Here is a 136336-nt window from a genome sequence, read left to right on the forward strand (position 1 = left end):
TTTTTTAGTGGCTCATAAGGAATAGCCTCCTAGAAAAAAGCAGAGAACCCGGATGAACACATGCGTGCACAGAAGTCATGGCAGGAACTCCTGTCTAAACAATAGACATCGTTATAGATCTATCATCTGATTGATTTCTATGGTTTCAACAGAAAACAAAAATGTTAAATCCAATCAGCCAACATGTCGATTTTAATCCATCCAGGCTCATGCAATGCTTAGCCTTAGCAGCTTAGCGTATATCTACGAAGTCAACGATGGAGAATTCTTCATCAAGTATAACATCCCAAGTAACATTCAGTGAACACAACGAAAAGATTTACGCAAGGCATCCATGTATCAACAAGGTACTATACTGAAGCCCCCTGCAATGTTCATGATCGTGGCAGCTGGTGGGTGATGACATGATTTGAGTAAATGTTAAATTGAATTTGATTGCAAAATTATATATCAGCCAGTAGGTATGATTTATTATATGTCTATTAATATATAATTAAGAAATTCTGATGTTAAAAAGGTACAAAATTAGCCGCGCTATTTGCACGGGGCATCTTGCTAGTTTGTATATACCACCAGGTTTTATGGGACCAAATTTTAATGGTCTAGAACTATCACACAAAGATGGGGAAAAATACAAATTAGAGTTCAATAAGTATAGATACAGATACTATAACATATTGAAAGAGACATATGTCAATTGCATTGGTGTTACAACTTCATTGTATGATGATGGACGGGGAAAAACAAACAAAACCTATACATATGCTTTGGACAGCTGAAAAAATAAATGAAGAGAATGCTCCGTACTACAATCCGTCCTCACTGCACAGCGCACACGGCTCCTCTGCCCTCTCAGATTAGCAGCTCCAAAGAGCTGGACCGCCGCAAACGCTTGGGTTGATTGGAATTCTTGCGGTGCTGCATAAGGTGGGTGGCGCTCCAACAAAACATCCCACACCATGGCAGCAAGATACCATGTTGTTGTTGTTGCCTCTCCAGTAGCTGTCGTCTAAATCAGTCATCCCATAGCAATGTGAAGGTGCAGGAGCGGCGCAATTGCCAGTCATCTGGCCCCAGTTGAATGTTGCTGTCTCACTCTCACCCTGCGGCACCTGCACCTCTGGCTCGAACATCAACTGGCTGGGTGTAGTGCTTGCCTTCTGCAATGCCTCTGTTCCGGGCAAGAACTTGAGATAATCTGATGTACCGCCGATCTTCTGCGTTGCCTCTGGTTCAGGCCAGAATCTGAGAAAATCTGATGTACTGCCAATCTTGCCCTGAGTCGTCTCTGGTTCAGATATGGACAAGCTGGGAGGTGTAGTGTTTGTATTGTTTTGTGCTGCCTCTGGTTCGGGATTGAACTTGAGATGATCTGATGGGCTGTCGATCGTACCCTGCGATGCTTCTGGTTCAGACCAGAATCTGAGATAATCCGATGAGCTGCTGATCTTGCCCTGAAACGTCGTCTCTGATTCAGACATAAAAAGGCTGGGAGATTTAGTGCTTACCATGTTCTGCGCTGCCTCTGGTTCGGGATTGAACTTGAGATGATCTGATGGGCTGTCGATCGTACCCTGCGATGCTTCTGGTTCAGACCAGAATCTGAGATAATCCGATGGGCTGCTGATCTTGCCCTGAAACGTCGTCTCTGATTCAGACATAAAAAGGCTGGGAGATTTAGTGCTTACCATGTTCTGCGCTGCCCCTGGTTCGGGAGGTAACTTGAGATAATCTGCTGGGCTGCCGATCATACCCTGCAACGGCTCTGGTTCGGGTCTGAATATGATATCATCCAATGTACCACCGATGTTACCCTGAGACATCTCTGTTTCGGACATGAACAAGCTAGGACGTGTAGTGCTTGTCTTGCTCTGCGACGCCGACACGTCTGGATTGGGAGAGAACTTGAGATAATCTGATGTACTGTCCATCTTGCTCTGCGATGCCCAGAAGATGAGTCCATCCAATGTATTACTGGCCATCGTGACCCTGGAGCTGACCTGTTCCTGTGACGCCTCTGGATTGGGAGAGAGCTTGAGATAATCTGATGCATTACTCTGCGATGCCCAGAAGATGAGTTGATCCAATGCATCACCGAGCTCGCCATGACAATCCTCTTGTTCGAACATTGCAGCCTCGCCCTGCGATTCCAATCGAGACGTGACCATTGTGACTCTGGAGCTGACCTGTTCCTGTGACGCGGGCAGCAGTGTTGGAGCAGAGGAATTGAAAAGTCGCCGCTTTGCCTTCACGGGAGCGGAGGACGCGTCGGCGTGCTCCTCCGTGGCCTTCCTCTTGCGCACCGATCGCGAGGATGATGATGATGATCTTGAGCCGGAGTGAGCCCTGTAGATCTTGCAAAGAACCAGCACGGGCTCGCCGCCGTGGATGCGCTCGTGATCCCCTTCCTGGCCCTCGGTGAACTCCACCATGTACCAGTCGGTCCTCTCGCTGCTGTTCTTGCCGTTTTTGCGCTTGTACGAGAAGTACTGGCTGTGGCCGACGCAGTTGCCCTCGCCGTCGAGCACGGCCCGCGGAGCGCGCTCCGAGTGCCACGTGCCCGCGCCGCCGCCGACCACGCGCTTCTTGCGGCTGTCGCTGCTGCTCTTGGGCCTCACGTGGGTGAAAAAGAACCAGGAGCCGCCCTCGCCCTTCCTCACCGGGGCCGGCCGGTACCCCGCCGTGAGCGTGGCTGGATCGGCGGCGTAGATGTCGCAGTCGTGGAAATGCGTCCCGGCGGCGGCGGGGAGGGCCTCGCCGGCGAGCTTCATGCGGAGGAAAGCGACGAGCCCGTCGTCCGCGAGGGTGGACGCGGCGGGGTCGCCGGGCTGCGGCGGAGGAGGCATGGTGGGCTCGCCTTAGGGCAAAGATCTGGGGAAGTGGGGAGGATTAGGGCAAGAAGTGGAAGGCGGCGGAGGGGGGAAGAGAGCTTCTTGAATCTGGGGGAGAGAGGCGCGTTTAAAGATTTGGGGGGAAATTTTGGCGGGTGCCTAGCTGGATGGGGGAGGCCTGTTCGATTCGGTTTCGCGTGGCGTACCCCGTACGTCAGCCTGCCCGTCCGCGCCTGGCATTCATGAGAGGATTTATTTTGAGGGAGATCAGGGGAGAGTTAAGAGGGATGATTTATTTTGATCGAGATCGAGAGAGGCATCTGATGATGGGATGGGGAGGCCGTCTCCGACTCGGACCAACCGCCGCCGTTGCTTCTTGATCAGCTCAGCCTCAGTCGCGACTCCGATCCTTCCCTGACCGGCCGACCCACCACACCAGTGTCCCCCCGCACCGCACGCACGCACCATGTCGTGGCTCGCGCGCTCCATCGCGGCCACCCTCTCCTCGCCGCGCGGGGAGCCCGACTCCGACGCCGACGAGCCGGAGTCCGAGCACGCCTCCGCCGCCGGGAGCGGGGCGGTGCCGGTGGAGGAGGAGTCCTCGCCGCGCGGCGGCGGCCCTGACCCGGGGCCCCCCGGCGCGGAGGAGCCCGAGCAGCCCGGCACGCCGAGCCGCGGCGTCAAGGACGACATCTCCGAGCTCACCGAGACCCTCACCCGCCGCCTCTGGGGCGTCGCGTCGTTCCTCGCGCCGCCCCCGACGCCGCCGGAGGCCTCGACCCCGCGCGCCGGCGCCGCGGCTCCGGCGGAGGGGGGAGAGGATGATGAGGTCGGGGACGGGGAGGAGGCCGCGGCGCTGTCCCCGCGGATCGCCGGGATCCGGAGCGACCTGGCGGAGATCGGCGGGAGGGTGAGGAGCGGCTTCTCGATGCTGCAGAACAACCTGGCCGTCGCCGAGATCTCCAAGATCGCCTCGTCGCTCCTGCCGTTCGGGCAGGGGGAGGCCAACGAGGGGGAGCCCGTGCCCGGCGTCACCGAGGAGGTGGTGGTGTTCGTTAGGCACATCTCCACGCGGCCGGAGACATGGCTCGATTTCCCCCTCTTCATCAGCGAGCGCTACGCCGATGGTAACTGTTCGTGCCTTTTTAGTGGTGTTTCATTTCGAAATTTCTACGAATTTGGGTAAATGGAGTGCCTTTCCTATATTAAAGTTAGCGTATTTGGTTGAGATTGGTGGGGAGGAGAAGCAATTGGAGGGGGATAACTGAAATGGAGTGCTTTCCCTATATTAATTTTAGCGTGTTTGATTAAAATTGCTAGACTGTGTTTTATTAACTCAAGCATTTAAGGGGAGTGGATTGTTACTACTATTCACTCTATCAACACGTGTGGGAAACAGTACAAGTTATGCTGACCTGTATTGATCCTGCGATTACTTTTGCGAATGTTGCTTGACAAAGAGTACTGATTATTGCACAAATCATATGTTGTTAGATTCCGCACTGAAATCAAGTCATTTATTTTGATTAGTGTTGCTTGGATTTTGGACGTTACTGTGAAAGAGAGGCTGTTGGATTGGAGGCTTCTTCTGTCTCAATGCATATTTTCCATTAGTTTTTGCTTACGATTAGGTGAACACTGGTTACTGGTACTTTTAAAGCAGTTTTGGCAAGATTCTTTGTAATATTTCTGTTATCAAACCACAGAGTTTAGTTGTATCTTTGATATTGTTTGCTTTAACCTGAGAAGCATTGATTGGTAATATATCATTCAGTTCTCATGTTTTAGAATGCTCTGAATCACATAAATTGTTTAGTTTTATTCAATTAGTGATATAGATCAAGCCTATTGTTCTTAGATCTGGAATATCATTATATTTGCTTCTGGTGTCACCTATACTAGTAGTTGGCCTGTACTTGCTAGCCTATATTTTGCTACTTAGCTTGCACATCAGCCTGAAAGTTGAAAGATGATATTATGCATGGAATTTGTGTTCACAGTACACCCTGTAATCTGCAGAGTTCTAAGGTAGTGAATTGTGGTTTGTGTGTTAATAATTGATTTTTTAAATAAAACTGATGTATTAATCATTCTCAATTGGTTTAAAAATGGTTTCCTTTGGTGCAAAGATCCCTGTGACCATATGCTTGAAACAGCACATTTTCTGAATATTTCGTCTAACAATGGGAATTACAGCTTCCTTTGAAATTCAGGATTTCGAACCATATCATCATGGATGGAAAATAGTAAAAAATATAATGTGAATTACAGCTTCCTTTGCAATTCAGGATCGCAAAACATACCATCATGGATGGAAATAGTAAATAATATAATGGATTTACAGCACAGTTCTTTTCACTATATCAACATGTGTGGGAAACAGTACACGTTATGCTGACCTGTATTGATCCTGTGATCACATTCTTGAATGTTGCTTGGCAAAGAGTACAGATTAGTGACCAAATCATATGTTGTTGGATTCCACACGAAAGTTGAATCGTTTAGTTTAATTTAGTTTTGTTTGAACTTCTGGATGTTACTGTAAAGGCTCTTGTACTGGAGGCTGCTTCTGTCTCTATGGGCCATACTTCACACTTCTAGGAATAGTCTGAATGACTTATGATGATGATGATTTTGAAGTTTTCTAGCATTAATGCTGAAGCCATAGTTGGGGTGGAACTGAACCCTTCCTGTTGTTCTGGAGCTTGCACATTATATTTTACCGTTCTAACTTACCGGGCCTTTGGTTTCTTAAGTGTTGAACCTTTGGAAATTTTTGTGATAATGCATCTGTTTCCCATTAGTTTTTTGCTTACAACTAGATGAACACTGCTGTATTCTTGATTTTAATTACCGGTACTGTTGAGCCGATTTTGGCAGAATTCCTTGTGTTGTATTTCTGTTACAAGGCCACAGAATTGAGTCTTTTGTATCTTTGGTATTGTTTGCTTTTACCTGAGAAGCATTGATTGGCGATATATCATTTAATTCTCATGATTTAGAACCAGTTGAATCATTCAACTGGTTTAGTTCTGTGCAATTAGTAAAATGGACCAAGCCTACTACTCTGAAATCTGGAATATCATTATATTTGCTTCGGGTGTTATTCTGTTACCTATACTGCTTGCTGGTCAATACCTTTTCTGAATGAAATTGTTGGTCCATACCTGGTAGCCTATATTTTGCTACTTTAGCTTGCGCAGCAGCCTGAAAGTTGAAAGACAATATTATTCATGGAATCTATATATACAGTGCACCTGTAATCTGCATGTCCTGAGCTAATGAATTCTCTTTTTTTGTGTTAATAACCCGATCTTAAAATAAAACCAATTTCTTAATCATTCTTTGGTGCCAACTGCCAAGATCCCTGTGGCTATATGATAAACAGCACTTTTTCTGAATAGTTCGTCTGACAATGGGAATTACAGCTTCCTTAATTCAGGGTTGTGAATCACTGAATCATATCATCATGGGTGGAAAATAGTATAAAATATAATGGACTTATGATTTTATACCCTGCAGCATAATCTGTAATATTATATCCTGTGATTACCATTCAACAAGTTTGTTGGTTGTTTGTATGTTTTGTGTTTCATTGATCACATGATCATATTCTATGCCATAACATTTGCCATTTTTCCTACTGCCTTTGTCGACAAATCATACATGTTTACTCCCTGCTGCAAGAATGCTCAACTTAACTATTTAAGTTGCCCCGTGGTCCTCTTGTTTTGACATTTATTTGCATTTACTTCTGGAATGAATAATTCATGCTCTGCTTTTGCCTGTATACTCATACTTTCCTTTTGCCGTTAATCCTTTAATGGTGATCAGCTATGTCTTGTCTTTTTAAAAGTGCCATCACATTATGTGAAATAGACCTCAAAGATTTCCGTCATTGCGTTCTTGTATCTTAACATAGTTTCTATTGCTTTTCTAGATTTTGAACTGTCGGATGCTCAATATGTGCACGCATTATCTGTAGAGCACCTTGTCCTAGGCTTATCAGATTTAAAGGTTCAGATTTGCTCTACTGATATGACTGAAGCATGTTTCTGGAAGATCTACTTTGTTCTTTTGCACTCAAAGCTCAGTAAGCAAGATGCTGAACTTCTTTCAACTCCACAGGTAATATCCTAGATCATCCACAGTATATATCTGTTGTGGCCCAATGTATTTTTTCTCTTAAATCAGCTACGGGTTTCTACGCTATGCGCATTGCAATGGATAGCTTGGCTTGCAATTGCAGCCTTTTTGTGCACTCTGTAGAATACCAGCTTGCTTCTTTCCTTAGCTTTATTTTTTGGGGGCTATGATTTTTTAAATTCCACTTGTGTATACATTAGACCTTTATACCTTCTTATCCACACAGATCCTAGAAGCAAGGGAGCAATTGTTGCAAAGTTTACAGGCTCAGAATAAGAGGGTATCCAAGTTTACTGTTGAAACATCAGAGAACACGAATTTGTCCACTGCTCCTGCTGAGGAGAAGGTGATTCAACCTTCAAGCATCCAAGATAAAGCTGGTACATCAGAGATTTCATCGTTTGAGGAACCCACTTCAGATATCACGCCAGAAATCGAGTCTGAAAAATTCCCGATTTCAACCACTGAAGTGGAAATAGTTGACAAGTCAGTGATTGAGGAAGAGCTGGCAGTGAAAAACGAGGGCAAGACTCCACCCGTCCAGTCCAAGCTTCGCTTTGAAATTGACGAAGATGAAGTTGACGAGTGGCCTGATGATGATCCTACCGAAGAGGAGGTCGGTGCGGCAGGCAGCAGAACTTCATTAGGGCGGGAGGAAGACGTGTCCTTCAGTGACCTGGAAGATGACGAGGACGAGGATGCGAATAAAAGGCATGGGCAGTAGCCAAGTGGACCAGGTTAGCTAAAAAATCTGGTCCTGGTGCGCAATCATCTCTCTGATCCGACACTCCCGCAACCACATGCTGGAGTAGGGCCGGGATCACATCCAATCCAAGGATCATTGCTTTGTTATTATTAGAGCCCGGAAGTAATGAATCCAAGGAGTAGCCCGGTCTCGGATACCCTAGATGCGGGATCGTAATGATAAGCGTCGTCTGTCAATGCAGCTCGTGTTAGTGTTTGACGGCGAGCAGTGCGTCTGTATTATTTGAGCCCCCGTTCTCTGTAGCCTGTACATAGAGAGCTCCCCCTTTGGGCCTTGTGTAGACCTACCCGCTTTGCCCATCTGAATCTCGTTGCTCCTCCGGTCCGTTTCATGCAATGCAATAATTGAGATCTGAATCTTTGATCCTGATGAGGACTGGTAACAGTGCGTACTCGTGATTGTGGCCATGACATTTCAGTCGGCAGAGTTTTTTCTTTCATTCGGCATACAGCAGCGAGCAGTCTGCGTAGCTTCCGGGCACGGCGCGCTGGGATGCCGCGGCCTGGTCTCTGCGGCGCCAGGGCCAGGCCCGGCGGGCAGTGGCGAGGGGACGCGCCGCGCGGCCGACGGGCGCCTCTCGTGACGGACGGCCAGACCGCGCGATCAGAGTCAGGTGGGCGCACGAGGCCCGGGCGGGCGAGGGAGCGACGGGACGGGGCCACACGACGCTGCACCCCGTCTCCGGCTTTCGGCGGAGGCCGCCCGCGTGCCGGGCTGATTCCGGCAACCAGCGTCGCCTCTCGCTCTCACAGTCCAGAACCCCAGAGTACAGAGAGCGAAGCGACCGGGCCAGGCGGGCAGCCGTTGCATCCCTCGCTCCGCGTGTCTCTCACCTATCCGGCTATCCGATCCCCGGTCGGCAGGGACACATGGAGGCCATGTGCGCGCCGTGCGGACCGTAGCGAAGGGAGCCGGTGCGCGGCACGCACCGAATCCGCACCTGACGACGGCGCCCTGCGCCCGCAGTCAAGCGGCCAAACCACAGATAAAGAGGAGGGGACTGCCGGCGCCGGGTGCCGGCCGGTCGCGCACATGGGACGGACACGGACGCGCACACGCCCAGATGCGCGCGACCTCAAAGGAGAAGGCACCGCGGCGCACGCTGTGACCTCTGCTCCCAGACGTCAATACCCGGCCGCTGTTCGGCACGGCTGGGCTGCCTGTACCGTCTCGCGCGGCGGCATCCACGCGCGTCTGTACGAGCGCGGCGGATAGCGCGTCGCCTTCCGGGGAACCTGAGCTCGTTTACGGACAAATTAAGGACCTGTGTTTGTGCGGATCAATCAATCACCCGGCGAGAGAGAGAGAGAGAAGAGCGTGCTCTGATTACGTCCGAGATCTCGAGCGCGATGGGGACGTTACGTTGCAGTGCAGAGGGGTCGGTCCTCCTTCCCGCTTTCCTCGCGGCATTGGCGCCATGTGCGGTGCCTGCATTAGGCACCGTTCTTTATCCTCCCCTGTTCAGGAGACAAAGCTAGGGTTTCTAAAAGCTGATCTGATGTGAAGTGGGGCTAATTTGTTTCCAACTAACTGTTCAATCAGCGTTACAGCTTTCAGAAGCTTGTGTAGTAGTAGTAGTAGCTTGTGTAGTAGTAGAAGCTGAACGCTATAGCTCTCGTCAGGAACTGCCCGAACTGACAGCTGGGTTCAGTCGGTCCGAACCGAACCTGCGCTGGTACTCCGAAGGTTTTTCCTCCAACGGATGGGACCATCCCCAGTCACATGTCCAGAACTCAACTGCCAGGCCTCGTAAAGGACGAAGGAAAATACAACGGAGCTGGTCCTCGGAAATCACTCACAAAATCCAACAGATGTATTTCTCACTTGACAGCAACAACTAATACTACTACTTCTAGATGTTCAGATCGCCAATTGGAAGGTTAGGAGAGCAAGCACCATCAGGCGACAGGCCAAACGAGCTTTACTCCCAGTGACTAGCATTCTCCTATCTGCTTCCACATGGATTGTTGCGAACAGAGGGACACACTCATGGATTGCTGTCCTTTTCAGGGATAGGGACGCAAATCACACAAACAAGCATATCCCTGCCAAAATGCACATGATGAGGCCAAGGACGACCCCCCCCCCCCCCCCCCCCCCCCCCCTCTTTTCTTCAGGGCTTCGACAGGTTCCAATTGTGGCTCATACCAGTATCCATCACAGCTTATCATAACACAAGATGGTGCTGTAACAAGTGGGTAATTCTGTCTGTATCACACTTCTAAAAAGGATGGGACTATGTATAGGACATGTATCCCAATAATCATGGTAATTGATTGATTGATCAAATACATGGTAACCACAAGTATTATCTTCATTTGAAGGTAAAGTCTGTCAAGAAAGAAAGAAAGAAAGAACCCATCTAGGCACAGGAATATTCTTACAAAAGAATCGAGACCTGAAAGAATAAAAGCATCTCACAGGCTAAATCCAAGCTATAACTATCTACAGCTCCACATTTCAGTATCTCTGGTGAATCTCGACCCCCTGGAACAGGGACCAAAGCTTCCTCGTGTACGCATCAATGAGTGCGACGCTCTTCCCTTTACAAAGAGCCGCTTCGATGCTTGAAAGATTTCTTCAGACAAAAAAAGAACCCATTGTACTCTTTATTTTCTGTCACTCCACTTGCTCGCCGATTAGGTCGAGACCGACGACCAAGAATGAGACCCCTTGGAACAGGAGGAAGTAGAAATGGATGCCCTGGGCAGACAGCAAGCTGCGGGCGGCTGCTGTTAGCAGAAGGAAGGACAGTGCAAGTTCCTTCCTGTAGATCCTATTGTGCTTCTTCTTCTTCAAGTCCTTTTTAGGATTTGACTCCTCCTTTGTTAGCGCGTCAAGATTGGGCGCAGAACCCACTCTTTGTTGCTTAGAGTGTTTTTCAACGAGGGCAACAAGATCGCCCTCAGAAGAACGACCTGATTTCTTGGTGACAACCCACTCATAGGCACTCCCAAGCTGGAACAGGCCAGAAATCATGGCATTGAACTTGGTTACTGACATGGTGTTCTCAAACAGAAGGTATGGAACAATGAAAGGGAAGGATTTTGGGGCTGGGAGGATGTTGAGGATGGACATTGTTGCTGGAATGTAGCATACTACCCATGCGGGGAGTTCAGCTTCAGGAACAAACATTGTCATGGGAAGGATGACACAGAAAAGGGTGAACGAATAGAAGGGTAGGATGAGCTTCCGGAGGAGGAAGAAAAGGAATATGAGATTGAACTTCTTCCAGAATCCAATCTGCAGTAGAAAGTAAGCAGCAACATTAGGCAAGCTATCCAATAATCCCATGCATAGACTATGCAAGCATCAACATAAAAGCGAAAATGTAAAGAAAAAGGAATAAAAAGACATTCACAAGTACACTCATAAATTGTGGTAGATTAAAACAACTATTCAAATGAATCATAAAAGAAAATGCAGAGAAACTACTAGCATATCAACTATCTGAAATATCAGATTCTAGTTCAATGTTTTTCATTTTTTGCTACAATGATATAGTTGATGCTCACAAGTCACAAGATCACTTCATCATGTGACTATTCCTATGAAACCAAACAATATAATGCAAAAGGGCCCTTGCAAACAATCTACATTTTACTGGCCAAGCTTAATACTTTTGCCAGATATTTTAGCTTTCACAGCGTGCCTACAGAAAAAGTGCCGTACCTTGGATTTGATTATGTCCACAAAGCAAAGCCTAAACAATTGCATGGGACCTGAGTGCCACCGGTGTTGCTGCTTTCTGTAAGCTTCATAGGATTCTGGCAACTCGCATTGACACTGAAAGAGAAGTCACACAGGTTTATCATGCCTTTACACAAGGTATATGCTGCATAAGCAACAGAGAAAATTGTGCCAATACCTCAACATCATTTAGGAAGACAAACTTCCATCCCTTGAGATGTGCTCGGACAGCTATGTCCATATCCTCCACTGTTGTCCTTTCCATCCATCCTCCAGAATCCTCGAGTGCCTTAATTCTCCATACTCCCGCAGTGCCATTGAACCCAAAGAAGTTGAGAAATGCCCCATTCACCTGCTGTTCCACCTCAAAGTGGAAGCAAAGGTTTATGTTCTGAAGTCTGGTCAGCAAGTTCTCATCCTTGTTTACAAAAGACCATCTTGCCTGAACCAACCCGACATCGTCCTTTCCCTGGAATTTGCACAATTAAAGTGTCAGAAAACATAACTAACTAGTAGGACTGGTTGTCAAGTACGTCAGGTAGCATTGTTCAATTAAGCCAAACCTTGAAATGGGGCACAGTGCGCTTCAGGAAATCTGGCTGTGGTTGGAAATCGGCATCAAAGATGACAACAAACTCATAATCTTTCACATAACTGCAGTTCATGGCTGATTTCAGGTTTCCAGCCTTGTAGCCATCCCTGATCACTCGGTGCCGGTATATTATGCGCACACCCTCCCGCTGCCATTTCTCCACTTCCTCCTTGATAAGTGCTGAAGTGGTAGCATCATCAGAATCATCCAGCACCTGGACCAAGAAGTTTGACCTTGGCCAGTCCAGGCTGCAAACTGCACCAATGGATTGCTGGTACACCTGCAACATCCAAATTAAAGACGTCATTAACTGAATTGGACAGCTGTTTGAAAGGAAGTGCAGTGCCGCAGAAAACTGGGAAGTGCAGTGCCGCAGAAAACTGGATCATCTCTTATTAGCTTCTTCTCATGCTCCAGATTTGTGGAAGCAGTGATATATGCTACAGTTTGACATTCAATCACTAGAATTCCCAATTATTAACTGGTTGGCACCAACATCGGCACTGAGATTTGGTTACCAAGAATCGAAGTGTGCTTCTGAAATTACGGATACCAACCCGCAAAAATCTAAACTTTGTAACGCAACAATTAAGTTCTGTTGCTCCAAGGTGCCAATTTAGGTAAAGACCAAAGCAACTTTAAACTTCAGAAAGCACCAAATTGTGATTGGAGACACGAGTCAAAGATCCAGACCAATGCATCTCCTCCACCCAAATTGTGTTGGGTTGACTAGAAATAGAGACAGCAATCACTAGGAAGCCCCAAATTTTACCCGAAACTTTTGATCCCAAATTTCCAACTTAGAGTACGCACAAGCACAACCAAAGGAACCATGGAAGGGGAAGGATGGTTGAACGTTGCTTTGAGCTTACCTCCCTCTCATTGCACATGGGCATTTGCACGAGCACCATGGGGAAGTCCTCGGCGCCGGCCTCGACGTCCTCCTTGTCGGCGGCCAGCGGCACGGGCTTGATGCCCTTGAGCCTGATCCAGAAGCAGCCGAGGCAAAGTACAAGGCGGTCGACGCTCTGGATCATGAAGAGGACGACGCAGGCGTTGGTGAGGAACTGCAGCGGCGGCGCGAGGTAGTCGAGGCGGGCGCGCATCCAGCCCGCGTAGGCGGCGGCGAAGAGGCCGTCGACGGCGAGGAGCCCCGCGTCCACCTCGAGGTGCCAGCCCTGGAGCCACGCCGCCACCTCGACGGCGAGCAGCAGCAGGGAGAGCACGAGGAACACCCGGATGCAGCCGTAGAAGCGCGCGCGCAGCGCCGTGTTCTCCCCGGGGGCCACGTCCGAGTCCGTCCGCCCCGCCGCCACCCTCCGTCGCGCGGCCGCCGCCACGGCGAGCGCCGCGGAGGCCGCTCCCGTGAGCCGCCCCGCGGCGCGGTGCGCCTTGAGGAGCAGAACCCATGTGATCTGGCGCGCATTCTTGCCCCGGCCGGCCTTGCCCCCGCCGCCGCCCGCCGGCGAGTCCGGCGCCGCCACCTCCGACGCGGAGACCTCGGAGATGGACCAGTTGGGGTTCTCCATCTTCACCACCACAGGCGTCCCGCCACCGCCGCCGCCGCCATTGGCCCTCGCGTCCCTCCCCCACCACGACGGCGCCATTGGCACACGGCCACAGCCACAGCCACAAGCACCACCACGACCCTCTCTCTCTCTCCGTCACCCGGCACGCAGCGCAGCGACGAGCCGAGCCGAGCTCTCCTCCTCCCTCACCTACGCATCAAGAACGGCCTTAATAGCCGGAAGGCGAACACCACCGCGTCTGGCCAGCCAGCATATACCCCGCGCACAGACACACAGACACGCAGAGAGAAGGGAGAGAGCGCGGAAGAACAGCTCACCACGTCGGTCTAGCAGGCGAGCTCCCCCTCCCCCCCTTTTATTTATTCGCAGGCTGCTCCTCCCCCTGTCCCCGTCTCTCGCCACCGTCGCCGTCGACAAAAAAAAAAAAAGCCGCCCCCTTTTCTCTCTCCCCCCTCCGCCCCGCCCGAGACACCCCGCCAGTTCACCGAGTGGAGTGGTTAAAAGCAGCGGCAGCAGCAGCTGGATGCTGCCTGCTCGGCCGGTGGAAACCGGAAGCGGCTGCTGTTTTTTTTCCTTAACCGCGCGGCACGGCCGCGGTTGGGTCGGTTGGTTTGGTTGGTTCCTGCCGGGCGCGGGGCGGGGCGGCTCTGAGTCTCTGGCCGGCCGCGCGTGGGCGTGCCGCCGAGTGGGCTCGCACGACGGTGTCTATTCGTTGCTTGCGGTTGCAGCCTGGCGCGCTGTCGGTGGCGGCCGGGGCGGGCGCTCTCCGTTAGTCTGGTCTGGCTCCCACGCCGGCACAGCTCGCAGGAATTATCCGCCCGCCGTCAGCAGCTCACTGCTTGTGCCCGCTGCAGGCTGTAACCTACTAGCACTACACAAAACCAGTCCGCCACCAGTCAGGTCAAAGACGCGTCCAGTCCCTAACCGAATTAAGCACCGTAAAATCTGACCGAAATCAAGGCTACGAAGCATCGTTAATCTCTGGTAACGACGAGGTGGAGACATCGGAGGCATGGATCGATCGATGCGGCGCTGTTGTGCGTAGGGAAGGCGCGAGCAGGGAGGGAGAGGATCGGAAAGGACAAGGCGGAACGGAACGAGATTGGATCTACGGCGCTCCACTGGGCTGGAGAGTGGAGAGGAGACAAGCTGCCTGTTTGGTTGCATTAACAACGCCCATGATTACGGGACGGCAGCAGCAGCAGGAGTACCTCGGGCGATCGAATCTGGGCGCCGGGACAAAATTAGCATCCACAGAAAATGGCAGCCTCCGGAGATTTCCGAGATTAGGGTTGCCGTGATTGGCACACACACCGTACCTGTTCTTCCTAGCGAAGAAAATGGTTTCCCTTCCAAAACAAATGCTCTAATCTACTAATTGAGATGGGCACTTTAGGGAGGAAGAGAGATTTGCATGGGCCGAGCGAGCATCTCCAGCAGTTTCTTTTTTCCTAATTCAATTAACATATTCGAGAGTTGATAAGAAAATAGTGCTCTAACAGTCTCTCTTTACTTTTCCATTTTCTCAATAATTATTGAGACAACCCAATAATTCATCCCACCCCGACTCTCCCTAAATAAAGGAGAAATTATGACTCTCCCAATACAGTAGTTTGATTAGGATGGTATTATTAGGAGACTACAAAAGTAACTCTTCCAATAATGGTGAAAGTGATATTGAAATATCGTGTTAATTTGGGACAGCATGATATCCGCCACTAATACGCTGAGTTATGTGGGAGGCAGAGTAATCATTGGGGACAGGATATGAACAGCAGCATCTCGCCGGGGGGCCGGCCGGCCCTGAAGATCCCCAATCGTGCAAGCCCATCCATCATACAGGCGGAGGCATATGATGCAGCGCTCGCCAACGAGCGATGCGGTGGGCGTGCTCACGTTTAATGCGGCAGCGCTACAACACCTCGCTTCGCACGATCGCATCGCGTTGCCCCTGCACAGCACAGGCTGCACTGCTGCGCCCGCGGGGGCCAGCTCGTGCATCAGCTGGTTGGTCTCCATGGGAGGCAGGGATGGAGGAATCGCTGCGTCCCCGTTCCGTTCCCCAATCTGCTGATCTGCAGGCCCGCGCGCGCTCCTGATTCCAGTTCCATCATCCGCAGGTTTTTTTTTATCTTTGCCTGAAACTCCGAACAACAAGTTGATGACTGTATTTCACTAGGCGTCTGTCCGTGGTCAACTTCGATCTGTTGCTCTGCTCATTCACACTAGCCACGGTGAAGATTGATGAAGAAAGTACGAGACGGTGCGAAAAAGGAGAGGAAATCTCCTCTCTTGGTTACCACCTTGAACTCTGACTTTTTTCAGATTTCGATGACAGAGCGAGTGCCATGAGATTTCCTCCACTCGAGGAACCGAGTGACACTGGTACCAGCGCTTTCATTCCTGCAGGAGCGTGCGTTAGAAACTTCCTCCGCGTTGTGTAAATTATTCATTTCGGGCCATCAAGCCCAATGACAGTCTCGTGCTAGCTATATACTTTGCCATTGAATCTTCTCCTTTCACCACTGTCTGTTGTTGCCACATCTGTCGTTGCTGCATGCTAATTCTGGAGCAAAGAACACGCGAGCGAATGAGCCATATTGTAAACTTCAATTCCCGTGTTACATCAAGCAATGGTCATCAGGAGACGCAGGTTGACTCTATTTTTTTTTTCGCGGGAAGATGCCGGTTGACTTTGACTTGGAAAAAGATTTTCCATTTCTGCCAATAGCTAAGGGTTCTATAAAGCAAGGAATTACAGGCTTTGCCTGAAGAAAAGAGAGGGGGAAAATGCAGCAGAAGAAGACTGGAGCTGCAGTTGAAGGCTGCCGTACGTGGCGGATGACTTGCGTACGAGTCCGAACATGGGGGGAGCGAACGGAAGAAGGTGATAACAACCTCCGCAACCCAACCTCACTAATCTAATCCACCGCCAATCAGCGGATCGCACCTCCTTAAACTGGTGATTTTGTCGGCATCCAACTGTTCTCGAATTGGTTTATTCAAGAATTCAATGATTCCGCGGATCGTGCTCGCAAGCTAGGTTAGCTGCACATCAATGCGACCGGATATATGTGTGTGTATATATATATTATATATGCTAACGCGACATGTATATTAGCAAGCTACTAGCTGTGATCAGTTTGACTAGTATATGTACCTGAACGAAGATTAATCCTTTGCTAATGTTGACATGTATAGTTAACAATTCTATACCGAGCTAGTCCTTGCAGCGTCATGGCCTGCACTAAGCGGCGTCTCCGGTTGGAGGTCAGAGGCGAGAAGGCCCTGGCCCCTGCGAGGCTCACACCTGGCGTGTCGGTGCCTCCATCGATCCGTCCTGCGCCTGCAGCCTGCCAGGCCGGGAAAAGGCCGCGTCCGCGGTCGTGGTGCGCACACTTGGAGGAGCCTGGAGGCCAGACCAACCGATGACGAGCTCGGGCGCTGACCTCCCGCGGGTCGGAGGAAGCCGTCGTCTCGTCAGCTTCTGTTCTCGGGGAAAAACGCCTACGACAGAGCGCTAAGTGGCTGCTTCTTATCAGATGCTAAACTTTAGCAGGTCACATCGGATATTCGGATGCTAATTAGAAGAACTAAATATAAGCTAATTATAAAACTAATTGCATAGATGGAGTCTAATTCGCGAGACGAATCTATTAAGACTAATTAATCTATCATTAGCAAATAGTTACCGTAGCACCACATTGTCAAATCATGGACTAATTAGGCTTAATAGATTCGTTTCGCGAATTAGACTCCATCTGTGCAATTAGTTTTGTAATTAGACTATGTTCAATACTCCTAATTAGTATCCAAACATCCAATGTGACAGGTGCTAAAGTTTAGCAGGGTGTATCCAAACACCCCTGAACCTTCTACCTCTCGAAAAACCAACCAGAACTAAGGGGGTGTTTGGATCCTGAAGCTAAAGTTTAGTCCGTGTCACATCGGATATTCGGATGCTAATTAGGAGAACTAAACATGAGCTAATTACAAAACTAATTGCAGTAGGCTAAATCGCGAGATGAATCTATTAAGCCTAATTAATCTGTCATTAGCAAATATTTACTGTAGCACCATATTGTCAAATCATGGACTAATTAGGCTTAATAGATTCGTCTCGCGATTTAGCCTAGGGGTTACGAAATTGGTTTTGTAATTAGCCTATGTTTAATACTCCTAATTAGTGTCCAAACATTCGATGTGACAGGAGCTAAAGTTTAGTCCGGGGATCCAAACACCCCCTAACTATTCAGATCAAAGGTCACCCTCTTTAGTTTCGGGTAGGACTAAAGACCCAAGTCACCATGCATGCGCATGTACGTATCCCCCAGTTGGTATTACCAACCGGGACTAAAGACTTTTTTCTTTTATATATATAGACACACACGTATTGATCCTTAGCGTACACTACTTACACGTATATACTCATATTGTATGCATGTCGTATGTATATTTCATGACAGAATATGTATAATATTAATTATAACTAATATATATATACATACAATTCTTAATATATTATACACCTCAAACTATTATTTATACAATTACTATATATATATACAATAATTTGTTCTCTTCATTCTTAGGATCCTCCCGTTGTGGTGTTGCTCCGTTCGGCTACTTCATCGTAATAAAATTATTTTTCAGAATTTATCACCTCCTCCACCAGAAATCCTATGAGAGCTTCTTGGATTGCCAAAAGCATCCCCTTCTCTAAGAGTTATTCTCTAATCCACAACATCTGTAATTTGAAAATATATGACTGTTACACGAACAATTAAATATAAGGAGCTAGAAAACAATTAAATATAAGGAGCTAGAAAATAATTAATTATTAATAGTTTTATTTTACGTATAGTTATATTGTCCGATATCACCTTGTGCCGCACAAAATGGTACATGTGCTCACAGACATAGTATTTACATAAATTATTGCCTTGTTCCTATCGCAAGCACTTTAGTGGGAAAAAACAAGTTATGAAATATTCGTGTTATAAAATGTACAAAATGTGAAAACTTCATACGTATCTGAATGTAAGTTTTTCTTTGAATTCACCACGGTGAGTCTTACGGAATCGTTTCCATGCGTCACGAATTAAAATAATGAATATACTGAATGTAAGTTTTTCTTTGAATTCACCACGGTGAGTCTTACGGAATCATTTTCATGCGTCACGAATTAAAATAATGAATGATACAATATTAGGTGAAAATTTAGAAAACAAACTTTTGCATAGACATAAAGGTCCAGAATTATTACAAGTTTAGCATGTCTGGAATGTCTTTGTACTCCACCTTTAGTTTCCTCAATGAATCGAACACAATAACATTATTTTTATTAATCATAATTACAAGGAGAATTCAGTAGAAACTGTGTATGTAAATGTTCATATCAGAACTAACTAACATTAATTAGGTAAGGAAAAGGAAAATGAAAATAGACAGCACCCACACTTACTTAAAGTTGCATGGCAATAATATGTATTGCTTGTAATTTTGTTGCTCCAAGAATTTGTATATTGTGTGCAATGTAGACTTTGATTCATCCCGTATTTGATCTTGGTTAACAAGCGATGGATCCATGAAGCTAATATTGAAGTAGAATTCTCTGCGGCACCTCTGAATTAGCATCCTATACAAAGTTAGTAGGACGACACACACAAAATAATGATCTAAGCTAAAATTTAAATCTTGATAACCACACACTTACAGAACCCAGGTACTTATGAGAGAGACATCAATGGCATCCTGATGGTACACTTCGTATATATTCTTGAATTGCAACCACAGGAGTTTCTCACCTTCACCGAAAAAATCAATCGGTTTAACACAAAGAGCAAACATGACCCTTTCCTTAGCTGACTGCTCCATGTACCATTGATGGAATTCATACATCTTCGTTGAGAGCTTCCGTACCAATTCAGGCCTGACAAGAGGCTTGCCTAACTTAAAGGACCATTTAGGTACAATCTTTTTTGGAGCTGGCGGTTCAGCTTGCCCTGAAACTTTAGCAAGCGACAGACCTATATCTTTCATAAACTTAATAACTTGGATTTGTTGTTCTAAAGGTAAAACTGCTATAGCTAGAGCATCTTTATCTACTTGCTGATCTTGCTGCCCGAGCTAGGGCACAGTACGACTGGAAGGCGACTCTCATTATTTTTTCTTCTAATAAGACTTAACTAATGAACAATTGTAGTTCGATAGTAAAGTCTTCTTTACTTCTTTTTTCATGCCAATAAAAAATATTATTTTGCTAGATCTACTGGCTAAGGCTCCATCTCCTTTTCTTTTCTTTCTGCAACTTTTTTTTCCAAACCACTCCCTTACATATGCTTGCGATGCCTCCCCTGGTCTTGTCATTGATTTTTTGGCATTCAATGGTTGTCTTAGCGTGCCTGCTCTTGTGTTCTAGGGCTTGGAGATGATGTCGGCCCGAAAGTCCCGGTTTCTCCGGGAGGAGTACGGTCGGCTGGAGCGGCAGGCGGTGGCATTGCAACGGGTTAATGAGCTCACTCGTGAGCTGGAGACTGCCCGCCGCGAGTCCCAAGACCGGGTGGCGTTGGTGGTCGGGGTCCAAGAGATGGGGGCGTCGCGCGGTCGAGCAGGCGACTGTTGCTGAGCAGAGGCTTGTCGTGGCGCATGCCTGCTTGGCGGAGATCGAGGTGGCAGATGGCCCGAGCACACGTCGAGCAGCATGCTTCATCCTTGGAGCTGAGGGCGCTGTCGTCAGAGTAGGAGGTCATCGCGCTCTGGGGATAACTGCTCGAGGTGGAGGAGTCGGTCGCTCGGTTGCGCGAGAAGGTGAGCCAGCAAGAGCACGAGCTTGCTATCGGTGAAAACGCCCACCTTGGTATGTATCTTTCCTACCCTTGGTCGTCGTTTTGATCCTTCTTTTCCTGGCTCCTGACTCCATTGTTCGTACCCAGAGCTGGGTAAATAGAAGGGCCGTCGTGCGGCCAACGCCACAAAGGAGGGTAAGTTTCACCGTGTTGGAAGCTTGAGTCGCGGTTGTAACCGTTTTTGCCTTTTCTTGACTTGGCGTTTTGTGCAGCCCTAGAGTCAGACTTAGAGGCAGCCTGAGCGGCGGTCGGTCGGAGTGCAGAGGAGCTGGCGGGGTCCCTAGAGGAGCGAACCGCTTATGAGGCAGAGCTCGACCAACTCTGCAATGTGGCGTAGATGGTGGTCGTTGAGGTGGTCGGGTCGGGCCCGAGCACCAGCGCGCTCGCCGTCCAGCTCATGGAGATCCCGGATGAGGTTCGGGCACTCATCTCTGACGGCGTGTTCTATGGGGTATCGGGGGTGTTGACGTCGGTGGCGACCTACTACCCCGACATGGACTTCGAGACCATCTGCGGAGGGTACGCCAGCGGGTGGAGCGCAGACGAGATCCAGAGGCTAGGGTAGAGCTTGGTGCCGCACGTGCAGGTGGTCGCTGAGCAGACCACTGCGCAGTGGGTGATGCAGGCTCACCGCTCGGTGGAGGCCACGAGTGTGGGCCAAGAAGGCGTCGCCAATCCTGTTGAAGCGGCGGAAACCAGGTCGGAGCCGAGCGTCGTCCCGACCGCACATGAGACGCCTTTGTCCCCGCCAGCCGCATCGCCATCCGACGCGACCGGGGGCCGTAGTAAAATTTCATCCTTAAGTAACTTTGCTTTTTACCCTTTTCCTTTCAAACCTACCCGTTGACCGTAGGCTGCAACCTTTAGAACCCGGGCGTGGCCCGCGAGGCTCAGCTGCTTGTGATCGTAGGTTGTGGTGGGGTTTGATCGGTTGAGAGGTTGGAGTGTGAGCTACTGAGGGTAGTTAGAGAAATGGGATGTTTTTTGGATTGGGTGAAGTGCATGATTGCGTGAAAGTAAAGAAGGGGTGGTATCGCACCCCTGTGCAGCCCCCGAGCGACCCAGGCCGAGAATTCTCGGGCTGGGGTGCTGTAGGAGCGAGCGCTGAATGGAAATGACCAGTAAAATCGAGCTAGGGAAAGAAAGAATGTAACTGTTCAATGTTCCATGAGTTGGTGAGGATGTTGCCATCGTTGTCCTTCAGTCGGTAAGCACCTGGTCGGATCACCTCGGCCACCATGTACGATCCTTCCCATGGTGGAGAGAGCTTGTGCTTGTCCTTGGTCGACTGGGTCCTCCCTTGGATTTTTCTCTCACGATACGTGCGGAAGGTTTGCTGGTAGCGAGCAGAGCGGATGATGGTCGTCTCTCATGCCTCCTCGAGCAGGTCAATCGCGTCCTGCTGAGCCTCCGCAGCTCAGTCTTGGTCGAAGGCCTTTACTCCTGGGGCACCATGATTGAGGTTAGATTGCAACACGACTTCACCTTCATACGCCAAAAAGAAAGGGGTAAACCCTGTGGATCGGTTCGGGGTCATTCTTAGGCTCCAGAGGACTGTTGGGACCTCTGCGACCCATCGCCCGGCATGCTTTTTGAGCCGATCAAAAATGCGAGCCTTGAGCCCTTGGAGGATGATGTCGTTGGCTCGCTCGACCTGACCGTTGGTCCGCGGGTGCCCGACCGAGGCCCAGTCAATTCTAATGCCGTATCCGTCACAGAATTCTAGGAACTTTTTGTCGGTAAAGTTTGTTTCGTTGTCGGTGATGATACAATTAGGGTCACCGAACCGATAGATGATGTCGAGGAAAAACTCGACCGCCTCTTGCGAGCGGATGCTAGTGATGGGCTTCACCTCAATCCATTTGGTGAGTTTGTCCACCACCACGAGTAGGTGAGCGAAGCTACCTGGGGCCTTTTTGAGGGGCCCGACCATGTCGAGGCCCCAGACCACGAATCGCCAGGTGATGAGGATCGTTTGGAGCGCTTGCGCTGGGAGGTGGGTTTTCCGAGTGTAGAACTGGCACCCTTCACACCTGCGGACAACCTCCTTTGCGTCTCGCAGTGCCGTGGGCTAATAGAAACCTTGTTGAAAGGCTTTCCTGATCAGCAACCTCGGGGCCGCGTGGTGTCCGCAGATTCCGGCATGGACTTCGAGGAGAAGTTGTTTCCCTTGATCGGTCGGGATGCACTTCATGTGTATTCCCGGCAGACTTCGTTTGTAAATTTTGTCCCGATGGTGATGAACGCTTTGGCGCGTCGAGCGACTCATCGCGCTTCAGCCCTTTCCAGTGGGAGGACCTCTTTTAGGATGTAGGCTAGTAGCAGCACTCTCCAGTCGGCTGGGTCGAGCGCCATTAGGGAGGTGCCGCCAGTTGAGGTCGCCATGGAGGCATCAGCGACGGAGCCCCTGAGCGCAAGGTTGGAGAGTCGGGCCACGTCGGAGAGTCAGATCTGCTCTGACGTGGGCAGACGACTCATGGAGATCATTTACAAAGACCCTGTCGGGAGGCAGATCCCTTCTAACCACCAATTTCGCAAAGAGGTCGGCGACAACGTTGTCCTTTCATAGGACATGATGCAGCTCGATCCCTTGGAACCTGTCCTCTAGCTTGCGCAGCTCTTGGCAGTACGCCGCCATGAGAGGGCCCTTGCAGGAGGACTGCTTCATGACTTGATCGTCACTGCGGACATAAAGCCGTGTCGTGTTGAGCTCGATGGCGATGCGTAGCCCATTGATGAGGGCTTCGAACTCCGTGACGTTGTTCGAGGCTAGAAAATGGAGAAGGATTGCATAGCGGAGCCTGTTCCCATCCGGGGAGATCAAGACCACTCCAGCCCCTGGGCCGAGTGCCATGACCGACCCTTCAAAGTACATCGTCCAGTACTCGTGGGTGACATCCAGGGTCGAGATCTCGATGTCCGTCTATTCGGCGATGAAGTCGGCCAGGGCCTGAGACTTAATAGCAGCGCGGGGGACTTACTTGATGTCGTGGCCCATGAGCTCGAGTGCCCACTTGGTGATCCGTCCCGCGGCATCGCGGCTGTGGATGATCTCCCCCGGCGGGTACGAGGTGACGACCGTGAACTCATGGTCGGTGAAGTAGTGGAGGAGCTTCTGGGTCACCATCAGCACGACGTACAGAAGGTTCTGGACTTGGGGGTAACAAACTTTGGCATCGGTGAGTACCTCGGACGAAGTACACCGATCGCTGGACCTTCAGTGCGTGTCCCGGCTCCTCCCTCTCGACAACAAGGGTGGCGCTGACCACGTGGTTGCTTGCCACAATGTAGAGGAGAAGAGGTTCTCTCTATTCGGGAGCGACAAGGACTGGGGACGAAGTCAACGATGTTTTGAGGCTTTCCAAAGCCCGTTGTGCCTCCTCTGTCAAGATGAATGCGTCTGCCTTCTTGAGGAGTTTGTAGAGAGGCATCCCCCGTTCGCCTAGTCTGAAGATGAACCAGCATAGGGTGGCCAAGCAACAGTGAGCCTCTGTACTCCCTTGATGTTGTGTATGGGTCCCATGTTGGTCATGGCCATGATTTTTTCAAGGTTAGTTTCGATGCCGCGCTCGGACACGATGTATCCGAGCAGCTTCCCCTTCGGAACCCCGAAAATGCATTTATTGGCATTCAATTTGAAACTGAACCTTCGAAGGTTCGCGAATGTCGTGGCTAAGTTTGCGATTAGGTTGCTTGCTTGAGCCATTTTTACCACTATGTCAGCTACGTAGACGGCAATAGTCGGTTTTGGCCGTTTGACTTGGTCGGGTTGGTCGAGCGGGTCGATCTGGTCGGCGAAGCATCGCTGCATGCACAATACGAACCATACGGGGTGATGAATGAGGTCGCGATCAGGTCGGTCTCTTTCATCGTGATCTGGTGGTAACCTGAGTAGGCATCAGAAAAGGAGAGGATTTTGCATCCTGAAGTGGAGTCGACTATCTAATCTATGTGCGGTAAAGGGAAATGGTCCTTGGAACACGCCTTGTTAAGGCTAGTATAGTCAACACACATTCTCCATTTCCCATTCTTCTTTTTTACAAGAACAGAATTAGCGAGCCAGTCAAAGTGGTATACCTCCTTGATGAAGCCGGCCGCCAGGAGTTTGGTGATCTCCTCGCCTATGGCCTTACGCCATTCATCATCAAAGTGGCGCAGGCGTTGCTTGATGGGCTTTGAGCTCAGGATGAGGCGTAGTGCATGCTCGGCGACCTCCCATGGTATGCCCGGCATGTCAGAAGGCTTCCATGCGAAGACATCCCAATTTGCGCGTAGGAAGTCAACGAGCTCGCCTTCCTATTAGGTCCATCACCCTCCATCCCTGTTCATCTCGTCCAGTTGCTCCATCTTGACGGGCAGGTAGCATAGTGTTCGCCTTACCTGACAGGGCGGCACTGTGCGTTGCGTGTGCAGGGCGTGGTGAGGTACAGTCCTCTATACGGTGGTTGACCTGAGCATCTTCCCTTATCCGCTCCACCTGCTCCCTGGGCCCATACCGAGTGGGCGTCCCCAGTCGGTCATCCCGGTCAGTCCTGACCGTGTCGGTCGGAAGGGAGCGATGTGCGTCGGTTCGATTAGAGGCATATCCCCGGTCGGGGGAACTTGGTTGGAGTCGGACTGTGGTCCCAGCCCTGATCAGGCCTCCTGGTCGGAGGCGCCGGTCAGTGGCCGGATCGTGGTCACCGCCTGGCGTTGCGTATCTAAGCCGCCCAGGCGCGCATTGTCGCTACGCTACCTGTTAGGCCGAGCGTTGTGGAAAAGCGGGCCCATTGGGGACCCCGGATCGATGGACCCGTCACGTAAACAACATTAAATTAAAAATTATATATACATGAAATCATAGAACAACCATGAAATAAATGAAACTTATACAAAATTTATCCTAACGGCTCGCACATTAAAGCAACTCTTGGCTAGTAGGAAAAGAAAACTGACAATCTAGTAAATAAACACATGATTGAAAATATACACTTGTACAATTTATTATATGAAATTATAAATATGCATACATGGAATCATATATACAATAAAACTTTACAATTTATTACCTGAAACTTACATGAAATAATTTACATGAAAGAAATACACATGAAACCATACCTTATACTAATTTTCTATAACTTCCTATGCATTTATACTAATTTTCTATAATTTTCAGCTGCATTTATACTAATTTCTACAAAATTATACTACTTTATAATAAATTATACTAATTTCTACTAATTTTCTGAGCATTTAAACTAATTTAGCTAATTTTCTAATTTAATCTAATAAATTCCTAAGCCTTTATACTAATTTACTAATTTAATCTAAGAATTTCCTAAGCCTTTATACTAATTTCCTAATTTAATCTAATAAGTTCCTAAGCATTTATACTAATTTCTACTAATAAAAAATCTAGCTTGCGTCAACGGCCTCTGCGCCGTGCCGTACATACCGAACGGCGACACAGAGGGCCGGGCCAGTGGCAGTGGACGGAGGCGGACCGCGGTGCAGCAAACGGCGATGGTGGATGGCGGTGGCCGGCGGGGGATGGGGGTGCTGCTGTAGGAGTGCTGGCGTCCGAGTGCTCGGCTCGCGGCGTCGTGCGGCGGCAGAGAAACCAGCGGGCCGGGGAAGGAGGAGGGTGCTAGGAAGGGAGGGCGCCGTGCGTTGATGAAGCATCGCCACATAAGTAGAGACTAAATGTGTTGCAAATATCAGTCCCAGGAGGCTGATAGCACATTTATTCAACAGATAATTCAGTTACCGTACAACTCCCGAGGGAGTGGGTGTGAAAGCCACGCAGCGATAAAAAGCAAATAAATAACAGCGGCTAACCAAGCGACTGTCAAAAGACAGCACTCGGGACTACACGGCAGCAGAAGCATCCTGTGAAGGCCAACTCCACAGGCAGCGTTGGGTGCAGACACAACCTCCTACTCAAACTCCTCGGCGATGAAGTCCGGGTCCTCCTCGGTAGCAACGAAGCAAGGGTGAGTACAAAAGTACTCAACAAGTCCAACCCCATCCACGGAGGGGGATACAATCAAGTATATGCACAGGATATATCAAGGATAAGGCTAGGGTTTATTTTGCAGTAAAGCTAGATTTTCAACACATGCACGTGCTTGTTTTCAAAAGAGTTTTTCTAAAGTTTTCTCTAGTAACCGAAACATTGAGTGGGGTTGATCCTACACAAAGGATCCAAATTTTATTGCTATCGGACTCCCCGTCTGCCATAGCTCACGGCACAACTGCTGGACACTTCCAAAATCCAACACACACACACACACACTATAAAACCATCCATTTCCAAGTGCTAGTTATGTGACCAAGCCGTAACTCCTCTAATGCCGTGGACACGGCTACCCGGATAGGTTTTAACTCTGCGGAGGTTGTACACTTTTCCCACAAGTAGGGTACCGCAGCACGATCACCTTAGTGCCAGTGCGGATCCTAACAAAGCCATTACCCACCTTAGCTAATACTGACTAGTCCACACGGAAGCACCCAAGGGGTTAATGACTCATCCACGAGGCCGTAACCGGGACATAAGTCACCAAGATCTTACTCCTTTTTCATGGGCTCCCGTTGCTCACCAGCACACCTGAAGACTAACAGTTTAGCTAGTGGGATTTATGCTAAGCCGTTGCCCATACAACGGTCGAGTGGTTGCACGATGGTTGAATGAGGCAAGATGACACATCAACTCGGTCCTTAACCATGACAAGATGGATATCTCCCAACTTTGCTCAACCACTAAGGTACGAGCACAACATTTTGGCATTTCACACAAGAAACACCCATCCATGTCATCTACACATTCCTTACCTTTGAACCCGGAAACCCATTTTCCCATTTGAACACACTCACATATTTATTCTCCAAATAAACCATTGTAATCATGATTGAAGTTGAGTAACGAAATTGCTAAGCATTCTAGCAGTAGTTATCATCTAAACAGAGCAAGTCATATTTAGAGATAAACATAGGACAACAAGGAATATTCATAGCAATCAAGGGGTGGCTATCCAACAATGTTTTGCAATAAAACAATATGCATTTTATAAAACAGGCCGATAGGTTGTGTTTGAAAAACTAGGAATTGAATATGCATCAAAGGATGAGATTGGACTTGCCATCCTCAAAGCCTTCCGGGAGTTCCAGCTCGTGTTGCTGGTCCTCGGGCTCAGGCTCGCAGTCAAACTCCTCCCCGTGCTCCTCCTCGGGTACCCTGCGATCTACGGCACACACAAACGGGCACACAAATAAATAAAAGAAAATAAGGTTTTACCCGTTGAGCTCCAAACAGAGAACGCGATCGGAAAATAGATAGAATGAGTATTTTTGGGAAATTTGGATATGGATCGGCGGAAGTATACTGGAGGATGACGTGGTCGAATTTGGGATTAATTGGAGGAAGTTTGGCGCATGAAATGACGAGTTAAACATGGACTAGGGGTTTAAAAAGGAGGTTTAGGACTGATTTGCGAGGAACCAGGGACCTATTTATAAATACTTTTGGGAGTGGAAGGGCAGATATGTGAAAAGGGGTATGAGAGCGGTGAAAGGGCTTATTTGTAATTTGGGGAAAGGTGGAGGTTAGATCGGAATTTGGAGAATCTACTCCTTCTCCTTTCTTGGGCCGGCCAGGACGTTGGGGAGGAGTGGAGGGCCGACGGCGGCTGGCCGGCCAGCCTCACCGGCGGCGAGCCGTGGGACGGAGGAGGTGGAGGAAGGGGAGAGGATCCCATTTTGCCCATTACCTCGATTACTTGGAGATGGGAGAGGAGCGGTCGGCGGTGGGCAAAGTGGCAGCGGCGCACGGTGCTCTGAAGGTGTGGCGGCGGTACGGGCGGCGGGTGCTGGTGTTCCGGTGGGAGACGTGGGATGTGACGGTGGTGGCTGGGGCGTCTCCCTTTTATAGGCCCGCGGAGGGGCGTCGGCCGGCGGCAAATGTGGGGGCCGGGCCGGCGGGTGGCGCGTGGCAGGCGCCAGGCGGAGCGGCAGGTGGCGGTGGGGGGCCGGGCAGGCTCTGGCGGCGGCGGGGCTCGGCGTTCGGGCAGCGTGTAGTGGGGCCAGAGGCGGGGAGGTAGGGGCCAGCGGGCACTGGCCGCAGTGGCAACGCCGGCGCTGGCGCCGAGCGTGCTGCCGACGCGCGCGCGGGGGGGGGGGGGGGGGTCGGGCGTCGGCGCGTCGGCCGGGCGTGGCGTGGTTCGGGGCCGGGCGCGGGGCCGGGTCAGGCGTCGAAGGGGGCCGGGGAAGTTAATGCGCCGGGGGGGGCCGGCCACGAAGATGGCGCTAGGCGCCAGGAAGGAGTGGCGCCAGGAAGAAGAACGGAGGAGGGAGAAAGAGAAGAAGGACGAAGAAGAAAGAAGAAGGAAGGAAAAAGAGGGGGAGAGAGAGGAAAAGAAAAAGGGAAAAAAATGGGAGGGAAAAGAGAAAAGAAAGGGGAGGCCGGCGGCGATTGCGGCACGCGGTCGGAGCACGCGCGGCGGTCTGTCGACCGGCACGCAGCGAAAATTACGGAAGAGGGTAAAATGATGGCTGTCGGCTTGGGTGCCGGGACGGCGAAATCGCTAGGAAGATTTTAGATCTCCGGGAGCTCAGCGGTAAAAAGATTTTGAAAGTGATTTTTAACGGGTGATTTTAGTTGGTGATTTTGCGGATGTTACAGTTGAGGTGAAGGGGCGGCTGGCGGAGGAGGAAAATGGGGCATCAGGACCGGGTGTTGATGGGGGGTGCCGCGAAGGAGTTGCCAGCCGGTGGCGCGATGGCTGGGGGGATGACGATGAGGCGCGGTGAGGCGGCGGCGGGGCTGGCTAGGCGAGCAGGCCAGGGGTCGTGGCACTGCCAGGGAGGAGAACGGGCGGCGTGGGGAATGCCGGTGCTGCACGTCGACGGGGAGGCGCGGTGGCGGCGGGTGAGAAGGAGAATGGGCGGCGCAAAGATGGGGGCTAGCGGCGGACGCGGCAGCTAGGAAGGAGGACGCGGCGGCGGGGGATAAGCAAGAGAGGCGGCAGATCGGGGGAGTGAAGTGAGGAGGAAGAAGGGGGTGGAGAAGCGGTAGTTATACCCCTCCTTAGTCCCGGGTGCAACCTCAGTGCAACCGGAAGCAACTAGGTCATCAACATGTGGCAGTCATGGGCCTTTAGATTTGTGAATTTCTTTTCTTTCATATTTATTATTCCCTTTATATTCGAGAAGTATCCAGATGGAACATTGGTACTATTCGTGCAGTCAAACATGTTATCCTTCTCTTCCTTGCTGAGAGTGTAACTGGCAGGATGTAAGTAGTGTTGTCCTTTATCTCTCTTTTTCGGATGTAGATCATTTTGTTGCTTCATACGTTTCAGGTGTTGTCGTGCTTCCAATGTATCTTTTGAGTTCCCATAACAACCCATGAAGCCTAGCACGTTCACGCAAAGATTTTTTGTTAGGTGCATCATGTCTATTGCGTTGCGGACCTCTAGAACTTCCCAACAAGGTAGCTCCCAAAATATAGATTTCTTCTTCCACATGAGTGTACATCAGTTATAGTTGTTCGGAACATGTTCACTACCAAGATCCTTTTCCAAAGACTACCCTTACATCCTTTATCATCTCAAATACACGCCTTCCATTACGGTGTGCACTTTTTTACGATGGTCTGGCGCCCCTTTGAAATGCATCCTTTTATTTCTTAACGGTTGGTTAGTAGGAAGAAATTGACAATGGCCCATATACACGACCTTTTTACAGTGTTTCAATTATATGTTATCTGTGTCGTCTAAATAGTGGGTGCAGACCCGATATCCCTTATTTGTCTGTCCTAAAAGGTTACTCAGCGCAGGCCAATCATTGATAGTTATGAACAACAATGCTAGTTCGTCAAAGCTCTCTTGTTTATTCTCATCCCACACACGTACACCTTCTTCCTTCCAGAGCAGTAAAAGTTCATCAACCAACGGTCTTACGTACACATCAATCTCGTTTCCGGGTTGTTTTGAGCCTTGGATAAGCACCGGCATCATAATGAACGTCTGCTTCATGCACAACTAAAGAGGAAGGTTGAACATACATAGGGTCAGAGGTTAAGTATTGTAACCACTACTCAACTTACCGAATGGATTGAATCCATCAGTACTTAAACCAAACCTTATGTTCCTTGCATCACTTTCAAAGTCCGGGAATGCTCTATCAATTGATCTCCATTAGGCCCCATCCGTGGGGTGTTTCAGCATCTCATCTTGCTTATGTTCTTCTTTGTGCCATCGCATCAACTTAGCATTCATCTTGTTTCCGAACAAATGTTTTAAACGTGGTATTATACGGAAATATCACATCACCTTCACGAGAACTCTCTTCTTGGGAGGCTGTTCCTCAACATCACCAGTATCATCTCGCCTGATCTTATACCGCAGGGCTCCGCACACAGGACAAGTATCCAATTTCTCGTATCCATCACCATGATAGAGAATACAATCATGATGATATGCGTGTATCTTCTAAACCTCCAATCCCAGAGAGCAAACAACCTGTTTGACTTCATATGTTGTGGATGGTAATTCATTATTCTCGGGAAGTATGTTCTTTATAATTTTCAATATCCCTTTAAATGCTTTATCGGACACACCATTTTTTACCTTCCATTGTAGCATTTCCAGTGTGGTACCCAATTTTTTATGTCCTGCTTGCAATCTGGGTACAACAATTTTTTGTGATCATCTATCATGCACTGCAACTTTTCTGATTCCTTCTCAGTTTCGCAGTCTTTCTTTGCATCCCATAGCACCAGACAAAGATTATTAATAGGGTCATCTTCTGCAAACTTTTCTTCATCAGCCTTGCCCATTGTAGTATCTGTAAAAGCTTGGCCTACAGCCCAATCCGAAATATTTTTATCCTCCTCCTCTTCTTCGCCGTCTTCCATTATAACCCCTCTTTCACTGTGCTCTATCCAAATCAAATAGTTAGGTATGAAACCGTATCTAAACAAGTGGCTGTGAAAGTCCCCCAGGAAGAGTAGTCCTTTTTCGTTACTGCATTAGAAGCATAGACAACATATGAATCCCTTCTCTAGCTTATTGGCTTTGGCCACTTTGAGAAAATAATGCAAGACATCAACAAACTTCTTGATCCGATTGTTCACGTTATACATTCATTGCCAGTCCATCTGTATCGTTTTACGTGAAAAATAGACATAGGTCTTCGTATTAGATAAAAAAAACTTGATCAATTTTGATAATTTACACCAATCAACCTTCATAAAGATAAGAAAATTCACATTATTACACCAATCAATATTCATATCATTCACTAGGTCAATAAAAAGAAAAATGATAGAATTTTGGAACAAGACAATAAAGATACATATACACTAAAGATTACAGATGCTCCATAGTGGACTTCACGTAGTCAATTATCCTAAAATAATGGTACAACATAGCAGAATGTTCGTCCTCCAAGCCATCTCTGCACATGACTTAATCTTCTATGAATTCTATGGAGAGTCACCTCCGCTCCTCCAGTACCAGAAAATAATGGTACAATAGAAGATCTTCGAGTCCACATACTCGGGTTGAATATCATAAAAGAATCTTTTAATAATTGTCCAAACGCCTTTTGGAGCAAGTGCCACATTCTTATAATAGAAGTACGGTGGCACACAATAGCCCATTCAGACAAAAGATCTGTTCACTGAGCATGCCCATTTTGGTAAGCAAAAACCAACCAAAAGTCGATGGGTCAAGGTCAATGAACAGATCTTTGCCTGAACAGGCTATTGGGCCACCATGCTTCTATTATGAGTATGTGGCTTGAAAAGGTGAGGCGTTTGGAAAACTATTTGAAGATTCTTTTATGATATTCAGCCCGAGTTTGTGGACTCGAAGTTCTTCTATTGTACTATTATTCTTGGATTCTTGACTCCGTGAAGTCCACTATGGAGCCTCTGTACTCTTTAGTGTATCTTTGTTGTCCTGTTCCACAATTGTAGCATTAAGTTGACTGGTGTAATTTTCATGTCACTCTAATTTAACATGCAAACTATAAAAAAATTGTAGCAATGACCAAATTCTATTTTTACACCTACAATTTATTTACAAACTAATCATACAAACTAGTAGAAATATTATATGCATGCATGAAAAACTTTTTTGGCTAGCATGATGCTATTTATATTTCTTATACCTACAATTTATTTACCTTAATTTTATTGCAATAACTAAATATTAAAAACATATTTACTCTATTTTTTTCCATACCTAATATTGGTCGAGATATTCATCTAATATGAATCATATATAACAAGCAAGCTATCTATGAAATTCTGGGCTCAAAAACATGTATCAATAAAAATCCTCTTCATTCTCCGTCATTCTAAACAACTTATTTTTCTCCATCTCTAAAGCATAAAACAAAGCATAATAATAATATAAATGAAGGGGATGAAGTAGTTAACCTTTACAACACTTTGGATGAGTGAAATCCCCACAAAAATGAGGAAAAAAAAATCAGGTAGCACCTCCCCTAAGTTTGCTTGCTCCCTATAGAGAAGGAGCCTGAAGCTATCGGTCTGAGTGGCTCGGGCTCGGGAGGAAGAAGCTGAATTTATAGGCGAGGCGTAGTCCCCCTAGTCCCGGTTGGTAATTCCAATCGGGACTAACGCCCCCCTTTAGTCCCGGTTGGTGTTACCAATCAGAACGAAAGAGCTCATTTATTCTCGGTTGTAACAGCTGGTTGATATTACCAACCGGGATTAAAGAGTCCCCTTTATTCTCGATGGACTAAAGCTCCTGTCGTCAGTGGCCATCAGTGGTGGCCTTTTAACCCGGAACTAAGACTCTTAAGCTCCGGGTAAAATACATCCGGTACTAAAAATGTTGGACGGAAGATCTCTTCCACACTAGTGGAGAAGTCTGCTGCGGGTTATGCATCTGCTGCAGAAAGCCAGAAACCTTCCGTGGCCGCAAAGCATGCGCGCACGAGGGCTCCGTGCTCCGGCGACTTTACACCGCGAGCGGATCGGAGGCTGGTGGTCGATCTCGAGGCGATCGCGATTCGCAAAGCAACCGCTACAAGATGATGGGGCGGAGGTTATTTTACTGCGGCGGGAAAGATCTACGGAGCACAGAGCCGTTTGCAGGTCGTATCGATCTGGTGCAGTTTTCAAGTGGGGCTGACTTGCATTTCTCTGCTCATGAGCTGCATGCGGAGGATAGTGGATAGACGAACGGGCCAGAGATGCAGAAAGGCTGTTTCACTTTCACCTGAATGAAGGAATGGATTGCATGAGCTACCAATTGACGGATCAGCAGCTGCATGCTAGCTACATCGTTGGGGATTTGAGACCACTTCATCAGCCTGATCTGAGTATCTGACGGGACCATGCATGAACATAGACAGCAAGAGTGAATTGCGACAGTACAGTGGCGAGTTGGCAACACGTGGGAGTGAGGTCCGTCCTGAAGTGTGACCACCTGCATCATGAGTCCCTACAGGCTATAGGGAGCTTGCGACCCAAGAAGCCAAGAGCAAGAGCTGTAAGAAAGGAATGTGCATCTCTTTTCGTCAGACTAAGCGCATAGACACAAGGCTAATAAATAATCAAGCCTGAAAGGATCTGCAGGTTGCAGTAGCCTGTGGCGGTACATGGACAACTTGGCACGGTATCGCTTGAGCGTTGAGCTAGATCCAACGGGACCTGCGTATGTGCGCTACAAGAGTCCAGAGTCCAGAGTGAAAGAAAAAACAGTCGACAAAAACCATGGGCTTTGAGGGAATCATACGACGGCAGGCGCATGGGCCCCCCCGAAATGAGATCAGATCGATGATACATCGGCAAGCCAAGCAACGCATAGATGAATAATTGACAGTAACACGGGCTGCACAAGCATTCGCCGAATGTGTACTAGGAGACACTCAATCATAGTACTGGATGCAGTCTAACCCATAGGCCATGTAGCCCATTTTACACGTTTGGATCCATGGAGGCTAGGCTAGCTGCTGATGAGCCAGCACTCATGCATGCAAAAGGAAGGTACAGAGACCAAACAGTACAGCAAGCGTCACATGCATGAGTGTGATCTGCATCTAGCAATGGATTTCACTTAGATTACATTACCATGGGAATTGTACAGTTTCGTATGAACTTCCCGTGGTGCGAAATAAAGCGGGTAATCTGTCGCGTAGGAATGCAAGCAGTGACACCGACGACGTTTAGTTCTTGGTCGTGACATCAGTTCATCTATAAACCGCCTACTTCTCGCCTCCTGTTCACTTGCACATAGGCACCTACATACATCCGTCTTCAGGTGCAGGGGTTTCATCAGAGCTGCCATGCCATCATTTACATTCGTCTCTGCTCAGACTTTTGCCATCTTCAGTCTCAGTAGAGTTCACACTTGCAAAGCAGAAAAGGAAGGAAAAACAATTCAGAAGCAAAATGTCAGTGAGTCAGGTCCGAAATCTTTGGAACCTTGAGGATTGTTTTGTCCTGTACTGCTTTTCACATCTGGCATGCTTGCAGCTGCCTGCCAGAGTAGCTGGCAAGCAAAGAGGCTGCCCGCTGCACATCATCATGCCTCCTTATCCTTTTGTGTGTTCTTTTTTGTCCCTCCCTGAACAGCTGGACAGAGGCAACAGTCAACTCAACAGAGGAGTTGCCAGTGAGCTGCAGGGACAATCTCCAAGTTTTACATGATGGCTTCCTCCAGCTAGGACTGTAAAATGGCAGACGAGTGAATTATTTGCATCATTGCAGGCCCATTCCCATGTTTTCATTTTTCGAGCTGCACTATTTTGTTCTGTGCAGTGTCATTCCTTTTTTAATGGTCTTTAAATTTTTTTTGGAAGGTCCGCAGTGTCATTCTGAAGTTGGAGTGTGAAATCTTCCCTGGAGAATGCCTTGTCTGATCTTGTTTTAGGCCATTGTCTGATCTTTCGGAGGGAAAAGAAAAGAAAAGAGATGCCTTGTCTGAAACAATGGAAGGTGCAGACGTACAGCACGAGGACGGATACCAAGTCCAAAAGGTTGCACGGGGACGAAACGAGATCAGATCGTAATTCGTATCGGCAAGTCGATCAAGGTAATTAAGATTCGTCATCACGTGCTGCACAAGCACTGAAATGCAGATGAGATGGGGCGCCGACAAACGAGAGCGACGAGAAGGTTGCCGCGTTCGTCAGAAACCTGGGGGGGTTCAGAAACCTTCCGTGACTGCAAAGCATGCACGCGAGCGAAAGACTCTGACGCGACTTTACACCGCTGGGTTGATCGATCTGGAGACGATCACAAACTGGGAGATCCAAGGTTGGTTCTGAAGATGGAGCAAGTGATGCCGAAAATGCAGCGTTGCAGTACTGCATTTCTGCTATGCCATCATTTGCATTCATCTCTGTTCTAAAAAAATGGATCATTAATCAAATGCCATCTAAGCACTTCCAAAAATTTCGTATTTCATGATTGTTTGGTCCTGTACTACATTCACATCTGGCATCCTTGCAGCTACTGGAGTACCAGGCAAGCAAAGAGCCTGCTGGTATCATCCTCCTGCCTGTCCTTTTTGGGTGTTATCGTCTCTCTCTCTCTCTGAACAGGTGGACTACCAACATAGGATCTTTCTGTAAACTGCAAGAACAATCTCCAAGTTTGATATGATAGCCGATCAAATGTCACGCCCGTTTAAAGAAAAAACTAAATGAATAAATTACATATGCGCCAGGATCAAGTTTCACGCATGCAACGACTTCAGTAAATATTATAGACAGTGTCATAACGTAAAGAGAGTATTAAATTTATTACATGACCGAAAATCTTTAATTTAAATAACAAAATGAGTCTTTATTCTAGCAGCGGAACTCCAACGATAACGACGACTCCACAGACAGTTGACTGGTGGCACACGTACGCCTAGAACTTCTCAAAGTCTTCAAGAACCTCCTCAAAGTTGACTTGATCTAAGCAGCGTTTTTAGCAAGGGTGAGTACACTTATGGTTGGTACTCAGCAAGCATGAGGATTGTGTAGTGTAAGGCTATACAAGGATAGGCTATGGTTTAATAGCATTTCAGCATTTTAATTTGTTGGTCAAGTTTTATTAGCAATTACTAAGTATAAATTTATACCACCCACATTAAGCATGAACATAAAAGCTAACAGTAATAAATAATATCAATTTAATTCAACTTTTGATAAATTAATCATGTAAGGGTCCAGGCCGCTCTTGACCGCGAACACGGCTGTTATAACAATTTTACACTCTACAGAGGTTGTACATCTTTACCCGCAATTCGCGTAAAAGTTCAAAAGGACTTTAGACCCAACCATGTTTTGCGGGCCAGGCACAGTACCACACTTCCGAGGTGTGATTGCATAGGGACGCTACAAAGCCTTTACAAAGATTCCCTAGCAAGAAGTAACCAGCTAAGGTTTCAGGTTGAAGTAGAGCATAAACCTTTCTCAAGATCGTGAAGCTACCATAGAGCGCATCAGTCTGAGGGTCGGGCTATACCTCATCAACACCTCCCCTCTTGCCCTCTCGGTAAGATTACCCCAGAGTAGAGTCTCTAATTAATTAGCTAAGACCAGAGCCATGTAGTTCTTATGGTTGTACTATTTTCCTATGTGGTTCTCCATATTCCAATTAAGCATGGTGATCTTGTATTGATGGAAGGTATAGCATAAATAAAATAAGTTTAAGCATTGGTTCATTAATACCACCATACCCAATCAGAGCAACTAAGCAAGAGCTACCCAACAGTTAAGTAAATCGAGGTTGATCAAGGTGTAGGGATTAAATAGGACTTATCATGTTTATATACTTAAAGTGCATAGCATTTGTGTAATGAACATGAAAGTAATGGTTGCATAGGATCAAATTATGATCAAGGGCATGACTTGCCTTCTTGAACTTGCTCTTGCTGCTCAAAGTCTTCAAAGCCTTGCTCTTCGAATTCCTTGAACTACGATCCTTCCATGCGCATCAAGCAAGTACATACAAGCAAATAAAGGACTAAAATAAGAAACTATTACATCAAGCAGTAGCAACAGAGCAAAACAAAACTATAAAACTAACTTATGCATCAACATGAACTCATAGGCGCAAGAATCGCTTAAACAAGGTTCAGAGGCTTAACTACGAGAAAACTAAACTTTTAGGGGCTAAACTTAAAGAAACCGAGGGCTAAAACCTAATTAAACATATAAACAGAAGGTCTAACACGTAAAAGAGTAGGAGCCTAAATAGAAGAAAAAAGATCTAAATCTAATTAATTTTGAGCTGCGCAGGATCTCAGGTGTAAAAGGAGAAAACAGTGAGGGCCTTTTTGCAAAAGTGGCGGGTGGCGGGATGACCGGTATTGACTTCGGTCAAATCCGATCTGGGCCATTGGCGCTCGATCGGATGGCTACGGTCGGCCGAGAGGAGACAGGCGGCGTGCGGGCGGCGGAGACAGCGGCGCGCGGCGGTGGCGGGCGGCGATCTCGTAGGAATTTCATTCGAAAACGAGCGTCCAGCCACCGTTCGCGATGGGGTTTGGCTCTGGAGCGAGCTTGGGAGACGATGAACGCGACTAGGGTGTCCTTGCGGGGGTTTAGGTGGTGACGGCGGCATACGGCTCGAAGAGGCGGCTTGGCATGGTGGCGGCAACTCCGGCGAGCCCATGCGTGAGGTAGAAGGCGAGACGGCAAACGTCGACCACACCGACAGCTTCCTTACCCCGACGCGAAGCTCCTGGTGGTGTTGTTGTCGACGGGAAGGCGGCGACGGAGATCGATGGTGGCGGGTGTGCGCTAGAGCTCAAGCTCAGGCGGCGATGCAGGAGCTCAAGGCGGCAGGCGCTAGGGTTTGGTGAGGGGCTTCAAAGGTGGCGGTGGGTTTTATAGGTCGGGGGGGCCTAGGTGTACGGCCCCAAGGCCCGAGGCGAAGGCGCACGCGGCACGGACTCAAGCTCGAGTCCGGCTCGGGCGCGAGCGCGAAGGAGAAGCGGGCATCGGGTGAAGGAGCGGCTGCCACTGCTGGGCTGCGGAGGTGGCGGCGGGAATGGGCCGGCAAAGGAAGCGGGCCGCTGCTAGGCCGGCCTAGCCTACGAGCTGCTGCTGTTGAAGCTGAAAGGAAGTGTGGGCCAAAAGAAGAAAGAGAAGGAGAGAGAAGGAGAAGGTTTTTCAATTGTTTAAAAGATTCGAACAAATGAATTCAAATACAAATTTGAATTCAAACAATCAAAATCAATGCACCAGCACGAATGCAACATTAAACTCTTATGATTCATTAATTAAATTTTAGAAAAATATTTGAATTCCTAGAAAATTAAATAAAACCTTAGAAAATCCTTAGATCCTTAAATACAAGCAATTAAATTCTAGCAAATTCTAACAAATTTTATTAATTTCCAAAAGTTTGAAATTTAGGGTGTTACAAATCCTACCCCTTAAGATGAATCTCGTCCTCAAGATTCGGATGGATTAGCAAAGAGCTGGGGAAATTCTACCTTCAATTCATCCTCTCTTTCCCATGTTTCCTCATCCTCTGCATGGTGACTCCACTGTACTTTGCACATCCTGATCACTCTGTTCCTGGTGACCTGTGCTAGAGTATCCAAGATCTTGATGGGATATTCAGTGCAGGTGAGATCATCTTGTATATTCAACTCCTCCATATGTAACTGTTCCTTTGTAACTCTAAGACACTTCTTCAACTGAAAGATATGGAACACATCATGCATATCTGAGAGTTGATTGGGTAACTCCAATAGATAAACTACTTCTCCCATCCTCTTTAAAACTTTGAAAGGTCCAATCCAGTGAGGTGACAACTTCCCTTTAACTTTAAATCTGCGCATACCCCTGATAGGTGATACTTTGAGATACATGTAATCACATTCTTCAAAGTATAATTCTCTCCTTCTAGTATCAGTGTAACTCTTCTACTTGGATTGAGTTATCCTTAGATTCTCTCTAATGATCTGAACTTATCTTTCAGCTTCCTAGATAATCTTTAGCCCAAACAACTAACTCTCTCGTGCCTCACTCTAATACAGAGGGGTTCTGCACTTCCTTCCATATAAAGCCTCAAATGGTGCCATCTTGAGACTAGTTTGATAGATGTTGTTATAGGAGAATCCAGCATAGGGCAAACTCTTATCCCAACTATCTTCATGTTTTAGAGCGCAGGCTCTCGACATGTCCTTAGAATGCAATCTGTCTAATCTGTCTGAGGATGGTTGACATGATGGCTGTTCAAATCAGGGTTGTATGGTACTGCGCTTCACTGGTGCTGTCCTGGTGAAGTCTGAACATGAGCGATTTCAGGTTCAGTAGAGATGATGTCAAGCTATGTCAGGCCTTGAGAATGCCCTTTTCTGAACATCGCAAACAATCTGTTCTGAAACTAAAAGTGACTCGACCTAAACATAGCAGACGAGATTGAACTTTGCGTTTCGTCTTTTTTTTAAAAAAAAAAATGAAATTGTGCTTCATCCGTGCCACACGCGCAGTTGGGCCGATCTGAATCATCGACAAACAAAAAAAACATCGAGATCGGCCAGCGAGCGAGCAGGCAGGCTGCACGATCAAGTGGCCACATGAGCATATATGAGTGAGATGAGATCACGACGATGAAGCAGAAGGCCCATCAGCCCATAAACCCATGTTACATGTTGACTCATGGGGATAATCACCACTTAATCTCATCATTGTTAAACAAGAGCACATGAAGGACCAAAACAAACAAGATTATAGAATTCTGGCAGGAGCCATCGAATCAGGGGACTTGGGGAATATTTGGCCTGGCCCTGTGCTCTCACGAGTCACAATACCTGTCATCCTTGGAGCTGCTATAGCATCAGGCAAGCAAAGAAGGCCGCTGAAAATCATGCATGCCTTCTTGTCTTTTGGGTGTTTTTGTCCCTCCCCCTGAACAGGTGGACTGCCAACCACAGGATCTCCCAGTAAACAGGACGAAAAATCAACATCATGAGTATCGTTTGGTGGCAATCATTTCCATGTTTCGTTCCCAACTGTGGACATGAGAGACTTCTGTAGTTTCCAAGGTCCATGCACAATCTCCAGTCTTCATCTCCTGGGAGTCAGTCGTCGTATGGATGAAGATGGCTCCAAGCCATGTCAGCCTCCACAACACAAAATCTGTGATAGTGCGATCTTCCAGGGAGAATGACAAGAACGCCTGACCATCGCTGCACACAGGGGCGGATCTAGAACGGAGCTGCGCCCCGGGCTGAGCTGTTGAATCACACCTAAAATAGTCTAATTTTATCTCCTAAGCCTCATTTTGTTAGGCTAAACAACACGTAGGTTAAAGGGATTCCATGATCTCGCCCCGGGCTGCAGCTCGGGCCCTCGATCCGCCCCTGGCTGCACATTCCTTAGCCCAAGCAATTTGTGCTGGAAAGTGAAAGCAAAAGTGATACATCCACCTTCCTCTCCACTGTCAAGAAATGACCAGAGTTGGCAAGGAATCAACAATACAGTCCAATCTGTTTTACCGCATTTTAGTTGTAAAACGAGCAATTTTCATAAAACTACACAGGTGTGTGCAAAATTTCCAGGGAACCGTATTTGCTGCAACACTTACCAAAGAACCGCATGCTTTACATCGTGCAAGTTTAACCCTAGTTGCCATCTGGCTGCCACTGACAAGTGGGTCCTGTTTGGTGGGCTATTGTGGTGTTGGTGACCATGTTTATAAAGCCGCGTTGCTTTGGCGCGAAATGCACATGAATTTTTTTATCTTCTATGTGCACTTCGATATTGATTATTAGCTAGTACTTGACATTTTTATAAATCATCTGATACATATAAATAACTTCTTCAAATCTTATTGTCGCCACTCGCCAATATGGTAGCACTTTTGGTCATTTACTCATTTATAAGTGTGAGCTTGACATGTAGAATTCACATGTCTAATAATGGTACGTGATTCAAGTGATAATAAAAAATCAAATATTAAGAAGTTATATCTTATTTACATAAAAATCTGAAATGTTGTCTGTAGATTTAACATATCAACAACCATGTGGTCCTACGTCGTACTTGTATATAAATCTTTCCTATTTTGAAATATTAGTGACCAAAGATTTCAAATGGTTGATTGCATATTTGCTCATAACAAATTTGTTTACTATTTGCTTTCCAAAAAACTTATTTTCTTATTTTGGAACACTTTTTTTATGATTTGGACACATGTTTCCTGTTCTTTTTTGAAATAAATTTCCCCTACTCTCCTTGCCGTAGGTTTTTGGTACTTTTCCCTTCCCTTTGCTTCTTCTAGCACGTTCTCCTTTCCCCCGACTTCCACCTTCCAAGAAAGCAAGAACAGGGGACAAAAGCGAGTGAAGCAATCAACGAATCAGCGCCATCCAGGCTCCAATCCAATCCGGTTGCTTCGTCTCCAACGCTACCTCACGGGGCGCGGCAACCGCCAGAACCTCCCCTCCTCCGCAACCGGCCGCCAGGCGCAGGTAACGGTACCAAAGTGCCATTCTCGTCCCTTCCTCCCGCCCTCACGCTTCTCCGCTTGTCCGGCGCAACTGTTTGGGCGCTTTAGGGTTTCGTCTGATTCGGCGTTCCTGAGGATCAGGAGGAGCGCCCGTCCTTGGCGCCCCCGGTGAATTCCGTTGTGGGTTTCGCTTACTGGTTGGTGATTCTGTTAATCCTTTGGGTAGTGGAATGCATGAGAAAGATGTTTGGTTTCTTCTTCGGGCTATTTCGTTCGATCTCGGTCGTCGTTCATTAAGTTATAGCTCTTCATAGCTTCCGGTCCATGTCGAATGCGCCGGAGGTCTGATATTGATTGCTAATGTTTTTGTTGGATGTAATAGTAGGTCTGCTGTTATTGTTTTGGGTTATTTGCAATGGTTCCTTTGTAAAAACCCATGTACCATTTACAAACAATATATACCTGCGGCATGTATTGGTGGATGATAAGAGGATGCATATCCGGTGAAAATCAGCTGATTATTGCAAGTTTGTGAAAATAGGTGAAAGGGTGCATACCTGGAATAGAACATTTTCATCGGATATTGTGCCTGAAACATGTTTTTTTTAGGGGAATGCCTGAAACATGTTCCCTTCTTTGTTTTGTTGTACTCTTACAAATGCCCGATTTCACTTGTTACACTCAATGATCATGCTGGCTATGCAACACTAGATATTGTCGAATGCTTATTATTCAAATTTGTTCTATCATCTTTATATTACCAGCTTAACTAACATACCTCTCCTTGACTTCTTCATTAGGTTTTGAGTTGATAGATTTCAATGGATTTTCCTGTGGATCCAATCATGATGTATAAGTACAAAGCAGAACTGTTTCTTAAGGAATACTTGCTAGCAGATTCATATGTTCTGTATGCTGCTGTGCTTGGGGGGATCCTGATGTGCAAGTTGGTACTGTAATTTACTTGAACTTTGTTTGTTAAAATTTATGATCAGTCCTCATGTGCATTAACATAGTAAGATAAGAGCATAATATACACAGAACCTCATATATCTCTGCTCTGTTTGTTTTCATTGGAACTTTTTTTCAAGTGTTATTAAGCCTTTTCTTTTTCTTGGAGAAGTTGTGCAAATCTTATTTTTCCTGTCTAATCCTGATTCACTACAAAGAGAACCATTGATGAGGCTTTATTAACTTTTTACTGTTTATGTGAAAGTTAGTGTTGGCAGAAAATGACTGAGCTAAGCTCTTGACAGTATTAGGACTTCTGTTTGATCTTAGCTATTTTCTTTCAGTTAGTCTCAATCAATGCTTATCTGAACTTAAACGAGAAGCACTTTGAAAGTACCATGTGATGTTTGAACTAACTCCTATCCCATTTGCAATGATTCTTTGAAAAGAGCACACACTACAGCATGATGATGGCTTTGTAGAATACGGATGATATCTTTGCATTAATTAGGAATTCAAGTAGAATGATGCTTAAATACGATGTAAGGCTATTGAGGACAACATTGCAAAACTCCAAAAAGAAGTGAAATTATAAGAGCTTGTGGGAAGGGTAAACCAAGTGATCGACGATACACAGACAAACAATAGCATATATAAGCTTAGAGATAATTCATCTGCACCACACCTGCTGCAGTGTTCCCAAATCTACCATATTTACAGAATCACTGAGGAGTTGGAATGACTCCTTAGAGCCAAGATACTATGCTAATACTGAGCATGATCCAACATTGCATATGCTGATTTTACATTCTTCGTTGGAACATTCCGATGATCCATATTCTAAAATATACCAAAATCCTGTCACTGTAATAATTTATTGACTATTTTTTGTTTCTACGAGTTCAGTCCTACGACATCACACACATGATCAGTGCTATCTACTTCAAAGGTTATGCTTCCCTTACAAATATTCGGAAGATTGAATGGAACAATAGGTACCACTAATATTACACTTCTATTTTCTGCAGCATCCTCTGTTTATTTTAAGTTTCTGATGATACTTGCTCTGATTTTTTTCTGCTTCAGGGGAATGTCCACTGTCCATGCAATATTCATTACAATTATGTCAGTATATCTAGTCTTCTTGTCAGGTTTGTTCTCTGATCGGCTGGATGGACCAGTAACATTTCGGAGTTCGCACCTCTCCAATTTTACATTAGGGGTATGCTGTTACTTTGCTGTCATGTGAAAGTAGGAAACTTTCTTGTTTGATGTATACATGTTTTGCTCCCTTGCCTCATGAGTTGCATCTTATTTTTACCAGGTGTCTGTTGGGTACTTCATTGCAGATCTTGCCATGATATTTTGGTTTTACCCTTCCCTTGGTGGTATGGAGTATGTAAGTAAACAGACCACATCATAATTCACCCTCCTCCCCTCCCTTGTTTTAACCTAGGCGTATTGCTCTAATTCAGCCCCTGTAGACTGCATGCTCTGCCTGTAACATTTACTCCTGGCATCCTTTGTCAGGTTTTCCACCACATTCTATCACTTGTTTGTGCTGTATATGCCATGCTATCTGGGGAAGGACAGTTATACACGTACATGGTTCTCATCTCTGAAACTACGACGCCAGGAATCAACCTACGATGGTCAGTGAATTTACGCAAAATATTTGTTGCATGCTATGATCTTTCAATACATCTAACCTGTCGTTCTACCTCTATTTCATCAAGGTTCCTTGATGTCGCTGGAAGAAAAAACTCCAAAGCATACCTTGTCAACGGAATTGCAATGTTTGTTACTTGGCTGGTAAGCACTTCGTGGTCACTTTTACTATGTCAGAGCAGATCCCATCACTAGTATACAACGAAGCTAACTTTAACTGGATGCCTTTTTTTCAGCATTATAAATATGATGTCCTTTTGTTATGTCTATTTATTGAATCTCATTGTATATGGGTGCGCTAATGTTGACGCGACTGCCTTTACGCAGGTGGCTAGGATAATTCTGTTCCTCTACTTGTTCTATCACATCTTTATGAACTATGACCAGGTACTTGGTGGTTCTGATGAATTCAGTATACAAAATACTACCACCCATATATTTATCAGTCAATGCCTTCTTATTGACAGGTTAAGCAGATGGACACTGTTGCTTGTCTTCTGATATCTGTTGCCCCCACTGTACTATTCATAATGAATGTAATGTGGTTTTCCAAGATCTTAAGAGGTCTCAAGAAGACACTGGCCAAGCGGCATGTTGAGTAGGGGAACGTGTGCATTCATGTACAGTCTGCATACACGATATCCACTCATCTGTACATTCACGTACAGCTATGTACAGATTTGCACTATTCAGTAGGCATTAATGCAGCTACGCTGGTAATTCAGCTTTTCCCTTGTGATCCAGGCTGCTCAACCTGTTTTCTGGATGCTCTCTTGATATTTTTGGCTATAAATGCGTGTGCCTCATATACTTTATTCCATTTGTAAGTTCAGTGCTTTTATATTTCAAAACCTAGGTTTATGCCATCGCTTCAATTCCACTTTTGATTTTTGAGAACCATCATTTACCCCTGTTGTAGTCACGTTTTTGCCCTTTTTTATTACCATCCACTTTGATCATCATGGACAAGAAAGCGTAATGAACTCGGTACCTTCTTTTTTCTTCATTTAAGTTTACCCCCATTATTCTGGAGACTGTTACTTTAGTTTCCTTGTTAGTCGGGATTGGTTAAATATACAGCAAATTGATATGAGGTTCGACATGAATTAAGGCTTAAGTTCCTGAACATGTCTAAGCTGGAGATATAAAAAACAGAAACCAAGAAAGCTTTTGCAAAAGTTCACTAATGTGCATAATTTTCATGTATTACTCTTGTAATTATAGAGGCCATTTGTGGGATCCAGCATAGAAAGGACATACAGAAAGAAATAATCCTTGGATCCCAGAATAGAACTACATTTCTAGTACAATCAATAAATGCAAGTGTCTGTTGGATTAGCATTGCTCTCTATTAACAAGGACAAATGGATGGCGATAAAGGTTGAAGGTGTCAGAAGTTATTCAAAATACCATGATCCCTCCTAGATACCAGCTAATGAGATGCTTGGAAAGTGACCCTCCTGACATCAAAAGTAGTCCCTTTATGTTTGTTATGTTGGCCATACAAGGCAAAACCTGCTACCAACACTGAAATAGATATTCTAGCACAGCATGACTTTTAATAGCATAATATGGATGCATTTCATATTACTTGCATTATTAATTGCAAATTAGATGCTTTTATTGATGTAAACAGCTTTCTAAGGCTTATAAATACTCCTAATTCTCTTCTCCTGCTCATACTATCACACAATATGCATCCTTTCATTCACATATACATCATTCTTCTTTGCATCATATCCAGCTTCTTCAATTCCCAGGCAACAGATACCAAACCCCAGACCCAGAGCAGCCTTGTCCTTGGCCTTAGCCATGTCAGGTCTCTGTATACTCCATCCATGACACTACTGAACTCCACAAAATATGACTTCTTGGACATCGTAGAACCAGTAACAGCATACACAGATGGCTACTTGCTGTCCCTGAACCTTGGCACACCCCCACAGGTCTTCCAAGTGTACCTGGACACGGGGAGTGACCTCACCTGGGTCCCCTGTGGCACCAGCAGTTACCAGTGCATGGAGTGTGGCGATCAGCATAGCTCCTCTAAGCCAACCCCAATGTTCTTGCCGTCTCAATCCTCGTCGAACACATGGGACCTCTGCGGCAGCCGCTTCTGCGTCGACGTCCACAGCTCCGACAACAGGTTTGATCCTTGCGCAGCGGTGGGATGCGCCATCCCTGCCTTCACCAGTGGTCTCTGCCCCAGACCTTGCCCTCCTTTCTCCTACACTTACGGCGGTGGAGCACTGGTCCTGGGGTCCCTTGCAAGGGACTCTGTAACGCTCCATGGAAGCATACATGGCATTGATCCTCTGTCACCTGTGGAGTTCCCAGGCTTCAGCTTCGGCTGTGTGGGCAGCTCCATCAGGGAGCCGATCGGCATTGCCGGGTTCGGCAAGGGCACGCTGTCCCTGCCCTCCCAGCTAGGGTTCCTGGGCAAGGGCTTCTCCCACTGCTTCCTCGGCTTCCGGTTCGCGAGGAACCCCAACTTCACCAGCCCTCTGGTGATGGGCGACCTAGCGCTGTCGTCGGCGACCGACGACGGCGGCTTCATCTTCACCCCGATGCTGAAGAGCGTCACCTACCCAAACTTCTACTACATCGGCCTGGAGGGCGTCAGCTTCGGAGCCGATGGCGGCTCTGCTTCCACCATGGCCGCTGCTCCCCCGAGCTTGAGCGGCGTCGACTCCCAAGGCAACGGCGGTGTGCTCGTCGACACCGGGACGACGTACACCCACCTCCCGGACCCGTTCTACGCGTCGCTCCTGGCGTCCCTCGCCGCGGTCGTGCCGTACGGGAGGTCGCGCGACATGGAGGCGCGCACGGGGTTCGACCTCTGCTTCAGGGTCCCCTGCACGCGCGCGCCGTGCGCGGCGGAGGACGACGAGCTGCCGCCGATCAGCCTCCACCTCGCCGGCGGCGGCAGGCTGACGCTGCCCAAGCTGAGCAGCTACTACCCGGTGACCGCGGTCAGGGACTCCGTCGTGGTGAAGTGCCTGCTGTTCCAGAGGATGGACGACGACGGCGGTGATGCCGGCGGCGGCGGCGCGAGCGGGCCGGGAGCGGTGCTTGGGAGCTTCCAGATGCAGAACGTGGAGGTGGTGTACGATCTGGTGGCGGGGCGGGTGGGGTTCTTGCCGAGGGACTGTGCCGTCCGCGCCTAGTGGTGCTGCCACTTGGGTTGGTGCACTTTGTGGCATCTTTTTCGTGCACGATATGATCGAAGTGTGTGTCGCGGTCGCAGGTGTTGTTTGTCATCTGTTGATCTGAGTTGGCCCGTACGGCGGGCGTGCGAGGCTCAAGCGGCCGGCCGTACTGAGTCACTAGGAATTGGGGACTTCATGATGACGTGAAAGCAACTGGTGTTGAATGGAAAATTGGTGCCTTTTGATTCAGATGCGAGATTAAAGGCGCTTTGTGTGATTGAGGTATGGTAAAGCTTGTGCGCGCTTTTCGATTCAAGTGTTGCCTCTGATCAGGTTATTGTATCCCTTGCTTTACAAAGTGTTAGGTGGTGATCGGTAGAGACAGGCCGTGACTGTAATACACTAACCTTTTGTCGTCGTTGTAGTATAGTGGTGAGTATTCCTGACCCCGGTTCGATCCCCGGCAACGGCGCAAGTTCTTTTTTTTATTTTAATATCACGCAAGAGCTGAAACGTGCTCGCCCATCGCAACTTCGCAAGGGCGTCGCTGCAAGCCCTAGCTAACTGGATAACAGAGCTATTCCTTTTCAAACCCAACTCATTGGCAGTTGTTCCCCATTTATCTAAGAACACCATGGTATTTATTACAAATTGGAACTGAATCACAGTAGTTTTGTAGTATAACAATATGTATGATTTCTTAACCTCTTCTTTCGAGAGCTCATAGATCATTTGCTAAACTCTAGCCTTAGTCCTTTTTTTAGGTGAAATGCTTTTGCTAGTTTCATAGCTTAGGTACCAATAGTTCGCGAGAAAACCATTCGATCATTCCAAAAGAAAACGAGATGAGTTCTTGTTGCGAAAGATCCCTTAATTATTGCTTGAACATCACTTCGGCTTTTCATACTAATGTTGCATTGTGCTCGCTCCAACTCGTTAGTCTTAGCAAGCTAAGCCTAGTTAACTTGGTATAGCCATCCGTACATGTGCTCCTGATGATTGTTAACATTTGGCAAGCTCACTTCAACTCGTTAGGCTTAATTAACAAGCTGAGGCAGGCTAACTGGTTGTGTCTGAACGACGAAACCGGGAATGCGCAATAGCAGGATGCCAGGATGCATCGTCTACGTGGTGGCCTGTCGAGTTCTGCCGCATTCATCTTTCCATCACCGAGTCCGTCGACCGTCCAACTTCTTTGGGAAATGGAAAAGTGTGTTATTATATTCAAAAGAAAACTTGACATAGAGGTCGTTGTAGTATAGTGGTGAGTATTCCCGCCTGTCACGCGGGTGACCCGGGTTCGATCCCCGGCAACGGCGCTTTGTTTTTTTTTGGCTAATCGTCTGGGTACCGGCGGCGCCTCCTTCCACTGGTAACCCATCATTTTTTGCGTCCGGGAATTAGCTCAGCGTCACCGCCAGCTCCCGCGCCGCTGGAGGGCCTGAACGGCTGGGCGCCCAGTGTGGCCATGGTATCGTTAGGCCCAAATCAGGTCAACCGCGGAGTTGTTGCCATCCTATCCTATCGTTAGGCCTTTAGCTAATCATCGGTAGCGGTGGTTGTTCTCTATCGTTCCAAGTACGATTCTGGAGTGGAGCAACCGATCCTGGAGTAGTTGCATAGCACAAGCGTTTCTTGATTTCCTCAAGTAACGGACTGGTTCAATTTATTCATCAACTTCTGCACTGCATATTCATTCAGGGCGACACTGTCCTCACCTGGCTCCGTTCCACTGTTTCTTTCTACTATGCACGAATGTAGCTCTCTACCATCGACACAGTCCTTTTCATGTTTGATTAGAACATCAATGATTTTTGCACTTACTGACTTGCATCCACGTAAGTCAGCACCTTGGGGACTCTCTCGAGGTTGTGTTGTCTGTAATTCTCTTCCTTTTAATAAAATATGTGCTTAGGTCCGTTCTCGAAAAAAGACTTACATCCATGTACATCAGCAGGTTCTGGTTGAAAGTTGAGACTGCTCTGGAAACAGTTTGTGTGGGATCAGACATTCATTTGATGGACATATACCTAGATGGAACTGTGTTACAAATTCGTCTACTAATTCATTTATAAATTATACATAGAGAAGAATACGCTGCCTGTCACAACATGGGAAACATGCCACACAGGGATGAGCCTCATCACCGATCATGGATTCCTGTCAGCGGGAAGTCAATCCGGCACACAAAAACAAAAGCAGCTCTACCCTATGCAATCAGCAAGTTTTCCCTCCCCGTACTATACCCATCTTCAAAATGTGTGCTTTTTCGCGTTCGCTTTCTACTGAACATTTTTGTGTAGAAACCTAGCATCTAAGTCGATGTAGTATAGTGGTGAGTATTCCCGCCTGTCACGCGGGTGACCCGGGTTCGATCCCCGGCAACGGCGATATTGTGTTTTTTTTATTCTTTTTATATAAGATAAATCACGCAGCTATCGTTTTCTAATGAAACATTTGTTCCAGTCTACTTGGTAACTCTATTAAACTTTTGAAATGGTCTGGTCACGCACGTTACAATGGCGCATATAAAAACCATTTTTTTCTCTTCCAAAATACTGAAACACAAAATCTATTCGGCTGTCATATGCAGAAAAATTTCAGCTTCAGCGCTGAGAAATGTATAATGGACAGAGTTCAAGAAATCATGGTACAGTTTCAATTCACAAATTATACACCTTTGGAGTTACTGCCTATAGATCACAAGACAAGCGTCACGATTTTGACAATAGTGCATCTCGTTGTGCTATCCCGGTCTCCGGTCTCCAAACCAACTAACGGTCTAACACCTTGTACGCTAGCTAGCTCATCCTTTTCTCCTATGTAGTCCGAGCAGAGACATCGCCCTTTCCTATGTGATGCCAATTATATTCTATGTGAATCAGGCAGCTAATCTGATATATGGCTATCTAAAGTTGTCATGGCGCAGTTTCTGTAGAGTTTGAATACAATGGTGAAAAAAATGATGGCACGAACTGATCATCCCATTTGCGCCAGCCTGGATAAACACGCCATGGACTGATCAGCCTATTAGTTGTATACCGCAGATCACACTGCATAGATGATTATCTTCACTTCAACGAGGCTTCTGAGCCTTTGCCCGAGATGCATTCTTCCTCATTGTCCAGAATGCTGCACGGTATCGATTCTGCAACTCGATTGAGGTACGAATAAGATTTTGGTTGACATATCACATTAAAACAAGTGGCTCATGGACATTCACAGTAAATTGGCAGGGATTGGAACGTCAGATGTCAATTAACAGAATTCAGCACAGCTTAACCCCAACTGTTCAGAATTGAGAGCTTTCAAAGTTAGATTAACCCATACACACCAAGACCAGCTATGATCATGTGAGTAACAACACTTAAGCATTCAAACTTGCCCATCCAGCAACTGATTATGTGAAATGAGGTTAAAATCATGCACAAAATCATAGAATGCACTTCACAAATTAAAGAATCCCCTAGCTATTTGGAGATACTGAATTGGAAACTTACCTGCATCATTGCTCTCATATTTGCAGTGTAAGTAGTTTCTATCATTTTCTCCACCTGCAAATCATATATCAAAGTAACCCATGAGAACAGCACTTTCATAAAAAATACAATATAAATTTAAAGCATAAACCCTCACCTCCATCACAAATCCGTAATGGTAAGCAACCTTTTTCACATCTTCCAGACTTAGTTCAATAGACATATCCTGAGTTCAAGGAGATAAATCAGGCAACTTGAAAGAAAAGATACCGCTTACAATGTGCCTAATGGAAGTTAACTAATTACATCATCAGGCCCATATGAATCAGCAAAGTGATATAGAAGCGGGCCCAAGTTTATCCAGACCTGTTGATTGAAATTAACACAAAGAATAGATATGAGCGAAAGAACAGCTTTAACCATGGTAAAGTTACAAAATTTACTGAATTTATGAACTCAGTAATTGGTTTACCAAAAAAAAAGTTATTGATGATTCTCATGGAGAACACAAATCAGCAATCAATTCCTAAAGCGAAAGAACTCACCCCACCATCCTTAAGAACTTTTGATATGATCTCAATATATTCAACAATATTGTGTGCCGTATCCAGGAAGAAGCAAGTTACAACAGCATCCCATGCAGCTGGAACAACAAATAGAATTGCAAAGAATGTTAAAATTGCATTGCTCTATCATACAGGTACTGCAGCCTGGAATCAGGAATGTAGTAGCAAATGGTACTACACTAAGACTAAAGCAAACAGTAGAGTTATGCTTGTTCTGAAACATACCCTTTATTTAACAGAATGTTAGATTATTTTAAAGTGTTAAAAAGTATTTTGGATTCATGCTGTCTAATATCTATATTCATAAAGAACGTAAATATCATTGAATTATCTCACATTCTTGGCTCTCCTCACTGTAGACCTCTACAAAATCCCCAGCACACATTGAAAATCCATCCGTGATACCTGCACTGTTGATAGAAAAGAAAACTCAGACATTCGTAAGCTGAGTATGTCAAAGCAAATAAAAGAAAAGGCAAAAATCAATATCTCTCTTTTTTGCGAGACATATGGCTAAACAACAATGCAAATAAACACTCAGTGTTTACCTACATTATTAATAATGCCAAATGACTGAAACATGCCCAAGCATTAAACCCAAACTCGAATAAAATGAAGTTCAGATTAGACATTCAAAATGTGAAAGCACATTTGACAACTAAATAAAATATTTCAACATTCAAAGGTCGCATTTTTGTAGGTAAAGTAAAAAAACACATCATATATTGGGATAATAGGTACCTTGAGGGATGGATATCAGGAAATGAAACAGGCCGAAGTTGATCATTGTCTGAAAGAGAATTGCAGTTACTGTGTATCCAAGGATATATAGTCCATTCATTAGCCTCTTGGGTGCTGGCAAAGTGGTAAGAATAGAAATATCATTAGCATTATGAAGTATGAACAATAAATAGTTTGGCATGTAGAGATTATCATACTGGTTCAGGATGAAACTTGAACAAATCAGCATGTAATATGAGAACTCATTCCCCTGGCTTACAAAACCTGTTCAAGGTTAAAAAAAATACAACATCAAGATATATCTCAACGGTTCCCAGAGAATTTTAGCTAAGTTTTTAATCAAGAATTTTATTGCAGTACCCAGAGAAGATATCTCCAGCGCCAATCTCCCAAGCCCAGCACCAGGGACTAGACATGAAGGAGGCCTATGAAGTTTGACAAATGTAAATATCAGTAATGCAAGAGTAACAGTAAATACCGCAGTATCTTCTGTTTATTCCTAATGTTGAGATGCTTGCAACGATCATCCATAGCTAGCAACAGGTATAAGTTTAGGTGATATGCTACATAATCAAACACATATGAAGACAATCAGCAAGGAGAATTTCACTAAATTTCTGTTCTTATAGCTTAGATTAAGTGGACAATTTGAGAACAACAAAGTTACAACCTCACAGGGTTCTGGCCCCTGATTGACATCAAAAACAGCTTTTTACCATTACTGATAACAAACTTCCCATCCCGCCCACCCACGCATACACATAAGCACATCCACAAGTAAAAAAGGACAGCAACGTATACATACATGGATGCGCAATCCATGCAAGCACACTTGTGAGCAAAGACAAAAAATAATGCCAGAAGGTTTACCTTTCATTGCTCCGGTTAGGAAAAAGACGATTAAGCTCCTCGAGAATAGGCTTGTAGCACTCATCACGTTCCTTTTGACCCTGGAATAAAATAAATAAAAAAACAGCAGTATTTTTCAATATTTATATCAGTACACTGAAAAAGAACTCTGCTTCAAGTCTATTACAGTTTAGAACAGAAAATTACCTCTTCAGCCCAATCTCTCACTATATTTCTTATGATGCATCGTACCTGCATAAAACAGATCAAGATGACTAATAAAAGCAGAAAACAATAGAAAATGTCCAAAACAACATGCAAACTGGTGAGTAATTGCATATGTGGGCATAGCATCAAGTTCAGACAGAAATGCACACAGAAATCAGAAAAGTACAGCATGTTTCAGCAATTAAAATTTCATGGGCATAAAATAGAAATCAGCACAAATGAAAAGCAGCAACGTCACATACATCTTTGGCGGTCAACCAATATACCCTTGGCTAACTTCCATTTATAGCATTGTAATATCACACTATCTGCACTGAATCAGAACAACGCTTACCTTGTCAACATCAATTGGAGGAACATTCAACTTGAACAATGAACCTGCGCAATGCCGTGGTGTTACCTAAAACAATGAAACAGGAATTAATATTCCATAGGTATTTGATTTAATTATCTGTGAGCAGAAGATACTAGAAAAATTTAGAAGAGGAATAACTGAATCAGTGCATGATGTACAGAAAAAGGTCAGTGCTTGGTAGGCCAAAAATGTTCGCGAAATGATGTGTAGTATCCTGACCCCAACTTTAGTATTAGTTTGATATTAGCTAAAACTTTTAGGTATTTTATGGAATTTATGAAAGCTGATTCACTTCCTATCCTACCTTAATTTTCATGGAGTTACCTATCTCTTATCCCTACATTCTCATGGGATGGCAATGGCACTGGAGCACTATCACTTCATATTGCGTCTGTAATCTATTTTGGTTCTGTTGTTTTTCCAACCCATATAATAAGCAGCTTCTCCCTCATGTTTTGTTCCCAGAACAAGATTTGCAAGACTATGATTTGCTATTGTCAAACGTTTTGTTCTGTGCAGGTATCTTGGCACAATTGATTATTTGTTGCAATTTGAAATCTACACGTGTGTACACAATCTCAGTTGTACATGGAGTATTTCCCATTTCGAAAGCATGCCATATCCTTGAGATTCATGACAATGAAATTCAAGTATGATTGCATAGTAATATCCCACATTATGCAATTGAGAATACTCCAACAGCTTATGCCATGCAAGTAGACCTTACATTATCAACAGCAGAAGATGCAGAGACATCTTTATCTTGACAATAAGCTGTGCTCGTATCTGTATCACCATTACACGATACATGTACACCTTGGGATGTTCCCAAGTTGCTGCCAACAGGCTGCGAGCAGCGTGCCGTGTGGTCTTCCTCATCCTGTTTAATATGTAGATATTTAATCAGTCAAATTCAACAAGCAATACAATGGAATCTTCAACAGTATATAATCGGTGATATTATCTAAAAGTGATATATAAAAAAAGGATACAGACAGGTCGTGCCTTTTTATTGACAGTTTCACTTGAAGAACCATGGGCCTTGGCATCTTCTTGGGGGTTATCATGCTGCTCATCCAATGATGTATTGCTTCTGGAAGTAGAAATTGTTGAGCAATCACCCCTCCCACTGGAATGAGTGCAATCCACATGAATGTGGTCATGCATGTTCGATGGATGATCATCGCCACCAACATCTAGATAACGACTCATGTCGAAAGGATGTTCAAATGCCTGCATTGTTTTCATTTTTAATAATGCCATCATCATTGCAGTTTTTGACAAAACATGTGCATTGCAGTTATCACCAAATAAACAGTCTAAAAAGATCATACCTCAAGCATGTTCATAATAAAAGCTGCGTTCATGGATATACACCTGTCAAGCAATAAAGCGTCAAATAACAGCAGCAAACCTTCAGCAGCAAGCATAAAGGCCTTTTTTACATAAATGACAATAAGACGTGGTGTCCGCACATCTCAGTTGTACGGCAGTACCAAACATTAAACAACAAACAAGTAGAGAACTATTCTGAAAAGGCATTGGCCCATCTTTTTAGAATGTTTCGGTAGAAAGCCCCATGAACATAAGCACGTTGGAAAATCTCATATACAAAGCAGGAGAACTATTTATCAGTACTATATCGTTGCAAGCATGAAACACAGAATGTTACCATCTGAGTCTTTGGTACTTCAGACCAAGGTGGAAAAGAAGTTCCTAAAAAAAATGGCACAAATGTGGGAGAGCACACAGCATTAGATGAGCTAATAAATCAAAATGAACTCTAATGTAGTTAGCAAAGAGTAATTGGGTTCAAAAATAAAGGAAAACATGTGATCATTATATAAATATATACCTTGTGTGCAGGAGGAAGCATTTTAAATGACCGCTCATATCTCTTGACATCCCTTTCTGCTGCATCTTGATAGCTATTACAACCGCAAAAGAAATGTTTTAAATTTTTATCAAGATAAAAGGGTAGGGCTAGATTTTCTCATGTAGTTATATTTCTTAAATATCATTTCTTGTTCCGAGTAGAAACTGACGGTTAGCTTCCCTACGTTACCAACTATTTGGAAAAAAAATTCAAAAACTGATGTTGCATAGATAAAACTTTTAAACAAGCCAACAGCTGGCAAAAACTAAGCATGTCTTCCAATCCTCCATTCAACATTTTAAGGATCGTAGATTAATCGACTACATCCAAAAGGTTTACATAATTGCAGATTATAGGCAATTTACCATGCTGATCCCCCTATGGTAACATTTTGAGGATTCAAAATATCAGACTCCCATCAAATGCACCCTCTGATAGCCTCAATCAACAACAACCAAAAACCGGCACAGTGCTAGTAAACACCCGCATCACTTAGGCATATCCACTGAATAGTTTCTCCCTAATACGCCGAGGGTAACAAGTCAAGGAAACCAACAGAAACCTCACCAGGTCTAACACCATACCCATAACCCTGATTCACTATCCACACGAACACCGCCATGCACAAGGAAGCACATCCCTCTGCCCATGACTTGGTTAAACTGGGTTGTGCAAATCGAGAACTCCTAAACAGCGTAGACCCTTTATTCTCCAGGGGGAAAAAAACCAGCGCAGCTCCCCGGCTTCCCCGCCAGCTGGTTCCCCGCCACTACCCAATCAAATCCGGCTAGCATCTCACTCTCCCGAACCGGCGAGCGCCCACGAACCCTACAACTCACACGAAAGCATCAAAGCGAACTGCTCCACGCCTCCACTCCCAAAGTCCAAACTCCAGGCCACCCCGTCGCCCCCCACGAGGCCACGACTCGGAATGGCACGCGGAACCGTCTCTAGCACCGAGTCCCGCTGCTTACGTACTTCCAATCAACCGCGGGGATGGCGGCGCCGCCGGGAATGAACGGAGGCCGATTCGTACAGGGAACGGCAGGGTAGAGAAGAGACGGGGAGCGGGGGATGGGGTTCGCGTACTTGGCATAGGCGGCGAGGATGCGGCGGAGGGACTTGATCTCGAGGGCCTCCTCCTGCTCGGTGTACCGCCGCTCGCTCATCCTCTCCGGCGGCGGCGAGGTTGGACTATTTTTTCGGATGGATTAACTGGTGCCTCTCAAGTTGTTGACTGACAGGTGATGATGACACGCATGACAGCCCCCATCAGTTTACTCGGCCCGTGTCATGGTCCGGCCCGGCCCTACTGTAGTGCCTTGTGGTTCAGTCCAAGTGCCGGGTCTAGCGAGGCCAATAATGGTACTGCAGACACGAGCACACGCGACATTTGTGACGTGCACCAACGAGATCTTCCCAAAAATAATTGTGATATCAGTGTCATCACTGTAGATTTTGTGAGAGTGCGCTGTCCCAAGCCTGTTCGCTTAACTTATTCAGCTGGCTTATCAGCCACCAAACAGTGTTTTCCTCTCACAACAAATCAGCCGTTTCAACTTTTCAACCGGCTTATAAGCTGAAGCGAACAGGCCATTACTTCAGCTGTATTCATAAAGTTGCCGAAGAAAGTAGAGGAAGCGATACCAAGTGCTCATTCTGTTTTTTAGAAGAAAGCAGCTAGAGCGTTCGTAAAATACATAAATTGCAGCCTACAACGCCAAAAATAGCATGATTTAATTGTGAAAACATGATGAGAATCCAGCCGGCCTGGACGGCTGGTGAATGCAGTTGACCACACGAACTGAACGTAACTCGGCGAATAAGATTCCCTACGGTAAAACCTGTCCATCAGAATTAAAACCTTCAACTTGGGGTTGATGCTCATGACGCCAACTTCATCAATCTTGAGGATCTACCGACTCAATCTCTTGTATGTGCTCATAGAGGTAGCGTTGCGTATTCATATAGTTGAGTTGAGTGTGTGCGCGTGTGTGTGCTGTGTTTCGAAAAAAATTGCAGTTTGCCCACATCAAAACGTCAACAGCCCACGGTAGCTGCTTCTCGAGTTCTGTCTGAGCGCTTCAGTTAGTCAAAGTTCCTGCAAAGGTTACCAAAAAAAATGATGCCATGCCATACGCATGCTCGCCCACGGCCTGAGAACGAGTATACAGATGCAGCCAGCATGCCTGAGAGGCAGGGGACAGTTGGAACCGTAACACAACATACAGCGAACACAGCTGCTCACATCGAATGCCATACTATTTGGTGGGAGAGATTTTTTTTTCAAGCATTTGACTAAAGAAAGCATCGGTTAGGATTTACAGACGGGGAGCGGGATCAAAAGGCAGCAGAATTTTTTTTTCCTTGTTTTACTTTCCTATGCTTTACTTTTTGAACCTCCATATCCTATTTACGTCGAGGTTGGTATTGTTCTGGTGGAATGCTGGAGTGAGACGAAGGTTGCCCCTCCTTCGGGGGCAACATGCTTAAGAAACTTCCTTGAACAGGCTCCTCTTCATCCATGCTCTCTGCTCAGAGATGAATGAAGGTAAGTGGATCGATCACGCAGATAAGATAGTGGAGGGACACGTAAAATACTGGCTCTGCTTATTACCAAACAATGTCTTGATGGTCGGCCGTTTTGGTTTCGAGCTCTTTTTCTTCAACTCTGCTGTTGCACCAAGCAGCAAATCGTTTTGTCAAGCTAAACATATAATTAAACAAGGTGAAATAGTGCAGAGGAGGAGCAAGGTTAAGGGAGAGCTGACCAATTCCTGCCACTTCATCGTCATTTACAATTTCAAAGTTCTTGTAAGTATATCCAACAAAGTTTGCATCCTTCGATGGAAGCATCTGTAAAAGAATAGTGTTCTTCAATTCATTGGCAAAGGGCAGTAATAAAATGAAGATAAATGCCCAACGAGTAAATTTTTCTAGTCAATTTCCTAAATATCTGTGCCCTCCAAATCATTAGCAATCTTTGAAATGCATAAGTTTCTTCATATTTTATGGTTAAAAGATGCATACTAGACGAACAAGAATTCCTTTTCATGCCCACATTGTGCCACTTATGAGCACAGATTTGTCTATTTCTTGAATGAGGGGGGAATCAATGCACAAACTTAGCAATAAAAGATACACATGAAACAGCAAATAAGGGATTGCCTATAACAAGATCTGTCCTGTAAACTTCCACTATCAAGAAACTTTCCATGGAAAACTCATGCATACCTTTCTCCATGGGCCAGACTTAGATGAACTTTGCATTTGAGCTCCAGTCTGCAGAATAGTGGAAAACGTAATTAAATGAGTGAACAGTACAACTTTTTACAATGTTTAGTAAAATCATCGATGCAGTCATAATTCAAGATTCACCAGGTCAACAACAAACATGCTATCATGGAAACAATGAAAGAACAGAGTATTATGATAGATAATTCAAAAACTACATTTAGTACTGTTTAAAGCCCAACTGATATGAAAGGAAATCGCACTACATTCCTCCCAATCTGCCCAGTTGTATCGCTTAGGTAGCAGATAGAATTTGAGATTAGATCGCTGAGTTCATTGATTAGTACTACTAGAGATCTAACCTGGAAAGTTTTTGAATACCCTACAAGAAATTTAGCTTAAAATGCACAGGGAACCAACACAGACCACTTGATTAGAAGTAAAACTACATACTTCCGAGCAGGAGGAATTATCAGGTGGTGATATTAACCTGTAAATTAAACATCACTCAATCTCTATCTGTTTGCGCCAGTGCTCGTTGATAGGCTAGTTAGCTCTGATGCAGAGTTATAGCCTAGCAGCTCAGTGTGCACCGCTTTTTCTTCTTACTTCTGTTTGTGTTTCAAACATCTGTATTTCAGTTTGACTGTGAGGGGTTTAGCCTTGTCTCAAAAGGGAGGAAAACATTCTGGGGAACCCCTTCTGTTTGATCTGTACATATACTAGCCGTGCCCAGAGCTTGTGTTCGACTACCAGAGTGAACACTAATCGGTATGAAAATAAAACAGAAAATAGGGTCACAGACACCGTGCCAAGTTCACGCCATATTAATCAATGAATGTTATGTGGCATCGACAACCAACCGGTTTTATACAGTAGGCAAATATTATTGATGCAGATAATCTGCAGAACTAGACCAGCTGGGAAAGTAGAATATTACCTCCTCAAATTTCTCAAAGTTCTGAGTGTCTAACTCGCCATTAACTTCTGGTATGAAAGCAGCTTTCATCTGATACAACATATCCCATTGAACACCTCTAAACCATGGATGCGCCTAAAGTGGAAAATAAAATGAAATTAGTTGGGCAATTGAGAGTAATGCGAGCGTACGCATAAAACATGACACACTTTTATTTCATGGGCTCCTTTTGTGCCTAGTCTCTGCTCGACATTGCACAAAAGCTTGCTGATGAGATCCTTAGCTTCAGGAGAAAGCTTTGCCTCTTCAGGGAATTTCAAGTGACTTCTCCAGTTCACAATCTGCATGAACAAAAAAAAACTAAGTTGAGATGCATGTTCATAAAGCCATAATAGCATTTTGGTTATCACGGTAAATGAGGCAGCTGGGGAATTTGCTTCCATACCACAACTTAAGATGCACTTTTAATCTATACCACTGGGCTAGTCAATGAGAAGCGGGAATTTTTTTTATATAAAAATCACAGTAATAATTAAAAAGGTATATAACCACCAACTCCCAGCCACAAAGTAGTTGTGGTTACAGATTTACAGGCAAGTCATAGTCATACTACTGTGGCACACAGTGTAATCTGCTCCCATGTAAGTGTTATCGATTTGACACAATGCTGTTATGAAGTTCACATAGGATGAACCTGAATATATTATTTCAAAAAAATAACCTGAATATAGAATATGCATGACGAACCTGAATGTAGAATATGTATGACACGCATATGTATCCTGTGGATATCACACGTACCTTTCTGCAAGTTGACATTGGATCCTCTGAATAAAATGGAGGGTAACCAACAAGCATTTCATACATGATAGCACCAAGGGACCACCTAAGGAAGAAAAAAGAAGTGATGTCAAGAATCCATCAAAATACACAATGCGCAGGGGGTGATAGAATTATTAAGTTTAATAACTAAAGATAAAATTGCAAGATAAGAATCCTAACCAGTCACACTCCATTCCATATCCTTTCTTTAGTAGAACTTCTGGAGCAATATAATCAGGTGTACCAACTGTTGAATATGCCTGTGCCATAAGTGCGATTAAACATGTTAACTGCGCTCAACTGCTCAAGTTTAGAGTCAGCATGACAACACAGAAACCAGAATTATGGAAAAAGGAACAAAAATCTAGCTAAAGACATAGAAGGACCCAGGTTTACCATCAACTGGTGTCATCTATGATTCATATAATCCACTAGACAATTAAGGCCCAGAGTATTACTATTTGCCCTTTGGTTTCCTTTGCAATTAGAATAGTGACATCGTAACTGGTTTCGTTGGTTTCACCAAGCTCCATTCAAACTACAGTGCCCCACCCATTAGCCATTGACTCCATACTAAAGATTGGTTTATGTCAAGTTGTCAACAAAATAATATATTATTATATCTTTAGACCTGGGAACCATTTTCATCCGTTTAGAAGTCTAATAATGATTGGTTAAGAGAGATATGTCCAGACTAACTGAACTGCATCAGTGAAAACACAGTTCAAAACTAGAAAGTTTGAAGGAGCAATGTAACTTTTGTATGGCTTTATTAGAAATAGGAGACCAAAAAGTAGGTAAAGTGCAGGCAGAGAAAATTGGGTTAATAAAAATCACCATAATATTGGAATGCTGCTTCCTGGTCATTGATAAGTTAAACCCAGTTTGGATATGCTACTTACCAACATTCGGCGGTTCTTTTGCCAGTGTGATAGTTGCTCCTGCTGTGTACGCCTCGGTGCCGAAGGATTGCTTAACCTGGTACTATCAGGCAAAGGTTTGGTGCCTTTTCCAGGCGTATAATCCGGTTCATTCAAATTTGGAAAATTACTGCTGTCCAAAGGTTTACACAAACCAAAGTCAGAAAGCTTCAGGTGACCACTCCGATCTAACAACAGATTGTCTGGCTTGATATCCCTGACAAAAGGAAACGCGGAGGTACATACATCATTTCAATTATATAGGATCATCTGGCATTTTTAGGGGGGGGGGGGGGGGGGGGGGACACAGGAACACTCGTATGGTACCGATGAATGTAGTTGTGCTTGTGAATAGATTCAATAGCAAGCACAGTCTCTGCAATATAAAATCTAGCTTCGTCCTCTGTTAGTGTGTCCTTGCGCATAAGTAAAGTCATCATGTCCCCACCAGGAAGGTATTCCATGATGAGATATAAGAACTCTTCATCTTGGAAAGAATAATAGAGCTTAACTATGTAAGCACTATCAACTTCTGCAAGAAGATTCCGTTCAGCTTTGACATGTTCTACCTGAAATATGCACACACGTGTCAGAGGATAACATGCAAATCAGAAACAGAGGCAATGCAGGCAATGCAAAACAATGCAGACAGACCGTACATGGTACCTGGCCCCTACGAAGCATTTCAGATTTCTTGAGCTTTTTCATTGCGTACACATTCTTAGAGGTCTTCTCTCTACAAAGACGCACCTGCACAATTATAATTTAGAGTGGCATAAGTGACTCAAGGAAAAGAATAGCATAATAATTAATGAAATGAAAAGAGGCAGAGTCAACTGAAAGTCTGAAATAGAAGACAACAAAAGAATCAGCTAAACCACTTGTAGATAACAGTTACTTAAAACTACATGAATAAACTGCACTAGGAAGGAACAATTTTCTCTTATTTTCTTCTTGAAAATAAAGAAAGGTTCAGCCTTTGCAGCAAAAAGGTGTTCATCCAAATATTGACTAAATATAAAAAATAACCAGCAGATGACAAAGACACTACAGAGATTAACTCCAAGAATCTGAAAGCCCAGAATGGACACAAAGGACAAAAGGCGGAACGTGAAAAAGGTAAAGTTGAAACAACACCAGGGTGCTTTACAATTTTTGCGTATGTGCATGCAAGGAATGGAAACTCAGAGTAAGCATGCATCGAGGGACCACATGACAATTGAATGCCATCAATTTGGAGGCTAAAGCTGGCATGGTCCACAAAAGGTCCAAATACTAAAGGACTCTAATGTGCCATATAAATGTCAGCCAAATAAGGACAAAAACGTTAACTTAATCCCAGTTTTCTTACAAGCAAAAGAGTTGCGAGTAAAGTTGTAAAATACAAGACGGAGCAGCAAGGCAGTACAAGTTTCCAATTATATGAAATATCCACATTTATTTAGTGAAAAAAGATTTTATGAGCAATAATGCCAAGCCCAACATTAGTATGTGTAGAAGAATCACAGAAGGGATAGAATTCAAAAGACAAAGAAATACTGCCATGTATATCATTGCACTGGTCTGCACAAATTGTTAGAAGTCCCATAGTTGGGAGGCAAACGATGGAGACCGAAATGAACAGTACCTCTCCAAATGCACCTCTCCCAATAATTGTCAAAAGTTCAAAATCTTCAACTCCCATCTTGTGTCTCTGCAAACGCATGTATTCAGTCTCCTTTTTCTCCAAATGCTTCAAAATATTATTTTGCTCTTCCACAGGAACTTCAGCATCTTGTAATTTTCTCTCCAACATCCAACGCCTAAAAGTAAACCAACATGTTATAAAATTAAGATAAAAAAAGTTGGTGCAAGTGAATGTGCAGTGAACACAAGGAAATATAGAGAAGTAGATTGGTATGTAGCATTGAGTGTACAGTGTGTGGTGTTAGTAGTGGTTGGGGGGAGGGGGATGGCGCGCAGCATATAGAATGAGCATGTAAATTGTTTGAGTTTAATGAGGCGATCCTAAAAAACAGTTCGTGATTATATTTTGGTGTTAAGATATTGGTTTTGCTAAGTCACTGGTGCATCCCTAGAAGGCTAGAACTTAATATAGTACCTAACTTGAGTTGACGCCGTAACTGAGCTTTCTATTCTGGGCACAGCCAAGTTTACATACTACTAAGGAGTAAGCACTTGATCTTAACCATCCGCATGGCTGCACCTGTGTTTACCATTCCAGTCTCAACATGGCATGTGAAGTATTGTCGGACATCCTTCTCATTAACAGCAAGATAGGGATATTCATTTCTTTCCATTCTACACTAACACTACAACCGTAATTTAGATTTTTGCTACTCGTATGTAAAACTCAATGGGTACTAAATCTACAACTAAAGCAGGCAAGGACACAAGCAATTTCAAGTTCATTGGACTGCCTACCTCTCTTTCCTATCTTGCAGGGACTTCATCTGGGTCTTGTAGTGGTTCTCAATGTACTGCTTTGCGGCGGCAACCTTCTGTTTTGTCGCACTAGAAGGGGCGTCATCCATCGGGGGCTTTCCTGGATCCTTTCCATGGCTGGAAGCAACTGCAGGACTCTTGGATTTGTCCCTCGGCTGGAACTTCTGGAACCAACTTCTCGCAGAATCCATCCCCACTCACAATGGCATCATCTCTGGAACCAGCCAAGCCTCTTATCCTGACCAAAGGCAGCAGGCACGGGGGATGTTGAAACGGTCAAGTCACTCAATCCGCCCCAATTGGATCAGGTATCCAAATCAACAACTCTCCGTGGAACCCGATGCTGGGGACGACACCTCTATCTGAAACAAATAAAATAATCCGCAATCAGACTCGGAGTCGTTCCGCCAAGTTGTGCCATCCATCGCACGACTAGATGGAACTGAAAATGTCAGCGGAACAGTTCTGGTTTTAATAATTCAATCAAGCCCGTTCGCCCACGGCACATATAAACCTACTCCGAATTTCAAAATTCGACCACGCTGAACTCGAATTGCCCATAAAAAAAGTAGCTCCAAACCCGGAAGGGAAGATAGAGCTTAAGATCTCAGCTCCAACCATAAAAAGGATTTCAAACAGAAATTTCTCAAAACAACTCCATTTCGGCACCCAGAGCCGCAGAATTCGGTGGAGGAATCGCATTGCCGCGGCGCGAGAGACCCCCAAAAATCACTAGCGCAAAGCAGCACCAAAACCCATCAACTAACCAGAACCAAACCGGCCGACTCACTCCCCAAAACCAGAACCAGAACCACGCGCCGGCGAGCACCAATTTCGCCACCAGAGACCCACCCAACGAGCAAGTCCCCCGCAACTCCCAGCAGAGCCCCGAGCCCCCGACCGAAACCGCGGACGCGACAGCAGTTAGGGAGGAGGGGGGAATCCCGGACCAAAACCGCGCGCCAAATCGGGCGGGCAGGAGCGGAGCCCCGGCGGCGGATCGGTGGGGAGGGCGGCGCTCACCTCGGCGGCGGCGCGGCGGCGGGGCACGCGGAGCGGATCTCGCGCGGGGCGGCGCCGCGATTGGAGCAAAAGCTGGAGGGGGGCACTCGCGCGACCCGCTTTTCCCTTTCCTCTCTCCCCTCCCCTCTCCTCTCGCTCCCCCGGGTTGGTTGTCTTTTCGTGGGCGGAGGCAAACCGTGTGAGACTAGAGAGAGAGAGAGAGAGAGAGAGAGAGAGAGAGTGAGGGAGACTAGAGGGAGAGAGGGAGAGGTGTGTGTGCGTAGGAGGGGAGTAGCTTGTCTTGCCTTTGACTCGCGGAAACGAAACTTCCTGCAGGCTTCGCGTGGCTGGCTCCCTCCCTCCGCTTCTCTTCTCTCTACCGGGTACCGGCGGGGCGCTATCCTTCTTCCTCGCCCGCCCGCCCTCCATCACTGTGCGGCCCACCTGCCGCGCACAACGCGACTCCCCAGCGACACAAATCAAAAAATCGTATCAATCCCGCTCGTCCATTCGGCTTGGGGGACGCTTTATTTTATGGTGTTTTGGAAACAGTGGGGGAGAAGAAAAATTGGAGGTCCATTTGTTCGCTTGGGCGCGCTGCCGCCTACGGCCACGAGAGGCCGAGTGGATGAACGGACCGTAATACGGAATTGACGTTTTCGATATCCCATTTGCTACACGTCAATGGTGTTCCTCGGGCTTTTGAACCTTAGAGGAATTCAAAACATCAAGGCGACTCGTGAGTGTGAACGGGCATACGATGGAATAAGAAGGGTAGGATACAGACGGGAATCATCATCATCGTTATTATTATTGTCTTTCTTTTCTTTTTCTACTTACATTGTTATCTTTCATTTTACCTTGTAAAATGCACTCTCTCTCGTGAGTCGTGACTTTTACGCGGCTAAATTGGGTGCAGATACGGGTTGCTTGTCAGATATCGTTACCCGCATGGGTACGGATATGGGTACAATTTTATACCGCGAGCAGGTATTGGAGCGGTAGAAATGTGCCTTGTCGAGTGCAATGGCACGGTACCATCCAGCAGGTATGGACATATCGCAAGACACATTACCAAATTTCACTGTTTCGTCCCAAGTTCAGGCTTGCTTTAAAACACGGATTCCAACCAGAGTGTAAAACATCTACGAGAGAGACCAAGATTCGCCTAAACAGACCCAGTCGGGAAAAAAAACTGACCGAACTTCCTATGTCCCCATCATTAACACGTCACCGCATTTATGCTGCCTGCAAGAGCTCGCAAGGGAATGTGCTCTGCAGTCTGCACTGCAGCCGCAGCCTCGCAGCAGCACACCCGCACTTGCACGAGCGAGCTAACATTCCCTGAAAGCCGATCGACCGCTAGTCCCACAACCATACGACAGGGACGCGCACGTTCTTGAATCCTAACAACCCAAAATGCCCGAAACGGGGCCTGCACCAGGCTACCACCGGCAGTCAGTTGCGAAGCGTGCCAGTGCAGACGCAGCAGGGCCAGGGGGAGGTTGGAAGGTTGCCCCGTTCAGTTTGGCCTCGGCCTCGCTCTCGTTCCACGTCGCCACCCAACTCGAGCAGAATCCTAGTTGCCTGTTGCCGTCGTGCTACGTACGAGTACGACGAGCTATCTGCCCTTCCTTTCAAGTCTCGTCCGCCAGGGACAGTCGGGGGGGGAGGCAGGTGCAACCAACCACCTCGATCCCCCGCCGATCGAGCTTGTGGGGGAAGAGAAGACACGAGACGGCGGTTGCTTGACGCCAAATGCAACTCCGAGACTCCGAGGGGTCGGAACTCGGAACGCGGAGTCAAGCTGGATCGCGCGCGGCAACCCGGCCGCTTCGGGTCTAGTTTAGTTCCCAATTTGGAAGTGATAAAATTAGCATTTTGGTATAAATGCGCAAATGTAGCATTTCGTTTGTATTTGTGAATTATTGTTCAAACATTGACTAATTAGGCTCAAAAGATTCGTCTCGCAAAGTACAACAAAACTGTTCAATTAGTTTTTGATTTCATCTACATTTAGTACTCCATGTATGTACCGCAAGTTTGATGTGATAGGAAATCTTCTTTTTGCATAGTGTTAAAGTTGGGATTTCGAAGGCAACTAAACAAGGCGTCGGTTAAGTTCACACCCGCGTTGGGCTGGGTGTTGGCCGCGGAAGTCAGGCCGGGATCCAATTCCTATCAGAATCAGACGGTGTGGGCTTAGAGTTTGGAGCAAGAAACGTGTGGGTGTGGCTCCGCTTCGAGCGTTGTCTCGCTTGCCGGCTGATCTCGGTGGAGCGCTGGACATGTGAGCGAGCCTGACCGTGTAGAAAACAAACGCAATCATATGCCTGTGTGCTTTTCGTGGGAAAACAATTTGCGATCGTCGTGTTTTATTAGATTATTATCGGGGCAACAGGTACTCGCATGAATCATGATTAAACCACGTGGTTTCAGGCTTAAGCCTTTTTTTAATTAGTTGCCCTGTTCGATTTAAGATGGAACGGTGGCACGTGCGCAGTTCATCATGTTCGCTGGTGCGCACATCAGATTACTAAGGTGTCTGGATGCACCCTCCTAAACTTCAGTACTCGTCACATCGGATGTTTGATACTAAGAGGGTGTTTCCCTTTGTTTATTTTTAGCACGTGTCACATCGAATATTTAGATACTAATTAGGAGTATTAAACGTAGACTATTTAGAAAACCCATTACATAAGTGGAGGCTAAACGACGAGACGAATCTATTAAGCCTAATTAATCCATCATTAGCAAATGTTTACTGTAGCAACACATTGTCAAATCATGGACTAATCAGGCTTAATAGATTCGTCTCGCCGTTTAGCCTCCACTTATGTAATGGGTTTTGTAAATAGTCTACGTTTAATACTTCTAATTAGTATCTAAATATTCGATGTGACACGTGCTAAAAATAAGTCAGCGGAACCAAACAGGACCTAATTAGGAGTATTAAATATCCAAACCACCCCTTGCTATGTTAGCCCATTGTGATCGAAAAAAGTAACAGCAGTAAAGCAACACGCTTTTGACCTCGCTATGGTTTTACGGGGACACATGTCGTACGCATGTGTTACAGTCTTACAGACACGTGGAACATGTTCTCACTCTAGTGTATTCACTGCCGCTTGGGGTGAGGTACTGAGGTAGGAGCAAGACTTTCACCGTCGCGTGAGTGAGATGCTGGCACATTCACTTGTCGCTGAGGTGAGGTCATGATCATTTTTTTTTCTCCAAACAAAAACGGTCATGCCTAGGAGTATATGATTGCGATGGATGGGATACTTTTTGCACAATTTTAATTGCCCCGGTGTAAGTCACATTTGCCATCATGTTCACACGAGAGGGAGGCGGTGACTCAATGATGGAGAGCTTCTTAATCTTCCCAACCACCACAGAGCTTGGATCTCGAGACCCTAAATGCTAAAGAAGCCACATAAAAAGGCTCTCGTCCGAGAGAGAGAGAGAACGGCAGCAGGCAGAAAACAACACACCCAAAAGGGCCCACGAAGAAATGTAGGTAGAGTAACACGCAAGCCAAGACGGAGTCTTCTCCTTTACGACCCAAATAATCCACCAGCATTAGCGCTAATCAATCTGACCTCTCCACATAATCCTCGCGTTTCGCAGGCGTGCAAGTTTCCTCGAAAATCCTCATTGAATATTCCATCTTCCTTCCTAGCATAACATTTTTTCAGATTGGTCTATAAAAAGCTTACGATTTTCAGTTAACCTCTTTTCCCTGCCATAATTCCGGCCCCCTTTCTCGATTTTCTCAATTTCCTCTGGGTTTCCTTGGTTTTTAAGTCCGAAACAGAGAGAAGGGAAGGGAAGTAAGCAAGACTGAGCGGAGGCGAGCTGTGGCCCTCGCTCCTTCCTCTCTGCTCTCGTCAGATCCAAACCCCACGCGGGAACCCAAACCCTAGCGCACCGTTCGCGCCGCCGGGTGCTGCCGCGGGGGCGTCGAGGCGATGAGGGGCGTCAGGGCTGATGGCGGCGGCGGAGGAGGCGGAGGCGCCGCCGCGTCATCGTCTTCCACCGCAGGTGATCCTCCTTCGCGGGCTAATTTTAGCATGCTTCCGTTGGGATTTTGTCGAGTGCGGTTTTGATGGTGGCATCCTCGGGATTCTAGCGGTGGTTGTTGCTGGGTTGTTCATGGTGGGCTTGTCGCTTGGGAATTTGTTCGGGATGTTGGGCTCGATTAGCTAAATTCGCAGTTTTTCTCCCTTGTTCTGCAGAGAACTCGCGCTTCGATGCGGCGCAGTACTCCTTCTTCGGCAAGGCGCCCATGGAGGGGCCGGAGCTCGGCGGGTTCTTGGAGGATGGAGGCGTCGACGGCGATGGTAGCGGATTTGGTGGACATGATGATGGGGGCTACCAGTTCTCTTCTATGGGGGAAGAGGTGCTGCTCTCGGCACCTTCGTATCTGGCAAAGCTGGACTCATTATTTGTTATGGATTTTGTGCATTGCATGCTTCATAAAGGTTTGGTTTTGTTCGTGCTTGCTACTGTTGGATGAATAGTGGGAGTGACTTGAGCGGTATTTTCTACGATAGGAGTGGTAGCTTGTGATCTTGACATCCACAGTGGTAATGGATACTTTTGCACCAAGGGATCAGATCGTGCGGCCTAAGTTTCCTGTTTCAGGCCCAGTATTTGGTGGAATTGAGATTCATACCTGTAGGCTGTAGTAGTACTCTAGAAAGGCAAAGACATGTACCTGATACAATACATTTGAAAATGCTATTCCTAATTGTGTGCCCAAAGCATGCAATGCAATTTCTTCCTCCAAAATAGATAACTTTGGACATATATTTATGTGTGATAAGTAGATAAGAAATCCAGGGCTTTTCTTCTACTAACTAGTTTGGGCTTGTTTGAACATTATTGAAATACCTGAATAGCATCAGCTATGATGTTTTATGCCTGGATGAGGCAGTGGAGAAAAGCAGAAAGTATTTTTTATGATATTGTTTGTTTCTGAATTAGCCTTCTGCCTTTCTAACAGTCTAAGAGACCTAGCATTGTGTTTGATTTACTCCATAAATTTGTTGTTGTCCTGTTAAGCTATCTCCATTGCGAGAGTGATCAGGTAGGACACATTTGTTCATTGAGTTCCCTTCTGGAAAGGAGCCAAATGCTTTAGCTGCTGCCATTGTTTCTCATTCTTCAACTTCTGTCGCCGTAGAGTTCAGCGTTAAATTCAAGTTTGCAATATTAGACCTTGTATAAATGCTGTTACTCAAGCTTTATATTTCTTATTTCCATTGTGTTTAAGTTCTTGACTGCTGTAGTTACCTATTCTCTATACTGCAAATTCCCCTTTCAACAAATATGTTTAGTTATTGCTAGGGGCCACGGCTTGAGGTTGAAGTACACTTGGAATAGAAGGACTCCAATCAAACATAATGTAATCGGTTACCGTTGTGCATAGGTGGCATTCGGAGGTGTCGAGAGGTATACTGATCGTAGGAACTGTTCATGAGCAAAACTGCCCATGTTCTTGCTAAAGATTTCATCAGTGAATATAGTTTTGTAGCTGTAGCCTTGTAGCTGTTGTACTCGTCTGGATCTGGACAACAGCATGCTTTTGTGCAGTAAAAATGCAGTTAGATTGCTGTAATATAGTGTAGCACAATGATATGAAAGATTAGCTACCAAACTTTTAACACTAGTTTCGGAAGAGCCAAGGTTGTGCTACCAATTTTTTCCATAGGAAATTCTAATAATTAATTATTCATGAAATCCAGCCCTAGCTATTTGGTGCATTTGCTCCTTCCCTTCTCTCAGTTCCTTTTCCTGGTTTACTTCTATTCGTTCTATATATCATCATGGTCATTTTCCTGCCATTTGTCTTTCCTGCAGATTGATTGTATGAGTAACTTGTCTGAAATTGATGATCTCGCAAGCACTTTTGCAAAGGTTAGTGCCTTGTACCACTTACTTGATTGTGATCACTTCATTTTGTGTCTTCTGCTTCAAAATTCCCATACCTAAGCATAGAAGAAATCTTTGGTTCATATGATTTACTGTATCCATGGTAGTGAATTGTTTGACCGGCAGATGTTTGAAGCTTTCTTAAGGTTGTCATTTATTCACTCCAGTGCTTTTCTTTAATTCTTTTACTGCTATGTGCCTATGTCTATTCATATATACCGCAGTGCACAACCCATTTCATTTTTAGCCATGCACATAGAAGTGGTTAAGTTACAAAGTATTCTCAAATTCGTCTAGTTGCCTAAATTATGCTATGAATCGTGAAATTCTCTGTTCCTCTTCCTTAAAATTTACTTCTTTTTTAATTTCATTATGTGGTTGGCTTCATATACTTGTTTACAATAGTAACTTTTTTCATCTTATTCATATATTCAGTTGAACCGAAGTATTAGCGGAACAAGGAATCCTGGCGTTATTGGTGATAGGCGATCAATTTCTAGAGAAAGTAAGTAACGTTTCTGCCCTCTATTACCATGAAGCTTAACACCGCATATAAATGGAGGACAACGTTTAATTATTATTATTATTGAATATTTACTTTTGCACTGAGAACGATTTATTTACCTTGCTTTAGCTACACATCTTTGATATGCCATGATTTCATTTTGTATCTAGTTAATTATTTATTACATCTTGAACATCTTATATTCTTATTAGTCTAAAATAGCTCTGGACAATGTAAATATGTTACACTTGCTGTGGCACACTGAAGATTAGATATTATGCTGATGGGCAATCCAAAGTCATTCTTAGTTTGTCATAACACACTACACCTTTTGCAAATAACATGAGGAGAAAAAGGCACAAAATCTCTAGTTGGCCCTTGGTAAAAGAAAAAACAGAACTTCATTCATGCCCCAATGTGCCTCTAGCAAGTACTGGGGACTGACCACACCCCCTATCTTTGCCCCTCCAAAACCAACATCTCCCGCATGTTGCAAGTGCGGTCTCTGGAATCTCTGTTATCGATGTAATAATAATATATTGCCTTGTTGAGAAATGTCATTTTTTTCATATTTTTGGCAATATTCACTGACCTATATAATTTCTTCCTTCAGGTTCTTTGACTACTGACTGGGTTCAAGATGCAGACTTCCACAGTTGGGTAGACCAGGGTATGCTAGATGGTGATGAATTTCTGGACAGCAAACAGTGGTGCTCACAGCTGCAGTCTTCACCTCACTTTGGAGAGTCCAAACCACTGTCTCGCACGTCTTCGTATCCCGATCAACCACTACAGCACCGCTCAAGTGAACCTATTCTTCTACACAGATCTACTTCATTTACATCATATCCACCACCAGGTGGCAGCGCTGAGTTGCCTTATCCTGCTCAAGGTCTTACACGGCACGCGAGCATTCCATCACCTGGTGCTGGTCACCACATGGGTTCTCCAAGTTCGTCACTTTCTGGTTCTCCATATCATATGTCTGGCTTATCTCATGGACTGCCTTATGGACGAAGCACATCTTACACCGCTGCAGATCCATCAACAAACAGCCTCATGCAAAATGAGTGGCCAAACCAAGCTGGCCCACTCGCTTTTGATCACCTTAACCGGCGGCCCAGTTTATTGCAACCACAATTATCTCTTCCAAGTAGTTCAATGTCTTCATTGCTTTATTCTCAGCAGCATCAGAGATTACCACCAGTCCAGCCATCTTTTCAGAATTACCTAAACTTGCATCCTCACCTATTCTATCACCATCAATCTCCTGAGATAATGGGCAATTTTGATCATATTCCTAATGTGCCTTCACCCAGAGACAAAAGATCAAGGTCAGGAAGAGGAAAGCGCAGCATACGTTTACCTCAACAGCCTTCTGATGCAAGTAGCCAGCATAGTGAGAGTGTGGGGATAAAGTTCAGATCCAAGTACATGTCATCTGAAGAGATTGAAAACATCTTAAAAATGCAGCACTCTGCAAGTCACAGCAATGATCCTTACATCGATGACTACTACCACCAAGCTTGTAAAGCCAAAAGATCTGTAAATACTCAGAAGTCCAATTTCTGCCCCATGTCAATAAAGGACTTCCCCTCAAAGGCCCGCTCTGGTGGTGATCAGCATTCATATCTACAGGTTGATGCTAATGGAGGAGTTTCATTCTCTGCCATACGCAGACCTCGTCCTCTTCTTGAAGTTGATTTGCCTGGATCTGGTGATGGTTTGTATGATCATAAGTCATCCACGAGGCCACTGGAGAAAGAACCAATGGTTGCAGCTAGAATAACTGTTGAAGATTCTCTTCGTCTTCTTCTCGATGTTGATGATATTGATCGATTCTTACAGTCTAGCCAGCCCCAGGACAACAGTTTCCAACTGAGGCGAAGGCGACAGGTCCTCCTTGAAGGCTTAGCTGCATCCCTTCAGCTTGTTGACCCTTTTGGCCCCAACAAACCTGGCCACTCATCTGGATTAGCCCCCAAGGACGACCTAATTTTTCTTCGCATTGTTTCTCTCCCCAAAGGACGTAAGCTTTTGGCGCGCTATCTTCGACTTCTTGTCCCTGGAAGTGAGCTGACCCGGATAGTTTGTATGACGGTCTTCCGACACCTTAGGAGCTTGTTTGGGGGTTTGCCGACGGACTCTGGTGCTGCAGAAACAACCATTGGTCTTGCCAAGACTGTTTCCTCTTGTGTGCACCATATGGAACTAAGTGCTCTCAGTGCCTGCCTTGCTGCTGTTGTCTGTTCATCGCAGCAGCCGCCTCTCAGACCATTGGGTAGCTCTGCTGGTGATGGGGCTTCTCTGATCATCAAATCTGTACTGGATAGAGCAACTGATCTACTGGCAGATCCTCATTCTGCAGCAAACTACAGCAGATCAACACGTTCACTTTGGCAAGCATCATTTGATGCCTTCTTTGGACTGCTGACGAAATACTGTGACAGCAAGTATGAAAGTATTGTGCATAGGTTTGCCATGCACGGATCCAACTCTCTGGGTGGACCTGAAGCCACCAAAGCAGTTAGCAGGGAGATGCCTGTTGAGCTGCTGCGTGCGAGTCTTCCTCACACTAATGAACAGCATCGCCAGACACTGCTAGATTTTGCTCGTAAATCTACGCATGTCTCTGGTTTCAGCCCTAATGCTAGCCGTGGACATATCAATTCTGAATCAGTTCCAGGTTAGCACCATTGAAGAGACCCCAAGGCTGTCGGTTAAATTATATGTGCAGTTTGTCTTCAGATGGTATATCTGGAGATGTGCTTGTGACCTCATCGTAAGCTGCGAGCTTGGAGAAGTTCCATTGGCTCAGTGAAGTTAGGCATTCAGGATGTGACCATGTGTAGGTTCGAGATTATATTTATATGCTGAAAAACCTCCTTTATGTAGGCCTATCACCTCCCTGATGGTTATGATAGATTATGCATGTATGTATCCTGTTGTAACTGTGTAGTGGTGAACTGGACATCTGTGGAGGTAACCTAATTGACTTATTTTCTCCCAATGAAGACAAAGGTGGGTGGATGGCAACAGCATATTATACCACCGTGCCCCCTACTTGTTTCTGGTGATGTTTGCTTCAACTGGGGATGTGTCCAAGGCAGGAGTGATATGCTACAGTTTGTATCTACTGTTCCCGGCTCTCTATCTATATGAATTGTAATAAGCTTCTTATGATTAGTCTAGCGATTGGTTACTGCGCTTCATTTCTGAGGGCATTTTTCTGGGTTCATTCATGTCTTTATGCACATTACCCTTGTTTATATAGAATAAGGTTGTAAATATTGATGTTTGTCAGAGGCAGACCGGCAGGTTTGGGTTGCGTGCATCAAGAAAATTGCGAAAAGTATTGTTCTACTCTACTAGTCAAGGTTTACAGGATGCTTTGCCTTCATATGGTCAACAAGTCAACAGTTAACAAGACTCCCGCGAGTTATCATCGCCGTCTTCTCGCAGAAGTCCCCATCCTGCCCTTCTCCTCCAGTCTTCCTCTGTCTTCACGCAGCCCGCGGACTCCGGCAAGGGTAAAACCGTAAGAACCAGCTGCACTTCCACATCGAACCCATCGCCGGCGCGGCTCCTCACTACGCCGCGATGGCGCCCTAGGGTTAACCGCTCCGATTTCCCCGCCCGCCGCAATGCAGGGCTCGTTCGCGGCGAGGCCGTCACCTCCCTTGGTTCGCGTGCGCCCCGCGAGCCTGAGCTGCGTTCCTCCGCCCAGGTCGGCGGTGGTGGTGCGGTGCCAGGTGGACGGGGAAGCGGCGGGGAAGTCGGTGGGTTGGGCGCCTCCGGGGCCGTACACGGGGCGGGACCCGGACGTGAAGAAGCCGGCGTGGCTGCGGCAGCGGGCGCCGCAGGGGGAGAAGTACGCGAGACTGAGGGAGTCGCTCGGCGAGCTCAAGCTCAACACCGTCTGCGTCGAGGCCCAGTGCCCCAACATCGGAGAGGTAGGACAGAACCAAGCATGCGTCGCTAAATGTGGGATTAACATTCGATGCATTGTATACTGTTTGTGTTGCCTGATGCGGGGTGCAGTTGTGGATTTTGGTGTGGTTTCGTTATGATGGTGATGGTGTGCAGTGTTGGAATGGAGGTGGCGGTGCCGGCGGGGAAGGGGATGGCATCGCGACCGCGACAATCATGCTCCTCGGTGATACCTGTACCCGGGGTTGTCGATTCTGCGCTGTGAAAACTAGCAACAAGCCTCCACCGCCGGACGCCCTGGAGCCTCTGAAGACAGCCATGGCTGTGGCTAGTTGGGGGTATGATCCCTGACCATTATTAACATGTTAAGATGAAACTTGATGCTACGAATTGCCTGATAAGAAAAGTCCTCTGCAGAGTAGACTATGTTGTGCTGACAAATGTTGATAGAGATGACCTTCCTGATGGTGGAAGTGGCCATTTTGCTCAAACAGTCAGTGCTCTCAAGGTTTGTAACTTATTTGTAGTGTAGTTCAGTAAAATGGTGATTACGGTAAATATACCATGCTCAGGATCTTTTTGGGCTTTGTTCAGGAGTTGAAACCTGGGATATTGGTGGAGTGCCTGACTTCAGATTTTCGGGGTGACATGGAGGCTGTCTCATCTTTAGCAAACTCTGGTCTAGATGTATATGCGCACAACATTGAAACGGTGAAGAGTCTGCAGAGAATAGTTAGAGATCCCCGAGCAGGGTAATGCTCTTCTTGATTTCATTCATCACACAGGATTTCTCCAGTTCCTACTGTTTACGGAATCTAGAGTACAATTTTGTCAACGTGTATACGGTATACCTAGTGATTGTGACACCCATTTTTACAATCTTAAGTTTTACAATACCAACCATGGATATCTGCAATTGCTAATTTTGAAAAACTGAAGTCGAATGATAATTATAGAGAAACCGTATTATATAGTCTCAGCGAATAATTGCAGTGGCATTTGTCTAAGTTTGCTCGCTTATACCTGGTTTCTTGTCCCCACAGATATGATCAGAGTTTAGCTGTTCTGAAACATGCTAAGACTAGCAAAGTGGGCATGGTAACAAAGTCCTCTATCATGCTTGGTCTAGGAGAGACAGATGAGGAGGTGAAGCAAACCATGGCAGACTTGAGGGCTGTTGATGTTGATATTCTGACCCTGGGACAATATTTACAGGTTTGAGCTTCATCCACTCTAATAACATTTTTCCCTTTCTGCATTCCCCCAGTTTCCCAGCCTTTCTTGTCATAACACTATAGAGTATAGACTGAAAGCATCCTGAAATTTACAGCCAACAGAAAGACACTTGACAGTTAGAGAGTACGTGACTCCTGAGAAGTTTGATTTCTGGAAGGAGTACGGAGAAACTTTAGGTTTTCTCTATGTGGCTAGTGGACCTCTGGTAAGCATTACATACTCTTGCTGCTTTTGAATAATGTCATCCTAGAAAATAAACACTGTGCTTTCTAAAAAGATTGGGGATTTTTTTTTACCAATGTTCCTTGCAGCATAGGAAGGGATAATGCTTGAACTTGCATTAGAGCATTCATTGAATCATATCTAGGAAAGGCTTAACCCACTGCTGGTTGTCCAACTTGTTGGCAGGATAACATGGCATTTCGTGCTTCTGCTATTGCTATTCAGTAGCACTTACTTTTGTACTTGTTGGATGTTTCCAGGTTCGGTCATCATATCGTGCAGGAGAGCTCTTTGTCCAGAATTTAGTCAGACGTAAAAAGGAAAAGCTTGCATCTATTGCAGCTTAGCCAGCTACCTTCAGGCTGCTTCTGTTCTTCGATCATATTCCCATACTCAAGATTGTACTATAGTATGGTCTGCAGAAAGGCCGGTGATGCAATAACCCTTCAATTATCTAAGTTATATGACGTTGGCATTTGGCAGGATAGACTCGTCACACTGATCTTCCTGCAACTCCTTGTGTTACTCCGGCTGCTTAAGGCTGAGATTGCCAAAATTTTGATTTGTATCATTTGCTTAGGCAGATGTGTATGAAACTGTTACCAGATGATGAGAATCAATTAGTGTTTTCTTGGCCTAAAAGGAGTATCATTTTTCTTATTTTCTGCATTTCTCCGATTGTACTGTTTTATCCAAAAATAAAATGAAATGGACGGTGCTTCATCCAAATTTAAACGTGTTTATTGAGTACATCAATGTTCTGATCAAGCTGTAGAATACGCACGCAAGTGTAATTGCGACTCCTTCCAGCGGAAAGCTGCAAGGACGTGCCAACGTGTACTCCCTCCGTTTGTCGTTTTGGCCTACGTTTGTTTCCTCACCGAGAAGAGCCAGAAGCCTAGCCTTCTTTAACAATCTGATGAAGCAAAAAGGCCAGGAGTCGGGGACGGACCATTTTGAGTCCGTCTGATTAGTGAATCTGGGCTTTGGCGCAATATCGCGATTGAACCCCCTCACCCCCGTGTCTGGAATTTGGGCGCTGACGGTCCTGTGATATGCTATTTATCTTTTCATTTGCACAGCTTTCACAACGGGGTGGTGGCGCAGTTGGCTAGCGCGTAGGTCTCATAGCTTGTTGAGTGATCCTGAGGTCGAGAGTTCGAGCCTCTCTCACCCCAAAATAAGTTTGGTCCAAGTGATGATGAAAATGCTCCGTGACACATGGGTCGTCACTATTTAGTCATCTTCATAGATGAAATTGAGCTCCTCTGAGCTTTCGCCAAACCTTTTTTTTTTGTACTTGTGACTGTATTCATTTTATTTTGTTGCTGCAATGAAACTGGTAAAAAAGCTATATCCGACGTGTCGTGGTAGAATGGATGAAAGAGTGATTCAATGGCCACTTGGTTTTTGCGTTAAGCTTGTCTTACCTTCCAGGAGGAGATAGAACAGTGATCACAGTCGCACTGTACCTTGGACAACTGAGCTACCGTTGAAAGCTGCTAGTACCAGTAGAATTCTCAGATGTGTTCTTTCCGGGGGACTCATGAGTGTGTGTTCTATGTTGGGGATTCAGATGGAAGGTGGACACACATTTGGAGGGAACGAAATCCAAAGGTGGCGAAAACTAACGGTCTACCGCAAAAGAAGGAGGCAATGCCAAGTGTTAATGCTCATCAGGATCTAGCGGGAAAGGGCCGGAGGCCAGGAGCTCCGCACCATACGCACGGACCACCGACCACGGTACCTGCTCACGAATCACGATCGGAACCGCTCCAAGTCGCTAGCGCATGGCCGAAGAGGGGGAGGGAACGGTCACCGCCTCACCGGCGGGTCTCGTACGTCGTTGCCCACAGCCCCGCCGTCGTGTCTCTCGTCTCCTACCGGCCCTTTGCGTTTCAGCAAAGAGGGTGCCTTGTTGTTATCTGCTGTAGCGAATTAACTGGGTTGATATACAGTACCTTGTTTTTTTGCTTCCATCTACGAACAAACTTATTGATTCGTGCCGCTCCGTTATTCCCTAAACTGGGCGTGAAGGCAAAATATCACGCTAAACTAAGGACCAATGTTTGCTTCGAAAATGAAATAAATCTAGTGTCTTCACACATGTTGAACTTTAGTCTAGTGTCTTCACACATGTTGAACTTCAGCTTAGCAGGTGCCAGAGCATCTCCAGCAGTCTTCTAATAATCCTTTTCCAATAACTCAAATAACTCATATTGGGAGATGTCCCAATACCAGTTTTAGGATTATTGGGGGAGTTATTTTTGCAGTCTCCCAATAAACTTTCCCCAATAATCTATTATTTTTTATTTTTCTATGAACATGCACGTGAACACTATGAATACTTCATTTTGACATCCAAATGATTAAAAAAATATGTCAACATTTCACGTAAGTGATCAACATTTCAAGTCTATAAATTCGAAATTTAAATTCAAATTCAAATTCAAATTCAAAACATAACATGGCCCAAGTACATCCAATAGCCTAAATAAAACATGGATAAATTAAATACAGAGCATCACACACTCCCCTGGAGCTGCCACAAATGCTCAACAAGGTCATTGCGAAGTTGTTCATGCGCCGCTGGATCTTCGATCTGCTCACGCATCTCGAGAAATTTCTTGATTCGGTCTTTATCCTTTTGAGGCTCAATACGCGCCACATAGTTCCCCTCAGTATCATAGTTGAAGTCTTCCGTTTGATCTCGCTCGTCCTCTATTATAATGTTGTGCAAGATCACACATGCTGTCATGATGCGCCATAGAGTCTTCTTGTCCCAAAATCGAGCAGGTCCAGCCACAATTGCAAACTGAGATTGTAAGACCCCGAATGCCCGCTCAACATCCTTCCGACATGCTTCCTGGCACTTGGTAAAGTGAACATTCTTGTTACCTTTGAGAGTTCTATATTGACTTCACGAAGGTAGCCCATGAAGGATATATACCATCAGCCAAATAGCAACCCATTGTGTACTGTCGATGGTTGATTTCAAAGTTTACAGGTGGTGCCTCTCCTCTTGCAAGTCTAGAAAATAAAAGATCTCTGCAAGACATTGAGATCATTGTGAGACCCAGGCATCCTGAAGTATACGTGCCAAATACATAAATCATTTGATGCAACAGCTTCCAAAATGATTGTTGGATCATGACAATGCCCAGTGAACTGTCCGAGCCATGCTGCAGGGCAATTTTTCCATCTCCGATGCATGCAATCGATGCATCCAAGCCTCGAAAACCTTTTGAATCACCCGTCTGCATCAACCTAGCTGTGTCCTCTGCATTTGGCTCTCGCAGGTACTGCTCTCCAAATATCTCACAGATTTAACAAATTTCTTCAAGCTCTTTATGACAGTGCTCTCAGCAATGTGAATCCAATCATCAATAACATCAGCTGGGCAACCATACGCGAGCATGCGTACGGACGCGGCAATCTTCTTTAGAGCACTGTGACCTAGTTCACCACTTGCATTCCTTTTCTGCACAAAGTATGAACAATGAGCTTCCACAGCATTTGCAATGCGTATGAACAGATCCCTCGACATCCTAAACCGACGCCTGAAAGTTCTTGGGCCAAATACTGGGGCATCTACAAAGTAATCCTCCATAAGCTTAACATGGCCAGCTTGCTTCTTTCGACGAACCACTGCTCGACCCATCACAGAACCACCATGCTTCTTCGGCCGATTGCTCTCAATGTCAACAAGCATAGCCGTCACAAAGTCGAAGTCATCGTCGTCATCTGATGAGAACAGCTCCACAAGCGATGTCATCTGCAAAATTGTAACATTCATAAACAAACAATTAAGAAACAAAAAGATAGAGCTGAAGCTCCGGCCAGAGGAAAGCAACCAATTGATCAAAGATGATAAGCATCTCTCCCTGGTCATTAGGCCCTAAGGTTTGATGCTTTACAATCATACTATAGAAAGATATATTTATCTCCTCCAAGCAACCTCACCCAACATGTGATGATATAGATAACTAAAATACGCAAACAGATGCAAATGCCTCTTATTCGTTTGCTGATTTTTCGAGATAAAAATTGACATCGTGTGCTCAAATTCAAAAGCCACTAAGCAATGCTCACGATGTCAGGTTGATCCGGGGAAGAGGACAAACCAAAGATTAAACTAAATTAAACCAAACCGAGTCGCATCCGGTAAGCACTCGATTGCTACCAGCTAGCAGCGGTAGGGGAAACACGATCTGATCAGCTCATATTAAAATTGATCAACAGCGTGCAACTCACCAGACAATCACGTCCATATCTTGGCCCCAGGCGGGCGGCACAAGACCAGCTGGTGCCCACGCTGCTCGCCGGCCGCGGCGAGGGCCGCTGCTTCCTGAAACGGAGAGCTCTGAACAGTGGCGACTTTACCGGCGGAGGTGCCCGTCTAATGGGAACGGCCAGCAGCAACCCCTATGCGGCGGCAGGAGCCAGGCGGCGGCGCAGACTCGATACGCGGGAGAAGATAGAGCGGAAAAAAATAGTGCGGGACGGAAAACTGTCGTTTCGGGAGGGCTTGTTTGGTTATGGTTGCTTATTTATAAGTTGCTTATTTGCTTATTGTAGTTGCTTATTTATAAGTCTAGGTGTTTGGTTTGGGTTGCTTATTTGCAATAAATGAGATTGCTATTGACACATTTGCTCCTGCCATCCAATTTCCCACTACCCCTAGTAATTACCAGCTCCTAGTCCTTGGCTGGCGCCAGAAGAAGCGGGCCGCTAGCGCGAGCGGCGGGCGGGAGGCGCGGAGGCGGGTGGGCGGCGGCGGCGGCGGGGCGCGAGCGGCCGGCGGCGCGCGGAGCAGGCACGCCCACCGGCCCTGCTCCATCATGTCCGCCACCGTAGCGTCGTCGTCGGCCGCCCTGCCGCAGTCGTCCTCGTCGGCGGCGAGCGCCATGCTGCCTCCGTGCCCTTGCGAGACGCCGGCCGGCGGCGGCGACGAAACAGTAGGCCTGGATGATGGATCGTACATCGTGAAGACATCGTGCCGTCAGTCGGCCCCCTCCCCTGTATTTCCTTTGGAACTCTAGTCTGAACTGCATATGGCTCGAGATGTTTGCACCAACAACGAGTTCATTCTTTCATTTGTGATTCTACTACTGGAGTATCAACTTCCTGCTATTTTCCCGTCACAAGCTCCATTAGCGACTGGAGCAAGCTAAGGCAGGCCGCTGGTCTGTCCGGTGCCCAAGGGGAGACGCACTCGAGGGAGCAGTGGTTTGGTGGCCCGCCGCCGTCGCCGGCCCGTGGTTGGTGCTATGCAGCGTGACGGCGGAGGCGGGCGGGCGGGCGGCGGGCGGCGGGCGGCGCGGAGGCGGGCGGGCGGCGGCGGGGCGCGAGCGGGAGCGGCGGGCCACGGCGCGGCGTGGAGGCGGCCGGCGGCGGGCGCAGCGGTGGCGGCGGGCGGAACCGGCGATCTGAGTGGTGACGGGATAGAGGAGAGAGAAAGGGGAGAGAGAGGAGAGAGAATGAGGGTAGGAGGTGTAAAAGTGCCCCATAAGCAACCATAAGCAACTCAAAAGTTGCTTATTTGCTTATGCATAAGCAACTTATAAGCAAGTTTATAAGCAAGAGTGTTTAGGTTATAAGCAACTTATTTGCTTATTTTTAAGTTGCTTATGAATAAGCAAGCATAACCAAACAGGCTCTAACTCTATTTGGCGAGAGTTAGGAGGAGATATTGGGACAAGCTAAAAAATATTAGGAAAAGGGAAAACTATTGGAGAGAACTTTTCTCCCCCACTAGTAGTAGTTTTCTGAGGGAAGGGAGACTGGAGACGCTCGCAAAACTTGACCCAACGACTTGGCAGCCATTGGGCGCAACCCGAAGCAGTCTACAAGAGTTGTATAAATTTTCATTTTGCGCAACGTAACAACAGGGTAGTGGCGCAGTTGGTTAGCGCGTAGGTGAGTTATCCTGAGGGGGATCGAGAGTTCTAGTCTCTCTTACCCCAAATAAATTTGACGAAGCCATGATGAAATGCCCTGTGACACATGGGTCGTCACGATGTTGCATCTTCCGAGATGATGCCGGGCACCTCTGAGCTTTGTCGTACTTTTTTTTTTACCCTTTTTCCTTTTCTTATTTTCCATTTCTTATAATCCCATCCCGACAAATCTGGTCCGTTAATGTCTGATCCAGCAGCCACTTCCAATCGCGGAGCTCGTCGCCAAAATCCGCCCACGGGTCACAAGCCTCCGCCGCAGTCGCCACTGCTCGCAACGATGCCGCCGCCGCCGAACCCTGGCTTCCTCCTCCTCCGCTCCCAAACCCTAACTCCTCGCTTCCGGCGAAGCCCCAGCTGCGACCCACTCCTTTGCCGGCCCAGGCGGTGCCTCTCCGCGCGCGCCTCCGCCGCACAACTGTCCGCCGCGGGCGTCGCGACGGCGCAGCAACCTGAGCTTGGTTAGTTTTTAGTTTCTCTTTCTCTTCTGATGCTTTTGTTTTCACTTCGGCTTTGGTCGGTGAATTCGCTGTAACTGTAGAGTGCGTTTTCGTTGCAGGGGTGGAGGATGCGGTGGTGGGCTTCGTCACCGGCAAGAGGAGGGCCACCGAAGTAGCCCACGCGTAGGTACTAGGCCTGCCACTGGGTATCCATCACCACTCCCCAAATCCACACCCATTTCAAATGGGGATGGTATGGGTACAAAATTATATACCCATTAGAAATAGGAATTAGAAATAGGGAGGAGAGGGCATGGGGAGGGTACAATTTATTCATCGGATACGTGTGTATGTAGCACAAAGTTAATTATCCATTGGATATGGATGTGATTAGGGAGGGTAAGGAGTGGATAATAATTATATAGATTTGGGTGTGAACAAGAGTGGGTTTGTCCATACCCTCCCCAGTGGCAGGCCTAGTAGGTACTAGTCCCCATTGTTGATTAGATGTGTATGCTGTAAACTTCTATCCAACGCTGAAACATCATGGAATATTTTCTGAAGCTAGCCTTGCACTCCAATTTTAGCCTTATGTACTACTGAGAGCTGTGGAAGGAGATCTACTCCATTGCCCACAGTATAGAAATCAAGCGAGATGCGTAAAAGAAACTATCTCCATGTTTCTCCAGTAGCTAATTTTGTGTGTGTTTTTATGGTTAGGGTGTGGAGAAGTATTGTTCGGAAAGGGGATACAGTGGTTGATGCCACATGCGGGAATGGCAACGACACGCTTGCTTTGCTTAAGATGGTGGCTGATGAAAGAGCGCAGGGGTGTGTGTATGGGATGGACATTCAAGATTCGGCAATAGAGAGCACTTCCTCTTTTCTGAAAATGGCTGTGGATGATGACCATCAGGTGTGCATTTCAAGTAACTGCAGAAAACATGAACTCTGTTGCAACTTTCCTCTGGAAGAAACAAAAAAGGGCATTCAGTTTTGACCTTAATATTTAGAATCAGATATTTCTGTACTTGTTGTGATTATGTTTCTTTTCTGTGGCAGCGGGAACTAGTAAAGCTATTTCCGATATGTCATAGTAGAATGGAGGAAATTGTTCCCAAAGATGCTCCTGTCAGGTGATCAAGGCCCTTCTATATTCATTTATATTTGAATGTTTCAACCTGTTTAGCGCTATAACTCAACAAAACAGTTTCCTGAATATGCCAGTCTGTAATTACAATCATAGACATGCTGATTCACTGTGGCACATTTGTTCTAGGCTTGTAGCTTTCAATTTGGGCTACCTTCCAGGAGGAGATAAAACGCTAATCACAGTACCTAGGACAACTGAGCTAGCATTGCAAGCTGCCAGCAGAATTCTCAGTTCTGGGGGACTAATAAGTGTTCTTGTCTACATCGGGCATCCAGGTGGAAGGTAAACACCAATTGCAAAAAAAGTGCCCATCTACTGTAATCTTGTTCTCTTATTACTGGTCGCAAAACATTTACAAGTATAACTATTCACAGCTCTAGACTCTGGAAGCAACGGATTTTTTGATTGACAATAAATAAACAAAAAATATTTGCTGTTAGTTCTGCATGAATTTGACTTCCCGGCACAATCTGCTTGTTTAATGGAACACTGAATTCTGATCAAACATCACCTAATAGTTAGCTTATCATTTTTTTCTCTGATCCCTAGGGATGAACTCGATGTTGTTGAATCATTTGCGTCAAGCCTTCCGCTTGATACCTGGGCGAGCTGCAAACTTCAAATGGTCAATAGGCCAGTTGCTCCAGTACTCATTCTTCTGAACAAAAAGTGATCACAGTTTCAATAGAGCAGCACAATGTTGGGACTTGGGCATTGTGGGTGACCAGCACTCAGCATTTCGCAGTGACCACACTTGCCAATGGAGCTCAGTACTACAACGTACCAAGGATTCAAATTTTAAGCTGGCATTGGTCGCATTTTGGTTGAGTCTGCTACATGGGGTGCACTGCTTGGCATTTGCACAAGCTTTGAGTGCAACTGCAGTGTGCTTTGTGCATAATTTTAATATCCCTCCTTATTTGTGCTGTCCTTTTCATAACTTGTAGAATTCTCCACTTGGTTGGCATTACAATTTACTTATAGCGGCAAGGGGTGCTTCTTAAATGTGTTAATGGGCTCCAGACAAATTTCCATAGCATTTGCTGCTGAAGCCATGTGTTCTTAAACATGAGTAGATGATTCCACCATAGACTAAATTCAAACTGCATTTACCATGTATATAGCAACCTGACTCCAACTCCAGCATTGGGCCAGTGCTTTAAAAAAGAGCGCTATCTCTGGCATGATAAACTCGACTCTTCCAACAAGAACATGAACAATTCTCATACGTACACTAAAAAATCATGCATTCCTGTGCCATACTAGATATTCCGTTCCGCCCATTATTACTTAATCTACTGTGCATGAAAGCATGTATTTAGGGCAACATGGAGGTTGAAGGTTGCAAGCTGCTAAGGAGTCGATGATCCATGCGCTGCTCATAACTTTGCCGCCAGAAGCTCAGGTCAAAGCCTGAGCATTAGCTTGGCTACGACTACCATCGACACCATCAGAGGATTTTGGTTTCACCTTGTCTTATTCTTGATGCTGCAGACGACGAGGATGAGGGAGCTGTAGTTGAGCAACTTCTGCTGGTCTCTTTGAGGCAGGCTTTCTCTGCAGGATAGTTCCTCCGGCCGCAACCTCACATAACAAGGGCACACGATCTTATGTTGTTGACAACCAGATGGACATAAAATGCTTGGCGTATTAGAACCGATGTTCGATCCGCTTTGTTTACTTGTACCATCCAAGGGTTAAATGTTGGTGTATTCACTGCACCATCCCCTGCTATTCGACCGCTTTTATCCTTCCTTGGGAGGTTGTCGGGTGTTTCCTCGGAGGGATAGTTACTGTTCCCAAGCGGGAAAGTAGGGCGGCGATCGATTGTGCAACAAACGAGACAGTGAACCTGGAAGGCTGGAACACACTGCACAAGCCGCACTTCAGCAGCAGGGCAGCACGCCTGCGCCAGAGCCTGTTCTTTCACAGGCTTAACGACATGAAACATAAGTTCTGGGGCGTTTGGTTCCCTTACTTATTTTTAAGCAAGTGTCACATCAATATTTAGATACTAATTAGGAGTATTAAACGTAGACTATTTACAAAATCCATTACATAAGTGGAGGCTAAACAGCGAGACGAACCTATTAAGCCTAATTAATCCATCATTAGCAAATGTTTACTGTAGCAACACATTGTCAAATCATGAACTAATTAGGCTTAATAGATTCGCCGTTTAGCCTCCACTTATGTAATGGATTTTGTAAATAGTCTACGTTTAATACTCCTAATTAGTATCTAAACATTCGATGTGACGGGTGCTTAAAAATAAGCAAACTAAACCTCTGTCACTCGCGTGCTGTAGCGATTGTAAGAACGGAAGATAACAGTTGCGAGCAAAGATCTTCCTTGTTCAATACTATCAGTTTTTTTCCTGAGGAAAAATGAAAACTACAAAGCACTAACAACGGCCCAAATTGTCCCTCAGCTTCTTAGCGAATGTTTCTACACACGCGTCAAAGTTTCTGATCACGAAAAATGGGAACTTCATAATGGGAGAACTGATAAATCTTGGCCAACGGCTCCAAGGTCGGCGGCCACCTCTTCATCCTCTCCATCTAGAGCTCGTCCTGGAAATGGAATTCATTGCATAGTATGAGGACATAGATTGGCACATGGGGAATTGTTTGGTCAGAACTGAGGGATTTCAAATGGAGGGCAACTTACGTGCTTCTCATCATCAGAATCCTTGCCGTCCTCAGCATCGGAGTCAGCCTTGTCCTCGTCTGCCTTCTCATCATCTTCCTCATCCTGAGGTCAACATATGTAGAATTTAGATCAAGTAGAATGCCGAGGATAGTAAATGACCCAGGGAGAATTAAGATAGATGCAGTGCTTACCTCTAGGTCATCGTCCTCATCATCACCACCCTTGGCAGCTTCCTGTTGACAAGAGATTCACAATCAGTGACGAGCAAAATTTCATAATAACAAGCAAAAACATGGTTCAGAAAAAAAGACACTTCAGACATCCAAGATTTGCCATTCAAGTGTGTGATGGATACCAAGAAAAGTAAAGAACAGAGCCAGGTGCATCAATTGAACTCCCACTGTATAATTTACCATTGTTCGATTAGGGTTGATTGTAGGCACAGAATGACAACCGTAGTTTTATATTTTAAACTCACATTTGCTTAAGTTTATTTAAGCATAAATAATTTGGCTTGACCAGAGGCACTACCCATGGAAAACAGAAAGTTGACCGCCTATCATCAGAAAACTAGTCTCTAGTTCACCAAGGACCAGGATGCACGACAATGACAACACAACAACAAATATAACATAATGGACAATTACAAAGTTTGATACCCCTCAGTACAAAATGTTTTATGGTTTAGAAAATTACCTCCTCTTCCTTCTTTTTCTCAGCCTCATCAAAAGCAGCCTTCTCAGCCTGTCAATACTTATCATATTTAGTGCATGTTGATCAACAATAAGGTAGTGATAGGGGTTACAAAGAGAGAAACATACCTCCTTATGCTTGCCCCAGGTCTCCTCCGCAAATGTCTTGGCCAATGCAGGGTCATCGGTGATGATGATGTTGTCAAACAAAGTACCTGATTTAACCTGTAGATAGAAAATGCTGGCATAACTAATTGGGTTTGCCATTTTAACAACAGAAAGGAATCGCAGACTATCAGAAACCAACCTGCCACAGCTCAATGCCAATGTACTTGAGGCTGTCAAAAGCATAAATGTAGGGATCATCCTTGAAATCTGTGAAGCAAAAGAATCAGCATTCACATTTCACAAGCTGAACTAGTAGCAGGGAACAGGTTTAATTTCAGGAGAACATACCTGGGTTGTCAATCATAGGTGCCTTCCATTTGCCCTGGTAGTTGGGGTTCTTGATTTTCTGGCAAAAGAAAGAACTTACTGTCAGACATCAGAATACGCATTACTGATCATGTGTTTGTATGTAGGTGAAGGAACAGTCATACCTTTTGCTTCCATGGTCCCTTGTATTCTGGGTTGGGAATGGTAGGGGCGGTCCATTCACCATCTTCCTCATCATCCCAGTCCTCAGGCTGCAATGCCACATTTTAGATGTTTAAACCAACACTCATTCATTATATGACGTGCATACTAAATTGCCAGTTTAAGTACCTTCTTAGCATCAGGGTCAGGAATTTCCTTGGGAATGTCATCATAGCCCTGAAAGTAATGGAAAAAGGAAATGAGATATGCTAAGAAGAAGAAGAAGAACACAGCTTGTTTCTAACTGTAATTTTCAAAGGAATTTAAGAAACTAGTGGCTAAATCAAGAGCAAATAGCTCACCAGATAAATATCTTAATTATGGCCAGGTTAAACTTTTCACAAATAATTAACATATGTACGTAATACCAAAAAATGAAACACTACCTCTGGCTTCTTGTCCTCAGGGTCAGGAATGTACTCCTTGTCATCCCAGTCTTCGGGCTGCAATCATCAATACAGAACCTCTGTTATTTCTGAAGAAACACAGGCAAGGAAATTTTAAGAAAAAGCAACCAATATTATAGCTGTACCTTCTTAGCCTCTGGGTCCTTGATTTGCTTTGGAGGAAGAATATCCCAGTGCTCGTAGACGCTGCCAGTTTGCTTCTCTTCGTTGTCAATGAGAATGCTGTATGTCGCATCAGGACGGATGATCAAAGTGTACACATGAGTCAACTGATCAGTCTCACAAGGCACATCCTTCTTGATCAGGTGGTTCTTGCCATCCTTTGTCAGGATAGTGTGAACCTTCTTCGTGCTGTACCCACAGATATCTGGTCCAAACATAATGCTGCAGTACAGAAGTACCAAGTTAACTACATGATCAGATCCAATAGTAGGGAGAAAAGAGCACAAGAATAGAGTCAAATGTTACCTGTAAGGTGTGTCCCCACCAAATTTCTTCTGGTCGACATCACCGCTAAGCAACTTGACGTAACCACCACCGCAGTCCAGCTTCTGCTCGTGCTTCACTGAGAACTGCAGTACCAGGGTCTTATCCTTGTTGCTGAACTCAGGGTACTCCGCCGAAATGGCATAGAACCTGTAGTCCTCAGAGGTCTGGATACCTGCACCAAGAAACACAGTTCAGTATATAATAAACTGAAATCACTGATCTTCCTCTCTGAGGTGTCTAGGGATTGCGCATTCACCTTTATCCTCAGCATCTCCATTCCATTTCCCAGATGTGTGGTTCCATTCACCAGCCATGTTCTCATCCTTCTTCCATTCGGATTTCACCCACCGACTTTCCCAGCCATCTGAGCATAAACAGGATCCATTTAGACAGTGCAACATGCCAGGCATGGTGTATCATTCGCAGAACAAGTAAAATCAGCAAGCAAATGTTAAAAGAGTCCTGAGGTATCCGTTTATGATTATAACATTGACAAATGCAATGGATGTGCTAACCAATCCCATTGATGATCGCCTGATGGGACAAACTGAAACTGGTAAAGTACAGAACATGGACCTAATCAACAAAAAAGAATAACAGGATAACTCATCGTCAGGCCTAGATGCTACTGATATTCCCTAATCACTACCACATGCAAGTTCCAAAATCACACTATATTTCAGAACAAAAAGAGAAATGGAATATCTGATCCGCGTCCTAAGAGCAATTGAAGTCAACTTCACCACATTATCCGAATACAGCCTATCAAACGTCAGCACCTGCATATCAGAGATGAACAGCCAACAATTATCGAACAGAGAACCCGACTAGCATAACATTGCACAACCAGAAGATCCAAATCCAAACCAGGGAGTAATTAACGCGCTGTGCCATACCGAGATGACTGAACACTGAAAATAAATAAACGCCACTAGATCCCGGGAACAAATGCACTCCGATCAACAGAAAAACGACCGAATCCCCCAGATCGCAGCAATCTGGCATCCTCAAATGGGCAGGAAAATCCTAAACCCTAAACAATTCGACGGGAATGCCACCAGATCCCCGACGGCCACCACACTCGAGACAGCTAAACCCCCACTAAAACGCTTAAACCCTACGGATCCGAACAAATTAACACCAACCAGTTCACAGGCACTGCACTCATTGATCCACAGGACGTGTAGATCCAAGCCAAGTGGCTGGGCGCATCGCAACAAACCAGATCGCGCTGCCGCTACGAGGAGAGGTGGGTTCACGGGAATCACCTTCGAACTTCTCCTGGAAGAAGACCTCGCCGGCGACGGCGGCGACGGAGGCGAGCGCGAGCAGTGCCGCGACGGCGCACGAAGATCCCCTGCGGATCGCCATCCCCGGCGACGCCCGAGACGGGAACTCGCAGAAGCTTTCGATCCGATCTGACTTCTGAGACCCCCCCGCTCGTGTTCTACCGGTCGTCGCGAAGCGCGGGCGAGGGCTGCTTAATAGTAGTTGGAGCCCAGCCGGGGGGGGCGAGGGGAAGGGTTTCCGCTCACCCACCCGGTGGGGCTCACCGCGCGTAGGCGTCTCCCTGACGGCTGGGCCCGTAGGGGGTGAGCGTAAGGGCGGCTGCCGCCGTGGCGGGCGTGGGCCATGACGCCGGGCCAATGGGAGTCGAGGCTTCGGTGGCGGGCCAATGGGGGAGCGACGCGTGTAGAATTCGACGTGTCTACGCATTTCTTCCTCCCGCCGCGGCGGCCACATCACCACCGTTCCTTTAGGCCGGCCCGTCCTACCTGCCACGGGCCGCGCCGGCATCTCCGCCGACGGGCGCATCTTCGAAGCCTCTCGAAGTTCTAGGTTGCCACTGCGTCCTACTACTCCTACGCCTCTGTCCGGCCGCCCTGGCCCGTCGCTGCATCCGCTTCCGCCACCGCCTGCAGGCCTCAGCCACCGTCGTTTCCAGCCTCAAGCTCCCCAAGCCCGGACCGCGCCGCGGCGCTGCCCCTCCCTTTCCTTGCCGCTTGTCCGTCTTCCTGCTAGCCGGCCATCGACAAGGCTGCTTGAGCCGCCAGGAGCTCATATTCTTCCGAACAAGAATGATCATAGTTTCGATAGAGCGACGCAATGTTAGGATCTGGGCATTTCGGGTGACCAGTAACCACGCTCGCCATTGGAGCTCAGTACCACAGTGAAATAAAGATTCAAATTTCACCTTGGCATTGGCTGCACTTTGGTCTTTGGCTGAGTCTGCTACATGGGTCACACAATATCAGCCAGCTGCTTGGCGTTTGCGCTAGGCCGCTAGCTTTTAGGTGGCTGAGCCTGCCAAATGGGACATCGCTCGTGATTTCTGTTGCACTTTTTTCATGACTTGTAGAATTCTTCACTTTGGGGATTACAATTTACATCAAGGGCTTGCTGCTTCTTAAATGTGCCAATGAACTCCAGACAAATTCCCATAGCATTTGCTGAGTACGACAATTCCAACATTGATTGATTTCAAACTGCAATTGCTATGTATAACAACCTGATACCAAATCCAGCATTGAAGCAGTGCTTAAAAAACATAGCGTTTAACTAAGGAATGAACTCGACTCTTCCAACAAATAACATAAAGTCGCATTCTAATATTTACACTGTAACATTATGCAGCAATACTAGATTTTATGTCCATGACTTAATCTACCTTCTAACTTAAAGGGGTTGAAGGTTGCAAGCTGAAATGGAGTCAATGATCCATGCGCTGCTCACAACTTTGCCACCAGAGGCGCAGGCCAGAGCCTGAGCATCAGCTTGGCTACGACCAGTATCGACGCCATCCTTGGATTTTGGATTACCCTTGTCTTGATTCTCAACGCTGTAGACAATGAGGATAAGGGAACTGTCATCAAGCAACTTCTGCTGATCTCTTGACACAGGCTTCCTCTGAAGGACAGTTCCACCGGCTGCAACCACAAGGTCTTGCAGGTAGCCCCTGTAGGACTGGGTGTAATCTCCATGGAGGTAGAGATGAATGCCGGCAAATAATTTAGGTTGCTGCAGAATAAAGAAAGATTGTGATTACTAGAACATATCCCTGAACAAATGTCCTTAACCTAGGCATTGTGCTAATATTGTGAGCAGTGACAGTACAGATAATATGGGGACAACCAGATGGAGTACATAACAGAGGCACACAATCTTACCTTGTTGATAACTCTTTGTCTGCCTAACTTGGGACCCTCTCTAGTCCCATGTACATCAGTGGTAACTTCAAATCTCACTTCATCAACAGGTTCCATATGTTCCATGCAAGTTTTAACCCCTATGAAATCAAGTCAACATTTAGTAACAAAGGGCCGCAGCAATTGGACAAGTACAAGCTGTTCTGCCCTTATATAATGATGTCCCCCCTAGGTAGCAAAGCGGACTTACAGTCTATGGAGACAACCCATTTGCCATTCAGGATTGCCATCAGAAACTTAAGTGTGCGCTTGCAAGCACCAGACAGGTCGGTTGATGCAATAACATGAGTAACACTGGGATTCCAACTTGTTGAGATTGGCACACCAGCTATTTTTGCAAATTCTGATACAATACCCTGAGTGATTTGTTCAATTAGTTTCAGTTGAAATGCATATGAAGCAAATATCATAAAAAAATATCAGGAAAATAAGCTGGACATTAGAAAACACCTTTTCTGCAGGAGAAAGGGCTGAACAGCAGAGAACCCACTTCTGTGGTGATCCAGATGGCCATGTCCATTTATTACCATAAACTTGACAAGGTCTTACTTGAGCTGACCTGAAAGCAGTTATGCTACAGTAAATATCCATATCTTTGTCAACCCTGGCCTTTAAACTAACATGCCATAAACACTAAGAATACCCTTTTGGTGTTAGTCTCCTTTGAGACTTCTTTTTCGACTCAGAAGTTTCTATTGGCAACTTTGAAGATTGGTGCAAAGGGCATAACATCACAAAGTTTTCCTGTCAGCAGAAGAAAAGAAAAATATCGGCAATAATTTAACAGTGCTGGACTTCACAAAATATCAATAAGCTATTCTAGTATAGTTGAACACTTGAACACTAGTGTAATAACATGATATGAACTTACATCATCCCATCTGCATTCTGGGATCAATTTAGCACAGGTGAAGTGGAAGCTTTTTCGACAACTCATGTCAAAGCATCCAAGTGCAGCACCTTTAATTCCACAGCAAGCACATTTGATCCTTCTACTTCTAGCCAACTCAGTTGTAAGATTAAACACAGAGTCATCTTTGAAGTAGACATCAGGAGCCCTTCGGTAAAATAAAAATCATACATGAATTAGCTAGGGATACTGAAAATCAAAGTTTAACAAAAATGTTTCGTTAGAAAGGACAACATACCACTCCAGGCAGTTTTTGTGGGAATGTATTACACCAGTCCCTCCATTAAATTCTGCAGGCACTTGTTTCCCGTTATGGTAGTGAACCATCTTGCCAGACTCCTTTAAAAAAGGACATTTGGTTATTTTATTCATTTACTGAAAGGAAAGGATCTGTAACTTCAAGAGAGAGACTTTGCAAACCAACTTGTCTGCACATACCTCTGTGATATCATCAGACTGGCAGAAAGCACAGGAAGCCATAGGAGCTTTTTCCTCACATTTCTGCAGGACAGCATTGCGTGCAGATCTGATAGTTTCTGAGTAATCTGATTGTTCAATAGATTTTACACTACCATTCTTAACCAAGAAATTCTTTACTGAAGGAACTGTGCGTATGGCCTCATTAAATTGGCATCTCCCAGGTAAAGGGCTTGGTGTATTTGGACCAATGTTTGATTCCATGCTTTGTTTACTTCTACCATCCAAGTGTTTATGCCGGGTGCAGCCTTTTATGAGAGTGTGATGCTGCGGTGATTCTGTTTTATTTTCAGCCACTGAGATAACTCTTATCTCGTCAGCTACAGCACCATGAGAAATTCTTCTGATCCGCTTACTTGTTTGTTCAGATTTGTTCTCTGCAGTCTTCAATGCACTATTCCCTGTTCTTTCAAGTTTTCGTCGACTGTCTTTATCATTTTTATGGGATCTTTCTGAAAGCTGGTTTTCAGATGCTTCAATCTCCAAACTATTTTCTTGGGGGGGAAATGTCTCCATAGATTTATCACTGGAGCAAAGAAATCTACTGCTGTTGCAAGAGACCTTGCTTCTTCCACTCGAAGTATTGCTCTCCTTTTTACCGCTGTTCTTCTGGCCTGGCATTGTGGTGATACTTACAGGGATATCTGTAACTTGGTGAACAGCATCACATCCTTTTGTACATAGCTTACCACAATCAGGCAGTTTTGAATTCTTCTTGGTCCTAGCTCTTGCTGACTTTCTCTTCTTAATTTCTGCACCATTGACAAGCTGAGCGGCATTACTTTCATGATCCAATTTATCAAATGAACCACCAAGATTCATGTCCTCAACATCATCTGTCTCTGTGATTTGATCTAGAATTTTCTTCAATTTACCCTGAACAGACAGAACAGCTAAGTTAAATACACACAAAATGAAAGGTGTACGTAAATAGTCAGATCGTAAAGGTGGTCGAAGAACTAGAAAGTAGAGAGCTACTGCCTCAGTTAACCAGAATACCTGTTTTTTCAGCGGAGTAGATCGCAGCTCAGGGGAGCAAGGTCTTTGACTCCATTCAAAGATTTCACTGTCAAATATCTCTGAAACCTCAGCTTTGCTCTGCAACACATGTAACAAAATGGTATGCACAAAGTTCAACCAGGAAACTAAAAAAATGCAAAAAAATGCTCAGAAGAACTTACATTAGGAGTCACATTATTAGGTATTTCATCATCAGAATCCATGATATCGCTGAAGGTAGGTGCATTGTGACGCAAGGGTGTGTCCAATGATAGTGGTTCACTTAAACTTCCAGCAGTGCCACCTTCTTCTTGCTCTTCTCCCCTCAGCCAAAAAAATGGTGACAATGAAGGGCTTTCTGGTCTATCAGAATTCAATGTTTTATTTTTGTCCTCTTCAGCATCACCATTTAGCTTAGTTTTTTGCTCTTCAGGCTTCATAATCTTTTTGGGCCTTGTTGGCGTCTCACATTCAGGGAATAGCGTCACGTGTATTCTTTTGTTCATGGAGATTGAAGGCTTTGTAGTAGGACAAGATGCAGAAGCTGCAGCAGCCTTCGATGTATTGTTTTTCTTCTTTGATGCTACCTTCTTTTTCCGCGAGCTTTTAGGCTTGCTGCCACTGTTCCCACCACATTGTGATCCATCTTCAAGTAAAAGTAAGAAAGTAAGCCTAGTATAATTGTTCAATTTCTCTGAAATTCGATTCTTATTGAGACTTGAGAGTCAAAGATCTAAAAAAGCAAATAAACACAACATCTGTGGTCGGAAGAGTGAGATGCAAAACAACCACCGTAAGTATGTAACTAAATTTTGCTCATTACCACATAACAAAAAAAAGATTATAATTACCTGCAACCTTGGGTGAAGGAGCCAGAGGTGTTGCCACAATACTAGTACCGGCTGCAACTTCCATACTTTTGAAAACAGACACCAAATTGTCCATGTGGGGCGCCGGCCGTATTTCTACAGGCAAAAGACCATTACATGCAGTGAGTTTTGCACAACAAGAGATCAAGGAATCACCTAAACATTTCCAGTAAATACCACTTTCATCATATATAATCGGATAGTACCAAATTTTATCAGAAATAAAATGCACAAATAGAGCCCAACAAATAATTGCGGTGCAGATTCCAGTATCTAAAAGGTATTGAGCGTGTTTAGAATTCCTTCAGTTAATTCGTACACATAGGTAATCCAGTTACTGCAACAATCTCCGCATTAGAGATCTAACCTCTTCGGCGGAATGGGACCTTGCACACCGGGCAGCTGGAAGCAGATTTCATGGACTCCATCAGGCAGCCGCTGCAATAAGAGACGATTGAGATAAAAATTGAACGACACTATCAGTGGCCGCTATATTTCACCGGAGAGGAACAAGGAACGGGACTCACTTGCAGAAGATGTGGTTGCAGGTGATGGACACCGCCGAACTCAGCAGACTCAAGCTGCCAAGACCAAGAAATATTTCAGCAAACACACAACAGATCGCAAGTCTCAAGATTTACCATTGGGGAACACCAGAAACGTAAGAGAAGACCTCGACAAAGATCGCGAGCAATCAGATATACAAACAAAAGAATACGGATCCATGAAAGCAAACAGGAGGCTGCCGGAGCTGCGCGGCGGCGGCGGCGGCGGCGTACCATATGGGGCACTTGAGCTCCCGGCCCATCTTCTCGAGGCTCCCCGCGTCCGCCATCACGGCCCTTCGATCTCGCTCAGGATCCTCGGCGACTCTTGCGTTTCCTTGCGGCCTTGGGGATTTCTGGTGTCGGGTCTGGGAGAGGGGGGTTTCGGGGTAATGGTATTTATCGTGGCGGGAGATTTCCCTCCAAATTTTCGTTCAATTTTGGTGCTCCTTCTTTCGCAAGCTGGCGGGGATCGAGGCGGCTTCGTCGTCGCAGGCAGCCGGGTCGTAGTTGGCCACTGGGCCGGGCCCCCACCGCGTCTTTTAGTCATGCGCTGGGCCGAAACTGTCCGGATTGCTTGGACTCCAAACTTAATTTTTCTTGGGATATTTTATGGGCCGGAAAGGGGCCCATACAATTATATTAAATCAAGTATTTTACAGATTTTTTTGAAAGAAAAGTATTTTACAAAATGATTCACCTACTCACCTGTCAAATTATTGTACTATAAAATAGACATTTTACGAGTTGTTGGATCAATCCACACCCTACCATTAAGTTATTATATGGTGGGTGCAGATTACTCTATCACAAACATATATGTTTATATAGACATACTTACACTCATCCCATTTATGCGCACATACTCTATCCATGTAAACGTCTCTGAGTGAAATTTTTTAGATGAATAAAACTTGTGTTCGGTTGACTTGCACATAGCCATTACTTCTTACATCCTTTACCTCGAGGCTATGGAGAGAAAGCTACTCCCTCCATTTCAAATTATAGGTCGTTTTGACTTGTCTATATGCATAAATTTTGCTATGGATATAGATATGTACTATATCTATGTGCATAATAAAACTATACATCTTGAAAATCCAAAATGACATACAATTTGGGATGGAGCAAGTAATGGCGTGATGCCAACAAATAGCTCTAATTATATGACAGAAGGAACCCGGGAAAACACAAGGACGCAGCCTATTAATCCATATTTACCTATGCTTAGTAAAAATATCCATCACTAACCAATTGTCCAAGGCCAGACATGCCAGCTTCATTATGCATGGTATGAGTTTCCTCCTTTTGCAGTAAAAATCACAATGTTGTCCAACGAGGACCCTTATATAGCCTACATATAATATTATAATGATTTCCTTTATAATGTAGAGCGGCTGGATCGCCCAAATTGCCCAATATAATGTCTTCAAGTGACCGGATTGGCATAATTTAAGGTTGATAAAGTCCATAGTACACAAGCACCTCATCATTGACGCCTGCAATGGAAAAAAGGAAAAGTTCAAATTACTCTCCTTAAGTCTCTTTAGTTCAATTTACCTCTAAACTATACTATCGGTTCAACTTACACCCGAATGCAATTTGTCATTTTTATTTCTCCATACACTAGATAAATTTTAATTTGATATATTTTAAGGGTGGTAGTGGACATCATGACCTATGTTAAAAAAATTATTTTCATCATTGTTTTGTCGTATAATTTTATATTTCAAGGATAAATTTATTATTAAATATCTTACTGTATCAAAAAAAATTTATGATGTAGTTTTCTAGCATATCTTATTATGTTCGCTATCATCTTAAAAGATTTGAACTTTAAACTCCACTTGTGCATGGAGAAATAAAAAAGACAAATTATATGGGTAAATTGAACCAATGACATAGTCTAGGGGTAAACTGAACCAAGAAATACTTTAGAGGTTATCTGTACTTTGTCTATATTTGACTGTAGTAATTTGGATTTTTTCTATTAAAAAATACTAAGACAACGCTTACAATAAGAAAATACTAAGACATTAAACCTTACCACAATTGAATAAATACATGTTTTATTAGGAAGAACCTAATCAAACTGAGCTGCCCTCGGTTCATTTGTATCAACTTTTTGCTCAGCCAATAAAGATTATTGCTCAGTACAACATTATTGTATATTGACTTCAGAGGTATACACGTGTAGTATGGTTCAGTCGAAAATAAAAGGCATGAGAATATGGGATCCTGTGAGACCGTACGTGTCTACAATTAATTTCTAGCATGTGTGTGGCATGAAATTTTAAAGGGAAGTGCTAGCGTCCGGACGTCTGATAATTTTGTTTTATCGTACGCTCCGTCGCAACATTGAAAAATAACTATCGAAACATCAAAAATCAACACTTGCAACACCGAGGATTGCAACACCTTTACGTGCATGAAACATCCCGAATTGCTTCGTGCAATATTGAAAACAGACACATTGCAACAACAAAAAAAACATCTCTCACAATATTGCAACAACGAAAGAAGAAGAGACGAAACAAAGAAAATAACTATATGCAACATCATGAACAAGTTGGTGCAACACCCGATTGCTAGCAAGTCAGACTGTTGCAAAACAGATGAAACATCAAAAACCATCGTTGCAACATCCAAAAATAACTATTGCAACACCATGAGGTACCTATTGCAACACTCAAATCCACGACAACCAGCCTGCTCGTTGTCGGCCGAAGGAGAGGAGATGCCGCCGGATCTGAGGAGGCTGCTGCCGGCCGGGGTAGGGGAGGGTCAGGGGCTTGCTCGGATCTCGCTGGGTTGGGGAGAGGGCCACTGGATCCGAGGGCGTTGGGCGCTTTCGGTGGGTTGAGGACGTCGGAGCTGGGGGAGGGGCGCCGCGTGGGGGACGAGGCCGCCGGGGTGGAAGAGCATGACGCCGTTGAGGTGGGGAGGAGGACGCCGGCGTGGGGTACGGGTGGGGGACGAGGCCGCCGGGTGGGGGAGCGCGACACCGTCGAGGTGGGCAAGGAGGATGCTGGCGTGGGCCGCGGGTGGGAGACAAGGCCGCCGGAGTGGAAGAGGAGGACACCGGGGTGGAAGGTTGAAGAAGAAAGAGATGGGGAAGAAAAAGAACTGTGGGAATGGATAGGAAGCGGAGGGGAGCAGAACGACGTCCGACGCGTCCGGACGCTCGGACGGTAGCGTTTCCCAACTTTAATAATGTGACGTGCACGGGTTGAGCGTATGAACCTTCAATATACTTATAATTTTTTTTAAAACCTATATACTTATAAAAAATAACCCACTGGTGCCAGCAGTAATAAACACGTGCTACGGAGAGAGAATGATAAAGTCTTCTGAGTATGAACGTATATACACGAAGCAGGTTCATCTTCGACTTCAAAACCTCGCTAGGCGATTGATCAGTTTGGTTCTTTCGCCAGCCTGGGCTAGCCGGGCAAGGCTTGCCTAACCTTTGCTGAGCAAAGCAAGGCAAGAAACACAGTGGGCCTGTTCACTTCAGCTTATAAGTCGGCTGAAAAGCTGAAACGGCTGATTTGTTGTGAGAGGAAAACACTGTTTGGTGACTGATAAGCCGGCTGAATAAGCTGAAGCGAACAGGCCGACTCAGCTCCCAAGACAAAAGCAGCAGCAGAGAGACATACGCTAGATGAGCTTGCCCATGCCGGAGGCTCCCCTCCAGGGGCAAGGATTTTCTTGCCAGCTGAGGCAAGCTTGATCAAGTGCGCTACCAAACAACAATCCTTGCTCAGCAAGGAGAGGCAAGGGCAGGCAGGGATCCAAACTGACCCAATCGTTCAGCAGCATGAACAAAGTGTGTTGTAACTTGTGACGTGTACCTAATGTATTAGGTTTAGTACCACATCAAAAATTGATCGTGGGACACAACATATAAGGTAAGGGGCATAATATATAAGGTGGAGCAGCCATTACCCATCAGAACAATCTTTTAAGTTGAGTTACTCCCGTTATTGTTATGGGCTCCGATAAACCTAGACCCGGTGGATAGGGATGGAAATGAGCATAAATTACCCATGTGCCCTCTGGCAAAAATTTTGTATGGCAATGATACATGTTCTATTTTGTATCCATGGGCATAGGTGAGGGTTTGTATTGGCACCCAATGGGCAAATGTGGCGGGCATGAAAAGATGTACTCGTGCCCGCTCTACCGGCGAACCTGCTAAGAACCCCTGACATGTGGACCCTATGTACTAGTATATAAAGGAAGAAGCAGCAATTCTAGGGTTTCTTTTCATTCCCTAGCCTCTCTAGCCATACACCAGGCGGTGGCTGCTGTTGGGGATAGATCCCCAGTACCCACAAAGAAGGAAGAAGATAGACTCCTACTAGGATTCCTCTGTAATCCTACTATAACTCATACCATGTAATCCTACTAGGACTCCTCCTTGTAACCGACTAATAATCCCGCCCCCTGAAGTATATAAAGAAGGGCAGGGGTCCCTAGATCGGTAGGCCAAGATCTCAGAAAACCACAATAGAGGATCAAATCCTCAACGCCAAACAACATCCAAGCGCAAGACCCAATATACAACACCTCAAATAGGACGTAGGGTATTACGCTACACTGGCAGCCCGAACCTGTATAATTCTGTATCTTGTGTCCTCGCTTTTACCTTCGAGTTCTAGGTCCGACGATTCTCCACCAACCAATCTACTATCTCGGGATATCCCTCGGTAAACACCGACAGCCGCTACCCTGCGCCACACCCTATTTCTTCCCTCGAGGGTTGACTCCCCGTGCCCCTTTCCTCCACGCTCTAAGTAGCGAAGCCGGCATCCTCACCGCTTGCCGGAGCCACCAGCCTCGCTGGATCTACTCCCTACACCAAATATTGTAGGCAAGTTAAAGCTGCACAAGGCTGGAGCCAAGACGCAGGTAGCAACGAAAGCCTCAACGCCGGAGGTCCAAGTGGCGCAGGCCCTGACCAACCGTGGGTGTGCCCGCGGGCACACGACACTTGCGGGTGACGGGCGCGGGTGTAGTTTCTTATTACCCGTGGCGGGTCGCCGGTGTAGACACGGGCACAAGACTCTCCCGGCGGGTGAGTGTCTGTATAGCCTCTGCTTATGAGTAATACGCCTGTTGCCATCCCTAGTGATGGAGCACCTGCTAGTGAGTATAGTGGGCTGAGATTTCCGTTGCGCACTCTAACATAATGAGCCACAGTGTTGGCCAGCACGATCACAAAAACTATATTCAATTTATAAACTGTTACATGGTTCAAAAAATTACATAATTCAAGTGCTATATATGATTTCTAATCACAATGGGTGGTCTCCCTCATCGGGTGTCATCGTTAATTAGGTTCCGTCGCATGCGGAGGTCAGCTTCGTCGCTCCTCTGGGAGAAGATTATGACTATGCCCGCATGTGTCCTTCACTATTATATTGTGTTTGTCTGCCCAGCGTCATCTTGTTGCCAGCTCTGTGGTCTGCGTCGCCGGCTAGGTCTAGGGTGTGTGCGCACAGTGTTGAGCTATGGGTTAGGGTGATCGAGAAAACTTTGCTCGGCTTAGTCCCATTACTGCCTAACCGCAGCAGCTGCGTCCATGGATTTAGCTTGCCCTGTTGAGGTCTACACAATCATATAGTTTCGCCGAGTGAAAACTCGCTCAACCATTTATTGGACGTACGAATGTTATCATCTTCTTGACGTTGTAACTCCATAGAAGCGTTGTCTTGCATATCCCTCCACACCTCCGTCAACCTCTTGATGTCTGAGTCATTTGATAGTATATGTGAGAAGTCAAAGCGTATCACCTTTTCTTGCACATTTTCAGTTGTGTAATGGTCATTTAGTTAGGTGTCGTGTTGAGTGAGTCTTTCCTGTTGCTTTTTGCAATTAGGGTCGTGTGATCTTGTGACTCCACGCCATGAGGATTCTCTTGAGAGTGTGTCGCTTATTTATATTTTTCTTCATAATAAAGCACGAGGTCGAACATGTTTTTGAAAATTTTCATAATAGTGATATCAGAACATAATCGTCTGGTGTATATATGCCCCGCATGTCGTAGCTATTGTTGTATGGAGGGGACAATATTATAGCATATTTTATTCGTGTTTCACATGCATATATCATAAACGATCTACAACCATCTTTGTCTCTTAGACACGTGCCTATGTTTTGAGTATAATTTTGTTCCGGGTAATGCCAGTAAAACCTTTCAAAGACAGTGATATATATTGTTGCAAGCAAGTCCTTATCGACATCTTGATAAAAAAGAGGTCGTTATCGACAAAAAATGCCACCTATAGAATTTTGACTTTTTCCTTAATTATAAAGGACGATAGATACTATATTTCAGATTCCAGAATTTTTTTACTTTCCGGGCGACGAACCACAGCCACTAATTCTACATCGTGTGTATATCGTTAACACTTCCTTCCACGATCTTCCATGATGACACGCGTGACTTGCGAGTTGCGACACTTGTCCCTGCCCTAGCCGCACGACTCTGGCGGTGGCAACGCTCCCATCCTCCCCGACCCGCCTCTCGTTGTCTCGCCGTACCTTGGGTCCTATTTTTGTCTTTATCAATTTTATTCTAAACAAGAATATAGATGCAAATACTCACATAAATTCACGCACATTTAACCGTATGAATACACTAGACATACTTAACTTTATGAATATATGCACATGACCCTATCTGTATAAGCACCTTCAACAGACTGAGCTAGTAGATCCGAAGTCACCGTAATCACCTCGCTATCGATGAACACGTCGCCTACTAGCTGCACGACCCTGGCAGTGCCAGCGCCCCCCTCCTTCCTGACCCTCTCGTTGTCTCGCTGCACTCGGGGTTCTATATTTACCTTCATCAACTCTTTTTTTGGAAAATGAATACAGATGCAGACACTCACATAAACGTACGCACACTCAACCGTATGAATACAAGCACACACACTCAACTCTATGAATACATGCACGCAACCCTATATGTATAAACACATCTGAGAGACTGAGTCAACATATCTTTAAAATTGACGAAGTCACCACAGGCACCTCACTATCCACGAGCACGTCGCTTATCACAAAAAAATAACGCCGATTAAATTCTGAAGTAAATTCAAAAAAATACGAGCACCAATACCGAGTCGAGAACTCGAACTCTAGTGGGCAGGTTCCACTACAAGTAACCGTAGTAGCTAAGCAATGCTCAGTTTGCTGCCCTCATCAATCTTGGAGCGGTAGCCTAGGAACCATAATCTCAGAAGAGGCTCCATCGAAGACGTTCTCTTTTTTGAGTTTTGGTGTTGTAAACTTTAGAATATGAATTGTGCTTTACAAATGGTTCTCACTTTTTCCCATGACATAAATGTGCACCTAGGGCTTGTAAGATGTCACAAACAAGCAACATCGTGAGCCCAAATTGCCAATAAATAAAAAGAGCGTGTCCCCTTTGATCTCGAGATGAAAACGGCTATAGATTTCTCATGATAAAACATGTTCACCAAATTTTAAATATCCAACTTGCAGTGCTTGTATGTTCACACAATTATTCTTTTGACAGTAGATGATATCACTGGTAGAGAAACGACCTTTCATCCAGCGTAATATGTCTCGGTCGTTTTTGGACCCGGGACTAAAGGAGTTTTAGTTCTGGGTCAAACGGCCACCACGGACGTTCACCGACAACAGTAGCTTTAGTCCCAGTTAGTAATAGCAACCGAATCTAAAGAGCCCCATTTAGTTTTGGTTGTAACAGCTAGTGGGGACCAGGGAATCTGGTCGGACGTTTAGTCCCGGTTGCATACACCAAGCGGGACTAAAGACCATCCATTTAGTCCCGGTTGGAATTACTAACCAACGAACCAGGATTAAATGGATAGCCTTTAGTTCCGATTGGTGTTACCAACCGGAACTGAGCGTCTCGCATATAAAAGTCAGTTTCTTCCTCCCAAGCCTGAGCCACTTAGACTGAGAGCTTCAGGCTCCTTCTCCATGGCGAGCAAGCAAGCTTAGGGAGGTGCTGCCCGATTTTTTTCCTCATTTTCGTGGGGATTTCACTCATCCAAAGTGTTGTAAAGGTTAGCTACTTCATCCTCTCTTCATTTATTGTTATTTATGCTTTGTTATTATGCTTTAGAGATAGAGATAAATGAGTTTTTTAGAATGAGGGAGAATTGAGAGGATTTTTTTATTTATACAATTTTTGAGCTAGAATTTGATGGATAGCTTGCTTGTTATATATGATTCGTATTAGATAAATATCTTGATCAATATTAGGTATGGGAAAAAATAGAGTAAATGTGTTTTTAATATTTAGTCATTGCAATAAAATTGAGGTAAATAAATTGTAGGCGTAAGAAATAGAATTTGATCATTGCTACAATCTTTTGGATAGTTTGCATGTTAAATTAGAGTGACATGAAAATTACACTGGTCAACTTAATGCTAGAATTGTAAAACATGATAACAAAGATACACTAAAGACTACAGACGCTGCATAGTGGACTTCACGGAGTCAAGAATCCAAAAATAATGGTAGAATAGAAGAACTTTGATTCCACAAACACGGGTTGAATATCATAAAAGAATCTTGAAATAGTTTTACAGACACCTTTTGGAGACACATTCTCATAATAGTAGTATGGGGCCCAATAGCCTATTCAGCCAGATATTTGTTCACTGACCTTGACCTATCGGCTTTTGGTTGGTTTTGGCTTGCTAAAATGGGTCATGCTCAGTGAACAGATCTTTTATCTGGACAGGCTATTGTGTTCCACCATACTTCTATTATGAAAATGTGGCAGTTGTTCCAAAAGACGTTTGGACAATTATTTCAAGATTCCTTTATGATATTTAGCCTGAGTATGTGGACTCAAATATGTTCTATTATACCGTTATTTTCTGGTACTGGAGGAGCGGAAGTGACTCTTCATGGACTTCGGAGAAGATTGAGTCATATGCAGAGATGGCTTGGAGGGCAAATATTCTGCTCTGTTGTACCATTATTTTAGGATTATTGACTACGTGAAGTTCATTATGGAGCGTTTGTAATCTTTAGTGTATGTATATCTTTACTGCCTTGTTCCAGAATTCTAGCATTTTTCTTTTTGTCGACCCAGTGAATGATACGAAGGTTGATTGGTGTAATTTTCATGTTAATTGTTTTTATCTTTATGAAGGTTAATTGGTGTAAATTATCAATATTGATCAAGTTTTTTTTTATCTAATACGAGGATCTGTATCCATTTTTCACGTAATACAATGCACTACGTACATATACGTCAATTGGACGGACACATATGGGCTTGGTATGAATGACAAATCTGAACTCAGCATAGAATGCATACATGTCATTTAGTCAAGAACCTGACGGGCATCGTAAACGGTATGTGTAATCACAGCCCATTACACAAACAATAATGATGAAGAAAGCCTAAGGGGTGGTTGGTAGCTAGGTCTGTTCAATCGCGGTATCCACCAGGTGGTAATTTAGTGCGGTTTGGGTTGGTCTCAACAGTTTGCAGAGAGCTATCCTTGCTTGATTAATTGGTTTTGTTGGGGTTATGGTTCTGACGGATTGAACCCAGTCAAATGGCAAATTCCACTAGAAAAGAAAAGCAAGCAAGAGATTGTGCCACCACTTAGCCAAAGGCAGACATGAGAAGGCCGTACGCCAGCTTGTGGAGCTCCTTGTTTCATGATACTTTTGTGCACGTACCTTGAAATTTACTCAGTAGTATATAAACTCATGTGCTATTCAAGAGAAAAACGAAACAAAGCAAGAATGAAGCTAACAAAAAGCTGACGTGGCTGGTAACGTATCTGCATCAGATAAGACCGGCTATTCCCAGCCATGATATTTCGATGCAGATGTGTGGTTCAGATTAGATCCGTATCTGGCTGAGGGGATGCACCCGTTGTATCGTCTGCTCAGAGATGCGTCCGTTCAGCCTAAGATGCATAGACGTCGGCAGCGTGCACGGTGCTCCAGTCCAATGGCCGTACTGTTGCGGCCACCAAGAAGAAGCAAAGGATATATGCAGGGAGAGTATACTCTATGGCCGGTTATAGAATGGTTTATTCTATGATCAGCTCATCCAACGCACTAGAATAATTACAATAAATTGAATGGTTTCCGACAACAACGAATGGTTTCCGAAATCTAATCTTATATGTTGTAATTTACTATAAATCGATTGTACCATAATTTACCAAAAAAAGCATCTTGACGCTAAATAATTGTGGTAACTCCTAATCCAAATTATGGTACAATCAATTTATAGTAAATCACGACGTAAAAAATGGATATATCAATTCTAGTAAGTCGACTACACTGTTGTCTGAAACCATTCAAGTTATTGTAACCATTCTAGTACGTTGGATGAGCTGACCACAGAATAAGCTATATATATTGCACCTGGGTGCATTCTTTGTACGGAATGTACCTAGGCCAACCGGCGCGCCTGGACCAGCCCGAGCTGCCAATTAACCAGCACAACCGCTTCCGCTTCCGCAGGCCCTCGGGCCGTAACCGCTCCCGCTCACACCACGCTCCTGGACCAGATGCACCTGGTATTTAACTCGCGCCCCTGAGGGGCCCCACCCACTTCCCAGAAGTTGCGCCTTCTTCGCCGCTTCTCCGCGCTTCTTCCCCTCTTCCTCCTCACCATTTTTCTCCGCCGCACTTCTCTCCTTTACTCTCCCTCGCTTGCCACGCGTGCTCATTGGGATTCCACCGCGCATTGCTCCTCGTTGCCGGGGAAGCTTGTTGTCGAGGCTGTAGGAAGCCCCACCCGAAGGAGGCGCGGGGTCTCGCGGTCGCGGTTCCTCTCCCCGCGACCCCACGCTCCGAGTAACGGCGCCATTGTCGGCACCCGGGTAACACCTCGAGCAAGCGCCGCCGTCATCAGGGTGTGCCGCCACGAGTTTCGCCGTCGTCGACGTGTCATTCATCTTCCTGAAGGTATTCCCCTTATCCCCCCTCCTCAGGTGCGCACCATTCTCGCAAATCGTTATTTTCCATTGTGCTGTTCCTTTTTATGCGGATGCTCCTAAATTAATCTCTAGTTTTATTCTCATGGTACTAGACCGCTGATTACTTGCAAACTTAATCCCCTGTATGTTGCAATTTGTGTTAATTTGTAGTTTCTAGTCACTGTATGATGGCACTGTATGATTGTGGCAATTCTAATGTTTTATTGTGGCATTTGAATTTTATGTGATGCGCTGGCCTTTTTTTATTCATGTGTATGTTGCTTTAATAAATCTCTAGTTTATGCCCTGGGACTGCTGATTTACTTTGTTTTTGCAAACTTACTCCTCTACATGTTGCAATTTGTTTTTAGTTATGTGTTGGTAGTTACCGGATTTTTTTGCCCTGTGTGTGTTTGATTATTTGTGTTTTTTGCAACTAATCTAGTTTGTTGTTTGCAACCTGTACACCCATTAGTTATATCTTTTTAAAATACTGTTATTATATTGCACTCCCTATCATCATTTTTCGCAAAACACACCCTAACCTTTATCTTATACAGAATAGCGCTTAGGATGGAGCCTGTGTGTTCGTCCCTCGTCTCAATACGAAACACAGGAGGAAAAACCTTAGGCTTCCTTATCCTCCACACCCCCTGCTAAGTGACGTTGATTAAGATGATGATTTGATTCCGGAATCCATTCAAACAATCCCATCGTCTGGTGTGCCCGCCACTAGAAAGAGGCGGCGTGGGGAGGCCAATTCCAGCGTACATTACCGGCCAGTAGATCCTGCTGAGGTAAAAAAAAATTGATGCACTTTTTTTTGTTTATTTTATGTCAAAATATTTTATATATGTTCTAATATTGCTTTTTTTTGCACAACTTGCAGGGCATAAACATCGCTGATGATGTTGGACAAGATAAGAAGATTAGGACAGTCTCGCTTTGATGTTCTCCTTCCAAATTCGCAGAGCTTGTCTCAGCAACCGATAATGAAATTAAGGACAGACTACGTGGCATGGGCTTTGGTGGGTTGCTGGAGTTCAAGCCAACCATATTGGACATGTCCCTGCTTACATGGCTCATGGACAAATTCAATCGAGATACTATGAAGCTAGAGCTCGGTAGTGGCAAAGGAATTGAAATCAACAAGCACAGTGTCTAGTGTGTCTTCCTGCTAAATAAAGTAGGAAATGACCCCATTCAAGGAATAAAAGGAAGCACGACAGATACGCAATGATGTGAGGCTTCAATTATATGGACAACCAGGAATTAAGATACTACCTAAATTAACTCAGGAGAAGCTAAAGCATCGAACTCTTGCAGGAGATTTGGCAGTTAGGTATTTTCTGATCCATGCATTCTGCACATTACTTTTTTCAAACACCGACAACTACATTAGGCTAGATGATGTGGTTTGGACTGAGGATCTTGACAGAATTGGTGGCACCAACAGGTGCAAAGCAGTTGTTGACAACCTCAGGGTTGCTGCCCGACTCTATAGGCTTGAAAAGAAGACGAAGGGCTCCAATGCATCCATCACTAGGTGTGGAATCTTCCTTATCGTGAGTTATCAACCCTTCTCGTTTTTTTCTATCCCCATACAAGCAATTGGGTTACATTCATAGGTGCAATCAGTTAGTTTTTTGCTTAAATTTTCCACACATGCAACTATCTCACAGAAATCATTGCAACCGATGCACAATTATAGTTGCAATTGGCCATGTTTTTTACACTGCAATTTTTTTGTTTTGTAGTTTGTTGCATATATGCAATCTGCTAGTTTTTCTTTTATAGCTTCACAACTATCCCCACCCCAATCATAGCATTTTTTGGGCAACTTCTGTTTTTTACGGTTGTAATTGGGTTCCTTACTTTTTTGTTTCTTTTTTAAATATAAATGCAGATGCTATATGTTGACCATCTCCAGCATAGGCTAAACATAGACCAGACTAGATTACCTCAATGTTCTATGCTGGATAACAGAATTAGTGACAGAATAGCAGCAATGGATTGCAGGGGAGATGTTCCTCTGGAGCGATCGAGTATGGCAATCTTGAGGTGATTTTTCTTTTTTCTCATGTCCATGTTTGTTTTTGCAACTACTTGGCATTTGTATATTGCAACTTGCTTTTTGTATTTTTACGGTTGCAATTTGTTATTTTTCCACCCACGCTCACTGTGCCTCTCTGTGTTTTTAATTGACTTCAGTTGAGGAGTCTATCAAGAACCTGATACGCTCCCCCACCTGCTGCCACCCCCGTACCCGCCCCAGCGCCCGCACCTGCCTGTGCCCCATCTACTGCTGCAGCTGCTTGCCGTACCTTCTGCCCCTTCTAGCAGCACCATGGATGCACCTGTTTATCCTAGTTTGTTCTCTAGTTTGGGCCAGAGCCTATGTGAGTTAGTTGGAAGAAGCAAGAATAATCAGGCTGAGAAGATTCTGAGGAGCTATGATGCCAGCATTGCCAAGGCTTAGTCAATGATGAGGAAGGCTCATGATCTAATAAGGACGACTGACGAGCTAATGGCAAAAGACCACCATGAGTGATACATTGTCATTAAGAAACTCTTGAATTATGCTCGTGCTGCGAGGTTAGCAGCCAATTTCAAGGTTGGCAGCCAATTTCACTCGGAGGAAGAAGGGGAAGACGCATTGTGTTTCAGGAGTGTAGAGACGTCGAGCACGGCATGGGGAAGCATCTGGTTCAGCACACACTGAAGGTGAACAGCGCCCCTCGAGCCCACACACTGAAGCATATGTTTCAATGGAAGACCAGCAAAACTAGGATTTAAAGGAATCCTTTAATCGACTTTTTAGGACACCCAGCGCAGATCCCCATCATGATATCGCCAATACCCCAGTGCATGAGGACAGCACTGAACAACAAAGTAAGGCTGATTTGCCATGCACCCAATTTTAATAAATTTGGATGCTAGTTTCTACATCACAAATCTTTTTTCTTACACATTTTTTTCACTCCTGTATTTTTTTATTTTTTCTTGCAGCACCGCCTGCATTACGTGGGGAATCCCACGCTGTGGAAGTTATAATGGGCATGTTCCAATCTCCATCACCCTGCGGCGGTTAGGATGGCCGGGTTTCTTCTCTTTTATTTTTACATTTTCCTCATTCTCTTTTATTTTCCTCATTCTTCTCTTTTATTTTTCTTTGTTTTATGCCACTCAGGACCCCCCATGGGCGAGGAGGCACGTGCACCATGACGTGTAGATGCCAAGAGGAAGGCCCCCGCAACCCCTGGTAATGAGCAACAGAGCCAATCCGAGGTAAGCCCCTGCTGCCAAAAACCTCTGTGTGTTCTTAGTTGGAACCAACCTAGTGTATCACTGTGCAATCACACACTCATTTATGTTGCAACTCTTTTTTTTGCCCAACTGTACACTGAGATGCAACTAGATTTCATCAAAATTAGCAACTAATCCTTCTTACTAGTGTGCAACTATACATTTTTTTTATGAAACCTATTTTCCCATGCACACACTTTTTTTCCCAAGTGCATACTGAGATTCAACTATCCCCCCCCAAGATTAGCAACCAAATCATGACCATTGTTGCAACTATAATCATCCATTACTTATCACAGCTTTTCTTTTCTACACTTTTTACGGAGACACAGATCAGGAGACAGGGGAGCATGATGCGCCTCATGAAAACCAGATTGAGCAAGAAGATAGAAGTTTAGAGTGCTACACCAGTGGGAACGATGAGCAGATGGTTTTAGTTGCAGGGGCACAAGAGCGGTCAACATCAGGCACTATCAACGCGAATGATGTAGGTCTTTTTTTTCCAAAGCTGCAATCCATACGAGACTTTAGTTGCAATCCAGATTACAGTCGTGTTGAAATTAAATTTTTCATACATGTTTATTTTCTCAATGTGTATTCAGTGAACATTATGCGAGCATGCATACACTTCCTACGCAACTCGATTCATATTTGGGTTGCAATTCATATTCTTACAGACTTTTTTTTGCATTTTTTATTTGAGAAAAAACAGGAAGTTGATGCCCCGCATGTCTCACCTGAGAAGCAGTCAAACGCACCTGAGATGGACACATGCGGACAAGGAGCCCATACAGATGATGTAGCTGCACTCACAGACAAGGCTTCCACCCATGTCGGTTCACAACAAGGTGATGGACAGGTCATTGTCACATCTTCAGGAATCAGCACAGAAAACGTAAGCATGTCCAGATACAACAAGCAATCCAGTATATTAGTGAGTCGCAACTAGGATTCTTATATCTTTTTTTTTGCAATTTGTGTATAAATAGGTAATTTTAGGTCTGCCCATGATGCATGAGGATCCATCCAAGCAACATGCGCATACTGCAGTTACATACACAAAAAGATCTGCATGAAGCACAAGGTCTACTATTGCTGCAAACACAAAGGATGTTGAATGTGAAAAGATCGAGGAGAAGAAGTAGGCTACTGAGAGGAAGAAGCCCGAGATGAATGAGGAGAAGATGCGGGCAGCTGAGATGAACAAGGCAGAGAGAGAGAGAGAGGAGAAGAATATACAAGTTGAAATTGATAAACAGTTAAAGAAGAATGCAGCTGGTATGAAGAAAGCGGGGACGAAGCGCAAGGCAATTGCAAAGAAGAGGCTTCAGACTCTAACTGGAAGAGAATATACTCTCAATCATGAATAGTATGAGAAATGTTTGCAGATGCTTCGCCACGAAGCCGAAGCAGACATTGCTAAATTGAACAAGAATGTTGATCACTAGGCAGGCCCCAGCTCATCTGCTACTCTGCTCCTGCTTGGGAAGAGAATATCCCTCTTTTTTGCTGTTCTCTGCTACTCTGCTCCTGCTTGGGTTCAGCGGGCATGTTGTGCTACAGTGGCAAGTAACATTGAAAGTCTGGCACACTTTGCTCACATAGCTCGTTGTGTATGTGCTTTAAGGATTACCAGCTTCCTTACTTTTTTCAGCGGATTGATTTTCCTTGCCAGATTTCCTACCTTTTGTGCGCGACACCGGTGGCTCTGCAAGTGATATACCAACTAGGTAGTTTGTAGAGGTTGGATCAAGGTTCAACTCAGGCTTAGACTCATTGGATTGCACAACAGCTGCACTACACTCTAACGTCAATGTAGCAGCACTAACATTCTGAATTGCACCAACAGCCTGCAACTCACCACTTGCCCTCCCTGATGAATTAGATGGATGCATAGAAGAACCAACTTCTTTGGCTTAGAGAAGCTCAATCCAGGAATGATCCTATTTGTTTCAACATAAGCGCGATCTGTTTTGCTTCCCGCTCTGCCCAGCCTCATTAACTTAGGTAGCAATTTTGACAGCTGCGACTGCTCCATGTCGCCTCATGACCCAACCTACACAACATCATGTCTATCCCATGGAACCACAGATCTCACATCACGCGTGTATCGTTTGAGAATGTACTTTTTTGGTATGCTCTGCACCTACAGTATGCTCTGCACCTACAGGTGGGTGAATGCCTTTATGATGTGCATGCAGAACAGCCCTGCAGTTTTGCAGTATATTTTGTTTAATATATAGAAACACCTAGGGATATTGATGTGCAACTGGATAGGTAACAAGGTTGCAACCAGCTTACCTGTGTGTTCCCACTGCTTGCATTCGCATTCATACACTCCTGCTTCCTTATCCGCCACCACCCTGAAAGCATGTCGCGCCCAGCAGAAGCTCCCCATGTCCTTCTCATGCGTCACCAAGTAACCAATCCTCACTTTTGGATCAGGATTAGGCTCTATGACAAATGTTGTGCTGTTACCATATTGCTTTTTGTATTCCTGGTACACAGCTCTCATGTACAACCTGCTGAGCTGCTCATCGAACCTTGATTTGCAAGCTCAGACAACCTCAGCCTGCACAAAATTCTTTTATGATCAAGATGCAACCAGCAGTAGGAATGATTTGTTATTTTCTGAGAATAAAATACCTATGAGTAGTGCATCTCACCAGCATCCATGTGGCCTGTGTGCTGAAGCGAGTCAAGCATCCTCTTTGCAAACATGTGCAGGTTCATACTATTATTAAAATAACCATCCTTCAACACCATGTTCTGGCTTTTCAATCATTGTGTGGATGTCATTCTCCCACAGTACATCCCCTTGAAGTATGTTGCAATTCAGCTCTTCCTCTTTTCCCACAGTGCAATTATTGCCGGGTTATCAGTGATTCCACACTCATCTACCAACTTCTTCCACTCCACCTCTAATTGTGTAGGCCCCAGCGGATAATTTATAAGAGATTCCAGCCTCTCCTTCAGGTTTTTATCTTTGTGATGTGTGTACAATTGGTCAAGCTCATACTCCCAGACCCTTGTTGTATGACATATGCAGTTCCTATGTTACGATTTGTCGAACACAATCTTTATTGCTTCTCTCATTGCTGCTTCCTCTTCTGTGGTAGCAAAAAAAAAATCAAACAATAGTTTCTAAAGGAACCAGCAATACAATAGGGTTGCAACCCATACAACACCTAGTTTGCAACCAGCAGACTCCATTTTTTTTGCATTTGTTCAATTATCAAGTTTGCAACCGAGAATACATTATATGCGTAATTGGAGTAAAAGTCATACCTGTCAGGATCACATAGGGCCGGTGCCCCCATGCAATTCTTGAAAGTTTCAAACAACCATTTGAATGATTCAATTGTTTCATCCCGAAGCAACGCTTGCCCAAAACTGACATTCTTCAGGTTGTTATTGACCCCCACAAACATGCCTAGTGGCATATTTTTCTGTTTGTTTTGTGGGTTGTGTCAAATGTGATCACATCACCAAAATCCTTGCACTCAGCTCTCACGTGGCTCCAGAATATGCTCCTGAGAACCTTTATTTTTGGATCAAAATCTACATCCCAATAAAAGTACTTGTTGCTCGCCTTGCACTCTCTAAAAAAACTGAAAAATCTTGTCCAGATCACCATCCCTGCCCTCCCTTGCTTGCTTAGCATTCCTGGAACATAAAAAGAAATAAGTACATTATTTTTTGCAGCTATCAGGATACTTTTAGTTATGCGACATGAGGTTTTGTTTTTTTTGAAATTTTTTTTGTGGATGGATCACAGAGGGGCCTACATATTTTTCACATCCTTCTTTGTGAATGACCAGTTTTGATGGCCACCAAACAACTTAGACATCACGTTCATCATAGCCTGGTGTGCCACCCCATTCCTTGACATGATAGCAAACAGGTCATCCATCGCTGCCTCTCTTTGTTTGTGGGCATGCATGTACCTCGCCATCCTGGGCAACAGGTGCAGCTTGTGGTTGTGTGCTTCCTCAACATGGTCAAAGTATCCTTACTTAACTTTCTTATCTTCCTTGACCTTAGCATATGCAGGGCAGCTCACTCTCTTTGATGTCTTTTCAATCCGTGGTTGGTTATTCTCTTTATCTATTTTTAGAAACCCTTCTCGGTTGCAAACCTAGTGTGTAGTCTCCTTGCTAGTTCTCTTCACCCTCACACTGAACCCGGCCAGTCTTGCATAATCACAGTAAAATAGGTGGGCTTCTTTTTTTTGTCTCAAATGTCTACCTCACCCTTGGGATAAATACATCAAATATGTTTGGATCCTATGAAAAAAATACACGGTGGTAAATACGAATGAATTCTGGCATATAACCAAAAAAAAGATAGAGTTGGAATCACAATATCACAACTAGTTGCAATCAAACTAAAATTAATGTTGCAATCCTGCATCTGAAAAAGACTTTGCCAGATCATTACCAAATGTTGAAATCACAGATAGAGTTGCAATCACAATACAACCACTAGTTGCAATCAAACTATAAATAATGTTGCAATTCTCATCCGAAGTTGCAATTAGCACTAGTTGCATGCATGTACCTCATAGATAGAGTTACAATTAGACTGTAGCCATTAGTTGCAACCAAACTATAACTAATGTTGCAATTCTCATATGAAGTTGCAATCAACACATCCGAAGTTGCAACATACATCAGGCACACCAGTTTTTTTAACAAGGTGCAAAACAACCTATACACCATGATGCAATCCACGCAACTGTTTTTTTTTTACCGATTGCAACAAAACAACTCCCCCAATCTACATCTAAAATCAATTTCGACTACAAACATCACAATTTAGTTTTCCCATTTTGGAGGGTTGAGGTTGTAATCACACTTCGAATGCTTGCAATCAAAAATCAAAAAAAAATTAAGCATGCCCTCCACGGAAATCGCAATTGCAATCAGAGGAGATGCTCACCACGTGGAATCTCTGGCTTGGATCAGGTGTGATTGGTGCGCTAGGAGGAACCGAAGCGGGGGGCGTCAGCATGGTTGTGTGATGCAAGGGATCACCAGATCCGCGGGGGACGACCGCTCCCGTGATGGGCATGATCGTCGTCGGAACTGGAGGAGTTGCGGCCGCAGATTGAGCCGTCGCCGGAGATGATGGATCGGATCTCCACCGCCCATGACAACCATCGCCATCTGCTGCTCCAGATTGGGCTGCTCAGCTGGAAGCGGCGATTTTAGCTGGGGCAGCAACGGCGGGGCCATGGGCGCAAGTTGGGGTAGCGACGGTGGGGCTAAGTTGGGGTAGTTCCCGGGGGTGAGTTTAATGGCGGCGAGGGAAGGAAGGGGGCGAGGTTTGGCGGCACGGTTAACGGGGGCGAAGAAAGGAAGGGGGCGAGGTTTGGCGGCACGGTTAACGGGGGCGAAGGAAGGAAGGGGGAGGCGCAAGTTCCTTTTTGTCTGTCAGAGTCCGGACGGGTGGAGCAAGGGTTCCTTTTTGTCCGGGCTGGTAGGGGGCGTGCGGGCCAGGCGGGCGCGCCAGGTCAACCAAGGGGGGGTCTGTGCGCTGCGCCGCCACGGCTCGCGATCGGGTGGGGGTCTGTGCATTTGCTACACAGAATGCACCTGGGTGCATTATATATATATATATATATATATATATATATATATATATAAAGCAACAATTAGCATTAATATATAAAAGAATTTAGGGTAAAAAGAAAAAAGGTCTTTAATCCAGGTGGTAATAGGGGCCGTCATGCATGTGCATGCACGTGGCCCCTTAGTCCCGGTTGGTATGTGTGTATATCAACAATTAGTATTAATATGGAAAAAAATTCAGGGTAAAAAGAAAAAAGGTCATCAGGACTAAAGTGGTCACGTGCATGTGCACATGGCGGTCCCTTTAGTTCCAATTGGTATTACCAACTAGGACTAAAGGAGATTTTTAGTCCCGGGTGAATGACCTGGGACTAAAGAGGGAGATCTTTAGTCCCGAATGATTAGTCTCGGTTAGTTTTTCGAGAGATACGAGACTTACCAACCGGAACTTTCCACCAGTGTATGCCTGTCGACAGATTATAGTGACACGCCAGCAGTGCTTTGTCTATCTTTGAAATTAACCATTCCAGGCCATAAGGGTCAAGTGTGAGTGCTTACATGCATGTTATCGTCTATAGTCTATACTGTGTTTTCATGGTTATTACTTCGTACCTATTAGTATACGATAATAGCTTATCTGCTAATTTCCCATGTGTTTCCGGCCAAATGGCTTATGCTGCCATGCATGCTATAAGAAGGCTCGATCACCATTCCATGGATCTACGCCTCTCTCCTCTCGAATTCGCATCACCCTGTCTGACGCTCGAGCCTCGTCCGCTGCCACACAGCCCACGAGGCACGAGCGCAGTTAAAAATAAACACCCCCGTCCACACCAGAGCCCACACGTTCTCCTGCCATGGACATCCTGAACCACGCCGACACTACCACGGCGAACGGTACCAGCCCGGCTGCTGCAGCTGCGGCGGCCGTCGTTGCACCTGCCACGCCTTCTTCGCTCGTTACGCCGCCGCTGGACGCCGATGAGTTCCGCAGGCAGGGGCGCTTAGTCGTGGACTTCATCGCGGACTACTACACGCGCATCAACGAGTACCCCGTGCGCCCGGCCGTCGCTCCGGGGTTCCTGGCCCGGCAGCTTCCCGAGACGGCGCCGGCGCGGCCGGAGCGCGACGCGCTCGCCGCGGCGCTCCGCGACGTCCGCGACCTCATCCTGCCCGGCGTCACGCACTGGCAGAGCCCCCGCCACTTCGCGCACTTCGCGGCCACGGCCAGCAATGTGGGCGCCCTCGGCGAAGCCCTCGCCGCGGGGCTTAACATCAACCCGTTCACGTGGGCTGCCTCGCCGGCAGCCACCGAGCTCGAGGTCGTCGTCACCGACTGGCTCGGCAAGGCGCTGCACCTCCCAGAGAGGCTGCTGTTCTCTGGAGGCGGCGGGGGCACGCTGCTGGGGACGTCCTGCGAGGCCATGCTCTGCACCATCGTCGCCGCGAGGGACCGGAAGCTCGCCGAGATCGGCGAGGAGCGGATCGGAGACCTTGTCGTCTACTTCTCCGACCAGACCCACTTCTCGTTCCAGAAGGCCGCGCGCATTGCCGGGATCCGCCGGGGAAACTGCCGCGAGATACCGACGTCCAGGGAGAGCGGCTTCACCCTCTCGCCCAAGGCGCTCCGCGCCGCCGTGCGCGCCGACGAGGCTTCGGGCAGGGTCCCGCTGTTCCTGTGCGCTACGGTGGGGACCACGCCGACGGCGGCGATCGACCCTCTCCGCGAGCTGTGTGCCGCCGTGTCGGGCCACGGCGTGTGGGTGCACGTGGACGCGGCCTACGCCGGCGCCGCGTGCGTGTGCCCCGAGTTCCGTCACGCCATCGCGGGCGCCGAGGCCGTGGACTCGTTCAGCACCAACCCGCACAAGTGGCTCCTCGCCAACATGGATTGCTGCGCGCTGTGGGTGACGCGGCCCGCGGCGCTTGTGGCCGCGCTCGGCACCGATCACGACGTGATCCTGAAGGACCCGTCGGCGGCGGCGCAGGACGGCCACGATGTGGTGGTGGACTACAAGGACTGGCAGGTCGCGCTGAGCCGCCGGTTCCGCGCGCTGAAGCTGTGGCTCGTGCTCCGGTGCCACGGCGTCGAGGGCCTGCGCGGCTTCGTGCGCGCCCACGTGCGCATGGCCGCCGCGTTCGAGGCCATGGTGCGCGCTGACACAAGGTTCGAGGTGCCCGTGCCGAGGCAGTTCGCGCTGGTCTGCTTCCGGCTTCGCCCCGCCTCCGCTGGAGAGAAGCGCACCCGCGGCGGCGAAGTAGTGGAACCGAACGAGCTCAACAGGAGGCTCCTCGAGGCGGTGAACGCGACGGGGCGAGCGTACATCAGCTCCGCCGTGGTCGGCGGCGTCTACGTGCTGCGCTGCGCCATCGGCAACTCGCTCACCGAGGAGCGGCACGTCCGGGAGGCGTGGAGCGTGGTGCAGGAGCAGGCCAACGTTGTCTTGGCTGCCGCGACAGCGACGTGCCCGGACGAACGCGCGGTGCACAGAGCGCGTTGTGTGGAGACCGACGCCGCCGATGCCCCAGCTTCCGTTCCTCCGGTGCAAATGAGGTTTCCCTCGGCTCAGTCTTGAGCACGTGATTTCTTTTCTTTTTTTAAAAAAATAATCTTGAGCACTTGACGACTATATATTTCGTGAGTTAGTGGAATACTCCACGTTTAAATTTTACGCATAGATTAAACCGGTATTATGATATAAAATAACCGGACTCTACAAGCGAAGGTATATAAGAAAAAGGCGGACTAAAAACTCCAAACTTAATTCGTATATATCGGAGGAGCGGTACATCGATTTGAAGGATAAAGTGAAGCTTCACTTATGTTGTACTTTTTGTATTTTGTTCCTGTGCTTCGTGTGAAACGAGAAAGGGAGAAAATTCAACCGCTAACGACATGTTTCATAGCACTCTATACTCCATGATATCCGTCCGTGAAAACTGGTTGCTCTAGACATACATTCGTCGGGGCCGACTTTTTTATTTTTTAGCCTTTTTTTTTAAGATTCTCACAAATAGGCTAAACATTTCAAAATCTGGACCCTTAGCTTGGCGCCATCCACGCTGGCGCCAAGCTTACATGTCTCGACACCAGAGGGTTTGGCGCTAAGGTCGTTGTGCCGTCGGTGACGTGGGTGCTGACATGGCAGGAGGCTTGGCGCCAGCGTTGATGGCACCAAGCTTGGCGCCGTAGATCTTGGCGCCAAGCTGAGCACCGTAGATCTTGGTGCCGAGCTGTTACCCCATAGCTCTTGGCGTTTCGAATGAAACATGTATAATTATTCCGAGGAGCATGCAACAAACTACACTACGGTTCAGCTGGTTAGGATGTGCGCATCTTATCCCAAATGTCTAGGTTTCAACCTAGTATTGCTACATTTTATTCTTTTTTCGCCCCTGGTTGAGCATGTGATACGCTGATTGGCTGTGTATTGGCCGTCAGTTGTCCACCGCCATCGAACTGCATCTTCTTGCTCCGCGTGTAGTTGAACTGCTTCCAATGTGTCCCACAGATGCAGGTACTCGACCACAGATGCAGGCTCGATCGATCTCGTCTGTTCTCACAATTAATCTGCCCGCGCGGCTCGTGGCCTGCCACAAAGAGATCGGCGCGCGTGAAAGGCGTGTGGGGTTGAAGAGGAGGCGGTGGTGTCACCGTTGCGACCATGAGCAAGACAAGCCTGGGAAGGATGAATCGATCGATCCCGCGCCAAAAGGAGTGCTGCAGCTCGCTCCACGTTTTCGCCTCCTCCCCCGTACCGTGCGCCGCCGGATGAACGAGCTCGACAAGTTGACGGAGCGGGGGAGCGAGACGCCGCGCCAACCCCCGATCGGCGCCGAGCGCCCCCGCGCGCGCGGAAGATGGGCGCGTGAGCGATCGAGCAGAGGGGAACGCGCGGTGCCCGTCGAAGCAGGCGCGGCGCGGCTGGCGGCCACAGGATTCGTGGCGGCCGGGCAGGGGTAGCGCGCGGCATGGGGGCCTGGCGCCGTGCGCCGGTTACCCACGTCGCTCGGGCAATAATGCGCTGTGCGTGTGTGTGGCAGCGGCAGCCTTTTGTTTTGGCGCTCCGCGAAGACGACGACGTCACCGCGCAGGGCCGAATAGTTTTTCTCGCGGCCTGACACGAGACGGTCTGACGTCGGCCCTGGCCCAGCGATTGTAGAGTACCATTGACCGCATGACTCGTCTGTCTCTGTGCTCAAGTAACTAACCTTCTGTGTTCTGCTAACAAAAGCCAAACCTTCTGTGCGCAGGTAAAAAGCAGCGCGCGGTCATCTTTGTACTTTCTGATGATCTTTTTGGCAAGTTGCATTGCGCAACATTTTTCTCCCTGTTGCTTGACTGTCAGCTAAAATATTGTTTTGGGGCCTTTCTGCCGATTCGGAGATTCTGGTTAGGACATGCACATGTGGGCTAATAATCAAAGGAGACGACATGCCGATTGCCGAGGCTGAGGGCGACAGGATCAGAGCAAGATAGGTGTAGCTGTGAAGGGAGGGTTTAGCCCAGGGGAGGTGAAACACAACACAACTCTAGCAACTTTCATATCGGATATTCGGATGCTAGTTAGGAGGACTAAATATAAGCTAATTATAAAATTAATAGCAGAACCCCTAGGATAAATCGCGAGACGAATCTATTAAGCCTAATTAATCCATCATTAGCGAATGGTTACTGTAGCACCACATTGTCAAATCATGGACTAATTAAGCTTAATAGATTCGTCTTGCGAATTAGACTCCATCTGTGCAATTAGTTTTGTAATCAGCCTATGTTTAATACTCCTAATTAGCATCTAAACATCAAATGTGATAGGTGCTAAACTTTAGCGGGTTTATCAAACACCTCCTAAACAATTAAACAAAGCTACTCCAATAGTAAGATAAGCTTGCTGCCTGCAGGTAATGCATCAATCTGTAAGCTAATAAATTAATAAGCGTCTTGGCAGGTAAGTATCTTGTCATCTTGTGCGCAAAGTGCAAGGGAACGGTACTGTAATTTTCTTCAAGCAATCAGTGCCCTCTGTGAGCCTGCGGCTAGTTGACTACCAATCAGGAATCCGAAAAGATTGGACAAAGAAATTTCAGGACGCAAGTAATCATGAGCAAACAGACCATGATAAGGTACGGACAGCTTTTCTATGTCCTCGAACTTTGTATGTGTACTGATCATGAATTAGCGTAAACACGGAATTAACATAATTTTTTTTTTTTTTGGGGGGGGGGGGGGGGGGGGCGCACAGACAGCATGTGGATGGATAGTGGGGATAAGATATAAGCAGAAATGAAACAGGCACACTTACGTTGAACAAAGTGGTAAACGAGAATGGGAGGCATATTTTGAAATAAACGTAAATCAGTTGCGAATTCCCTACCAAGTGATCTAAAGGTAAGCGTCAGTCCCAGCCAAACAAAAAAAGCAGTAATGCACTTACCCACAAAATTATTATCCTCAGGGTATAAAGCACAGAAAAACCTATCGAACTCGCCGAGTATACTGTAGTGTGGTTTGTTGCATGCTCCTCGAAATAATTATACATGTTTCATTCGAAACGCCGAGAGCTATGGGGTAACAGCTCGACGTCAAGATCTACGGTGCCAAGCTTGGCGCCATCAACGCTGGCACCCAGCCCCCTGCCATGTCAACACCCACGTCACCGATGGCGCAACGACCTTAGCGCCAAACCCTCTGACACCGAAACGTGTAAGCTTGGCGCCAGCGTAGATGGCGCCCTTAGGGTCCAGATTTTGAAATGTTTCCGCCAGGAGACTATTTGTGAGAATCTTTAAAAAAAACTAAAAAAACAAAAAAAGTCGGTCGTCCAGGTCGAGTTCCGTTTTTAAAATTTCACCACAACCGGATCTTCGGGTGCTTGTATAGGAAAAAAAAGGGTATTTTATTTGCGACGTCAAATGCTATAGGTGCTTACAAGTAGGATAATATGGTTAAGTTTACACCAGGTATTTAAGTCGTGTTAACAAGGAGTGGCGGAGCTTGGGCAAGATACTTAGAGGGCGCCAAACTAGAAGAATCATGGTTAAGCTCGTGCTTTTGGTAGTAGGGAAGTGATGAATCAAGGTTATCCAGAAATTTGATAGTTAGGGGGCCACCGACGCCTTTAATCATAAGGAAGCTCCAGGCCCGTTAGCAAGAAAGTTGAGCCTATCTTCACTATTAGTAGGGATTATAAAGATTGACGGGCACTTAATGATGCGGCTATTTTCCCTCTCTAACTACTAATGTCTAAGAGCAACTCCAAGAAATTACTCCTAAAACCTTCATTAGGGAAAAATAGGAAAAAGGTTGCTCCAATGGGTCCCTCAAACCTACCGCAAATTTGCATCCGCCCGCATCGAGAGCTATTCCGTCCGCAAATTTGCGCGGCGCTTCTCCTCCTCCAATCCGCCAGCACGCGCCTGCGCCTACCATTCGCGCTATTTTTTTGTGCGCGTCAGTCCTTTCCTAAGGCGGTCACGGAGAGCAAGAAGGCGGGGCTGATGTTCTTGGGCGAGGAGTGGAGGAGCAGCGGGTCCATAGCGAGGACGGCGGCGATGTCGAGCGGGAGAGGCCGACGCCAGAGAGCAGAGCGAGGACGGCGTCGGGGTTGGAGGCGGAGTTAAGGCGGGACTTGGAGATCCCCCGGAATGCCTTCCTGCTACCTTTGGATGCTTCATCGAATGCCTTCTGGGCTGCCTTGCGGGCTTGAGCTGAGTCGAGGTCGCAGGCGGCGACGAGGTACTCCTCGAGAGAGAATGGGGCGGCGGAGGCGGAGGTGGAGAGGAAGCAGGTGCGGTGGTAGATGCGGGCGGGGAGCGGGGTGGCCGCCAGGAGAAGACGGAGGAGGTGCCTTCGGAGGAGCAGCATACCGGCGGCGGAGGGGGCAGCGGCAGTTGAGAGGAGCAGGGCAGGTCCGCGACTCCGCGTCGATAGATGGGTGGTTAATGGGTCCAATATGATGATGTGGCATGTTTTGAAATATTGGGGGGTTAGTTATTAGCGATCTGCTATGGTTTGATATGCTTTTGGGGAATAAATTTTTAGTAGAGTTCCCAATAGATAGTTTTGGGGAAGATTTTTTTTTATAGTCTTGGAGTTGCTCTAAGCACCTTCATTTCTTTGATTAAACACATGCTAACCATACGTACTTATACTTTATATTTTTAGCGGTTTGTAAACAGAATATACAGGTATTACTGGAAAAACAAGTTAAAATTTGATATCAATTGTGGAATCATCAAGTTCGTGGCGCCGGTGGAGATTTTGTCATTGATTCTCTTGCTGCCAGCTCCGTAAAAAACTAACGGACAATGGCGGACTGAGACAATGGTGACTGTCGTAACGTAACGTAACCACAGTCGACGTACGGTACGAGCTTCTTTTTCAAAGTGAGAGCATGCTGCATGCATTTGGTTCTCCCTGGCAGCAAGCTTAAGCCGTTAACCACACATGGCACTGCGCAATCAGCAGAATCGACAGGGTATCGTCTGACAGCATCACTGTGATGTCAGTGATACCAGCTGCTAAAGTTTAGCACTTATCATTGGATACTAATTAGGAGTATTAAATATAGGCTAATTATAAAACTAATTGCCCATATGAAGTCTAATTCGCAAGACGAATCTATTAAGCCTAATTAGTGTATGATTTGACAATGTGATGCTACAATAACCATTTGTTAATGATGGATTAATTAGGCTTAATAGATGCGTCCCCCGAATTAGCTCGGGGTCCTACAATTAGTTCATGTTTAGTCCTTCTAATTAGCATCCGAATATCTGATGTGGCACTGCTAAAGTTTAGCAGCTAGTATCAAACATTCCAAGCTAGCACCACAGTACTTTGTCCGTTGGGATCTTGGACTGATCGATCAATCTTTGGGATCCCGTGATACAATGATTTCCGGCACCCTCGGCCTCGGATCGCAGATCGGATCCGTGCACGGTGCATTACTTTGTCTGTATTGTGTGCGTGAGCTGTGCGTCGAGCATCTTGCGGGATTCGCCGGTAGTAGGCCAATTGGCATGGCCCTCGCGCGCAGAGTGGCAGGGATTGCTGGCATTGCTGTTTGGTACTCCTCCATGCCATGTCATTCCGTCATCCTTCTTTCTACCCATTTCTGTCTATCAAATCCATGGTCCCCACCCATCCGAAAAAAATAATAAGCATGGCCTAGTGATCTGCTGCTGCCGGATCGAAACAGTAAACGGAGGCAACGATTTTAACATAGCAAGCATCGTAGGTCAAAAAATACAAAATAAGGCACCCTTCATCCAGGCACACTTGGGCTAAATGCCTGGTAGTTGGGCAGCCCTACTCATCTCACGATGTAAAGGAAAACAAGGGCCTGTTTGTATACGTTTTTCTGGAACTCGCTTATCTGGCAAGCAAGATTATCTGATAAGCCTGCTGCCTGGAGAATCTGCTGTCTGAATAAGCAGGATGTTTAGCAATCCTGATTATTTTGTGTCGATTGTCTGTCCTGGTTGGTAAATTGACCTGAATGCCCCTAAGGATGATAATAGCTCATTTTTATTGTGAATCTGAGGAGAAGACAATAATTCTAATGCCTTTGAAGTTTGTTAAATAGAAATTACATTACAATAATATGAAATTCATACGATAGATCGGTCTAGTATGGAAACATCCATCATGGGTACAACAACGAATCACGAAACCATAGCGACAGCAATAGCATCACGCAATGCACCCATATCAATGTCATCTCCTAAAGCACCACCACCACCATCTGTGCTAGGTTGGGTTGAATTACCATCATCTTCCTGAAAATCCTCTTCAAAATGCACGTCATGTACGGTACTATCTCTGATGAAATTGTGAAGGGCCATACAAGCAACTATAATTTTCGACTGCTTGTTAACCGGATAACTGAGCAAATTCAAGAGAATGCGCCACTTCATCTTTAGAACTCCAAATGATCGCTCAATCACATTTCTAAGGGATGAATGTGCATGATTAAACACTTCTTTCAATCCTACCGGATGCTGACCATGCTGCCATTCAGAAACATGATACCTCTGTCCCTTGTAGGGTGCAAGAAATCCTTTTCTATTAGGATATCCAGAGTCAACAAGATAGTACTTACCTGCATGTTATATTTATATGTTATATCACAATGAGCAAATATTCCCTGAAAAATAAATTGCAACATAACTCGTCCTTACCATCGGGAGGATGTGGAAATTGATCCCTGTATGTGAGAAGCGTGTCCAATAATACACGAGTATCATGGACAGAACCAGGCCAACCAGTGACAGCAAATGTGAACCGCATATCAAAGTCACATACCGCCATGACATTTTGTGAAGGATACCCATGCCGACCAATGTATTTCGGTTGATCAGCTAATGGCACAGTTACGGGTATATGGGTACCATCAATTGCTCCTATGCAATCTTTGAAATGAGGCCAAAACCTTGCTTCTTGTAGTTTAGGATGAATAGTAGAAAATTGTGGATCCTTAGGCCTCACAATGTCAACAGCTAATCTCATGATAGATTCAAGAACCTCTTCAAATTTTCTACTCACAGTTTCTAATGAGCGATGGAAATTATTCTTGCATTGCCTAAAAGATTGAGGTGCACCACAAGCGCATAGAAACATTCCTAGTGCTTCCTTGCTACAAAATTGTATACTTGATCTCAATCCATAATCTTGCACCAAAGTGTCATGAAGGCTTAAGAAAACTGACCTCCTCATTCTGAACATGTTAAAGCACTCCACTGGATCTTGTAGTTGTAACTCAACCCACTGTATTCCAGTCATCCTTGCTATCGTAGTAGTAATCTTCTTCTTGTTCATACCAGATGATGCCATGTAGTCCAGACCAAGCATTGCCACTATGTAATCATCATCAGTGTCATCAGATTCATCAACATCCATGGTATGAAAAGAATCACTGTTGCCTTCACATTCACTAGTTGCACTAGAGGTACTCATCAAAACAAATGCAAGCCTGTCAAAAAGCACTAACCAAGTCATCAGATGAATTTTTATTGTTACAACATAACTAATAAAAGGTTCATAGTCTCACACAGCATACTTAGAAAATTGAAATTATATCTCACACAACATAAGAGAAATGAAAGATAAATGGCACACTAATGCAACACCCTAGTGCTTCTTCCTTATCTCCCAAGCCCTCCTCAGCCAATTCAACCTTCCATTTGGTGTCTTCAATGTAATGAACACATCACGGTTTTCCTTTTTTTGAAGAAGTTGTGTGGCATAGAAGTGTTCATCACTCCCCTCCTCAGCCCCATCCTTAATGACTTGCTCCAACATATTTCCAATCTCATCTCTAACGTGATCAACAACCTGTGAAGTAGCTGAATGTTTACTACTTTGAGCTTTCAACTCATATGCATCGACCAACCGCTTCATGCACTGGTCTCTAAAAGTCTTCTTCTTCTTTCCTTTAGGGGAACTAGGAGCTGGCCTTTTTGAAGCCCTCCGCTCAGAACTGGATGGGACCTTATGTGCCTCCCTATCATTGGTGCCCTCAACATCAACAACATCATGTTCATCAACATCAACGTTTCCATCACCACTTGGAACATATGAAGTTTCATTTGTAACAATGACCGATTCAAACATGATTCGCATCTCATCCTCATATTCAAGTGGAGCTGTTCTGAACCGGATACAACCTGGCATAGCCTGTAAAATATCACCAAAACAGCATGCTATTATACTCCAATTCAAAATAAACAAACAACGTGTATGTGAACTATATCTCTAGTATTGTTGTTAGTGGGCTCACCTTATTTTGTTCTTCCCACCATTCATCGTCAGCCACAATACAACCAGTAACAGGATCTCTTCCCAATCTGGTTGATCTCAAGTTCAAAGTCTTCCATTGGGTATACATTTTTTTCAATATATCCCACCTATTCTTTATTTGACTCTCACCGTATGGCCTCTTGGTACGCTCATATAACTTTCTAATAAGGTTTGCATATCCCACCGCATTCAAACATTGCTGCGGCCGATTGCAAGCAAGTACTTCTTCCACACAAATGTCATTGAAAGCTTTCACGGCAAACGAATCCCATTTTGCCACAATCTTTGACGACTTTTCCATCTAAAATTTGATTACAGTATTGTAGAATTAAATACAAATCTACAAGCTTGTTTACTGACCATACAACCCACAATCTGTCATTTTAGTAATCCATTAAGAAGTGACACCAATTTTACCTTGCTATTTGTTGGCGGCCTTGCAGTCGTAGCAGCAACAGCTGTCCAGATCCTCTGCAGCAACTGCATGCATGCATAAAATTGTTATGAGGTACTCTATAGGGGAAGTAAATGATTGAACATACTAAATTGTTATCTCCGACGTTGCTCAAGATCTCTGTGTACAACTCAGAGGTGTTGTAGTAAACTAGTGTCCTACAGTGAAACTGACTTGGTAATCATGCATGGGAAAAAGGCTCAATCAGAGATGGCTTAATACGATGCTCTTGAATAGTGTATAATCAAAATTGTGTATGGTTTTATATTTCCTCCAATACCTCAATGAACAGACATCCAGCACTACGTGTTGTATGACACTCATTTTGCCCCTGATGAAGCAACCACCGGAGCAAGCCTGTTTCAGAGCTTGTGCATATATATGCTCAGGCTCAGCAGTTGTGCGTTCGCAATGGACTGAGTGCCAACTAATCCAGGCATAGGATCATTGTGACCATCTGTGTACATTCAGTTGGCACAGGATCCTAACATTGACTGAATCATTTTGGAGTGGCATGCTAAAAATTCGTGGTGAATAAATGAAGAAATTTACATATAGCCTTGTCATTAGTTGTCCAACAAATTAATTGATCAAACAATTCAATCACTTCCATCCACAAAAAGCCTAAGCAAAGCAACAAGATTTACACCTATAAAATGGTACTTCATAGCTACACGTTGGATTTTGGAAAATCTTTCCCTTCAAGCAGCAACCTGAAGCTGAGGTGAATTCCCCTCTCACGAAAATGGCATGCCTCTCATGAAATTTTTTCGGTGGTGGAAGTACTAACTATAAGTTGACAGTAGGTATTCAATACTGAGGATAATCTTTTCTTACCCTCCCTCAACACTTCAGGCGCCACGGGCAGATGGCGACAGGCGCCGCACGGGCGGGCGGTGGCGGGGGCCGAACGCAGCACGGGCGGCCGGCGGCGAGGGCCCAGAGCAGGCGGCACGGGCGGCCGGTGGCGGGGGCCGAGCGCAGCACGGGCGGCCGGCGGCGGGGGCCGAGCGCGGGCGGCACGGGCGGCCGACGGCGGGGGCCGAGCCCGGGCGGCAGGGGCGTCCGGCGGCGGGAGCCGAGCCCAGGCGGCGCGGCTGGAGGTGGGGGCCGAGCCCGGGTGGCAGGGGCAGCCGGTGGCGGGGGCCGAGCCCGGCGGAGGTCGGGAGGCGGCCCGAGCGACCCGAGCGGTGGCGGCGGCGGCGGGATCTGGAGCGGACGGGAGCGGCGGCGGTTGCGGGAGGCTCGGGGGCGGACGATGGAGGCGTCGATGGCTGAGGGTACCTGCGGAAAAACGGTCCGCTTGCCCCAGAAGCGTATCCAGACCCGCGTACGAGATAAGCGCCCCGCTAGTTCTATTCCGGATTTTCAACTAAGCGGCTTACGTGACAAACGGGAAATAAGCAAGGCGTTTGGGTGGATTTATCGCTTATTTTCACCAATAAGCGGGAAATAATCGGATACAAACAGGTTAGGAGCGAGTGGCATCCGTACGGCCATCAGTGCTCGGTGCGACAGTGCCCTAGCTCTTCCGGTTCCTGAGTCCTGATGCCGAGGGCGCTGGGCTTTCCATTTCTGAACACCGAAGAGCCGCCGGTTCCGCGCGCTGAAGCTGTGGCTCGTGCTCTGGTGCCACGGCATCGAGGGCCTGCGCGGCACCGTGCGCGCCCACGTGCGCATGGCCGCCGTGTTCGAGGCCATGGTGCGCGCCGACGCGCGGTTCGAGGTGCCCATGCCGAGGCAGCTCTCGCTGGTGTGCCGTCCCGCCGGCATGTACGTGCTGCGCTGCGCCATCGGCAACTCACTCACCGAGGAGCAGCATGTCCGGGCGGCGTGGAGCATCGTGCAGAAGGAAGCCACCGCTATCTTGGCTGCTGCGGGCGACATGCATGGATGAACGCGTGGATCGCCTGCCCAACTCGCTTGGGCTTGTGCCGCCTTGAACAAGCATCGGTGAGTGGACAATATATGCAACTTGCAAGCCGGGCATGGACGGGTTGTAGCATTGCCATGGATTCTCGTCAGCTCTCGTTAACTAGCACTGTCGGTTTTAATGGACACGTTCGCCAGTGGAGTTTCTGAATCTGAAAGCCTGTACCGTCAGGGGCCGTTCGGAATTCAAACTGTAATCAGGTACTTTCTGAATCTGAGTAGCTTGGAGACCGCATCTCCGGGCGGCTGTTCTTTCACTTGCGCTCACGCACAACAGGGAGCTCGGGAGATGAAGGATCTGTTTGCTGATGGCGGGCGGATTCGTCGGTCGTTTCTCCCTTGCTCGATTCATTTCCTGTTCATCTTTCCTTTCAGGGATAGCTCAGTTCAGTTCATCTTTCCATTCGGGGAAAGCTCCGTTCAGTTCAGTTCATCTTTCCATTCAGGGAAAGCGCAGCACAGCTTACCGGCCCATTGCGGTTAACAATTCATTCAGTTACCGCAATGCGTACTGGAAAGCACTGAAAATTTCAATCCAGATCACGATCTGTAGAGAGGTAAACCCGAAAAAACAAAAGCAGATCAGGGTCGTCCGTGTTCCCGTGCCACTCCACTCCGTTTACCAACCAAATCGCAATAGTAAAAGTTGAGGGGGGAAAATCAAAGTGGTTTCCTACACGCACTTCTCGGCTTCTCGCCCATTTCTCTCTTTTTTTTTCCCGAACAATTTCTCGCCCATTTCTCCTCATGAGACCTCGATCTGGTTATGACCTCTCCCGGTCTCGATTGATCGATGAGCCGAAGGATTCGGCAGTTTACTTGTGTTTCACATGCGCCGTCAGGGGCTGCAGGACTGCAGGAAAGGTCGGCCATGCAAGTCGTGCTCACACACCTGGAGTGAAATTTTGCACAGCGCAGCAGGGCTCTGCTCCCCGCCCGGCCGTCACCAGCTCACCGCTGGTTCCAGAGCTTGTGGCGCAGCGACCGAAGCGCCCCGGCAGCTCGGCCAAGCTTGCGGCCGGGAGCCCGGGAGTACCCCCGCGCGGGGGCAAATTTGCTAGAGGACACTCCTCAATGTTGATCTTTGCTGGAGGACACCATTCAATTTTATCTTTGCTGATGGGCATTATTCAAACATAGTTGTTTGCTCTTGGACACCATAACTATTAAAATAATATTTTTTATAGAATTGAAGAGGGAGGAAACAAGTGAATAGACGAAAATGCCCCTGCTGGTGTTAGAAGCCAGTAGCTAGATAAAGGCTATGTTTCAGGCCAAATGCATTGCGCGTCCACTAAAAAGAACGAGAAATTTTGAGTAATCGGTAGTGATTTTTTTTCCTTTGATTTAATTGACATGCAACGCTGTTAAGCTAGTTAGTTGCTTCTGGATCGTTGCTTGAGACCTGTACTTGGCATAATCCTGTGATCATGCTACGAGATGCGACATGCATGTTGTTTACATGCTGCTACGTACAGTTTCCTCGGCGGTGTTGCCTGGCGGCACGTCCACCATGTAGGACTCCACGAGCTCGGCAGGGTCGGGCGCGTCCAGGAACAGGTGGACCGTAGGGGAAATTGTTAAGGAGCCGGCGCTCGCCGCCCACGACGCGGAAGCTGAGGACGCGACTATCATCGTCCACGAGCAGCACCGATCGGGCCCAGGCGTCGCGTGCTCGTGGTGGCTCAGGATGCCAAGAGCAGGCGGTGGCGGCTCAGGATTTGCGCGCGGGCTGCGGGACGTGTGCTGCGCGCGGCGACCACCGTTGCTGAATCCTGAATCCTGATGCCGAGGGCACCGGGCATTCCATTCTAGTGAATGAATACCTGATGCCGACCCTTTGTAGTGCACGGTGATCACCAGTCAGTTGACAGTCCACGACGACGGCCGTTGACTGATCTCATCAGGTTCCCGTCAAGGAAAAAGCCTATCATACCATAGCAACAAAACTAGGAGCAGAGGCCAAGGCCAATTGAACCAGCATGCGGACCAGCAAAAATACTGAAGGGAAACGCAAATCGAACCAGCGAAACTGTCCTTATAACATACTCAAGCGCTCACGCAGATTCACATCAGAAGGCTTACAGCATTTCCAGATTCACAGTATCAGTCTACAACATTTGCAGATCCTTTCGAAATACTATAGTAACAGTTTTCAGCTTTCGCTAACGCCAATCTGAGTACACTCACGACACACGTTGATTTACAGGGCACATCGGACGCTATTCTGCAAACAAGCAGTGCAATCCAAAGCAGAAATTGCATAAGGTTAGTACCTTGATGTGGATACATATAAGGGAAAAAATATATCTATGCCACCACATCCGATCTCAGCAGTAAGGGTTCCCTCAGAGCGAACACCATCAGTTCAGCAATGGCTTGCCTCTACTCCAGCATCGATAAATTAACACACGGATTCTCTCCATTTCCATCCATGTTCTTGCTGGCAGATGCCCAACATGAGAAGGGATGCACCAAACATAATTGTAGCACATCCAAAGTAGGTGTTGATTGGGGTATAAAAGGCAGCCAGAGATGCCCCTTGTAGATATAACATCCTGCCAAAAGAAAAGAAGGTTTCAGCAATATGTCAGAAGTGATAATCTTAATACAGGTGGCCAAAGTTGCTGCTTGCCATAAAACTTCATGTTAAACATATTGACTTATCATGCTGCTGGAACAACTTGTTCACCACTCTAAATCTAATATGCATCATGGAAATAAAGCATCCATCAATTCTTGCTTTTTATGTGTTACGTCGTGTATATATTTATGAGTAAACATGGTAGTGAACATTAACTGAAGTAAACTTGATGTTTTTTAAACCATAAATAGTGTTAAAGATCAACTTGGGACTATTTTAGGGGCTCCAAGAGTTCCATATGACCCATGAAGAACCTCATGAACCCTATATTCAGGTGGTCCCTCCCTAACCTAATTCCATTGCAAAGAAAATTTCCCATCACTACAACACAAAATAGAAGGTCCCGGAGTAAATGTAATGAAGTTAGGTGACTGACTTGCAATGTGCACGAAAAAAGGTTTCTCATATTGCTTGGAAAAGTCTGTAGAAAGTAGTTAATCACTTAATTACAACAAAAGTATGTGCCCTATAAGCCATGGGACCACCGAACAACACCGACAATTGACATAATGGAAAGAGATGGAAACAGACATCCTTTCCAAAACTGAGCAGTCCATCTGGTCAGGCTACACACAGCATATTTGGCTTCCACAAGCTTCAAGCATCTTATCTTCCCTGTTCGTTTAATGGATAACTCGAAACCAGTAATGGCATGGCAATCTTTCATGGGTCATGCAATATAGCTCTTATCAGCTGTACTCATGTGAATTCCACACATTAGGCCACATTCTGGTCCGGTGAGTGTGACAGTCCAACCCAACAATGCAATCCAAACAAACCCACATGCATCTGTAGCAACTACAAAAGGATTTGGGAAACTAATTAAACTTGATCCAGGCGCCCAGTAAAGGTACGGTTACACTTATTACCCAAAAAACGAAACATTTTTAATTGCAACAAAAGGCATTTTCAATTATAGAAAACATCTACAAGAAACTGGATGATGCCTTGTTCATTAGTCATTACTGGACTACTGGCAAGGGCATCCAAGATTTGCTAAGATTCTGTTGGGATGAGGGGTAAAATGGTGTATTTTCAAAGCTTGGATTGGAAGGCTTTCAGAAGAGGAATCAGAATGAAGGGCCCTTGTATAGTGATATAGTCAATCATTATATGCTGGATGGCTAAGATGAGCGAGGAAGCACAATACCTACCTATACTTAGAAGTTGGTACTTGGTACAATGGCAGAACCAGGAACAGACTAAATGCAAGTGAGTAATGAGAACATTTCGTAGCAATCCATATGCAAAACTAACTACATATCGAACAAAATTTAATTGTGAAGAAATGCACAGAACCCCTGTTGGCTGAACAAAGTTTATTTGATACACAGAACAGCAATTACAAGCAAAAATCAGGCAAACATCACATTTCAGTATAATATTAAGTGTACCTTTCATATATGAAGCTTCAAAAGCACCACCTCCTCTATGGATTAGAATGAATTCATCTCAAGGGTGTAAGTCCTCCGCTTGAGAAGCATCCTTGCTGCTGTCCGGTATGGCTCCTCGAATGCATCTAAGACCCAGGTTGCCACAGAAGCCCCATTCCCAACCATGTCCTTTGTTGCCTCGTCGCTCGGCTTGATGGCCACCAAAGTCGCACCATTCAGCACCAAACCCCCAGGCAGCTCAATGCATGGCGCATACCACAGCCACATGCTAAGCTCCGGCATGAGTGTCCGGTGCGAGGCCGCAGATGCTGATACCGGTCTCACGCGCAGCTCCTGCAGTTGGCACTTGTCCATGGTGAGCACTCCTTGCCCATCTGCGTCCGTCAGGTCCAAGCTTTCCAGCGTTGTGTGGTCAGCAACGATTGGCTGCAGCAAGTAATGCCTCCCTGCTGCTGCAATCAGCGAGCTGATGGTCCACACCACCCGCAGCCTCAGGCCCCCATTTGTATAGAACGATTCCGGGATGCTTCCTGAATCATCACATTCGTCAGGCTCGCTGCGGCCACTATCAACAGAGGGAGCTGTGCTCGTGCCATCTGAGCCAGCGGAGGACGGCGAGGCCGAGGATGCGCCGAGGATGACGCAGCTGCCGAGAGTGGACCCGAAGTCAGCCTTCCACTTGAGCATCACGCCGTCGTCTGTGCCAAGCTCGCCCGACGGAAGCTCAATGCGAAGGTGGCGGAGCTCCTTGAAGGAGCGGAGCACCTCCGAGGGCGAGTGGTGCGACACATCCCCAGGAGGCAGCGGCGAGTACGACGTCGAAGATGGGGAGAAGGATGAAGACGAGGAAGCGGAGGATGCCGAAAAGCCGGAGGCAGAGTTGGCCGGTGAGAGGATCTGACCGAGCGCCTGGATGGGCTTCACGATGCCGCCGAGCACGATGCGCGCGATCTGTGAGAAGACCCCGCGGGCGCGCACGGAGGCCGTGGGAGAGGACGGCGCCGACGGCGAGGAGGATGAGGGGGGCTCGTCGGGGATGACGCAGTCGACGCGGACGAGGACGGAGTCGACGAGGGGGATGAGCTCGTGGAAGCGGCGGGAGACGATGGAGCAGCGGCCGAGCGCCTTGACGTCGCCGATGCGGTTGAAGATTACGAGGAGGAGCGCGTCGGGGAGGCGGTCGAAGTGGTCGTCGCCGGCGGCCCCCGAGAGCCAGCGGTCGTCGCCGCCGAGGTCGCACCGCCACCGGCGGGATCCCGCTAGATCTTCGGACATCGGCGGCGGCAGGGGAGACCGGATCTGGAGGAGGAGGGACGAGGGCCGTGGGAGACGTGGGCACGCGACGTCACGAGGAGCGGTGGAGAGAGAAGGAAAGGGGGTCGGCTCGCACTCTCTTGTGTTTCTTCTTTGGGAAGATGCAGGGAAGCCCCTGGACCTCCCTGAAATTATATTGACTATATATTGTGAAATTTAACGTTAAAGCCCAGCTAATGTTTTATTTGAAATTGCCTTAAGGTACTGTAACTTGGCAAAGCCAAAGAAGCAGCTATTTCTCTACCTGAACTCGCTTGGAGCTACTAAAACTTAGTTTCAAGTGACACTGCCAAATAGGAGTATACAGGACCTAGTCTACGCTACCCTTCGCCCCTCTTGGGATGTTTGTTTCTTAGTCCCTCCTAAAATTCCTGTCACATCGAATGTTTAGATACTAATTAGAAGTATTAAACATAGGTTAATTATAAAACTAATTGTCACAGACGGAGACTAATTGCGAGACGAATTTATTAAGCCTAATTAGTCTATGACTTGACAATGTGATGCTACAGTAAATATGTGCTAATGATGGATTAATTAGGCTTAATAGATTCGTCTTGTGAATTAGACTCCACCTGTGTAATTAGTTTTATAATTAGTCTATATTTAGTCCTCCTAATTAGTCTCCGAAAATATTCGATGTGACATGAATTTTAGTTCGGACTAAATATCAAACACACATAATTCCTTTTTAAACTTTGTTTCAACCTGGAAATAGTTCAAAGCCCGAGGTCTCGGCAGGCAGACAGGCAGTTGATGGGTTGAGTGGATGCGGCGAGATTGATGCCAGCCTGATGGCCTTTTCTGGGCTCTGAATTTCTCCTTTTCTTCGGGAGCCGCAGGCAGAGCTGGCCTCTGGGTCGAGGGCGTGGACTGGCGCGCCTCGGCATCTCTAGGTGGCGCCGTGGCAGTGGCGGGTGCCGCCGGGAGGAGACATGTGTGCCGCCGCGCAGGCCCGCGGGCCGCAGCAGTGCAGCGCAGGCGCAGGGCGCGGAAAACGAGGCAGAAGCAGTTGGTTTTCCGGTCATTTCGTAGCGATTCTGCTGGAAAGGATGCTGTAGACCTGTGGTCTCGGTGGTCACCGCTGCCGCCTGCAGCGCATAGCTGCAGTCCTGCAGATGCTATGCCATGATCCTCGGCAGGATGATGGCCGACGGCGAGCTAGCAGGGTCACAAACACTCAGAATACTACCATTTTTTCCTACAAACGTGGTGATGTGGTGTGGCATGTTGTGTTGCTAATGAAAATCAGCAGCTTACCAACGGAGCTTTCGCTGAATAACAACTGGTTTGGCGGGCATTGTCTTCCTACTATGGGATTGCCAAACAAAATGTCGCGGTTTTCCCAGCGGGCTTTGGTTGGTGCGCGTGCGCTCCGGGCTCCGGCCGTTGCCGCGTGCGTGAGCGCGCCGTGGCTCGCGAGGACAAAAGGAGCCGCCCAGCTCACGCTTCACCTGTCGACCGACGGCGACGACGTAGTGGCGTGGACGCGACGAGCGGCCGGACGGTGGCTGGACCGGCCGTTCGGTGCGGGACGCGTCCCGGCAGTGTCGAGCGTACAGGTCGCTGCCTCGTCCGAGCTCGAGCCTGATAGCTCACGCGTAAACGTTATCCGGGTGATGCTCGTCTCGTCGATCGGGGTGGTTGGTCTGGTCGGCGTCGGCTTC

At 46.2% G+C, this 136336-nt stretch overlaps 16 protein-coding genes, 3 non-coding genes and 1 pseudogene across 24 annotated transcripts; 11 read left to right on the forward strand and 9 right to left on the reverse strand.

Moving 5' to 3' along the window:
- Window positions 1-3276: 3276 nt before the first annotated feature.
- LOC117848864 (uncharacterized) lies at window positions 3277-8112 on the forward strand. Its single transcript, XM_034730433.2, has 3 exons — window positions 3277-3958; window positions 6772-6959; window positions 7204-8112. The coding sequence occupies exons 1-3, from the start codon at window positions 3298-3300 to the stop codon at window positions 7699-7701; spliced, it is 1347 nt and encodes a 448-aa protein (XP_034586324.1). The 5' UTR covers window positions 3277-3297; the 3' UTR covers window positions 7702-8112.
- Window positions 8113-9995: 1883 nt separating this feature from the next.
- On the reverse strand, window positions 9996-13894 carry LOC117850085 (probable xyloglucan glycosyltransferase 7). Its single transcript, XM_034731873.2, has 5 exons — window positions 12898-13894; window positions 11997-12305; window positions 11612-11902; window positions 11416-11529; window positions 9996-10986 (listed from the first exon to the last, which is right to left on the reverse strand). Exons 1-5 carry the CDS (start codon window positions 13630-13632, stop codon window positions 10363-10365), a joined length of 2073 nt encoding a protein of 690 aa, XP_034587764.1. The 5' UTR covers window positions 13633-13894; the 3' UTR covers window positions 9996-10362.
- Window positions 13895-41683: 27789 nt separating this feature from the next.
- On the forward strand, window positions 41684-45254 carry LOC117850545 (uncharacterized). Of its 3 annotated transcripts, none has more exons than XM_034732397.2 (9): window positions 41684-41842; window positions 42621-42770; window positions 43678-43766; window positions 43858-43993; window positions 44096-44170; window positions 44302-44423; window positions 44508-44583; window positions 44767-44826; window positions 44907-45254. In XM_034732397.2, the coding sequence occupies exons 2-9, from the start codon at window positions 42642-42644 to the stop codon at window positions 45039-45041; spliced, it is 822 nt and encodes a 273-aa protein (XP_034588288.1). In that variant the 5' UTR covers window positions 41684-41842; window positions 42621-42641; the 3' UTR covers window positions 45042-45254. The 3 variants fall into 3 exon arrangements, with proteins under 3 accessions (XP_034588288.1, XP_034588291.1, XP_034588290.1); XM_034732399.2 differs by lacking the exon at window positions 41684-41842 and adding an exon at window positions 41849-42017; XM_034732400.2 differs by lacking the exon at window positions 42621-42770 and having other exon boundaries at window positions 41688-41842.
- Window positions 45255-45406: 152 nt separating this feature from the next.
- LOC117850544 (probable aspartyl protease At4g16563) lies at window positions 45407-47837 on the forward strand. Its single transcript, XM_034732396.2, has one exon. The coding sequence runs from the start codon at window positions 46011-46013 to the stop codon at window positions 47604-47606; it is 1596 nt and encodes a 531-aa protein (XP_034588287.1). The 5' UTR covers window positions 45407-46010; the 3' UTR covers window positions 47607-47837.
- Window positions 47838-48835: 998 nt separating this feature from the next.
- TRNAD-GUC (transfer RNA aspartic acid (anticodon GUC)) lies at window positions 48836-48907 on the forward strand. The gene has a single exon. It is a non-coding gene; the product is annotated as a tRNA-Asp (tRNA).
- Window positions 48908-49906: 999 nt separating this feature from the next.
- Window positions 49907-49978, forward strand: TRNAD-GUC (transfer RNA aspartic acid (anticodon GUC)). Its single transcript has one exon. It is a non-coding gene; the product is annotated as a tRNA-Asp (tRNA).
- A 198-nt stretch (window positions 49979-50176) lies between these two features.
- Window positions 50177-56956, reverse strand: LOC117847548 (uncharacterized). Its single transcript, XM_034728768.2, has 18 exons — window positions 56772-56956; window positions 55662-55734; window positions 55479-55522; window positions 55141-55183; window positions 54812-55039; window positions 54534-54686; window positions 53786-53851; window positions 53431-53475; window positions 53245-53324; window positions 52735-52799; window positions 52572-52638; window positions 52375-52488; window positions 51970-52043; window positions 51613-51710; window positions 51374-51433; window positions 51225-51293; window positions 51089-51142; window positions 50177-50736 (listed from the first exon to the last, which is right to left on the reverse strand). The coding sequence occupies exons 1-18, from the start codon at window positions 56849-56851 to the stop codon at window positions 50665-50667; spliced, it is 1485 nt and encodes a 494-aa protein (XP_034584659.1). The 5' UTR covers window positions 56852-56956; the 3' UTR covers window positions 50177-50664.
- A 942-nt stretch (window positions 56957-57898) lies between these two features.
- LOC117847547 (uncharacterized) lies at window positions 57899-65352 on the reverse strand. 2 transcript variants are annotated; one of them, XM_072292705.1, is made up of 14 exons: window positions 65330-65352; window positions 64002-64384; window positions 63205-63379; window positions 62244-62327; window positions 61905-62146; window positions 61560-61794; window positions 60838-60917; window positions 60637-60721; window positions 60045-60176; window positions 59857-59970; window positions 58917-58964; window positions 58454-58538; window positions 58300-58356; window positions 57899-58213 (listed from the first exon to the last, which is right to left on the reverse strand). In XM_072292705.1, exons 2-14 carry the CDS (start codon window positions 64211-64213, stop codon window positions 58092-58094), a joined length of 1671 nt encoding a protein of 556 aa, XP_072148806.1. In that variant the 5' UTR covers window positions 64214-64384; window positions 65330-65352; the 3' UTR covers window positions 57899-58091. The 2 variants fall into 2 exon arrangements, with proteins under 2 accessions (XP_072148806.1, XP_034584658.1); XM_034728767.2 differs by lacking the exon at window positions 65330-65352 and adding an exon at window positions 65046-65276.
- Window positions 65353-68691: 3339 nt separating this feature from the next.
- On the forward strand, window positions 68692-74543 carry LOC117848098 (protein PAT1 homolog 1). 2 transcript variants are annotated; one of them, XM_034729411.2, is made up of 5 exons: window positions 68692-69068; window positions 69263-69426; window positions 70890-70946; window positions 71397-71466; window positions 72080-74543. In XM_034729411.2, the coding sequence occupies exons 1-5, from the start codon at window positions 68996-68998 to the stop codon at window positions 74155-74157; spliced, it is 2442 nt and encodes an 813-aa protein (XP_034585302.1). In that variant the 5' UTR covers window positions 68692-68995; the 3' UTR covers window positions 74158-74543. The 2 variants fall into 2 exon arrangements, with proteins under 2 accessions (XP_034585302.1, XP_034585303.1); XM_034729412.2 differs by lacking the exons at window positions 68692-69068; window positions 69263-69426 and adding an exon at window positions 70376-70481.
- Window positions 74544-74822: 279 nt separating this feature from the next.
- LOC117848099 (lipoyl synthase 2, chloroplastic) lies at window positions 74823-78147 on the forward strand. Its single transcript, XM_034729414.2, has 7 exons — window positions 74823-75419; window positions 75553-75734; window positions 75814-75904; window positions 75991-76148; window positions 76440-76611; window positions 76727-76837; window positions 77115-78147. Exons 1-7 carry the CDS (start codon window positions 75111-75113, stop codon window positions 77199-77201), a joined length of 1110 nt encoding a protein of 369 aa, XP_034585305.1. The 5' UTR covers window positions 74823-75110; the 3' UTR covers window positions 77202-78147.
- Window positions 77947-78032, forward strand: TRNAM-CAU (transfer RNA methionine (anticodon CAU)). Its single transcript is given in 2 exon segments — window positions 77947-77984; window positions 77997-78032. It is a non-coding gene; the product is annotated as a tRNA-Met (tRNA).
- A 1231-nt stretch (window positions 78148-79378) lies between the features above and the next one.
- Window positions 79379-81838, reverse strand: LOC117849059 (uncharacterized; annotated as a pseudogene).
- A 1162-nt stretch (window positions 81839-83000) lies between these two features.
- LOC117850939 (tRNA (mnm(5)s(2)U34)-methyltransferase, chloroplastic) lies at window positions 83001-85409 on the forward strand. Its single transcript, XM_034732827.2, has 6 exons — window positions 83001-83272; window positions 83371-83434; window positions 83972-84167; window positions 84314-84387; window positions 84531-84686; window positions 84954-85409. Exons 1-6 carry the CDS (start codon window positions 83092-83094, stop codon window positions 85075-85077), a joined length of 795 nt encoding a protein of 264 aa, XP_034588718.1. The 5' UTR covers window positions 83001-83091; the 3' UTR covers window positions 85078-85409.
- Window positions 85410-86737: 1328 nt separating this feature from the next.
- LOC117848507 (calreticulin) lies at window positions 86738-90742 on the reverse strand. Its single transcript, XM_034729938.2, has 14 exons — window positions 90549-90742; window positions 89537-89644; window positions 89260-89452; window positions 88917-89175; window positions 88771-88827; window positions 88514-88561; window positions 88348-88434; window positions 88205-88262; window positions 88056-88123; window positions 87878-87973; window positions 87753-87800; window positions 87248-87289; window positions 87075-87158; window positions 86738-86977 (listed from the first exon to the last, which is right to left on the reverse strand). Exons 1-14 carry the CDS (start codon window positions 90649-90651, stop codon window positions 86966-86968), a joined length of 1263 nt encoding a protein of 420 aa, XP_034585829.1. The 5' UTR covers window positions 90652-90742; the 3' UTR covers window positions 86738-86965.
- A 984-nt stretch (window positions 90743-91726) lies between these two features.
- Window positions 91727-96672, reverse strand: LOC117848506 (protein BREAST CANCER SUSCEPTIBILITY 1 homolog). Its single transcript, XM_034729937.2, has 14 exons — window positions 96521-96672; window positions 96269-96322; window positions 96109-96179; window positions 95724-95837; window positions 95055-95518; window positions 94873-94971; window positions 93835-94749; window positions 93635-93735; window positions 93358-93544; window positions 93130-93230; window positions 92937-93045; window positions 92677-92842; window positions 92448-92566; window positions 91727-92298 (listed from the first exon to the last, which is right to left on the reverse strand). Exons 1-14 carry the CDS (start codon window positions 96574-96576, stop codon window positions 91957-91959), a joined length of 2898 nt encoding a protein of 965 aa, XP_034585828.1. The 5' UTR covers window positions 96577-96672; the 3' UTR covers window positions 91727-91956.
- Window positions 96673-116841: 20169 nt separating this feature from the next.
- On the forward strand, window positions 116842-119022 carry LOC117847809 (tyrosine decarboxylase). Its single transcript, XM_034729095.2, has one exon. It carries the CDS (start codon window positions 116988-116990, stop codon window positions 118704-118706), a length of 1719 nt encoding a protein of 572 aa, XP_034584986.1. The 5' UTR covers window positions 116842-116987; the 3' UTR covers window positions 118707-119022.
- A 5638-nt stretch (window positions 119023-124660) lies between these two features.
- LOC140222156 (uncharacterized) lies at window positions 124661-126206 on the reverse strand. Its single transcript, XM_072292357.1, has 3 exons — window positions 125314-126206; window positions 124902-125234; window positions 124661-124698 (listed from the first exon to the last, which is right to left on the reverse strand). The coding sequence occupies exons 1-3, from the start codon at window positions 126128-126130 to the stop codon at window positions 124661-124663; spliced, it is 1188 nt and encodes a 395-aa protein (XP_072148458.1). The 5' UTR covers window positions 126131-126206.
- A 56-nt stretch (window positions 126207-126262) lies between these two features.
- On the reverse strand, window positions 126263-127019 carry LOC117849060 (uncharacterized). Its single transcript, XM_034730662.2, has 2 exons — window positions 126912-127019; window positions 126263-126808 (listed from the first exon to the last, which is right to left on the reverse strand). Exons 1-2 carry the CDS (start codon window positions 127017-127019, stop codon window positions 126263-126265), a joined length of 654 nt encoding a protein of 217 aa, XP_034586553.1.
- A 1624-nt stretch (window positions 127020-128643) lies between these two features.
- LOC140222157 (tyrosine decarboxylase-like) lies at window positions 128644-129282 on the forward strand. The gene is made up of 2 exons (XM_072292358.1): window positions 128644-128682; window positions 128974-129282. Exons 1-2 carry the CDS (start codon window positions 128644-128646, stop codon window positions 129280-129282), a joined length of 348 nt encoding a protein of 115 aa, XP_072148459.1.
- Window positions 129283-131337: 2055 nt separating this feature from the next.
- LOC117849951 (F-box protein At5g46170) lies at window positions 131338-134736 on the reverse strand. Of its 2 annotated transcripts, none has more exons than XM_034731702.2 (2): window positions 133356-134735; window positions 131338-131875 (listed from the first exon to the last, which is right to left on the reverse strand). In XM_034731702.2, exon 1 carries the CDS (start codon window positions 134628-134630, stop codon window positions 133398-133400), a length of 1233 nt encoding a protein of 410 aa, XP_034587593.1. In that variant the 5' UTR covers window positions 134631-134735; the 3' UTR covers window positions 131338-131875; window positions 133356-133397. The 2 variants fall into 2 exon arrangements, with proteins under 2 accessions (XP_034587593.1, XP_034587594.1); XM_034731703.2 differs by lacking the exon at window positions 131338-131875 and adding an exon at window positions 132344-132759 and having other exon boundaries at window positions 133356-134736.
- Window positions 134737-136336: the final 1600 nt, after the last annotated feature.

Source organism: Setaria viridis, chromosome 3 (assembly GCF_005286985.2).
Source record: "Setaria viridis chromosome 3, Setaria_viridis_v4.0, whole genome shotgun sequence".
Lineage (NCBI taxonomy): Eukaryota > Viridiplantae > Streptophyta > Magnoliopsida > Poales > Poaceae > Setaria > Setaria viridis.

What these genes read in the sequence shown, in the direction of transcription:
- LOC117848864 (XM_034730433.2), top strand. Translation starts at nt 3,298, where the DNA reads ATGTCGTGGCTCGCGCGCTCCATCGCGGCCACCCTCTCCTCGCCGCGC. An exon ending in CAGCGAGCGCTACGCCGATG is followed by an intron (nt 3,959 to 6,771) that starts GTAACTGTTCGT and finishes TTGCTTTTCTAG; the next exon opens with ATTTTGAACTGTCGGATGCT. An exon ending in AACTTCTTTCAACTCCACAG is followed by an intron (nt 6,960 to 7,203) that starts GTAATATCCTAG and finishes TTATCCACACAG; the next exon opens with ATCCTAGAAGCAAGGGAGCA.
- LOC117850085 (XM_034731873.2), bottom strand. Translation starts at nt 13,632, where the DNA reads ATGGCGCCGTCGTGGTGGGGGAGGGACGCGAGGGCCAATGGCGGCGGC. An exon ending in TCTTCCTAAATGATGTTGAG is followed by an intron (nt 11,530 to 11,611) that starts GTATTGGCACAA and finishes CTTCTCTTTCAG; the next exon opens with TGTCAATGCGAGTTGCCAGA. An exon ending in TGGACATAATCAAATCCAAG is followed by an intron (nt 10,987 to 11,415) that starts GTACGGCACTTT and finishes TTTCTACTGCAG; the next exon opens with ATTGGATTCTGGAAGAAGTT.
- LOC117850545 (XM_034732397.2), top strand. Translation starts at nt 42,642, where the DNA reads ATGGATTTTCCTGTGGATCCAATCATGATGTATAAGTACAAAGCAGAA. An exon ending in GGATCCTGATGTGCAAGTTG is followed by an intron (nt 42,771 to 43,677) that starts GTACTGTAATTT and finishes CTACGAGTTCAG; the next exon opens with TCCTACGACATCACACACAT. An exon ending in AAGATTGAATGGAACAATAG is followed by an intron (nt 43,767 to 43,857) that starts GTACCACTAATA and finishes TTTCTGCTTCAG; the next exon opens with GGGAATGTCCACTGTCCATG.
- LOC117850544 (XM_034732396.2), top strand. Translation starts at nt 46,011, where the DNA reads ATGGATGCATTTCATATTACTTGCATTATTAATTGCAAATTAGATGCT.
- LOC117847548 (XM_034728768.2), bottom strand. Translation starts at nt 56,851, where the DNA reads ATGAGCGAGCGGCGGTACACCGAGCAGGAGGAGGCCCTCGAGATCAAG. An exon ending in CATCTTCTGCTGTTGATAAT is followed by an intron (nt 53,852 to 54,533) that starts GTAAGGTCTACT and finishes TCATTGTTTTAG; the next exon opens with GTAACACCACGGCATTGCGC. An exon ending in CAGTGAGGAGAGCCAAGAAT is followed by an intron (nt 51,711 to 51,969) that starts GTGAGATAATTC and finishes TTGTTGTTCCAG; the next exon opens with CTGCATGGGATGCTGTTGTA.
- LOC117847547 (XM_072292705.1), bottom strand. Translation starts at nt 64,213, where the DNA reads ATGGATTCTGCGAGAAGTTGGTTCCAGAAGTTCCAGCCGAGGGACAAA. An exon ending in CAATGTCAACTTGCAGAAAG is followed by an intron (nt 60,177 to 60,636) that starts GTACGTGTGATA and finishes TTGTTCATGCAG; the next exon opens with ATTGTGAACTGGAGAAGTCA. An exon ending in CGATGAAGTGGCAGGAATTG is followed by an intron (nt 58,357 to 58,453) that starts GTCAGCTCTCCC and finishes TTGGTGCAACAG; the next exon opens with CAGAGTTGAAGAAAAAGAGC.
- LOC117848098 (XM_034729411.2), top strand. Translation starts at nt 68,996, where the DNA reads ATGAGGGGCGTCAGGGCTGATGGCGGCGGCGGAGGAGGCGGAGGCGCC. An exon ending in TCGCAAGCACTTTTGCAAAG is followed by an intron (nt 70,947 to 71,396) that starts GTTAGTGCCTTG and finishes TCATATATTCAG; the next exon opens with TTGAACCGAAGTATTAGCGG. An exon ending in GCGATCAATTTCTAGAGAAA is followed by an intron (nt 71,467 to 72,079) that starts GTAAGTAACGTT and finishes TTCTTCCTTCAG; the next exon opens with GTTCTTTGACTACTGACTGG.
- LOC117848099 (XM_034729414.2), top strand. Translation starts at nt 75,111, where the DNA reads ATGCAGGGCTCGTTCGCGGCGAGGCCGTCACCTCCCTTGGTTCGCGTG. An exon ending in ATGGCTGTGGCTAGTTGGGG is followed by an intron (nt 75,735 to 75,813) that starts GTATGATCCCTG and finishes AGTCCTCTGCAG; the next exon opens with AGTAGACTATGTTGTGCTGA. An exon ending in AAACAGTCAGTGCTCTCAAG is followed by an intron (nt 75,905 to 75,990) that starts GTTTGTAACTTA and finishes GGCTTTGTTCAG; the next exon opens with GAGTTGAAACCTGGGATATT.
- LOC117850939 (XM_034732827.2), top strand. Translation starts at nt 83,092, where the DNA reads ATGCCGCCGCCGCCGAACCCTGGCTTCCTCCTCCTCCGCTCCCAAACC. An exon ending in GGCGCAGCAACCTGAGCTTG is followed by an intron (nt 83,273 to 83,370) that starts GTTAGTTTTTAG and finishes TTTTCGTTGCAG; the next exon opens with GGGTGGAGGATGCGGTGGTG. An exon ending in ATCGGGCATCCAGGTGGAAG is followed by an intron (nt 84,687 to 84,953) that starts GTAAACACCAAT and finishes TCTGATCCCTAG; the next exon opens with GGATGAACTCGATGTTGTTG.
- LOC117848507 (XM_034729938.2), bottom strand. Translation starts at nt 90,651, where the DNA reads ATGGCGATCCGCAGGGGATCTTCGTGCGCCGTCGCGGCACTGCTCGCG. An exon ending in ACCTATGATTGACAACCCAG is followed by an intron (nt 88,124 to 88,204) that starts GTATGTTCTCCT and finishes TTTGCTTCACAG; the next exon opens with ATTTCAAGGATGATCCCTAC. An exon ending in AGAAAAAGAAGGAAGAGGAG is followed by an intron (nt 87,290 to 87,752) that starts GTAATTTTCTAA and finishes TCTTGTCAACAG; the next exon opens with GAAGCTGCCAAGGGTGGTGA.
- LOC117848506 (XM_034729937.2), bottom strand. Translation starts at nt 96,576, where the DNA reads ATGGCGGACGCGGGGAGCCTCGAGAAGATGGGCCGGGAGCTCAAGTGC. An exon ending in TGCAACCACATCTTCTGCAA is followed by an intron (nt 96,180 to 96,268) that starts GTGAGTCCCGTT and finishes CTCTTATTGCAG; the next exon opens with CGGCTGCCTGATGGAGTCCA. An exon ending in AGTCTGATGATATCACAGAG is followed by an intron (nt 93,736 to 93,834) that starts GTATGTGCAGAC and finishes CCTTTTTTAAAG; the next exon opens with GAGTCTGGCAAGATGGTTCA.
- LOC117847809 (XM_034729095.2), top strand. Translation starts at nt 116,988, where the DNA reads ATGGACATCCTGAACCACGCCGACACTACCACGGCGAACGGTACCAGC.
- LOC140222156 (XM_072292357.1), bottom strand. Translation starts at nt 126,130, where the DNA reads ATGACTTGGTTAGTGCTTTTTGACAGGCTTGCATTTGTTTTGATGAGT. An exon ending in ATTTCCACATCCTCCCGATG is followed by an intron (nt 125,235 to 125,313) that starts GTAAGGACGAGT and finishes TATAACATGCAG; the next exon opens with GTAAGTACTATCTTGTTGAC. An exon ending in GGATTTTCAGGAAGATGATG is followed by an intron (nt 124,699 to 124,901) that starts GTAATTCAACCC and finishes CAAACTTCAAAG; the next exon opens with GCATTAGAATTATTGTCTTC.
- LOC117849060 (XM_034730662.2), bottom strand. Translation starts at nt 127,019, where the DNA reads ATGTATACCCAATGGAAGACTTTGAACTTGAGATCAACCAGATTGGGA. An exon ending in GGTGGGAAGAACAAAATAAG is followed by an intron (nt 126,809 to 126,911) that starts GTGAGCCCACTA and finishes GATATTTTACAG; the next exon opens with GCTATGCCAGGTTGTATCCG.
- LOC140222157 (XM_072292358.1), top strand. Translation starts at nt 128,644, where the DNA reads ATGGAGGCGTCGATGGCTGAGGGTACCTGCGGAAAAACG. An exon ending in AGGGTACCTGCGGAAAAACG is followed by an intron (nt 128,683 to 128,973) that starts GTCCGCTTGCCC and finishes TGAACACCGAAG; the next exon opens with AGCCGCCGGTTCCGCGCGCT.
- LOC117849951 (XM_034731702.2), bottom strand. Translation starts at nt 134,630, where the DNA reads ATGTCCGAAGATCTAGCGGGATCCCGCCGGTGGCGGTGCGACCTCGGC.